The sequence below is a fragment of the Oncorhynchus keta genome, chromosome 17 (assembly GCF_023373465.1).
Source record: "Oncorhynchus keta strain PuntledgeMale-10-30-2019 chromosome 17, Oket_V2, whole genome shotgun sequence".
NCBI classification, from domain to species: domain Eukaryota; kingdom Metazoa; phylum Chordata; class Actinopteri; order Salmoniformes; family Salmonidae; genus Oncorhynchus; species Oncorhynchus keta.
Window position 1 is genome coordinate 56297342 of NC_068437.1, and position 135100 is coordinate 56432441.

The 135100-nt window shown below is 50.1% G+C and overlaps 3 protein-coding genes, 3 long non-coding RNA genes, 1 other non-coding gene and 1 pseudogene across 18 annotated transcripts in view; 5 read left to right on the forward strand and 3 right to left on the reverse strand.

The window, feature by feature from the left end:
* Positions 1 to 6182, reverse strand: part of LOC118375419 (ubiquitin-conjugating enzyme E2 Q2-like) — a 24990-nt gene extending 18808 nt beyond the window's left edge. The window contains exons 1-4 of one of the 4 annotated variants that reach the window (XM_052466680.1): positions 5915 to 6182; positions 5024 to 5128; positions 3831 to 3953; positions 3302 to 3358 (exon numbers count right to left, since the gene is read on the reverse strand). In XM_052466680.1, the coding sequence (XP_052322640.1) occupies positions 3302 to 3358; positions 3831 to 3953; positions 5024 to 5128; positions 5915 to 6073 (444 nt within the window). In that variant the 5' untranslated portion in view covers positions 6074 to 6182. The remainder of the gene's footprint in view (positions 1 to 3301; positions 3359 to 3830; positions 3954 to 5023; positions 5129 to 5914) is intronic. The other 3 variants (XM_052466678.1, XM_052466682.1, XM_052466679.1) reach the window with 3 other exon arrangements.
* Positions 6183 to 16871: 10689 nt separating this feature from the next.
* Positions 16872 to 54493, reverse strand: LOC118375417 (secretory carrier-associated membrane protein 5). 5 transcript variants are annotated; one of them, XM_052466694.1, is made up of 7 exons: positions 53351 to 54493; positions 25067 to 25142; positions 24617 to 24736; positions 21375 to 21531; positions 20893 to 20994; positions 19244 to 19361; positions 16872 to 17094 (listed from the first exon to the last, which is right to left on the reverse strand). In XM_052466694.1, exons 2-7 carry the CDS (start codon positions 25071 to 25073, stop codon positions 16897 to 16899), a joined length of 702 nt encoding a protein of 233 aa, XP_052322654.1. In that variant the 5' UTR covers positions 25074 to 25142; positions 53351 to 54493; the 3' UTR covers positions 16872 to 16896. The 5 variants fall into 5 exon arrangements, with proteins under 5 accessions (XP_052322654.1, XP_035617864.1, XP_035617863.1 ...); XM_035761971.2 differs by lacking the exon at positions 53351 to 54493 and adding an exon at positions 36481 to 36503; XM_035761970.2 differs by lacking the exon at positions 53351 to 54493 and adding an exon at positions 28967 to 29274.
* On the forward strand, positions 34747 to 43012 carry LOC118375416 (protein mono-ADP-ribosyltransferase PARP16-like). 3 transcript variants are annotated; one of them, XM_052466685.1, is made up of 7 exons: positions 34747 to 35287; positions 35978 to 36177; positions 36525 to 36662; positions 36758 to 36964; positions 37224 to 37395; positions 40072 to 40216; positions 41141 to 43012. In XM_052466685.1, exons 2-7 carry the CDS (start codon positions 35986 to 35988, stop codon positions 41274 to 41276), a joined length of 990 nt encoding a protein of 329 aa, XP_052322645.1. In that variant the 5' UTR covers positions 34747 to 35287; positions 35978 to 35985; the 3' UTR covers positions 41277 to 43012. The 3 variants fall into 3 exon arrangements, with proteins under 3 accessions (XP_052322645.1, XP_052322646.1, XP_052322644.1); XM_052466686.1 differs by lacking the exon at positions 34747 to 35287 and adding an exon at positions 35835 to 35868 and having other exon boundaries at positions 37224 to 37382; positions 41141 to 41290; XM_052466684.1 differs by lacking the exon at positions 34747 to 35287 and adding an exon at positions 35841 to 35868.
* Positions 54494 to 64773: 10280 nt separating the features above from the next.
* On the forward strand, positions 64774 to 64960 carry LOC127908535 (U2 spliceosomal RNA). The gene has a single exon (XR_008067585.1). It is a non-coding gene; the product is annotated as a U2 spliceosomal RNA (small nuclear RNA).
* A 1253-nt stretch (positions 64961 to 66213) lies between these two features.
* On the reverse strand, positions 66214 to 66378 carry LOC127908540 (uncharacterized; annotated as a pseudogene).
* Positions 66379 to 74355: 7977 nt separating this feature from the next.
* On the forward strand, positions 74356 to 87460 carry LOC127908389 (uncharacterized). Of its 3 annotated transcripts, none has more exons than XR_008067077.1 (3): positions 74356 to 74432; positions 76076 to 76165; positions 87171 to 87460. It is a non-coding gene; the product is annotated as an uncharacterized LOC127908389 (long non-coding RNA). The 3 variants fall into 3 exon arrangements; XR_008067079.1 differs by having other exon boundaries at positions 74356 to 74402; XR_008067078.1 differs by lacking the exon at positions 74356 to 74432 and adding an exon at positions 74976 to 75087.
* Positions 87461 to 91081: 3621 nt separating this feature from the next.
* Positions 91082 to 91756, forward strand: LOC127908397 (uncharacterized). Its single transcript, XR_008067091.1, has 3 exons — positions 91082 to 91165; positions 91253 to 91507; positions 91687 to 91756. It is a non-coding gene; the product is annotated as an uncharacterized LOC127908397 (long non-coding RNA).
* Positions 91757 to 95298: 3542 nt separating this feature from the next.
* Positions 95299 to 105754, forward strand: LOC127908401 (uncharacterized). Its single transcript, XR_008067098.1, has 3 exons — positions 95299 to 95588; positions 103986 to 104025; positions 105484 to 105754. It is a non-coding gene; the product is annotated as an uncharacterized LOC127908401 (long non-coding RNA).
* Positions 105755 to 135100: the final 29346 nt, after the last annotated feature.

The following is a 135100-nucleotide window of genomic DNA, read 5'->3' on the forward strand; positions in this document are numbered from 1 at the left end:
CACTCAAGGCACGGTTTGTTCAGATCTTATGGTCACAAGAGCGGAAAGTGCCTGTTTACACAACGCACACGATCTGAGCAGAGGATGTCAGTATTTTGTAACTATTTAACCATAAACATAATTGTTTAAGGAGGTTTTAAAGTCATTTTATGGGGCATGTCTTACCGTGTTTTAAAGTCATTTTATGGGGCACGTCTTACCGTGTTTTAAGGTCATTTTATGGGGCATGTCTTACCGTGTTTTAAAGTCATTTTATGGGGCATGTCTTACCGTGTTTTAAAGTCATTTTATGGGGCATGTCTTACCGTGTTTTAAAGTCATTTTATGGGGCATGTCTTACCGTGTTTTAAGGTCATTTTATGGGGCATGTCTTACCGTGTTTTAAAGTCATTTTATGGGGCATGTCTTACCGTGTTTTACGGTCATTTTATGGGGCATGTCTTACTGTGTTTTAAAGTCATTTTATGGGGCATGTCTTACCGTGTTTTAAAGTCATTTTATGGGGCATGTCTTACCGTGTTTTAAGGTCATTTTATGGGGCATGTCTTACCGTGTTTTAAGGTCATTTTATGGGGCATGTCTTACCGTGTTTTAAAGTCATTTTATGGGGCATGTCTTACCGTGTTGTAAAGTCATTTTATGGGGCATGTCTTACCGTGTTTTAAAGTCATTTTATGGGGCATTTTATGGGGCATGTCTTACCGTGTTTTATTTTATGGGTCATTTTATGGGGCATGTCTTACCGTGTTTTAAGGTCATTTTATGGGGTGTCTTACAGTGTTTTAAAGTAATTTTATGGGGCATGTCTTACCATGTTTTAAGGTCATTTTATGGGGCATGTCTTACCGTGTTTTAAGGTCATTTTATGGGGCATGTCTTACCGTGTTTTAAGGTCATTTTATGGGGCATGTCTTACCGTGTTTTAAAGTAATTTTATGGGGCATGTCTTACCGTGTTTTAAGGTCATTTTATGGGGCATGTCTTACCGTGTTTTAAAGTCATTTTATGGGGCATGTCTTACCGTGTTTTAAGGTAGCCTAACCAAAATAGGACCAGAGAAACGTCAAGGGAATTATTTTATAAACATTGAAAACAGCTTTTCTCTCGTGTTCTATTAACTAGCATCCCATGCTAGTTGACGATAATCCTAGTCATTTTAGCAATCCATGCTAGTTGACGATAATCCTAGTCATATTAGCATCCCATGCTAGTTGACGATAATCCTTGTCATATTAGCAATCCATGCCAGTTGACGATAATCCTAGTCATTTTAGCAATCCATGCCAGTTGACGATAATCCTAGTCATATTAGCAATCCATGCCAGTTGACAATAATCCTAGTCATATTAGCAATCCATGCCAGTTGACAATAATCCTAGTCATATTAGCAATCCATGCCAGTTGACGATAATCCTAGTCATATTAGCATCCCATGCTAGTTGACGATAATCCTAGTTATATTAGCAATCCATGCTAGTTGACGATAATCCTAGTCATATTAGCATCCCATGCTAGTTGACGATAATCCTAGTTATATTAGCAATCCATGCCAGTTGACGATAATCCTAGTTATATTAGCAATCCATGCCAGTTGACGATAATCCTAGTCATATTAGCATCCCATGCCAGTTGACGATAATCCTAGTCATATTAGCATCCCATGCTAGTTGACGATAATCCTAGTCATTTTAGCAATCCATGCCAGTTGACGATAATCGTAGTTATATTAGCAATCCATGCCAGTTGACGATAATCCTAGTTATATTAGCAATCCATGCTAGTTGACGATAATCCTAGTCATATTAGCATCCCATGCCAGTTGACGATAATCCTAGTTATATTAGCATCCCATGCTAGTTGACGATAATCCTAGTCATTTTAGCAATCCATGCCAGTTGACGATAATCCTTGTCATATTAGCATCCCATGCTAGTTGACGATAATCCTAGTCATATTAGCATCCCATGCCAGTTGATGATAATCTTAGTCATATTAGCATCCCATGCTAGTTGACGATAATCCTAGTCATATTAGCATCCCATGCCAGTTGACGATAATCCTAGTCATATTAGCATCCCATGCTAGTTGACGATAATCCTAGTCATTTTAGCAATCCATGCCAGTTGACGATAATCCTAGTTATATTAGCAATCCATGCTAGTTGACGATAATCCTAGTCATATTAGCATCCCATGCCAGTTGACGATAATCCTAGTCATTTTAGCAATCCATGCCAGTTGACGATAATCCTAGTCATATTAGCAATCCATGCCAGTTGACGATAATCCTAGTCATTTTAGCAATCCATGCCAGTTGACGATAATCCTAGTCATATTAGAAATCCATGCCAGTTGACGATAATCCTAGTCATATTAGCAGTCCATGCCAGTTGATGATAATCCTAGTCATATTAGCAATACATGCTAGTTGACGATAATCCTAGTCATATTAGCAATCCATGCCAGTTGACGATAATCCTAGTCATATTAGAAATCCATGCCAGTTGACGATAATCCTAGTCATATTAGCAGTCCATGCCAGTTGATGATAATCCTAGTCATATTAGCAATACATGCTAGTTGACGATAATCCTAGTCATATTAGCAATACATGCTAGTTGACGATAATCCTAGTCATATTAGCAATACATGCTAGTTGACGATAATCCTAGTCATATTAGCAATCCATGCTAGTTGACGATAATCCTAGTTATATTAGCAATCCATGCCAGTCGTTGAATCTTTAGATCTCCCCTCATTTTAAAATGTCAAACTTTCATTTCAGTCACATGAAACCGCTTGAATGTGCAGTGGATATTTTAGAACGGTACATCTGCACGTAGCCTACTGCCGTGTGAATATAATGTTTACCAACATTTTCAACGAAACGTTCAGATCAATTGCATCCGCCTCATTACTGGTTAACATTGTAATTATGTTCAGCGGTTGTATGAATTTAGGATCTATCGTCCCAGAACTGTCCCCGAGTCTGTTTTGAACCGTCCCAGACATATTTTTCCATCATCCCATGGGATGACAGGACGCCCTTAAATTCAAGGCCTGCACACAAGAGAGGTTTTATACAGCACAGCACGTTTAAGATGAATGTGGATAGTATCTCTATATGTAATGTTCGTTGTACACAGGTAAACATGCACACACACACACAAAAACCGGTACACACACACACACACACACACACACACACACACACACACACACACACACACACACACACACACACACACACACACACACACACACACACACACACACACACACACACACACACACACACACACCTCGCCCATCTCTTCCTCCTCCTCCTCCTCGGATGTCACTTCATCTGCTGGTCCATGCTATAAAGAGAGCGGGAAAGGAAAGACAAAAAAATGGATTGTGAGTTTAAAGACGAGGCAATGCCTTCTGACTATCAATTTTGGTATGGAATGTTACTCAGGCCCAGAATACGATTATTGCCTTGCGATAGGGCTGTCCCCATCCTTGAGTCACAATATTTAGATTAGTCTGAAACATCATTTGAGGCTAAAATTATTTCTACTTACAATGTGATTCAAACCAACTGAATATTTGTTGACTTCAAACTGTGTCAGCCTACAAAACGTGATTCAAATCAGAGTCCACCAGTTCTAGGTTCTATCTGTCGTTCTGCCCCTGAACAGGCAGTTAACCCACTGTTCCCAGGCAGTCAATGAAAATAAGAATGTGTTCTTAACTGACTTGCCTGGTTAAATAAAGGTAAAATTTAAAAAAATATGGAGTTGTCAGGACTACCAAATAAATAGAATTTCATCCTAGAATGAGCCCTACCTTGCGCTCTGGGTTGATGGGCCCAGCAGGGAGGGGCTGATCTAGCATCTCAACATCTGGGTGCTGGGGCAGGTTGTACAGTCGACACAGGTCACAGATGAGACGCTTCAGCTGCTGCAGGAGCTGGGGAAACAAAACAAAAAAACAGGTCATTCAACAGTATCTCTTTGGAGCCGGGGTCATTTACAGACGACTCCGCGCGACTAAAAACACAAGGAATTCAGTCAAAAAAAAATGAGTTTCATGTAGGAAATCTGTTGACCAAGTATTCCCAGGAATAACAAAGAAAAGAGAAAAGCATTGGGACAGTACACGTTTTAGTTGTTTTATCTCGGTACTCCAGCATTTTGGATATGACATGATACAATGACTCTGGAGGTTAAAGTGCAATCTGTTTGCTTTAATTTGAGGGGATTTTCATCCATATCAGGTGAACAGTGTATTGTGCAATTTTTGGAGTTACTTTTATTGTAAATAAGAATATAATGTTTCTAAAAAAAAACATCTACATTAATGTAGACGCTACAATGATTACGGATAATCCCGATTGAATTGTGAATAATTGTGAGTGAGAAAGTTACAGAGGCATAAATATCTAACAGAGGCCCAAAACACTAACCTCCAATACTATCGTGATGGCGAGAGGTCAGCATGTCTTGACGGTATGATATTTGTGTGGCGCAGCAATCTAAGGCACTGCATCTCAGTGCTAGAGGCGTCACTACAGACCTTTGTTCGATTCCAGGCTGTATCACAGCCCCAACGTGATTGGGAGTCCCATAGGGCGGCGAACAATTGGCCCAGCGTCGTCCGGGTTTGGCCAGGGTATTAAATAATTTGTTCTTAACTGAATTGTCTAGATAAATAAAGGTTAACATTTTTTGTTTTAAATGCCACTAACAACTGCAAGGGTAGTGGGTTCAATTCCCGCTGGGGTCACCCATTTGTAAAAATGTACGCACGTATTGACTAAATCAGTTCGGGTAAAAGGCATATATAGTGTGACGGACCCTTTTAAATTATTTTTATTTATTTTTTTACAATCAAACAATTTTGTAGGTGATATTAGGGCCTATGCCTTCTGTGAGAGCCGGTAGCGACATCCTACAACACATAGTATTGAAGATGAAGGAAGAAAACTCCACAATCTGTACACACACACACACACACACACACACAGGTAAGAGACTTACCAAAGATGTTCCTTTTCTGACATCTTCCAAGCGCTCCAACACCTCTGTCAGACTTGGATCGTCAGAGTCAACAAACCAGATTGGAGGTGTAGAGGGGTATGCCTCCTGGGAGGGGAGGGGATGATCAATTGATCACATCATTACTTGGTAAAGCTCTAATGGAACAGCATTGAACTGTAGCTAGTAGGTGGAGCTACTTCAGTATAAAGGAATGATATTTTACATATAGAAAGAAGCATCGATAAATATGCAACCTACCTACCTATAGTAGCGCTGACTTATAACGTTATGTTCTTGTTTTTAGTTAGCTAGCTAATGAGAACAACTCTTATTAATTATTTTACCCAGGACTATTCATTATCTCCATTAGTCAGCAATTGTGTTCGCAGGTCACGTTACCTTTTGACAAGTTATTGTATAAATAAAATTTTATAAAGAATAAAAAAAAAGGTACAAATATCAAGATATATTTTTATAGATTGGCCTTGTGGCAAAAAAGGCATTGTGAGTTTAAAAAATAAATAATTTAAAGACGCATTAGCCTACTAGCTAACATTAGCTTAATAACAACCCCCCCCCCCAAAAAAAGGGGTAACGTTTACAAATAGGATCTTATTTCTTGTTTTCTAACGAGTTAGCAAGCATAGCTAACTATACCTGGACATATGACCCCATTTTTAAAAAAAACATTTTTTTTTTATTAAGAGTATAAACTAACTGAAAAGTCTTAGCACATTTATATATTATGTGGTTAGCTAATGATCTCCAACAACAACACAGGGAAAAACAAAACAAAGCATAGCTATCCAAATTCGTCATGTTTATCGCCCTGTGTGTGTGTGTGTGTCTGTCTGTACTAGCTACGTTAGCTACGCTTAGTTTCTTCCTTACCGTGATGTTGCAATGTATAATCAGGAGTTTTTCACCGGTTACATTAAACTGACAACTAAGCTCGTCGGGCTTCCAATCGATAATTCTGAAACGTTCGTGGTTTGGGTCAAAAATTGACTCCAAAAACTTCAATTCGGCCTTCAGACCCGAAACCGACATCTTCCACTCACATCTCAAACCAGGCAGTCCGCGGGGGAGGGGAGGGGAAGTTGGGGTGTAATTGAGACCGCGTAGTCGGTGCTTGGTAGGAATATCATATAGTCCAATGTTTCTGAATACATAACAGGTGAAGTAGATATATATATGCATGATTAATATGGATTGAGATCAAATTCTGTAAAAAAAAAATATATATAAAACAAACTAATGTAAAATGTATTATTATTTATTTGCACAATGCTGAGCCAGTGCAGGGCACCATCCTGAAAGGACATGAGGCTCACAGTCCTGTCAGATAAACCAAATTCCTCTGCTAGGTATTGTCATCATACTGGCCGCTAATTGTGATTATTCAGCAAGGTAGAACCTAGATGGAATCTGAAATATAGGCTACCTATGTACACTGAACAAAAATATAAATTCAACATGTAATGCGTTGGTTTCACATCCCAGAGATGTGTTCTCAAATGTGTTTACGTCCCTGTTAGTGAGCATTTCTCCTTTGCAAAAATAATCAAATCACCTGACAGGTGTGGCATATCAAGAAGCTGATTAAACAGCATGATCCGTCCACAGATGCACCTTGCGCTGGGGACAATAAAAGGCCACTTTAAAATGTGCAGTTTTGTCACGAAATACTATGCCACAGATGTCTCAAGTTTTGCGGGAGCGTGCAATTCGCATGCTGAATGCAGGAATGTCCACCAGACCTGTTGCCAGATAAGTGAATGTTCATTTCTCTACCATAAGCCGCCTCCAGCGTTGTTTTAGAGAATTTGGCAATACCTCCAACCGGACTCACAACCACAGACCACGTGTAACCACGCCACCCCAGAACCGCCACAACAGGCGGGATAGTCTGAGGCCAACCACCCAGACAGCTGATGAAACTGGGTTTGCACAACCTTTCAGAAACTGTCTCAGGGAAGTTCAACTGCGGGCTCATCGTTACGATTGCAGTTTGGAGTCGTAACCTACTTCAGTGGGCAAATGCACACCTTTGATGGCCACTGGCACGCAAGAGAAGTGTGCTCCTCAAGGATGAATCCCGGGTTCTACTGTACCTGGCAGATGGCAGACAGCGTGTAGGGAGTCATGTGGGGGAGCGGTTTGCTGATGTCAACGTTGTGAACAGAGTGTCCCATGGTGGCGGTGGGGTTGTAGTATGGGAAGGCATAAGCTACAGACAACGAACACAATTGCATTTTATCGATGGCAATTTGAATGCACAGAGATACCTTGAAGAGATCTTGAGTCCCATTGTCGTACCGTTCATCCTCTGCCATCACCTCATGTTTCAGCATGATAATGCACGGCCCCGTATCACAAAAATCTGTAAACAATTCCTGGAAGCTGAAAAGGTCCAACTTGTTCCATGACCTGCATACACAGATTCCACAGGCCACCATCAACAGCCTGATCAACTCTATGCGAAGGAAATGTGCCGCGCTGCATGAGGCAAATGGTGGTCACACCAGATATTGACTGGGTTTCTGATCCACACCCATACGTTTTTTTAAAGGTATCGTATTCCCAGTCATGTGAAATCAATAGATTAGGGCCTAATTTATTTATTTAAATTGACTGATTTCCTTATATTAACTGTAACTCAGTAAAATCTTTGAAATTGTTGCATATGTTGTATTTATATTTTTGTTCAGTGTAGAATTATTATTATAGGCCTACAGTAATTCTCATGATGGAGGATTGTTGTCATTATTTTATTGAACAATAAAAAAAATGTTAATTTCTATATTTCTCTTTATTTAACCTTTGTCTTCCAAACACCGGAAAAACATAGCAATAGAACAAATTATAATTAATTCTATGCTATGAACAAGCATGCAAGCATGCAATTATAATAAATGAACAAGCATGCAATTATAATAAATGAACAAGCATGCAATTATAATAAATTAACAAGCATGCAATTATAATAAATTAACAAGCATGCAATTATAATAAATTAACAAGCATGCAATTATAATAAATTAACAAGCATGCAATTATAATAAATTAACAAGCATGCAATTATAATAAATTAACAAGCATGCAATTATAATAAATTAACAAGCATGCAATTATAATAAATTAACAAGCATGCAATTATAATAAATTAACAAGCATGCAAGTGAACACTTTGCATCCATTCTAAACGGGTCAGTGTAGACCTACTGAACACTGAGTGTACAAAACATTAACAAGCATTTACAAGCATTTTGCTACACCTGCAATAACATCTGCTGAACATGTGTATACGACCAATAACATTTGATTTGGGCACACACTCCTTACATTCAATTAAACCATTTCCTTCCAACCAAGTCTCTCAACATGTTCTCTCACTAGTGTGGTGGGTTTGACAATCATAGCAACCGACCTTAATGAACAAATGAATAGGTAATAAGTCAGGTCTTTTCACACCCCCTCAACTACAGTGAGAATTTGGGTTGAGTGATTAACTGACTTGCCGGTTATTTTTTTGTTTTTAAAACAACTCATTGACCAAGGTCCGTTCATTTATTTGAATTGCATTTTGTTCGATCAAGCCCAAACTGTGCGATGTAGTAGGGATTTGTAGTTTCTAATAGGCCAATATTTGACAAAGTTCAGCATTAGAAAACATTGTAATTAACTACAATGACCATAATCCATTGCGTGCCTACTTGTCCAGTCTGAGACAGAGAGAAGAGACTGAAGAACATACAATCAAGAGGGTCTCTACCTGAAAATACATGACCTAAGATAAAAGTGTGCCTCATTTACCTTGAAGAACTACTAAAATATAGATTTTGTCATGTGATGATGACTTGGGAATTAAATCATATTTATCGAATAAGCCTAAAACAAATGTAATATATACAACTTAAATATTTTATTAAAATTAAGTGAATAAGTGATAAGCAGGAATGGTCAGTCACTACCATCATGAGACTTGTATCGATTGTTTTATTCTGTGTTGTTACAGCCTTCAACCCACATAATGCACAGTGCATTTAATGACTAAAAAACATTATCGAAATCGAAAACCAGGATAATAAAAATCCTAATAAATAACCTTAGAGCTGAAATATCATTTAGGTGTCAGTCATTTTATCTGATAATCCACTCTATAATGAACAGCCCTATATCAAAAGAAAGCTGTCGTCAATCAATGCAGTTTTTCAGTCTTGTCAAGAGATGTTAGTAAACCCATTTATTCTTCCTATACACTGAACAAAAATATAAACGCAACATGCAACAACTTCAATTTTTTTTACTGAGTTACAGTTCATATAAGGAAATCAGTCAATTGAAATAAATAAATTAGGCCCTAATCTATGGATTTTACATGACTGGGCAGGGGAGCAGCCATGGGTGGGCCTGGAAGGGCATAGACCCACCCACTGGGAGCCAGACCCACCCACTGGGGAGCCAGACCCACCCACTGGGGAGCCAGACCCACCCACTGGGGAGCCAGACCCACCCACTGGGGAGCCAGGCCCACCCACTGGGGAGCCAGGTCCAGCCACTGGGGAGCCAGGCCCACACACTGGGGAGCCAGGTCCAGCCACTGGGGAGCCAGGCCCACACACTGGGGAGCCAGGTCCAGCCACTAAGGAGCCAGACCCACCCACTGGGGAGCCAGGTCCAGCCACTAAGGAGCCAGACACACCCACTGGGGAGCCAGGTCCAGCCACTAAGGAGCCAGACACACCCACTGGGGAGCCAGGTCCAGCCACTAAGGAGCCAGACACACCCACTGGGGAGCCAGGCCCAGCCAATCAGAATTAGTTTCCCCCCACAAACGGGCTTCATTACATACAGAAATACTCCTCAGTTTCATCAGCTGTCCGGATGGTTGGTCTCAGACGATCCCGCAGGTGAAGAAGCTGGATGTGGAGGTCCTGGGCTGACGTGGTAACACGTGGTCTGCGGTTGTGAGGCCGGTTGGACGTACTGCCAAATTCTCTAAATTGATGTTGGAGGCGGCTTATGGTAAAGAAATGTTCTGGTAACACCTCCGGTGGACATTCCTGCATTCAGCATGCAGATTGCACGTTCCCTCAAAACTTGAGACGTCTGTGATATTGCGTTGTGTGACAAAACTGCATATTTTAGAGTGTCCTTTCATTATCTCAGCATCAGGTGACCCTGTGTAATGATCACGCTGTTTAATCACTCCATCCACCTGACAGGTGTGGCATATCTTGGCAAAGGAGACATGTTCACTAACAGGTATGTAAACAAATGTGTGCACAACATTTTAGAGAAATAAGCTTTTTGTGTTTATAGACTAATTCTGGGATCTTTTATTTCAGCTCATGAAACACTTGACATGCTGCATTCATATTTCTGTTCAGTATAATAAGCCAAGATGTAATCATTGGAGACTGCGTGCCCCTCTCTCTCTCTGTCTCTCTCTCTGTGTCTTTCTCTCTCTCTCTCTCTCTCTCTCTCTCTCTCTCTCTCGTCTCTCTCTCGTCTCTCTCTCTCTCTCTCTCTCTCTCTCTCTGTCTCTCTCTCTCTGTCTCTCTCTCTCTCTCTGTCTCTCTCTCTGTCTCTCTCTCTGTCTCTCTCTCTCTCTCTCTCTCTCTCTCTCTCTCTCTCTCTCTCTCTCTCTCTCTCTCTCTCTCTCTCTCTCTCTCTCTCTCTGTCTCTCTCTCTCTCTCTGTCTCTCTCTCTCTCTCTGTTATCCAATCATTGACATAACTGCCCACGCCCTCAGGAGAAAAAGGTTTGAGAAGTTCAAGGTAGGACAGCCAATGCGATTGCAATCTCACTCTCTCTCGCCTTTGAGCAAGGCACTGAACCCCAATTGCTCCTGTAAGTCACAATGGGTAACAAACAGTGTTTGCTAAATGACTCAAATGTAATAAACAGTTGGACGTTCTTCAAATAACAGCTAATGGACAATTTAAGAGATTCCTCTGCTACACCACTACCTTTAACTTAATTTGACAAGTATTCCTGTCAGAGCTTTAAGGTTCAACTCAAAATCAGACATCCTTGAGACCAACTAGGAGTCAGAGTCACATGTAGTTTAAATACGGGTCTGTGACTGTTCCCGGAATCTCCCACGCACTCCTTGATACTCTGAATTTCTGTCTGCGACGGAACTATCTCGGACTTGTCTCATGAAGTCTACATCAACGGTTGGTAGCTCTAATAGGTATAATATAAACCGGGGCGGCAGCGTAGCCTAGTGGTTAGAGCGTTGGACTAGTAACCGGAAGGTTGCGAGTTCAAACCCCCGAGCTGACAAGGTACAAATCTGTCGTTCTGCCACTGAACAGGCAGTTAACCCACTGTTCCCAGGCCGTCATTGAAAATAAGAATATGTTCTTAACTGACTTGCCTGGTTAAATAAAGGTAAAATAAAAATAAATAAAGTCTTGACTGAAATGCAAATACGGTTAGCACACAAGAATGACCGATACACTCAATATCCACCAGTCAGAAAAGTAAAAAAAATGCTGAATATTCAGAACATGGGGAATATATATTTTTTAAAAACACTCAGACACAAGATGCAACAAAAACTGTTTATCCATCAGTGAAAGATCAAATAATAATATATAAAACACACAAAAAAAAAATTCCCTAAAACTCATTACTTATCACGGAGACACAGTTTCCTGAACGATCATATAACATTACTATCCATCTGCTCATAGCATGTACATATAGACTGTATACAGTGCCTCTGGAAAGTATTCAGACCCCTTGACTTTTTCCACATTTTGTTAAGTTACAGCCTTATTCTAAAATGGATTAAATAATTACAAATCCTCAATCTAAACACAATTTCCAATAATGACAAAGTGAAAACAGTTTTTATTTATTTAAATGTTTGCAAATGTGTATATGTAAAAGCAAGCTGAAATACATTCACGTAAGAATTCAGACACTTTGCTATGAGACTCGAAACTGAGCTCAGGTGCATCCTGTTTCCATTGAATCATCATTGAGATGTTTCTACAACTTGGAGTCCACCTGTGGTAAATTCAATTGATTGGACATGATTTGGAAAAGCACACACCTGTCTATACAAGGTCCCACAGTTGACAGTGCATCAGAGCAAAACAAAAAACCACGAGGTCAAAGGAATTGGCCGTAGAGCTCTAAGATAGAATTATGTCAAGGCCCAGATCTGGGGAAGGATACCAAAACATTTCTGCAGCATTGAAGGTCCCCAAGAACACAATGGCCTCCATCATTCATAGATGGAAGAAGTTTGGAACCACCAAGACTCTTGCTAGAGCTGGCCGCCTGGCCAAACTCAGCAATCGGGGGAGAAGGGCCTTGGTCAGGGAAGTGACCAAGAACCCGATGGTCAGTCTGACAGAGCTCCAGAGTTCTTCTGTGGAGATGGGGAAACCTTCCAGAAGGACAACCAGCTCTGCAGCACTCCACCAATCAGGCCTTTATGGTAGAGGGGCCAGACGGAAGCCACTCCTCAGTAAAAGGCACATGCCAGCCCTCTTGGAGTTTGCCAAAAGAACCCTCAGACCATGAGAAACAAGATTCTCTGGTCTTATGAAACCAAGATTGAACTCTTTGGCCTGAATGCCAAGCATCACATCTGTAGGAAACCTGGCACCATCCCTACGGCGAAGCATGGTGGTGGCAGCGTCAAGCTGTGGGGATGTTTTTCAGCAGCAGGGACTGGGAGACAACGACCCTAAGCACACAGACAAGGCAAATCAGGAGTGGCTTCGGGACAAGTCTCTGAATGTCGAGTGGCCCAGCCAGAGCCCTGGCTTGAACCCGATCTTACATCTCAGGAGAGACCTAAAAATAGCTGTGCTGCGACGCTCCCCATCCAACTTGACAGAGCTTGAGAGGATCTGCAGAGAGCAATGGGAGAAACTCCACAAATACCGGTGTGCCAAGCTTGTAGCGTCAAACCCAAGAAGTCTCGAGGCTGTAATCTCTGACAACAAAAGTACAGAGTAATGGGTGTGAATAATTATGGAAATGTGATATTTCAGTTCATTTTAATAAATATGCAAACATTCCTAATAACCTGTTTGTTTTTTTGCTTTGTCATTACAGGCTATTGTGAGTATATGAGATTTTATTATTTTTTGTAATCCACACAAATGCACTGTATATACATGTGTTTTATTTATCCATGGCAATGTTATTCATATTTACCTCCATTTCAAGTCATTGATATCTATACTTATGTTATTATAGTACAGGGTACATATTAAAACACTTACACAAGGGACCATGGTCAATGAGAAATGGCTTTCAGAAGCTGTGGAACAACACACACGACCCAACGACAATATGGAAGATTGAATATAGACGACTGTCAAAAGGACTGCAGTTCTGGTCACAGGATGCCTCCCCGAAATGGAACCCTATCGTCTATATAGTGCCTTACTTCAGACCAGGTCTGCATTTGAAATGGCACCCAATATCGTGCACTGAGAAGTAGTCCACTATCGGGAATGGGCTTTGGTTATAAGTAAGTGCACTAGATAGGGAATAGGTGCCATTTGAGAGATAAATCTACAGAACATTGTAAAAGGTAAGCTTGGACACATTTGTATTTAACATCAATTACCACACATACCGTTATGTGACTTTGTACACAACATGACACACAGGTCTGATCTTGACTCACGAATTCACCAAAACCACACCTATTGACTTACTACACACAGAAACGTTGTTTTGTTCTGTTGCACGTACTAGAATACACAGTAAAGAACCAAGGCTTCTGTCAACCATGTTACTACAGATGGACATGGTTAAGGATTATAGCCTGGTTAAACCAGACACTCACCACTAACACTGGTGAAACGTAATGACATTCCATTCAGATGCCAGGCTAAAGAGATTATAGTCTACTTTGATAGGTTATACTATGTGATTTTTCTGGTGCAATATTAATTCATTACAACACAATCTATAATCTGGGTGGCACCTAAATATCAATTTACAAACATACATGGGCTCCACTGATGTTCATCATGTTATGTTCATCATTTTATGTTCATCATTTACAAGTTGATCTGTAAATTCACGTTTACGTTTGCTCCAGTGCATGTGAATACAGCAACCATTGAGGTTGAAATTCCAGGTTCAGTGTGCCTCAAATAAAACACAGAAGCCTTTACAAACACATAATACCAACAACCAGAAGGACAAAGAACTGAGCTGCATTCACACACACACACATCATAGAAAATATACAGGGGAAAAGGCATGTCTGTACAAACCCCGCCCCCAACCCCTCCCCCAAAGAAATTTGAGAATTAAATAAAAAAAAGAAAATCAGATTGAATATCACCACACAATCAGACAAGACAATTCACAGGATTTTGAAATAACTGTCGTTAATGTACACATTCACATTTGTTTCAAGTCTAATACCGTATACACATTTTTGTAATATCTATTCATTAAAGAATTCTTCATTTAAGAGTTATTTTGAAGACTAAAGACAAAGGCTAGATAGTTATTTTCTTCCGAGTTTCAATTCATTAAAATTAGATATTTGTGTTAACAATATTATATTTTCATATACCATTTTTCACATCTACACTCATAGGTTCTGACTAGAGGAAGTACACCTAACGACCCGGAAGTTACTTTTTCGTAGCAGGTTAGGTTCATTTACACAGCAGGTTAGGAGAAGGGTTAGGGGTTTTAGCTAAAATGCTCTCGTAACCTGCAACGAAAAGTCACTCCCGGGTCGAAGTTGTACCCCCTCTAGTCATAACCACACTCATGTACTAACGTTGCACTCGTCAAGGTTAAAAATCCACCATTACCCAGAGCAATACCGATTGGTATGACGTCACCAATGACACCATTTACAACCAGCTTTGCCCCCTGGGTAATATGGTAATTTTTTGTTGTTGTTGTTGCATTCGCTTCACAGGGTTCACTTTCAGGATTAGTGAGAGGATTGACCAATGGGAATAAACATCTACTAACAGCAAATACAATATCTTCAAAAATGGGGAATGAAGACTACATTTTACAACTAAAATTCTTAACTGGGTTACAGTTGCCATACCTGGAATGTTCCATCCTATGCGAACACTACGTGTGTGTTTCAAATGACTTGTTATTAGTCAACACCAATTCTTAGTTTCACTGATAATCAATAGCATAATGACTGTTCAAAAAAAAAAACACTCCCTGTAACCTGAAACGTAAAATGGTAAGGAACTAAATGGTAAGGAAAATGGTAAGGAAAATGGTAAGGAACTAAATGGTAAGGAACTAAATGGTAAGGAAAATGGTAAGGAACTAAATGGTAAGGAACTAAATGGTAAGGAACTAAATGGTAAGGAAAATGGTAAGGAAAATGGTAAGGAAAATGGTAAGGAACTAAATGGTAAGGAACTAAATGGTAAGGAAAATGGTAAGGAACTAGTAGACACTTCGAACATGACTTTGTTATGCCTTTGTGACTGGAGGTGAACATCAGTCTGGTATTTCCACTCTAGGCAATGCTAGCCAAACACTGACATGTAGCCATTAGCTATCCAGCAACTAGGTAAGATCTAAACACAGACTAGAAATAGATTTCTATTGTATTTCTATCCATTTCTATGTCTAAAACAAGGTAGATGGATATCACACCTTTCCTGAGAATCTAGATAAAAATTCAACATGGACAAAATTGCTCTAATCCTTTTTTAAATACGATTCAAATAAGATTCTCCTGCATTTTTGTTTGTCGTCATGTCCACATTTATCCTTTTTATAATGATACAGCACTGCAACAAAACAAAAAAACAACAAGTATAAACTGTTTCTCAAAGACAAGACATCACAATCCTACTAGTTCCTGCTAAGCTCCTTCCAAAAGCAATAACCCATAATATTTTCGGAAACATGGCATTGGCTCTAGTAAGACTGTATTGTATATTCTTCTATTCAAAGCGAATCAGAATTACGGGGCAGTGCAAGTGTCTGTCTGGCACATGGAAGCCGAGAATTTCAGCTTGAAAAATGTGTAATGGTAACAACAACTATGTGCATGGTTGGAGTGTTGGTCCACGCTAAGGGATAGATGTGTGAGTTCAGTAAAACGTATTATTCCTATGCTTAAGGGAAACCTTTTGGAGCAAAATCAAAACATTACATCATCCTATTCTGAATTGAACCCTAAATTGTGAATTTTGTTCTCATTTGATGATCATCCCTTTTCATCTCGGTCTGTCCCTCAACTACCCTGTGTGGCTCCGTTTTTATCTCTCATGCCAACTGACGATTCCATAAGGAGTTGACGAGAAACAGACTGCCACCCTGGCAAAATCTCACCCTCCCCTCCACCCTGGCAAAATCTCACCCTCTCCTCCACCCTGGCTATATCTCCTCACCCTCCCCTCCACCCTGACTATATCTCCTCACCCTCCCCTCCACCCTGACTATATCTCCTCACCCTCCCCTCCACCCTGACTATATCTCACCCTCCCCTCCACCCTGGCAAAATCTCACCCTCCCCTCCACCCTGGCAAAATCTCACCCTCTCCTCCACCCTGACTATATCTCACCCTCCCCTCCACCCTGGCTATATCTCACCCCCCCTCTCACACTCCCCCCATCTCCCACCCTGACACTCCCCTCCACCCTGGCTATATCTCAACCCCCCTCTCACACTCCCCTCCACCCTGACTATATCTCACCCCCCTCTCACACTCCCCTCCACCCTGACTATATCTCACCCCCCCTCTCACACTCCCCCATCTCCCACCCTGACACTCCCCTCCACCCTGGCTATATCTCACCCCCCCTCCACCCTGGCTATATCTCACCCCCCCTCTCACACTCCCCCCATCTCCCACCCTGACACTCTCCTCCACCCTGCCCTACATGCCCGGGTCGTCGTAGTTATAGGTGGGTGCCTGTGAGTACTGGGGTTGTTGCTGCTGCATGGCTCCCTGCGCCACCCCTACAGCGGCCTGCTGCGCTGCCTGCTGGACGTGAGGGTTCTTCCAGGCCCCGGTGGTCCACTCCTCCTGGGCTTTACTCATACTGCCCCCAGTGCCACGGTACATGTTGTGCACCTGGAGAGAGTCAGAGAGATGGTATTAGAGTGAGTTATATTACTGTAGCTAGTGTGTGAGAGAGACGTACAGAATACTGGCCCGGTGCCACGGTACATGTTGTCAGGGAGACATGGTGTGTGAGTTATATTACTGCAAGTAATACAGAGGTCTTGAGAATGAATATGGTCTTTTTTCTCCGAGAGAAAAACATTTTTTTTTGTTGATGTTTTGTGTCTTCTCACTTTTGTTTATTTCACTTGTTTTGGCAATGTAAACCCGTTTCCCATGCCAATAAAGCCCTTTCAATTGAACTGAATAGAGAGAGAGAGAGAGAGAGAGAGAGAGAGAGAGAGCAAGTCAAACGGAGGACAGAGAGAAAGAGTACTGTCCTTCAGTGCAGCGGTACATGTTTTGCGTGTGGAGAGAGAAAGAACGAAATAGTGTGAGAGACATACAGACATACAGTCAGGTCCAAAATTATTGGCACCCTTGATAAAGATGCGCAAAAACACTATAAAATAAATAATTAAAATACTGAGCTACATTGTGTATGCAAAAATAAAAAATGGGAAACTCATATTTTATACAATTGCTCAGAAAAATAGATTTTAACAAGGGCAAAACAATTATTGCCACCCCTGTACCCCAGAACCCTCCCCTTAGTAGGATAACGACACAGAGCCTTTTTTTCTAAAATCTTTAATGAGTTGGGGAACACATTGGGAAGAATCTTAGACCATTCCTCCATACAGAATCTTTCCAGATCCTTGATATCCTATGTATACACTTATGGACTGCTTTCTTTAATTCAAACCACCGGTTTTCAATGGGGTTTCGATCATGGCTGGAAACTGAGATGGTTATTGCAAAATTTCGAATTCTTTTTTTGGTGAATTAACCATTTCTTTGTGGATTTCGACGTGTCCTTGGGGGGTTATTGTCTTACTGGGAGATACACTTGACCACAAGTTTCAACCTTATAGCAGAGGCAACCAGGATTTATAAATGTCCTGGTACCGTGTAAAGTTCATGATGCCGTTGACCTTAAGAGCCCCAGGACGGAAGCAAAATAGCCCCATAACATCAAATATTTATTACCATATTTTACAGTAGATAGAGGGTATTTTCTTCCCTATTTTCATATCATTTGACCATATAAATGCCAATACTTTTGGACCAGACTGTATATAATACTGGCCCCGGTGTCACGGTACATGTTGTGGACCTGGAGAGAGTCAGGGAGAGATTGAAATGATGTTAGAGATTCATATTACTGCTTGTCAAACAACAAAAAGGTAAAAAGTCAGACCAGGCCAAAACAAAAAATTGTCCAACGGCACCATCAACTCTGGTGTGGACCTGCACGAGTCAGAGATATATATATATATTTTAAAACTGTGGCATTAACTAACATTTCAGTGTTCAAACATCAATGAGGGGTTAAATGTGCCTCGAGTTAGCAAAAGGGATTCTTTTTTAAAACTGTGGCATTAACTAACATTTCAGTGTTCAAACATCAATGAGGGGTTAAATGTGCCTCGAGTTAGCAAAAGGGATTCTTTTTTTAACCGCCAGTCCTTGAGATTTTGTGAGTCTTATTACAGCCAAGTCAAACTAAAGTCGCAATAAATAAATACTGTCTTTGCTCTAAATAAGATCTGATCTCCTGTTACTATAGCAACCCATCAGGTAGTTGTCCTCCGCAGGTCACAGACTTAGATTTTTCTTTCTTTCTAGAACACATGGTCAGAGGGCCCGGAACATAATTGCAAATAATTAGTAGACTGCAAATTGACCACAAGAAGCCCAAACAGATATAATATTTGACTAAAACATAATCATTACTTAGATATGTATACAATCAAATACTGTATATCTCTATTATTTGTGGGAATAATTTGTTACAGATTTCCTACATTTTAAATCACTTGGAACAGATTTGCTGGTGTTTTTAGTCTTATGTCCAACGACAAAAAAAAAATTATTAACTTGGGGGACCAATAAAATCACCCGCAGGCAAAGTTCGTCCCGCAAGGTCGCCAGTTGGGGACCCCTGGCATACAGTAACACGAACCACACATTTCACATAGTTACTAGAGTTGCATTATACTGCAGTCAGAGTGAGAAAAGTGATCGCTAGTGCTGAAGTGTAAAGTGTATATTGTACCTTGGTGAGCCCGGTGAAGGAGAGGACAGCCATGGCAGTGAACATGATGGTGGGGATCAGCATGACAACAGCAGAGCCTATATTGGTGCTGAAGAAGGTGATGGTAGCCAGCCAGCCACTAGAGGAAGGAAGGAGAAGAAGAAACAAGTGGAGGACTGTTCTAAGGCAGGGTTCCCTAATGGTAACAATACAATTAAACAGTAGGCCAATGGCCGACAATCAGGTCAATCAATAAAATAGTTTAGCCCTTTTTACATCGACTGTTGTCACAAAATGATTAAACCGGCCAAGACCCCATTAAAGAGCACCGACATTGGCAAGGAAAAGCTCCCTAGAAGGAAGAAACCTTAAGAGGGACCAGACTCAGAGGCCATTCCTTTTCCAGCCAATATTCACGACTTTCGCCAACAATTTAAAACGTTTTAGTTTTTTTTTAACGGACGTTTTGGCCATCAGTGTAGGGCTAGGCGGTATACTGTATTTTACTACATCGGTATTGATGCATGGACCGGTTTGGGTTTTACTTTAACTTCTATGGCGGTATTTGAATGTTTGGTTTGTTAAATGTGATACGCAGTGTGTAACGTCCATTGTTAAAGTTTACTCCGCTACTTCCGAGTCATCCCTCTCTATTCTCTCTCCACGCCGCTTCAACAGTACTAGTCCCGCCCCCTGTCACTCAAGGAGCGCATTTGTTGTTGCTTGACCACGAGACACTTTTGTTCAGTCTACATGGTCAATGCAGCACACACTATATCAATGTTGTTACCAATTTGATCTGAATATAAATCCACAACCGTTCTATAATTACAATATTAGTTTGTGTTTCTTACATCTGCAAATAGCTAGTTTTTAATTTTCTTAGCAAGGTAAGCTAAATCGTGTTAGCCACTCATGCTAATCGCTAGTTAGCTGGCTATAAAAGTAGAGTCAGAGCAAACGTAGCTAGCTAATACAGCCTGATACCAGTGCTGGTGCAGGCCTAAATCAGCATTTTGTTTGTGCAACAGTATCTTCTAAATCAATGAGAAATAGGCAAAGCATGAATATGTTGGCTATATGAATAAAGATGTAATGTAGCCAAAGATTATAGGGTCCCCTAGGAAACACTGAACATCACTTTGGTTCCTAACCTATCACAATAACACGTCCATGGCATTTTCCTTCGTTGTCATGTCAACCACTGTATTCAAAGTACCCACTATTATTTATATTCTAACTATAGAATTATAATAAACATTCCAAAAGTTCACCCAAGTGTTTTGATCTAAATCGCAATTTCAACATTTGGTTAAATATAAGGCCTAGTTATTTTGTCCATATCATGGCAGTGTGGAAATTATCTCAAATGAGTGCAGGAAAGGCTAAATTTGATGGAAATGCAGGAAATTGTATTAGGTTGAAGTTGAATTGAACTGTATAAACCAATCAGAATGGAGAAAGACCCATTTAAATCATTTAGAATATGTGTTGCCACCATAGGGTCACTCACTAATAAAGCAAATTTAGAATTTTTATTAATCAAAAACATAAAATATCATAAATTTAAAAAAATAATACTAAAAACCATATATGATATGATATTTAGGCAATATCGCCCAGCCCTATGTCAATGGCCTTCATCAGACTGAACCAGGCTCTATCCTTACCAGACGCCCCAGCCTGGGATGCCTATACACTGAATGATGCTGATCACCACCTGGGCCATGAACACGAAGAAGAACGCCATGAAGTTGAACGAACTGTCAGTCCTAAAAAGGGGGGAGAAGAGAAGTACATCTAGTCAGAAATCCAGGATTTAACCTACTGTGGAAATGGTCTACTGTAACGTGACGTCCTCTCTGCCTCATGAGAACTTAACACCCGGTGTCAGAAGTGGACTCCAGATGTATGAGCTACGTTGTTGCCCCCATCACCTTCTCATTAAACATGTACTGTACGTTTAACTTTAAATCACTTCTCTCCGCCTCATCCATGACAGTGTAACGTAACATAAGGGTGTGTGCGTTGAGAAAGACAGAACGGTGTTCAACATTTATTTCAATGGAATCGGTACTGAACAACCAAACTTTGGCAAAATGTTGAACCGAAATGAACGCACCCCAGGTGTCAGAAAGAAGGATGTACTTACTTGAAGGCCTTGTAGATGGGTCTGAACCAGCACACGTAGGAACAGGGGGTGAACAGGATGAGCCACAGAATGGCCATGCCAAAGTTAGTGGCTCCACCCCCGCCGCACATCCATGCCAGGCAGCCAATCAGATTGACCGCCAAGGTGGCACTGTTAACTGTAACAATAACCGGTGGGGGGGTTAAATAACTATATTAATGGTCGACTTTACATTATTTGAACTGCTGCAGCATTGGTCATGTTCATTAGGGCATGCAATGGAAATAAGGAACAACACGGTCTGTTATTGGATGATTAATCTAGCAAAGTAAAGTTTAATTGGTTACTTCAGATTTGTATAGGAGTCTGCAGAGACAGTAAAGGTAGCTTTATGTATGGGAGTCTACAGAGACAGTAGCTTTATGTATGGGAGTCTACAGAGCCAGTAACGGTAGCATTATGTATGGGAGTCTACAGGGACAGTAACGGTAGCATTATGTATGGGAGTCTACAGGGACAGTAACGGTAGCATTATGTATGGGAGTCTACAGGGACAGTAACGGTAGCATTATGTATGGGAGTCTACAGGGACAGTAACGGTAGCATTATGTATGGGAGTCTACAGAGCCTGTAACGGTAGCTTTATGTATGGTAGTCTACAGAGACAGTAGCATTATGTATGGTAGTCTACAGAGACAGTAGCTTTATGTATGGTAGTCTACAGAGACAGTAGCTTTATGTATGGTAGTCTACAGAGACAGTAGCTTTATGTATGGTAGTCTACAGAGACAGTAGCTTTATGTATGGTAGTCTACAGAGACAGTAGCTTTATGTATGGTAGTCTACAGAGACAGTAGCTTTATGTATGGTAGTCTACAGAGACAGTAGCTTTATGTATGGTAGTCTACAGAGACAGTAGCTTTATGTATGGTAGTCTACAGAGACAGTAGCTTTATGTATGGTAGTCTACAGAGACAGTAGCTTTATGTATGGTAGTCTACAGAGACAGTAGCTTTATGTATGGGAGTCTACAGAGACAGTAGCTTTATGTATGGGAGTCTACAGAGACAGTAGCTTTATGTATGGGAGTCTACAGAGACAGTAGCTTTATGTATGGTAGTCTACAGAGACAGTAGCTTTATGTATGGTAGTCTACAGAGACAGTAGCTTTATGTATGGTAGTCTACAGAGACAGTAGCTTTATGTATGGTAGTCTACAGAGACAGTAGCTTTATGTATGGTAGTCTACAGAGACAGTAGCTTTATGTATGGGAGTCTACAGGGACAGTAACAGTAGCTTTATGTATGGTAGTCTACAGAGACAGTAGCTTTATGTATGGTAGTCTACAGAGACAGTAGCTTTATGTATGGGAGTCTACAGAGACAGTAGCTTTATGTATGGTAGTCTACAGAGACAGTAATGGTAGCTTTATGTATGGTAGTCTACAGAGACAGTAGCTTTATGTATGGGAGTCTACAGAGACAGTAGCTTTATGTATGGTAGTCTACAGAGACAGTAGCTTTATGTATGGGAGTCTACAGAGACAGTAACTTTATGTATGGGAGTCTACAGAGACAGTAGCTTTATGTATGGTAGTCTACAGAGACAGTAGCTTTATGTATGGTAGTCTACAGAGCCAGTAACAGTAGCTTTATGGTTTAGAATCTGAGATATAAAGGAAAGATCTCTATGACCAAAGTTATGGTCTGCTTCTTTTTTTGTACATCTTTTTTTTAACGAGGCAAGTCAATGAATAAAAAATAAACACTATAGAGGGCATCATTTGGGACTTTCTAAAACTAAAGCAATCAGCTATCCATTCAACACACAATACACTGACTAGTAGGCTAAGAGGCACAAACTAATCATGACCTATTTCTGTATTTAAACTTACTTTTATATTCCCCCCGGCCTGAGTGATAATGAAATGAAAATTACAAATGAAAAAGAAATACAAATCATCCATATATAAAACCTTACGATTTAACTATTAGCTTCATGTTCAGTTATTGTTGTCAGGTTAATGGTATAGAGATGGGAGGCTTTATAACTATTAGCTTCATGTTCAGTTATTGTTGTCAGGTTAATGGTATAGAGATGGGAGGCTTTATAACTATTAGCTTCATGTTCAGTTATTGTTGTCAGGTTAATGGTATAGAGATGGGAGGCTTTATAACTATTAGCTTCATGTTCAGTTATTGTTGTCAGGTTAATGGTATAGAGATGGGAGGCTTTAAAACTAGTGGAAGATGATTGTGATGAAAAAAAAAGACAAAACATTATTATTGGATGGATTCCTATATGTCACAAATCAGCTATACCAGCCTTCCTGCTACTGTATACCTGTGTTCCCTCATATTATTTTGGGTTAAAAAACACACACAGGTGATGTTAAAAGGAAGGCCAACCAGTAGCAGATGAGGCACTTAACAGTTTACCGGGTATGTCGTCCACTTTAGTGATCTAAACATTAAATACAGTATGTAAACGGATTTGTTAAGAGTGAGCCAGTGGTGCCCGGTTACGTAGTATATACCTCTAATATTCTACCGGCATCTCTTTGAAGAATATTAGCTGTGATGCATGATGGTATCTGAAATATAAAGACTACCTTTGGAACATTTGAAGCTGGGTTTACCCACACACCCAAATTTTTGCTAAGTTCAGGACCGGACCTAAAAGCATTCTCAATGGAAAATGCCATATAAGAACTGGCTTTGCTATATCTATGTCTGGGAAACCAGTCCAGATGCCTCAGTCTCTAATCACAGGGTACCTTCCAAATGTCACCCTGTTCCCTGTACATGTACACTACTTAGCTTGGACCAGAAACCCTTCGCCGCGTGGACCAGAAACCCTTCGCCGCGTGGACCAGAAACCCTTCGCCGCGTGGACCAGAAACCCCCTCGCCGCGTGGACCAGAAACCCCCTCGCCGCGTGGACCAGAAACCCCCTCGCCGCGTGGACCAGAAACCCCCTCGCCGCGTGGACCAGAAACCCCCTCGCCGCGTGGACCAGAAACCCTCGCCGCGTGGACCAGAAACCCCCTCGCCGCGTGGACCAGAAACCCTTAGCGTGGACCAGAAACCCTTAGCGTGGACCAGAAACCCTTAGCTTGGACCAGAAACCCTTAGCTTGGACCAGAAACCCTTAGCTTGGACCAGAAACCCATAGTTTGGACCAGAAACCCTATGTGCCCTGGTTAAAAGTAGTGCACGACAAAAACAATAAAAAGGTGCCATTTGAGATCAGCCACACTCACAGATCCATAGGTAGTACAACTTCTTGCACATGGAACGGTGTACATCTGGGATCTCGTTAAAATCCTGATAGAAACATGGCCTCAGAGGGATGAAGCGAGGCAGGGGAGGGAAATTGTTTTCTGCAGAAAAAGAAGAAAAAAAGGACAAAGCTATCACGTTGATGTTGCTGGTAATTCCCTTTTAATAGTCAGATCTTGAATGAAAACAATATATTATTTTGGGTTGAAGTACAGGTCATTGAACCTGATCAGGACAACATTTGTACTTGATTAATAAAATATTTCTGTTAAGCAATGTGCAGTCATACTACAATTATATGATAATAACATGCTTATAACTATACCTTTAAAAAAAAAGTAATAATTCAATACAGAAGTCACACTAACAAAATCTCTACTATGATGATATCCTTGTATGAATGAGATCATTAAAAATCAGTTATAACCTACCTGCCATTACAACTGGATCTGTCCCTCCAGTTGAAAATAAATTAGATCCAACACCCAATTGCCTTGGAAATTAAAACTGAAAAGAATATGAAGTTGTATTAATCAAAGTATAATATCATATGTTTTTGGCTTTATCCATCATAAAAGCTATAAAGTACCTTCATATTCAATCCAGAAACAAATTGGCTATACAATATTTTACCCAGGTCATATGAAATGTCGATATGACTATGAAAAACATTGAGTGGCCAATGCATGAGGTACCTAGTGAAATGACACCTAGCCCACCAGCTCCACTGCTACAATATGAGATTACAATGTAATGTGCAGCACTGCATGAAAAGCAACGTTTCCTGGTGAAATCGGATCTGCTATATTCCCGTGAAATTTAAGGTGCCCGGTCGTGGGTGGGAATTTCCCAATTTGATTGTGGACTCCTGTAGACTTCCGCGCATCCGCGATATGGTAATTGTGTTATAGTCAATTCCCAATTATGCATTAATACGTTTCTGGAAATATCCGGGCCGTGCACGTAAAGTAAAGTAAATTCTCAAATGCCACAGGCACGTACCTCTCAAACTCGTGTGTTGGAAGAGAAGCACCCCTGTGAAGAAGCCAACTCTCCATGTGTCCATTGTTTATCTAACCTGTGATGAGTTTAGTATTTTTTAATGTATAATAAGGGTTTTGACCGAGTGAAAAACAAGTGAGATTCTCATTCATAAGAGTGTAGCTAAACTAAACTGGCTAACTTTGTAAATTAATGTAAATTAAATGAGAACAAGATGGCGTTTCAGATTATTTTAAATTTATGTTATAAATGTATTTATATACAAACAACACTGATGATATCTTCTAAGTTGACTTTTTATGAAATTTGTATATAACTGTTGCATGCTAATTGCTAAGTGCTAACATTATCTAGCTCAGCGCTAGGCTTTTAGCTTATATTGTAGTTGGCTAGCTGTTCTTAGGATTTTGTTACATTTAACGTAATGCATGGGTGTATATATAGTGGTTTTGCACATTTATTGATAAATTAGCTAACACTAGCTAGCCCGGTTCAAACCCTGATGCATCATACATATGTAACAGTATAACTTTAGACCGTCCCCTCGCCCATACCCGGGCTCGAACCAGGGACCCTCTGCACACATCAACAACAGTCACCCTTGAAGCATCGTCACCGGTCGCTCCACAAAAGCCGCGGCCCTTGCAGAGCAAGGGGAACCACTACTTCAAGGTCTCGAAGCGAGTGACGTCACCGATTGAAACGCTACCAGCGCGCACCACCGCTAACTAGCTAGCCATTTCACATCCGTTACACTCACCCCCCTTTTGATGACCTCCTTTTCCGTAGCAACCAGTGATACGGGTCACGGCACCAATGTAACAGTATGACTTTAGTCCGTCCCCCTGAAAGGCAAGCTACCAACAACTAGCATAAGCTTTCAGTGTGTGTGTTTGTGGTGGGCTTAAGCAAGCGCACGGCCATTTACTGACATTTATGGAAGAGACGTGGGCAGAGATGTATTGCAACTGATGTCAAAGGCGTGCACTGGAATTTCAAGATGTGTCCTGGTAAGTGGGTGGATGTGTCTGGACCCGATACACTGAACCGTTGATGGTGTTATCGGAGATTTACGGGACCAAACAATGTTGGACACGTGCCTGCTAATTTTCAGAAACGGTACGTTTTTAACGGACTTGTGCACTGGATGGTTCGACCCGTAAAATGTGCATTTTCATGCAGTGACATGTTACTTCAATGATGCATCAGACAAAAGCCTTTTTAAAAATATGACCCATACTTTAATGGAGAGATACAGTGCATTCGGAAAGTATTCAGATCCCTGGACTTTTTTTTCACCGTTACAGCCTTATTGTAAAATGGATGAAATTGTTTTCCCCCCTCATCAATCTATACACAATACCACGTAATGAAAAAAACAAAAACAATATCACATTTACATTAGTATTCAGACCCTTTACTCTGTACTTTGTTGAAGCATCGTTGCTCAGAGATTACAGCCTCGAGACTTCTTGGGTATGACGCTACAAGCTTGGCACACCTGTATCTGGGGAGTTTCTCCCATTCTGCTCTGCAGATCCTCTCAAGCTCTGTCAGGTTGGATGGGGAGCGTCGCTGCACAGCTATTTTTAGGTCTCTCCAGAGATGTTCGATCGGGTTCAAGTCCGGGCCCTGGCTGGGCCACTCAAGGACATTCAGAGACGTGTGTCTCCTGCGTTGTCTTGGCTGTGTGCTTATGCTGTCCTCTTGGAAGATGAACCTTAAACCAGAGTCTGAGGTCCTGAGCGCTCTGGAGCAGGTTTTCATCAAGGATCTCTTTACTTTGCTCCGTTCATCTTTCACTCGATCCTGACTATTCTCCCAGTCCTTGACTCTGAAAAACATCCCCACAGCTTGACGCTGCCACCACCATGCTTCACCGTAGGGATGGTACCAGGTTTCCTACAGACGTGACGCTTGGCATTCAGGCCAAAGAGTTCAATCTTGGTTTCATCAGACCAGAGAATCTTGTGTCTCATGGTCTGAGAGTCTTTAGGTGTATTTTTGCAAACTCCAAGCGGGCTGTCATGTGCTTTTTAACGGAGGAGTGGCTTCCATCTGGCCATTCTACCATAAAGGCCTGATTGGTGGAGTGCTACAGAGATGTATGTATTTTTGGAAGGTTCTCCCATCTCCACAAAGGAACGCTCGAGCTCTGTGACCATCGGGTTCTTGGTCACCTCCCTGACCAAGGCCCTTCTCCCCCGATTACTCAGTTTGGCTGGGCGGCCAGGTCTCGGAAGAGTCTTGGTGGTTCCAAACTTTTTCCATGTAAGGATGATGGAGGCCACTGTGTTCTTGGGGATCTTCAATGCTGCTGAAATGTTTTGATGCCAATCCCCAGATCTGTGCCTCGACACAATCCTGTCTCGGAGCTCTACGGACAATTCCTTCGAACCTAATGGCTTTGGTTTTTGCTCTGACATGTGAGACCTTCTATAGACCGGTGTGTGCCTTTCCAAATCATGTCCAATCAAATGAATTTACCACAGGTGGACTCCAAGTTGTAGAAACATCTCAATGATGATTCAATGGAAACAGGATGCACCTGAGCTCAAGTCTCATAGCAAAAGGTCTGAATACTTATGTAAATAAGGTATTAACAAAAACCTGTTTTCGCTTTGTCATTATTTGGGTAGTGTGTAGATTGATGAGGAAAATAATTTATTTAAATCCTAAATCAGAAACATAACAAAATGTGGAAAGAGTAAAGGGGTCTGAATAATTTCAGAATGCACTGTACATTGTAGCCTACATAAGATTATTTAAAACCATTTTAATAAAGCTTGACAGTGTGATGAAGAATATTTGCAGCTATCTCAATCATATTTTGACGACTGAAATAATCACATTTTGGCCCATTCAAAATGTGTAATGTCCATCAGAGGTTGAGTCTGTGTGGATGAAGGGCATTTTCCCAGCATATATTCTTGCACCAAATAATATCATCATACTGATAATAAACGATGTTTTGAGACCACGAATCTATGCAATATGATGTTTTTTTTCCAATTCAGATTTGTTTTTCAGTTTAAAGGATGGGCAGGATGCAAGATGCCGCTGTTTGTATGATACAATTGCATCGTGATGAGCACTACTGTCAATGGAGAAGCAGCGCCCTTCAGAGGAGTAGAGCCTAGCCTACGACATGATAAGGTATTTTTCAGCTGGACTCAATAAAACAAGTCTGACGTTTGTACCTTTCTTGCCGCATTTACATTTATCATTCTGTAAATCTGTAATTTGCTCAATCGTGTTACTTAAACAGAATGAATGAATGGAATGGAAATAACGCGGTATGGATTCGTTAGAATGGTTTTATTTCTTACCTTCTTTTGTTTCCCCCACAAACCAGCAGTGCTGATACTATGCAACGTCTGTCAATTGCATTCTATGACGATATTCTTCACGAAACACAATAATACGCGCTTGTGAAATTAATCGAGAGACAGAAATTCAAAATTCGACAAAAAATCAGAAATGTCTTCACCCACCGACAGCTTGGGAGTAGAACGCAATCACGTGACGTCACGTTTCTCCCCTCTCGCTCTCTCTCTTTTTACGCACGTACCGGTTGCACGAGGAACGGTTTGAGGAAACGGATTTGTTGCTGGCCAGAACCGAACAAACCACTTACTAGCAAGTACAGAATTTATTTCTAAACCACTCAAATAAAAGTGTAAGTACCCAGTAAAATACTACTTGAGTGAAAGTCTAAAAGTATATTAAATGGAGTTAAGTAGCAAGTGTGGGAAAAGTCCATTCGCAGGAACGCGAAACATCAGCAGTTTTACCCTTGAGCAAGGCAATTAACCCCCAATACCAACTGCCCTTTCCCCTACATTGTAAGATAATTAATGTGCAATATTTTAGCTTAAAATTGTTGTGTAATCTGTAGATGTGTTTGATAGCAGATGTAACAGTCTCTCTTTATGATCTTGGCGGAGGTGTTGCTAACATTTACAATAGCAAATTTCAATTTTAAAAAAGCCCCCCACCATTTTCATCTACTGAACTTCTTTTTTTAATCTTAATTTAACTAGGCAAGTCAGTTAAGAACAAATTCTTATTTTCAATGACGGCCTAGGAACAGTGGATTAACTGCCTTGTTCAGGGGCAGAAGGACAGGTTTGTACTTTGTCAGTGCAGGGATTTGATCTTGCAACCTTCTGGTTACGGGCTACCCTGCTACCCCATTATTGACTGTTTTACTCCATGTGTAACTCTGTGTTGTTGATTGTGTCGAACTGCTTTGCTTTATCTTGGCCAGGTTGCAATTGTAAATGAGAACTTGTTCTCAACTTGCCTACCTGGTTAAATAAAGGTGAAATAAAATTGAAGACTCATCTCTTCAGAAGGTCCTATGATTGTAGGAGTGTGAAGATGAACGGAAAGGCACTGGAGCAACGAACTGCCCTTGCTGTCCGGTTCCCCTCTCTCCACTGGGATTCTCTGTCTCTAACCCTATTACTGGGGCTGAGTCACTGGTGTAACAATATAACTTTAGACCGTCCCCTCGCCCATACCCGGGCGCGAACCAGGGACCCTCTGCACACATCAACAACAGTCACCCTCAAAGCATCGTTTACCCATCGCTCCACAAAAGCCACGGCCCTTGCAGAGCAAGGGGAACTACTACTTCAAGGTCTCAGAGCAAGTGACGGCACAGATTGAAACGCTATTTAGCGCGCACCGCTAACTAAGCTAGCCGTTTCACATCCGTTACACTCACCCCCCTTTTGACCTTCCTCCTTTTCTGCAGCAACCAGTGATCCGGGTCACGGCACCAATGTAACAGTATAACTTTAGACCGTCCCCTCGCCCATACCCTATACTCGGCCTTGTCTCAGGATGGTAAGTTGGAGGTTGAAGATGTCCCTCTAGTGGTGTGGGGGCTGTGCTTTGGCAAAGTGGGTTATATCTAGCCTGTTTGGCCCTGTCCGGGGGGTATCATCGGATGGGGCCCTCCGTTCTCCTGACCCCTCCGGTCTCAGCCTCCAGTATTTATGCTGCAGTAGTTTGTGTCGGGGGGCTAGGGTCAGTCTGTTATATCTGGAGTATTTCTCCTGTCTTATCCGGTGTCCTGTGTGAATTTAAGTATGCGCTCTCTAATTCTTTCTCTCTTTCTCTCGGAGGACCTGAGCCCTAGGACCATGCCTCAGGACTACCTAGCATGATGACTCCTTGTTGTCCCCAGTCCACCTGGCCGTGCTGCTGCTCCAGTTTCAACTGTTCTGCCTGCGGCTATGGAACCCTGACCTATTCACTGTGATTACTATTATTTGACCATGCTGGTCATTTATGAACATTTGAACATCTTGGCCATGTTCTGTTATAATAACCAATTATTATGGTCCTTCTGTAGCTCAGTTGGTAGAGCATGGCGCTTGTAACGCCAGGGTAGTGGGTTCGATTCCCGGGACCACCCATACGTAGAATGTATGCACACATGACTGTAAGTCGCTTTGGATAAAAGCGTCTGCTAAATGGCATATAAAATAATCTCCACCCGGCACAGCCAGAAGAGGACTGGCCACCCCTCATAGCCTGGTTCCACTCTAGGTTTCTTCCTAGGTTTTGGCCTTTTCTAGGGAGTTTTTCCTAGCCACTGTGCTTCTACACCTGCATTGCTTGCTGTTTGGGGTTTTAGGCTGGGTTTCTGTACAACACTTTGATACATCAGCTGATGTAAGAAGGGCTTTTATAAATACATTTGATTTGATTTATCAAAGCTGTGAGGAAGTTTTTACTTCCACTTGTATGTTGACTCCATATTGAAGTTGAGGTTTTACGTTTCGGCTGACTTTTCTTAGCGGATATACAATAATCTCGACTTGAATTACGGGACTTTTCAGGCCCCGAAGTAAACATAATTGTACACTCGCAAACACCCATTAAAAACGAGGGCTGAGGTGCTTATGTTGCAAACTTCCCTTGGCTAATCATTAGGATCGAAGACAAATATGGCAACCAGGATCCCCCAAGGGCAAGGGCATAAGGTGAGGGTAAGTGGACGAGGGTGTGTCTTGGATGAGTTTGAAACGCAGCCACTGCCGACTGGTGAGGGTAAGTGGACGAGGGTGTGTCTTGGATGAGTTTGAAACGCAGCCACTGCCGACTGGTGAGGGTAAGTGGACGAGGGTGTGTCTTGGATGAGTTTGAAACGCAGCCACTGCCGACTGGTGAGGGTAAGTGGAAGAGGGTGTGTCTTGGATGAGTTTGAAACGCAGCCACTGCCGACTGGTGAGGGTAAGTGGAAGAGGGTGTGTCTTGGATGAGTTTGAAACGCAGCCACTGCCGACTGGTGAGGGTAAGTGGACGAGGGTGTGTCTTGGATGAGTTTGAAACGCAGCCACTGCCGACTGGTGAGGGTAAGTGGATGAGGGATTGCATTGGCGATAATGCACCATCACCAGTGTTGCCAACACATTTGCAGGGTAAGTTGCTAGAGGCAGGCTGATTTGTTGCTAAAAGTTGTTGTGATGTCCTTTGCGTGATAACGTAAAAGTGCGTCATTACGTAGAATATATAATATCGTTACTCAAATTGACTGGCCATCTCGGCAAAATATATGATTTGACATTTGTTCAGGTACAGAATTCCACTCTTTTCTTTCCAATTTGATTGAGACATGTTGAATTATGTTGTAAGTTCTGCTCAAGCTCAAACATTCGTGACCAACTATATTCATTGGGTTTGTGGCTTGTCCAACCCGTACTACTGCTGCTGCAGTCAGCCAACAATGATTTGCAATTTGCTGAAATTGCTGCTGCCTGTGCACGAGCTAAGCACCTGCTGCTGCCGTCACTCACAATGCACGTTTGCAGCCAGGCACTGTGTGTTGTGACTGAGTGTGACAGAAAATAGTTGTCTGTATCATTTTGCGGGAAAATGCGTGCATTTTAGCGTTTGAGTCACATTTCAAAAGTTGCTAAAAGTTCCAAATACATTTTTGAAAGTAGCTCAATTTGTTGCTAGGTGCTGTTTGGAAAAAAAGTTGCTAAATCTAGCAACAAAATTGCTACGTTCGCATCACTGACCATAACACGTTGGATGCCAACTGCCGACATGAAGCAACACAGGTAGCTAGCTAGCCAGGACACCAATAGGCAGTGGCTGCGTAAAAAAAGTAACCAATATGAATATAATGAGGGGTTCCTGCAGATTTTTTTTTTTAAACTTAATTTAACCAGGCAAGTCAGTTAAGAACATATTCTTATTTTCAATGACGGCCTAGAAACAGTGGGCCTGTTCAGGGGCAGAACGACAGATTTGTACTTTGTCAGCTCTTCCTTCTGGTTACTAGTCCAACGCTCTAACCACTAGGCTACGCTGCCGCCCTGGCAGTGAATGGTCCTCAATTCCACCATAAAGATCTGGACCTCTGAGCAGATCACACAATAAACTGACATCCACTCTCTTAATTTTTTAAATTTCACCTTTATTTAACCAGGTAGGCTAGTTGAGAACACGTTCTCATTTTCAACTGCGACCTCTCTCTCAATTATATTTCAATTACTTGATTGTCATGACGTAACAATGTACATATTGCCAAATAATACTTTGGAAATGGAATGATTTCAATATGGATATGGATAATATCAACAATCATATATATCAACAATCTCTATCTCAAGAAACAGCCCATGCAAAAACAGACACATTTCCTGTAAAATACACGTGGGACTGTTCCACCAATACCACCTCTGCGTGATTAACCACTCAACTCGAGCCTACCTACCCATTTGCAGTTCAGTCATTCCTTGTCATTAACCCCTACAGATCTGATAGATGCCACTCTGCATTACCACTGAGCTAGTCTACAGCTAGGGACTGTGCCTCAGACTCAACAGTAAAGTGGGCTATCCTCAGAGCCTAGTGCCTGTGCTGCCTTGCACTTTGTTGTAGGGTACTTTTCCATTGGGATTTACACTCCAACAACCCAAAATAAAAATGTTTTTTTTTTGTGTGCTTTTTTTTGCCATGGTGCAGAGAGAGAAAAATGTAGTTTAATAGCTAATTTCATGCTATTTTACACATTTGCCATGAGACTGAAATAACATGTTGCTGTTTCAATGCTCAGTGATTCTTGTAAGATGAGGCAATCAACTGTTCCCCAAAACATATTCGTCTTAACAAAAGTGTAATATATTGATAGTATCAGCCATCACACCATGTAAAGGAACAAACTCCTCATTTTCTTCATAAAATACTAATCAAATGTTGGGTCCTTTGGCACTCCTATCTGGCACGTTTTTCTCCCGTACACAACCGGCAGGAAGCGGGGGAGACACGGTCTAACAAGCGATGTCGCTAGCTAGGTAGTTATCACATGGTGTCGCCCCAGCCTCCCGTCTGGTGTGCTTGCGGGGGGGCGACCGGTAGACAGTGTCCTTATCCCCCCTTTTCGTGCACTGTTTTCCCGCAGGTATGTTAACGACTGTGAGGGCAGGCGGGAGTGAAAACTCAGATAATACTTTTATTTCCCTTTTGACACACATTCAAAAGAGTGCAGAAACGCCCCGAATTATGGGCTGCAGTTACACACTATTGGAATCGGTTTAGCTACTGCCACTGGTTCTGACTAGAGGAAGTACGGCCAGAGATAATAGAAAAGCAGGAGATACGAATTCCAGCGGAAATGGGATGCAAAAATATACAGTAATAACGCTCCGCCCAGCAGGCTGTCGATCAATCGCGTTCACGTTGTCATGTTGCGTCACGCAATCCATTCTAAAAGTCAAAGAGTAATTCTATGATTTTGAAATTTGTGGCTATTGATGATATCTGCGTTTTCTGTGAAAAAGAAGAATCTGTCTCCCTTATTCTTTGAATGTAAATTTGTGTCAGAATTTTGGGAAAACCTTGCAAAGTACTTATGAACACTGCCTATAATTTTAACATAAAATATATAATATGTTACTATTGCAATGATAACAAAACCACGGAAATTATTGTTAATTTTTTAATTATTGTTGCCAAATACTTTATACACAAACAAAAAATCCAAAATTCTATACCAAAATTACCAATTTTTCTGATTGAGTTTAATTATCTTATTTGAACACAACCCCTAGTGAATAACAACAATAATAACATCTTCATTAATCATTATAATAAGATATTTTCAGAGTGAATATAATTGCACTTAAATTGTTTATTTTTTGTATTTGATTTGTATTTATATTTTTTTGTATGTTTGAGCATTGTTAATACCTGTGTTTTGTTTGCTAGACATGTTTGATGTAGCAATGTAAGTTGATTTTTGTATTACGAATAAAATAAATAAAAAAATGTAAGAGTATGAGTCGAGAAACTTGCCTATTTTATTCGGAAGTACGTTATGTGACGATTTCAAAGTCAAAAAGACATTACAGAGGACAAGTTACGTATCTTAAATGTTGGATTTTGTTGTTGCAATGTGTTGCTTCTTGTTCACGCAATTCGTGCAAGTAATGGGTTTTGGTGCTTGGCGCCCAATTGACTCCCATTGAAGCAGAGAATTTCTTACCCACAATCCACCGCGTGGCACATTGACTACGTACAGTGGGCGTTAATACGAGTCCAATGGAGTTTCCCATCTCCTTTAAAAGTATATATGTGACGGCTAGTCACAGCATAGCTAGCTTGGCTACTTGTGTCTCAGTCAGGTATGTTTTTCTAGTACTCAGTGTTTTTAATTTTCCTGGAAAGTAATAGTTATTACTTGTTAGTTGACAAGTGTATATACATATGGTTTGGAATTGTTTGTTGAGACAGATTTTTGTTGTTGTTGCTGTCCGTCGGAAATGCTAATTAACTTGTGCTAAGCTAACGGTAGCTATTCATCTAGCTACCTAGTTTCATCTAGTTAGCTAACGTTAGCTAGCTAACTCTTTCGTCTTCACTCTTTGTTATTGAGTTTTTGCCTGACCCAAGGTTTTTAAGGGAAAGCCTAAGATACGTTTGTAAAGTAAAATGTTGTCTTTTCAAACGAAGCGTTTTGATTGTTTTAACATTGTCGTAATGAACTAACAGCTTTTGTTGACATATGTGGGCACAACTATGTAAACATCACTAGCTAACTAACTATAGTCTGTGGCTGGCGTGAAAGTTTTCATGCTATTTGCACTCAACCTTTACCACCAAATACTTTTATTATATTAAGTTAACAAGACAACTAGGTCAATAATCATTTTCTGAATCATTTCCGATTAGAAGGATACAGGCACATTTTGAATGGTTTCATACAGTAAGTAGCACTGTTCTCTCAATCAATAACCTGTATATTATCTGTCTATGATGTTGTGTCCCAAGCCTAAGACCTGAAACACAATGTCTCGTATCTCCTGTGTCTACAGTGTTGGGAATGCAGCCACCACTCCCACCGGATACAGTCAGAGAGCTGGTGTGTTCCTGTCTTCACAGGGACCCAGTAGCCGCTGATCTGAGATGCAGCCTGTTTGTGGCAGCTGCTCAGAACTACAAGCGGGACTCAGTTCTCAGACCCTATCCCCCCAGATACATCCGAGACGGAGACACCAAGGAGTTTGATGAGCTGGTGAGGAATTGGACAGGACAGAAAACACTGATATTTTCCATATCAAAGATGAGGCTTGACTTATAATTCAAACCTTCAGGTACAGGCTCTCTGCCTAAAAGTCAAGCATATTATTCACCATCACTGTGCACCTGTCCTACACCTGTTCTGTGTTATAGCTGAGTCTACTGGTTATTGTCTGGGTCGTGTTCATTAGAGCATACAACAGAAAATGTTTTAGAATCTTTTGCAGTGAAAAATTAAATGTAGCATTTCTTATTTCTTAAGTCTAGTTAGTGCCTCTGTTTCAGTCAGTTTTCTTACATTTGGTGCCTAATGAACTTGACACTGCTCATGTTCCTTCCCAGCTGTCAGATGTCAGCAGTTTGCCTGGTGTGAGGGAGCTGGTGAGACTGAGACCTGGTGAAGCTGACCATCATCTGGCCCTCACACACTGGGTTCTCTCCTCCAAGAGCTTCGCTGTGAAAACACTACAGAAAGACGAGGTAAAGGCAATAATATCTCAAAAGAAAAGTGTGCAGGATACACACTGCACTCGACAGATGTCCTTTCCACTGCCTTCTTCTCTGCCCTCCAATAGTATGCCAAGCTGTGTAACCTGACGGAGAGTGAGGGGATCTCCACGCCTGTTCCAGACTTCCTGTTTGAGCTGGAGTACTGCGACCAGATGAACGCCAAGTTTGAGAAGACACGGGCGGGACGCGACCTCTTCTATGCATTCCACGGCAGCCGACTGGAGAACTTCCATTCTATCATCCACAACGGACTACACTGCCACCTCAACAAGGTCAGTTAATGTGACAGTAAGATGGCAGCTTCCAGTCCTGTGATGACTGTAATGGTCCTTATATTTCTTTGGGGTTCCCAGTAGCCCTGCTTGAGTATATATTTTCAGATTGATGATTTTTTTTTTTTTTGGTTGGTTGATGAATAATTCCACAGATAATTGCTATGTTTAGACAAAAGCCAGTATTAGCTACACAAAAGGAATGGACTTGCATTTCTGACAGACTTGTTTTTTTTGGGGGGGGGTGATTTCTTGACAGACGTCGTTGTTCGGAGAGGGCACCTACCTCACCAGTGACCTCAGCATGGCGGTCCTCTACAGTCCCCATGGCAACGGTTGGCGTGACAGTCTCCTGGGACCGTTGCTAAGCTGTGTCGCCGTGTGTGAGGTCATCGACCACCCAGACGTTAAGTGCCAGGTGAAGAGGAAAGGTCAGAGCTTTGTCCAGAACGTTTACACAACACTCTTTATTTACTTAGGCACCCGGAGTCTCCTCTAGTCCCCTCTATCCATAACAGTTCTCTTGGTGTTTGCCTCTTTTTTTATTATTTTTATTTCACCTTTATTTAACCAGGTAGGCTAGTTGAGAACAAGTTCTCATTTGCAACTGCGACCTGGCCAAGATAAAGCATAGCAGTGTGAACAGACAACACCGAGTTACACATGGAGTAAACAATAAACAAGTCAATAACACAGTAGAAAAAAAGGGGAGTCTATATAAAATGTTTTCAAAAGGCATGAGGAGGTAGGCGAATAATTACAATATTGCAGATTAACACTGGAGTGATAAATGATCAGATGCTACAGATGGGTGTTGCCATCGTGACCAGTGAACTGAGATAAGGCGGAGCTTTACCTAGCATGGCCTTGTAGATGACCTGGAGCCAGTGGGTCTGGCGACGAATATGTAGCGAGGGCCAGCCGACTAGAGTATACAAGTCGCAGTGGTGGGTAGTATAAGGTGCTTTAGTGACAAAACGGATGGCACTGTGATAAACTGCATCCAGTTTGCTGAGTGTTGGAAGCGATTTTGTAGATGACATCGCCGAAGTCGAGGATCGGTAGGATAGTCAGTTTTACTAGGGTAAGCTTGGCAGCGTGAGTGAAGGAGGCTTTGTTGCGGAATAGAAAGCTGACTCTTGATTTGATTTTCGATTGGAGATGTTTGATATGGGTCTGGAAGGAGAGTTTGCAGTCTAGCCAGACACCTAGGCTGTCCACATATTCAAGGTCGGAACCATCCAGTGTGGTGATGCTAGTCGGGCATGCGGGTGCAGGCAGCGATCGGTTGAAAAGCATGCATTTGGTTTTACTAGCGTTTAAGAGCAGTTGGAGGCCACGGAAGGAGTGTTGTATGGCATTGAAGCTCGTTTGGTTAAATAGCACAGTGTCCAATGACGGGCCGAAAGTATATAGAATGGTGTCGTCTGCGTAGAGGTGGATCAGGGAATCGCCCGCAGCAAGACCAACATCATTGATATATACAGAGAAAAGAGTCAGCCCGAGAATTGAACCCTGTGGCACCCCCATAGAGACTGCCAGAGGACCGGACAGCATGCCCTCCGGTTTGACACACTGAACTCTGTCTGCAAAGTAATTGGTGAACCAGGCAAGGCAGTCATCCGAAAAACCGAGGCTACTGAGTCTGCCGATAAGAATCTGGTGATTGACAGAGTCGAAAGCCTTGGCAAGGTCGATGAAGACTGCTGCACAGTACTGTCTTTTATCGATGGCGGTTATGATGTCGTTTAGTACCTTGAGTGTGGCTGAGGTGCACCCGTGACCGGCTCGGAAACCAGAGCGGAGAAGGTACGGTGGGATTCGAGATGGTCAGTGACCTGTTTGTTGACTTGGCTTTCGAAGACCTTAGATAGGCAGGGCAGGATGGATATAGGTCTGTAACAGTTTGGGTCCAGGGTGTCTCCCCCTTTGAAGAGGGATGACTGCAGCAGCTTTCCAATCCTTGGGGATCTCAGACGATATGAAAGAGGTTGAACAGGCTGGTAATAGGGGTTGCGACAATGGCGGCGGATAGTTTCAGAAATAGAGGGTCCAGATTGTCAAGCCCAGCTGATTTATACGGGTCCAGGTTTTGCAGCTCTTTCAGAACATCTGTTATCTGGATTTGGGTAAAGGAGAACCTGGAGAGGCTTGGGCGAGGAGCTGCGGGGGGGCCGGAGCTGTTGGCAGAGGTTGGAGTAGCCAGGCGGAAGGCATGGCCAGCCGTTGAGAAATGCTTGTTGAAGTTTTCGATAATCATGGATTTGTCGGTGGTGACAGTGTTCCCTAGCCTCAGTGCAGTGGGCAGCTGGGAGGAGGTGCTCTTGTTCTCAATGGACTTCACAGTTTCCCCAGAACTTTTTGGAGTTGGAGGATGCAGGATGCAGACTTCTGCCTGAAGAAGCTGGCCTTAGCTTTCCTGACTGACTGGCTGTATTGCTTCCTGACTTCCCTGAACAGTTGCATATCGCGGGGACTGTTCGATGCTATTGCAGTCCGCCACAGGATGTTTTTGTGCTGGTCGAGGGCAGTCAGGTCTGGAGTGAACCAAGGGCTGTATCTGTTCTTAGTTCTGCATTTTTTGAACGGAGCATGCTTATCTAAAATGGTGAGGAAGTTACTTTTAAAGAATGACCAGGCATCCTCAACTGACGGGATGAGGTCAATGTCCTTCCAGGATACCCGGGCCAGGTCGATTAGAAAGGCCTGCTCACAGGAGTGTTTTAGGGAGCGTTTGACAGTGATGAGGGGTGGTCGTTTGACTGCGGCACCGTAGCGGATACAGGCAATGAGGCAGTGGTCGCTGAGATCCTGGTTGAAGACAGCGGAGGTGTATTTGGAGGGCCAGTTGGTCAGGATGACGTCTATGAGGGTGCCCTTGCTTACAGCGTTAGGGTTGTACCTGGTGGGTTCCTTGATGATTTGTGTGAGATTGAGGGCATCTAGCTTAGATTGTAGGACTGCCGGGGTGTTAAGCATATCCCAGTTTAGGTGCACAACATCGACCTCATAACAAATGCGTGGACCGTGCAACAATGTCATGTCAACGATGGCTGCCTCTCAAAGTCCAGTAAATGTCAGTAATAATTTCCCTAAACCGGTTTCAGACTCGGAGACCATTGACCGTCAGCGCTCCAGAGCCAGGAACAGTGAAGGAGGAGAGGTCCCTCAGAAGTACTTTGTGGTCACCAACAATCAGCTGCTCCGAGTCAAATACCTGCTAGTGTACTCTCAGAGAAGACACCTGTCCAGGTTAGTACCTGCTAGTGTACTCTCAGAGAAGACACCTGTCCAGGTTAGTACCTGCTAGTGGACTCTCAGAGAAGACACCTGTCCAGGTTAGTACCTGCTAGTGGACTCTCAGAGAAGATTGCTGCAGCTTCCCTAACTCTGATCGGACCGGGTATGGATCCAACTAGGTCCTCTGGTCCATTTGGAACGGGTTTCTATGTTTAAAAAAAATCAAGCTGATATCTCAAAGTGCTGTACAGAAACCCAGCCTAAAACCCAAAACGGCAAGCAATGCAGGTGTAGAAGCACGGTGGCTAGGAAAAATTCCCCAGAAAGGCCAGAACTTAGGAAGAAACCTGGAGAGGAACCAGGCTATGTGGGGTGGCCAGTCCTCTTCTGGCTGTGCCGGGTAGAGATTATAACAGAACATAATATAATAATAATATATGCCATTTAGCAGACGCTTTTATCCAAAGCGACTTACAGTCATGTGTGCATACATTCTACGTATGGGTGGTCCCGGGAATCGAACCCACTACCCTGGCGTTACAAGCGCCATGCTCTACCAACTGAGCTACAGAAGGACCACATGGCCAAGATGTTAATAGATGACCAGCAGGGTCCAATAATACATCTAATTCATATGGGATCCGGATGGGAAAACCCCCAGTCCATTTGGGAACGGACCTGTGAAGGCATCGGCTGTAGACAGTATGGTGATAGTTGTATTCTCTTTGCTGCCCTCTTGGTGTTGTGGTGAGTTGCCAGTACATTAGCAGAACTGATAAACATTTCAACAGGATGACAGTTCTGTCACTGCTTTAGATTTTCTCTCGGATAGGACCATTTGACTTCTGTTGTGATTTTTTTTTTTTTTTTTAGACCTTTTTTTAGAGATAACTTGTGTGACGTGATTGTAATGTGATTTTTCTGATTTGTTTCCAGACATTCCCGGGGCAGGTCATGGCTGGTTAGACATCACTTTGCCATTATGATGAGTCTCTATCTGCTGCTACTCATCTTCATCGGTGCCTTCAACTCCACCACATTCCTCTCCTTCTGGAACAGGCTTTTCCGGTGACGTCACAATCGCAGGATCACACTCTTCTGGTGACGTCACAATGAAATCACCGGACCTCACTAATCACAGGACATGGTCTTCTGTTGCAATCACACGAGTCTCTGGTGCTTTCCTACTGCAGCCCCGGTTGGTCCAGCCTGAGGCTCTCTATAGGCTTATACCCCCAGTGTTTCCTGGGGAAATTGTTTCTCTTTTCCATCCTTAGGGCTGACATTAAGGACTTGTTGAACTTGACACTGCTCTTCCCATCTCTGAATATTCAAACCGTTTCTTATGAGAAGGAATAGTTCATATATACATGGACCATTCTTGTCATTCATAGTGCCTTCCATAACAGAGAGACACCGACAGAGAGACAATCAGACAGATGGGCAAATAGGACATCAATATTATACACTATTTCCCTTTAATCTCTTTCCTGTCTTCCACCTCTTTGTATGTACAGTATAGGTGGTTATTACCACGAGGTCGACCGATTTAAATCGGAATGGCCGATTTAATTAGGGACGATTTCAAGTTTCCATAACAATCGTAAATCTGTATTTTTGGACACCAATTTTGTTTGAATTATTATTATTTTTTACACCTTTATTTAACAAGGCAAGTCAGTTAATGTCATAAGGTGTATGCACCAATTTGTAAGTCGCTCTGGATAAGAGCGTCTGCTAAATGACTTAAATGTAAATGTAAGTTAAGAACACAATCTTATTTTCAATGACGGCCTAGGAACGGTGGGTTAACTGCCTCGTTCAGGGCAGAACGACAGATTTTCACCTTGTCAGCTCGGGGGATCCATTCTTGCAACCTTACAGTTAACTAGTCCAACGCAATAACGACCTGCCTCTTGTTGCACTCCGAGCAGCCTGCCTTTTACAAGAATGCAGTAAGCCAAGGTAAGTTGCTAGCTACCATTAAACTTATCTTATAAAAAACAATCATTCATAATCACTAGTTTACTACACATGGTTGATGATATTACTAGATATTATCTAGCGTGTCCTGCGTTGTGTATAATCTTGACAGCATACAAGTATCTGACTGAGTGGTGGTAGGCAGAAGCAGGTGCGTAAACATTAATTCAAACAGCACTTCTGTGCGTTTTGCCAGCAGCTCTTCGTTGTGAGTCAAGCATTGTGCTGTTTATGACTTCAAACCTATCAACTCCCGAGACGAGGCTGGTGTAACCGAAGTGAAATGGCTAGCTAGTTAGCGCATGCTAATAGCTTTTCAAACGTCACTCGCTCTGAGACTTGCTCTGCATGGGTAACGCTGCCTCGAGGGTGGCTGTTGTCGTTGTGTTCCTGGGTCGAGCCCAGGTAGGGGCGAAGAGGGGGACGGAAGCTATACTGTTACACTGGCAATACTAAAGTGCCTATTAGAACATCCAATAGTCAAAGGTAAATGAAATACAAATGGTATAGAGGGAAATCGTCCTATAATTCCTATAACTACAACCTAAAACTTCTTACCTTGGAATATTGAAGACTCATGTTAAAAGGAACCACCAGCTTTCATATGTTCTCATGTTCTGAGCAAGGAACTGAAACGTTAGCTATTGCACTTTTACTTCTCCAACACTTTGTTTTTGCATTATTTAAACCAAATTGAACATGTTTCATTATTTATTTTGAGACTAAATTGATTTTATTGATGTATTATATTAAGTTAAAATAATTGTTCATTCAGTATTGCTGTAATTGTCATTATTACAAGTAAATAAAAATTGTCCGATTTAATCTGTATCGGGTTTTTTGGTCCTCCCAATAATCAGTATCTGCGTTAAAGATCATAATCGGTCGACCTCTAATTACCACCACTGGTTATAACACGCCAAGGCTGTTTCCACATGGTTATAACACCCCAAGGCTGCTTCCACATGGTTATTACCACCACTATGGTTATAACACCCTAAGGCTGCTTCCACATGGTTATTACCACCACTATGGTTATAACACGCCAAGGCTGTTTCCACATGGTTATAACACGCCAAGGCTGTTTCCACATGGTTATAACACGCCAAGGCTGTTTCCACATGGTTATAACATGCCAAGGCTGTTTCCACATGGTTATAACACGCCAAGGCTGTTTCCACATGGTTATAACACCCCAAGGCTGCTTCCACATGGTTATTACCACCACTATGGTTATAACACCCCAAGGCTGCTTCCACATGGTTATTACCACCACTATGGTTATAACACCCTAAGGCTGCTTCCACATGGTTATTACCACCACTATGGTTATAACACGCCAAGGCTGTTTCCACATGGTTATAACACCCCAAGGCTGTTTCCACATGGTTATAACACGCCAAGGCTGTTTCCACATGGTTATAACACGCCAAGGCTGTTTCCACATGGTTATAACACGCCAAGGCTGTTTCCACATGGTTATAACATGCCAAGGCTGTTTCCACATGGTTATAACACGCCAAGGCTGTTTCCACATGGTTATAACACGCCAAGGCTGTTTCCACATGGTTATAACACCCCAAGGCTGCTTCCACATGGTTATTACCACCACTATGGTTATAACACCCCAAGGCTGCTTCCACATGGTTATTACCACCACTATGGTTATAACACCCTAAGGCTGCTTCCACATGGTTATTACCACCACTATGGTTATAACACGCCAAGGCTGTTTCCACATGGTTATAACACCCCAAGGCTGTTTCCACATGGTTATAACACCCCAAGGCTGTTTCCACATGTTTATAACACCCCAAGGCTGTTTCCACATGGTTATAACATGCCAAGGCTGTTTCCACATGGTTATAACACCCCAAGGCTGTTTCCACATGGTTATAACACCCCAAGGCTGTTTCCACATGTTTATAACACCCCAAGGCTGTTTCCACATGGTTATAACACCCCAAGGCTGTTTCCACATGGTTATAACACCCCAAGGCTGTTTCCACATGGTTATAACACCCCAAGGCTGTTTTCACGGTCCTTCTGTAGCTCAGTTGGTAGAGCATGGCGCTTGTAACGCCAGGGTAGTGGGTTCGATTCCCGGGACCACCCATACGTAGACTGTATGCACACATGACTGTAAGTCGCTTTGGATAAAAGCGTCTGCTAAATGGCATATTATTATTATATTATATATATTAGTTATTACCACCACTATGGTTATAACACCCTAAGGCTGTTTCCACATGGTTATTACCACCACTATGGTTATAACACCCTAAGGCTGCTTCCACATGGTTATTACCACCACTATGGTTATAACACCCTAAGGCTGCTTCCACATGGTTATTACCACCACTATGGTTATAACACCCTAAGGCTGCTTCCACATGGTTATTACCACCACTATGGTTATAACACCCTAAGGCTGCTTCCACATGGTTATTACCACCACTATGGTTATAACTATGGGTTATTACCACCACTATGGTTATAACACCCTAAGGCTGCTTCCACATGGTTATTACCACCACTATGGTTATAACACCCTAAGGCTGCTTCCACATGGTTATTACCACCACTATGGTTATAACACCCTAAGGCTGGTTATAACACCCTTCCACATGGTTATTACCACCACTATGGTTATAACACCCTAAGGCTGCTTCCACATGGTTATTACCACCACTATGGTTATAACACCCTAAGGCTGCTTCCACATGGTTATTACCACCACTATGGTTATAACACCCTAAGGCTGCTTCCACATGGTTATTACCACCACTATGGTTATAACACCCTAAGGCTGTTTCCACATGGTTATTACCACCACTATGGTTATAACACCCTAAGGCTGTTTCCACATGGTTATTACCACCACTATGGTTATAACACCCTAAGGCTGTTTCCACATGGTTATTACCACCACTATGGTTATAACACCCTAAGGCTGTTTCCACATGGTTATTACCACCACTATGGTTATAACACCCTAAGGCTGTTTCCACATGGTTATTACCACCACTATGGTTATAACACCCTAAGGCTGTTTCCACATGGTTATTACCACCACTATGGTTATAACACCCTAAGGCTGTTTCCACATGGTTATTACCACCACTATGGTTATAACACCCTAAGGCTGTTTCCACATGGTTATTACCACCACTATGGTTATAACACCCTAAGGCTGTTTCCACATGGTTATTACCACCACTATGGTTATAACACCCTAAGGCTGTTTCCACATGGTTATTACCACCACTATGGTTATAACACCCTAAGGCTGTTTCCACATGGTTATTACCACCACTATGGTTATAACACCCTAAGGCTGTTTCCACATGGTTATAACACCCTAAGGCTGCTTCCACATGGTTATTACCACCACTATGGTTATAACACCCTAAGGCTGTTTCCACATGGTTATTACCACCACTATGGTTATAACACCCTAAGGCTGCTTCCACATGGTTATTACCACCACTATGGTTATAACACGCAACTTAGGATCAATAGGACAGTTACCCAGAGGACCAGTGGGACGGCCTTTAAGACTGTGTTCCGCTGATCTTTTGGTTTTAGTTTTCTCATTAATTTGACTATTTGGACACATAGCATGCCAACTGGGCCTGCTTCAATGATCCGGGCCACATAGTGTATTCCAATTATGGTAGCACACACAGGTTCCATTTTACCGTCTGTTCCGTTCTTCTCTATTGCACCTAGTTTACTTACTACAGTCATAGATGCAGCTAAGGCTTCTAAGCATAGACAGACCAAATAACATTTTGCTAATATTGTGTACATTCTCTGGATTAGTATTATCGGTACAACGGACAGCATTATTTTTTGTCCCATTGTTAACCCTAGTTAATGGCCACTAATGAATTGATAAATAGAGCAACCCAAGTTACTAAGCCATTATTATGCCTATTTTCCCAAAAACTACGAGAACTAATATTTGACAACAGCTGTTTTCCCATACCTGGTCAGTGAAGGGACTGCATGCCTCAGCCGAGGTGTCATGGTCAGTTTCGTTGGAAGTCATGGTAGAGGATATCTTTAAGTTTCACTGCCTAAAGATTCTGGTGGTTTATTTACGTTGTGTTGAGAGCAGGATGATTCTTTATCTCTGATCAGGAAGGTGTCGTGACCTGAGTTGTTCAGGGTTCACTTATGTAGTCACTTTTTGCCCCTTAAACTTGGGTCACATCCGTTCCTCTCGGGGTCATGAGCAGTACATCCTGTTCAACAGGAACTGCTGGTCCCTGTCTTCTAGGAGGATGCACTCTCTCATATACCAAGCTCCAGATGATCAGTCCTTTTAACAACCATCTGATCCCCTTGAAGATTGACCAGGTAATTGTTAGGGCCAGTTTACTTATTTTGACCAGTAGTTTAAACAGCCCTTTCCAAATTCTCTTGAACACTTTGGCTATCGGCATGCCTCATTTTTTTGCATACCCTAACGCTGCCATTATTGTGACATTTTCACCTAGGCTGTTGTTCCACTTAGTGTAATTAGTTCTGCTTTTTAGCTTTACATTGGGGAAACCTGGACACTCAGTTTCATTGGCTGTGTCACATTGTACCTGGATGCCCCATTTCTTTGTGTTTGTTCTAAATGTGATTAAGTCACTTTCACATTTTTTGTTGCTCTAGGTATTTTACTCTTCCTGTTTCTTTAGGTATTTTACTCTTCCTGTTTCTTTAGGTATTTTACTCTTCCTGTTTCTTTAGGTATATTACTTTTCCCATTTCTACATTTTCTTGATCGTATTTTAGGCCCAAATACAATCCTGATATGGTGGCGCTGGGGACGCCAACTATAATTAAAACATACTGACCCACCAGCATCATCCTGTCTTACATTCCCTATGCTTTGTTCTGTACTCCCCCAACTTCATATTTCCAGTGAAATATAAGAGGGAGAGCATCTTTTAGTTTATTTTTTAACTATTGGGTTTCTGGGTTTGGATAGGCCCTCTCCAGGGTCTGATCAAAATGCCAGTTTCACCCTAGCAAGGAATGATTTCTTAGGTGGGCTATATTCTCTTTTGAGTGCTGCCTTTTGTTTACCTTTTCCCTCTCCAGCAGCACTATCTCTACATATGTACTTGTGACAAGAGTAGACTCCTTCAGTTTTATACACGGGGTCCTGGGCTAAGTACAGCTGCCATCCTAGGCCTAACCTGTACCTTCTCCTGCCATCTCCATCATGGGGAGGGACATCATTTCCTCCAGTCATGGGGGTGATGAAGGTGAACATTTGTTCCTTTTCCATTGCTCTGCCCCAGTGTAGCTCTCTAACTGGCCTGCACTGACCTTCCCACCAACACCTTCTCATCCATCCAGGATGTTTGTTGGTTGTTGTCTAGGGGATATTTGTCCACCTGGTCCCAACCTGTGGACTCCAGAAGCACTCCATCCCAGGCTACACTAGGGTCTACTAGGATCCATTCACCTTGTCCCGTTTCCATCCAGGCCTGTCTGTTGACTCTGTCTATCCCATATCCATCACTAGGTCCCTCTCCAAGGTCCCTGTCTCTCAGATACTCATAGCTGGAGTTAAATTGGAACCTTTGACCTGTTAGAGCTGGGTCTGGACCTGCAGTTCCAGTGGGAATTGGCCAGAGTGGTGCTTCTATTCTAACTGGGGTTAAGAGGGCACTTCTGGTTAGTTTGACCTCTGTGACCCTCTGTCTGCGACATTCCAGGTAATCTTTGTCTGATATGTTTCCATATCTATCCCAGGCACACTGACACCCTCTGAGGTCCCAGGAACCATTAATGGTCCTTATGTCCAGTGCACAGTTGGACATGGTGTTGCAGTTGCACCTGCCACACGTCTGAACTCTTCCATACCTGCACCTATACTCTCCATCAGAGCACATCTCTAGTTGCCTGATGCTCAGCTCAGCGGGCCCTTCGTATTGCATATCGCCAGTGGGCTCATTGCATACGTCACAAGGGACACACTTCAGTCTGCTTGAGCCAGGTAGACCTGTCGGAACGCTTCTTTCCCGGACTACTCTTCCTGTGCTCCCTCCTTTGAGGCCCTAAAATGGTGTTTGGACTCCTCCTGACTTGGAGGCCTGCTCTGCACTCTAGGAGGTATTTCCAGTCTGGTACTATTGCAGAGGAAATACTTTCCTAAGTTGTGCTATGTCAACTGTTCTTCCACAAGAAGTATTAGCGATTATTATTTCCTCAATAATATGTTTTTTACCGTATTTCTTTGGTATTACCAGGTCACTGTTGTCTGCCGCTGGATTTTTTCTAATCCTGATCCAGTCTCCTACCTTTAAAACACAAGGTAGAGGGGTAGACTGGGGATTAGGAATATCCACCGTACTATTTTGTCCTGGTAATCCCATTAACTCTCTTGGACTAGGCCCTGAACTGGTTGGGGTGCTACTTAACTCTATGTATGCTTGCACTAGCTTTGGTCCCCAATCTTTGTCCGCTCTCCACAACCCCAAAGTTGTTTTGAGTTTGCCAATGGTCCTCTCTGCACACCCATTTGCTTGAGGTGTGTAGGGAGGTGAGAAAGTGTGCTTTACTCTCCTCTGGGTGCACCATTCCTCTACCTTTTTGTTTTTATACTGACGTCCTTCGTCAGTCCTGATCGATTGAAACCGTCCTAGGGTCAAAGTCAAAAGGTTAAGCATTGTCAACACAGGCAGAGCATTGCATGTTTTCGCTGTGTGTACCATTGTGTAGCCCGTTGCCATGCACACCGCTACTATAGCATACCTATGTCCCAGTACCGTAGCACTTTTCATGGGACCCATAGTCTCTAATGCTATTTGACTCCAGGGCGTGCATGTTTTGATGTGTTGATCAGACACTCTTCCTAGATTACTAGGCTTTTGCTCTTGACAGGTAATGCACTGCTGGCACACCAGTTTGGCCTCTACTGGGTCAAATTCAATCTGGTCCTGTCTAAGACACTTCATAAAGATTTTGGGACCTAGATGTCCCCAATCTATGTGTAACGCCTTGAGTTAGTCTGCTAAAGTTTTGTAGAGAATTATTCTGCCCATCTGGACTAGTTCATCTACTTCCCTGTTGCCTTGTTGATTGAAGTCAGCTTCCTTTCCTCCCCCATCTACTGTGTGGGCTTTTTGGTGACTGACAACAATATCCATTCAATCCATTAACTCATGGATCTTTCTCCCCTCTCCTTTGTGCTGAAGTGTTTCGTTATTAGCACTTCTGTAACCATTGTTCTGCCATATCTTTTTGTCAGAAGTCATGGCCTGGGCACTGTAGTAACTGTCTGTAACCAGTTCTATTCTCTTTAGATTGGATGTGGAACAGTGTAGCAGTGCTTCCATTATGGCCATGACTTCTGCTTTCTGGGCAGTGCCTGCTATTTCTTGTTTCCTTTTTTTATGAGTTTCGCCAGTGGCTTTGTTTTTTACAATAAAACCCCACTTGGTTATTCCTGTTTTCTCACTTCCATCCGTGAACACTACTATGTCCCTAGGTTTACCCTCCTTTGATTTCACCTTGACTGTTGTAGGTCCTGGTCCTGGTTCATCAGTGTCCCATCCTTGGTCACTGATGAACATAACTCCTTTGGTGGCATGTACGTTCCTCCACTTATCCCAAGTGGTGGTTGTAATACCTACCATTTTTTTAGTATGGTTAGTGGCCCATAGCTCATTTAGTTCTGTGTCTTTTATGATTATGGCCTGTCCTTGGGCAAGGGACACTATTTTGTTCCAGTATAACTCTAGCAGGGCCATTTTAGCCCCTGCACTGGAGTACTTCATGATGGGCCCCTTCAACTGTTTGCTGTAACATTTGATTGTTTTGGGAGAGAGTTCGTTTGATATCCAAATGTAACCGTCTCTTTCCACCTCTAGCCCTTCTAGTTTAAGGCATAGCCAGAGCGGTAGTGTCGGATCTCTGGGCTCATTCTCCTGAGCCTCCAAGGCCATCACTTTCAAGTTCTCCCATGATTCTTCCATCTTTTTGTCCCAATTAATGGGTTGTCTACCATATTCTTTGTGTGACATGTCTCTTTGGTGATCTTCTCTAGTTATGCCTCTATAGCAATGCTTAGCTACTCTGCTATAGCCCGGTATGTGGTCTCTAATATACACTAGTTTACCTAGGCATTTCTGCATCTCATTCACTGTTTGTGGCTTGCTGAGCTCTGCTACTTTTTCAAATACATTTTGGCTTGCGGTGATTCCAGTGCCTATAGTGAAACCGAGAAAGTTCACTTCCTCTCGACCTATTTGGCTCTTTGTCAAGTTCAGTTTCATGCCTGCCCTGTTGAGTCTGTCTAGGGCTGCTATTACTGCCTCTGTGTGTTCTGACTCTCTCTATTTGGTCTGGAACCAAAAAATGGTTCATATTTATGACTCCCCTTACTTAGTTATTTAGCGTCCAATAAACTGAGGAGATTTTCTTCACCTTGTAGCATATTTATCCGCAAGTGGTTTATTATTTTCATTTATTTTTTAAAGTCCATCCTGAAATTTTAGGTGTCCACTCTTTGCATTATTTATTAAAGTCCCATTCCCCTACTCCTGTGTCAGTGTCTAACTGACCTAATACATTTGCACATGGGCCACTATCTGTCTCAGCTCTTTCAATGTAGTTATGTCTATGTTTAACTTCCTCTTAACTGCTGCTTTTAATGGCTGTGGTTTAAAACCGGCCTTTTTCGCTCCGCATCTGCTTCCTGTTGCCACAGCTAATACTGACAGTACCAGATATGGTCTAAATATTGACTGACTGTCTCACTGTTTACACTAATGCATTTTATAGAACTTAACATTTTTATGTAGATAATTATATAGTTCAACTTAATTAACCCGATACTCTCAATGACCCTGGGTCACAACAGATGCCATATATTCTTGTAATCTTTTTACTATTTGAAGACAAACCTTCAAATGATTAGATAAGGCCAAAACGCTGCTAAACATAGCATATGTTTTCTGTACTAATGAAATCTCTCTTTCGGGAGTCCACTGTATTTTATCTAACAGTAACCTGGGTTAATCTTAACTCAGTCTCATCAATAATTGTATATATGTTGCGTAGTATGTGATCCATTACCTACAGTACTTTATTATCCCTAAGAACTGCAACATATTTATTTTCATAATTAAATTTAATGCTTATAAAATCACTCTTTTTCTAACTTCATCTTCTTTCTGCCCTGTTGGTTTAAAATATACCCTAAATATTTAACATAAATCTTCCTGCATGGCTCTCAACATTACACTAGTGTCTCCTAGATTCGTTGGAGTCCCGTCTTGTAGCAGGGCCAATGCCATGGGGTACCAGGGCTGTGCATAGAAGGCCACTTTGCCACAATACACACTTACATCCTCTGGCCCTCTTCTTTTTCTGGAATGACCTTTAATTAGAACCCAATTTCGTATTACTACGAGGTCTGCCTGCCTTAACGGCGCTGAAAATAATTCACTCTTGTTTACATATCTTCACCTTGGGGTTTATATAAATTTCATATTTAGTTATAAACTCTGTAATATTTTATAGTTTCCTCAGGGATTTTTTACTCAAAGAGTAGATAAGAGCGTCTGCTAAATGACTTAAATGTAGACTCTAACCCGCCATTGCTCTTTTACCTTGAGATTGTATTTAGATGTCCTATTTAGTTATAAACTCTATAGTACTTTCTTATTTCTCAAGGATTTTCCCTCAAAGAACGCCCATAGTGACACTTACGCACTATGTTAGCTTTACTTTCCCAAGGAAATAATACAATTATTTGTTATACACTTTGAATAGAGACTGGTGTCATTTTATAATTAATTTCCACCTGTTTCAACAATTTCTAGTGAAGTTGATCAGTCTTCACGGGGAATTCTTAGGATTCAGGGCTATTTGCCTAATCCTGTTATTGGAGGGGCCGTCTGTTCCCTCTTGGTCAGCGGCCCCAGGGTATTCCTGGTACACACATTGCGAGCCTAGTGCTGGGTTGACCTGCCGTTTGCCTGCGTATCATTTCCTGTTCTGTACCATTATTTTCTACTCTACTTTGCTCCTCATGAGCTGCCGTAGTATCTATGGTAGTTGCCATTTAGTGTTCTTTTCTGGAATTTTTTATCATCTCAGAAAGTTTGCCTTCCTTCTATTCCCAGAAGATGTTTTATGGCTGTCTGGTCTACCGCTCTAAGTTTAACCCATGGTAGATCCGGTAAGACGAAACGTACTGCCGTAGCCATATCTCTAACTCTTTAAAGATACCTACTTTAGTAAGTTGTTTGGAAATAGAGCACTGGTAGGGGCCGTTAACTCAGGTAGTAGTAGAGTCTTATATAGAGGTGTGGGGCCCCACGTTGGGCGCCATGTGTCGCGATACGAAACCTTCAGCCCCGCCCCTTGGCCGGCAGTGGGGCTGCTAGAGGTGGTTAGCGTCCCGTTCCCTGGATTGGACAGGGCACTATAGGTTATCTCGGTATAACCAGGACCGCTCGCGTAGCCCTGCCTCTCTTAATATATCGAAGCGTTGTCCGCGTAGAGAGGTATTTTGCCTTGTCACTCTCAACGGTCTAGCTCTAGCTGGGATGTGTGAACCCCACCTTTATCCTCTAGACTCTTTGTTTCACCACTAATTGGTCCTTGAGTTATTATTAAGCACTAGTCCTACCAGTCTCTATATGATTTCCCTGTGGTTGAGTGTTTCCCCTCTGTGATGTATCTAGTTTAAAGTGTGAAGACCTTTAGTCAACTTAGTCTCACTACTCTGCCCGTCGGCTATGTATCGCTTGGAAAATAAAACTTAGATAGATCGATAAGACAATTAAATGAATCACTACTGGACACACCTTCCTCTTTGTCTTTTAATAGTAACTCATTCTGTCAGAGTACTGATCCCCGTTTCCAGTGTCCCGGTAGCGGGGAGTGTCAGAGTTGTTATCTCCCGTGCCGTTAACTGTCTTTGAGAGAACCGTTTACTCGGGACAAAATAAGACTACCGTTTATTTTTGAAAACACTCTGTTTTTTGTCTTTTACAATCAAACACACTTCAAAATACACAATTGTTACTCGGTCACACACAGCGTTAATCAAAAACATGCAATTGCCTTAATGCTCTATAAAATGCCTGGTACAATGATAACACTTATCTCTATATTAAATACTTGTTATAGTTATTTAATTACCTTTGAGAGATGATGAGGAGACCCACGAGATCAGGAGCAGAGTTTCAATCGGTCTTTTTGAGTTCTTTTTGAATTTAGTTGGTAGCGACTCCCCTCTACTGGCTGAGAGGTTGACTTGAAGTCGGTGGTTTACTAAATTTAGAGATTCAAGTTAGACTGGAGAGATCAGAGGTTCTCTGCTGAGCTACCGCAGTGTCTGTGGCGAGAAATACCTAGCCGGGATGAGGAGCTCAATCAATTAAGATATTTTGCATCCTGATTCTGCCAGGCGAAAGGCACTCTGACGACAAAACTACTGTCCAATAGCTAAACGGCAAGAGCCCAAGTTCCAGCAAATTAGAATCTACAAGTGATTTGAGTCAGGTGGCAAATTACCCGAAGTCAAATGGTTGTCTAAATGAATTTAAGAAGTCAGCGCCAAAGTAATGGCAAATGTCTCTTTATATACCTTTTGATTCTCTGCACCCGATCTGCTGCTCCTCCCATTCCCTCAGAGCAGAGAGGGTGATGACATATCTTACAACAGGAAATACTTTTCTTACAGTGCATATATGGGCCTCTGGTTATGACAGAGCCCATTACTCTAGCAACAATGAGGAAACACTTTTCTTACAGTGCGCATATGGGCCTCTGTTTATGACAGTGCCCTCACTCTATCAGCAATGAGTCTATCAGCTGTTCCCATTCAGAGGTGTCACTTGAGGCAGAGGGTGATTCTTCCTGACACCAGTCGGGTTCAGTAGTTGGTTGGCTTGAGTCGTCTTCTGGTGGCTTTGCCCAATCCGGTATTTCAGTAGGCGAGGTCATCTCTGTCTCTACCCTTGGTGAGTAAGACAGGGGAAGAGGACCAGGAGGTAGATCCATTTGGCGTTTTACTACAGACTAGGTGCAGTGCTACTGCAAGAAGGAAAGCCCATCGGCTACGTTTCCAAATCTCTCACAGACGGAAATCAACTACGCTCAAATCGAAAAGGAGCTCTACGCCATTCTGTTCTGATGTAGACGTTTCCATCAGTACATATATGGATGACAACTCATTGTGGAATCCGACCACAAGCCCCTTGAGTCAATCATGAGGAAACCACATGCGGCTTCCCTGCCAAGGCTACAGAGAATGATCCTTCAACTACAAAAATACGACTTCACAATCACTCACCGTCCCTGTTGCTGACACACTCTCCAGGAAGTTTCTTACCTACAGTGGGGAGAACAAGTATTTGATACACTGCCGATTCTGCAGGTTTTCCTACTTACAAAGCATGTAGAGGTCTGTAATTTTTTATCATAGGTACACTTCAACTGTGAGAGACGGAATCTAAAACAAAAATCCATAAAATCACATTGTATGATTTTTAAGTAATTCATTTGCATTTTATTGCATGACATAAGTATTTGATCACCTACCAACCAGTAAGAATTCCGGCTCTTACAGACCTGTTAGTTTTTCTTAAAGGCCCCCTCCTGTTCTCCACTCATTACCTGTATTAACTGCACCTGTTTGAACTCGTTACCTATATAAAAGACACCTGTCCACACACACAATCAAACAGACTCCAACCTCTCCACAATGGCCAAGACCAGGGAGCTGTGTAAGGACATCAGGAATAAAATTGTAGACCTGCACAAGGCTGGGATGGGCTACAGGACAATCGGCAAGCAGCTTAGTGAGAAGGCAACAACTGTTGGCGCAATTATTAGAAAATGGAAGAAGTTCAAGATGACGGTCAATCACCCTCGGTCTGGGGCCCCATGCAAGATCTCACCTTGTGAGGCCTCAATGATCATGAGGAAGGTGAGGGAACAGCCCAGAACTACACGGCAGGACCTGGTCAATGACCTGAAGAGAGCTGGGACCACAGTCTCAAAGAAACCCATTAGTAACACACTACGCCGTCTGCTGTTTCCTGAAGTCCACAATCATCTCCTTAGTTTTGTTGACGTTGAGTGTGAGGTTATTTTCCTGACACCACACTCCGAGGGCCCTCACCTCCTCCCTGTAGGCCGTCTCGTCGTTGTTGGTAATCAAGCCTACCGCTGTTGTGTCATCCGCAAACTTGATGATTGAGTTGGAGGCGTGCGTGGCCACACAGTCGTGGGTGAACAGGGAGTACAGGAGAGTGCTCAGAACGCACCCTTGTGGGGCCCCAGTGTTGAGGATCAGCGGGGAGGAGATGTTGGTACCTACCCTCCCCACCTGGGGGCGGCCCGTCAGGAAGTCCAGTACCCAGTTGCACAGGGCGGGGTCGAGACCCAGGGTCTCGAGCTTGATGACGAGCTTGGAGGGTACTATGGTGTTGAATGCCGAGCTGTAGTCGATGAACAGCATTCTCACATAGGTATTCCTCTTGTCCAGATGGGTTAGGGCAGTGTGCAGTGTGGTTGAGATTGCATCGTCTGTGGACCTATTTGGGCGGTAAGCAAATTGGAGTGGGTCTAGGGTGTCAGGTAGGGTGGAGGTGATATGGTCCTTGACTAGTCTCTCAAAGCACTTCATGATGACGGAAGTGAGTGCTACGGGGCTGTAGTCGTTTAGCTCAGTTACCTTAGCTTTCTTGGGAACAGGAACAATGGTGGCCCTCTTGAAGCATGTGGGAACAGCAGACTGGTATAGGGATTGATTGAATATGTCCGTAAACACACTGGCCAGCTGGTCTGCGCATGCTCTGAGGGCGCGGCTGGGGATGCCGTCTGGGCCTGCAGCCTTGCGAGGGTTAACAGGTTTAAATGTCTTACTCAACTCGGCTGCAGTGAAGGAGAGACCACATGTTTTTGTTGCAGGCCGTGTCAGTGGCACTATATTGACCTCAAAGCGGGCAAAAAAGTTATTTAGTCTGCCTGGGAGCAAGACATCCTGGATCCCTTCACTGGGCTGGATTTCTTCTTGTAGTCCGTGATTGACTGTAGACCCTGCCACATGCCTCTTGTGTCTGAGCCGTTGAATTGAGATTCTACTTTGTCTCTGTACTGACGCTTAGCTTGTTTGATAGCCTTGCGAAGGGAATAGCTGCACTGTTTGTATTCGGTCATGTTATCAGACACCTTGCCCTGATTAAAAGCAGTGGTTCACGCGAATGCTGCCATCAATCCACGGTTTCTGGTTAGGGAATGTTTGAATCGTTGCTATGGGAACGACATCTTCACCGCACGTTCTAATGAACTCGCACACCGAATCAGCGTATTCGTCAATATTGTTATCTGACGCAATACGAAACATATCCCAGTCCACGTGATGGAAGCAGTCTTGGAGTGTGGAGTCAGCTTGGTCGGACCAGTGTTGGACAGACCTCAGCGTGGGAGCCTCTTGTTTAAGTTTCTGTCTGTAGGCAGGGATCAACAAAATGGAGTCGTGGTCAGCTTTTCCGAAAGGGGGGCGGGGCAGGGCCTTATATGCGTCGCGGAAGTTAGAGTAACAATGATCCAAGGTTTTTCCACCCCTGGTTGCGCAATCGATATGCTGATAAAATTTAGGGAGTCTTGTTTTCAGATTAGCCTTGTTAAAATCCCCAGCTACAATGAATGCAGCCTCCGGATAAATGGTTTCCAGTTTGCAAAGAGTTAAATAAAGTTCGTTCAGAGCCATCGATGTGTCTGCTTGGGGGGGGGGATATATACGGCTGTGATTATAATCGAAGAGAATTCTCTTGGTAGATAATGCGGTCTACATTTGGTTGTGAGGAATTCTAAATCAGGTGAACAGAAGGATTTGAGTTCCTGTATGTTTCTTTCATCACACCATGTCTCGTTAGCCATAAGGCATACGCCCCCGCCCCTCTTCTTACCAGAAAGATGTTTGTTTCTGTCGGCGCGATGCGTGGAGAAACCCGTTGGCTGCACCGCCTCGGATAGCGTCTCTCCAGTGAGCCATGTTTCCATGAAGCAAAGAACGTTACAGTCTCTGATGTCCCTCTGGAATGCTACCCTTGCTCGGATTTCATCAACCTTGTTGTCAAGAGACTGGACATTGGCAAGAAGAATGCTAGGGAGTGGTGCACGGTGTGCCCGTCTCTAGAGTCTGACCAGAAGACCGCCTCGTTTCCCTCTTTTTCGGAGTCGTTTTTTTGGGTCGCTGCATGGGATCCATTCCGTTGTCCTGTTTTGAAAGGCAGAACACAGGATTCACGTCGCGAAAAACATATTCTTGGTCGTACTGATGGTGAGTTGACGCTGATCTTATATTCAGTAGTTCTTCTCGACTGTATGTAATGAAACCTAAGATTACCTGGGGTACTAATGTAAGAAATAACACGTAAAAAAACTAACTGCATAGTTTCCTAGGAACACGAAGCGAGGCGGCCATCTGTCAGCACCGGAAGTAAACTTATGTCATGCAATAAAATGCAAATGAATTACTTAAATCATACAATGTGATTTTCTGGATTTTTGTTTTAGATTCCGTCTTTCACAGTTGAAGTGTACTTATGATTTCAGAAAATACAGGCCTCTACATGCTTTGTAAGTTGGAAAACCTGCAAAATCGTCAGTGTATCAAATACTTGTTCTCCCCACTGTACATCAGATAACATGGACTGCCACTCATACAGGTAAAGACACCAGTACATAACTTACACACATTTCAGAGTTCATACTGTATATTGTTATTGTGTATATATTTCCAAACAACCATTTTATTTTTTTAACAACTTTATTACTTAGCTATTTGTGGATATTTTTGTTTAGGAGAGCCTGCAAGTAATCATTTCACTGTACCGTTTACACCCTGTATCCTGCGCACGTGACAAATAAACTTTGATTTGATGATCAACTCACCCTTCATATCAGCTGTCATAGTCAATAGAATAGGTGACTGACTTGACCAACACTATCTATTCATCATTGACATTGACTATTTTCATTTTTGGAAAAATAACGTTCCCGTAGTAAACGGGATATTTCGTCAGGACAAGATGCTAGAATATGCATATAATTGACAGCTTGGGATAGAAAATAGAAAGAAAAAAGTTTCCAAAACTGTAAAAATATTGTCTGTGAGTAAAACAGAACTGATGTTGCAGGCGAAAGCCTGAGAAAAAATCCAATCTGGAAGTGCCTCATGTTTTGAAAGCGCTGCGTTCCAATGCGTCCCTATTGAGCAGTGAAATGGGCGATCGACCAGATGACTTTTTCTCCTATTCCCCAAGGAGTCTACGGCATTGTGACGTGGTTTTACGCATTTAGCGGCTACATTGCGCAAAGGGTCACCTGATGCTGCCGGAGTGACTCTCGGGTAAAATACAGAGGTGGCCGTTACTCCAATCTGTCCAACTGAAAAACCAATTGTCCCGGTGGATATGTTATCGAATAGATATTTGAAAAACACCTTGAGGGTTGATTATAAACAACGTTTGCCATGTTTATATCGATATTAATGGAGTTCATTTGTAATATTTTTCTATTTTGTAATATTTTTCGGCGTTTTCAGTGACCACAATTGCCCGGTGATTTCTCAGCCAAACATGAAGAAAAAACGGAGCTATTTCGCATACAAAAATAATATTTTTTGGAAAAAAGGAACATTTGCTATCTAACTGGGAGTCTCCTTAGTGAAAACATCCGAAGCTTATCAAAGGTAAACGATTTAATTTGATTGCTTTTCTGATTTCCGTGACCAAGTTACCTGCTGCTAGCTGGACAAAATGCTATGCTAGGCTAGGCTATCAAACTTACACAAATGCTTGTCTATCTTTGGCTGTAAAGCATATTTTGAAAATCTGAGATGACCGGGTGATGAACAAAAGGCAAAGCTGTGTCTCAATATATTTCACTTGTGATTTTCATGAATATGAATATTTTCTAGGGATATTCATGTCCGTTGCGTTATGCTAATTAGTGTCAGTTGATAATTACTCTCCCTCATGAGGGATGGGGAGTCACTAGTTAACGACCTCAAATGTAATATCCATCATGATTCTAATAAAAGAAACCACCCGGTTAACTTGGTCTACTTTTCCTTTACAACGGCAGTGGTGCACCGTTCCTGGAGGTACTGCAATACCAGGTCGATGCGTGAATTTAATATATGGTCTACATTTTGAAAATCCATTTACTGTTTTGCAACAGCTCTGTGTCTTATGGACTCTGTTCTAAAAAGTATTTAGTCAGCCACCAATTGTGCAAGTTCTCCCACTTAAAAAATATGAGAGGCCTGTAATTTATCACAGGTACACTTCAACTATGACAAAATTAGAGAAAATAATCCAGAAAATCACGTTGTAGGATTTTTAATGAATTTAATTGCAAATTATGATGGAAAATAAGTGGGTGAACTTTCACAATTGGTGGCTGACTAAATACTTTTTTGCCTCACTGTATATGGACTATGATAGCTGATATGAATGGTGAGTTGATCATCACATCAACGTTTATTCGTCACGTGCACAGGATACAGTTTTCGGGTTTGGTTTGTTTCAAGTGTATTAGTCTATAAATAAATCTCTTTGCCAAAATTCATCATCTCTCCCATGTCTTATTCAACTGGTAGTAGTTCTGAAATGTTTACTGTTTGCCAACATTTTACTCCCTCGTCTATGTTTAATGTAACACACATACATTAATTATTCCTTTCGGGTTGCCTATCCTGACGTGAAGTTTGTTCTATAGAAACTATTTGACTCTGTGTGCCGCAGAAACTATTTGACTCCAGCCACAAAATGAAGTAAATTAGAAGTGGGGGGAGAATTTCTGCCAACATCAATGGAAACTCTCATTTTGCAAATGTTGGACTAATGATTACACTCTAGATCAACTAGATTAAGGCAAGATTGAACAAGGCTGTATTGAATGTGTGAATAATGTCTGTCACCTTGATTACTCAAAAGTCTCTCAACCTGTGTTCACCTACGTTGTAAACTTTCCTTCATAGGAAATATATGTATATAGCCTCGCTATTGTTATTTTACTGCTGCTGTTTAATTAGGCTAGGTTGTAGGAACCTCATGATGGGTCCAGGGACAGTATCATGTAGTAGCCTAAACCTAACTTTCAGGATGAATTAAACCAGTGTAGTTTTTATTCATCAATATAAAGTATTTTCTGCGTAATGGCAATTTATGTGCATGATATGAAGTTTATTGGAGTGACTGACTAAGCTTAATTGTAAAAGTATGCCTCAACAGAGCCATGTTTGCAAAAGTCTATTATGCTGAGCACACATTTAGTTCGGCAGCCAGGACCATAGGCTGGGACCACTCCGTAGGACGCACTGTCGGTCTCGCTCTCACTGCAGTCCAGTGCCATGGACATCTTTGAAGTTTGGCCTCTAGTAATTCAGGAGGGTAACTTTATAAAGGCCTCCTCACAATGACCTTAGACAAGGCAGTTAATCCACTGTTCCTAGGCCATCATTGAAAATAAGAATTTGTTCTGAATTGACATATATTTTTTAAAGTGGTTCAACATTCAAATGCGTTTTGATTGACCACATAGGAGAGGCGACGGTCGGTGGAAGTCTGGCGCCACCAAGTGGACAATTATTTTAGTTCCCTTGTGGCATCAACGCTTCCTGAGATATTATATAAAAGATAACATGTTATGTCAATATTCATTATTTCTCCAACCCCTTTTTGCTAGATTATTATTCCAATGTAGCTGTAAATCTGGTTTTAACTCAATAAGGATTTGTCTCGTTTCCGATTGGAGGGCGGATGTCCACGTCACTTTGGAACCTACCACTGTGTTACTTTGTAACAGTGAAAAGTGTCTTTTCCCGACGTTGATCAACTCCCAGTCTATGTCACCATTTCTATTAAATAGCATCATCTTTGATATTTGTTGTAAAGTGTACAGAGCTCATTTAGGTGTAACCGTTACCGGATTTGACGTGTCTGAGAACGGCACCTTCCTCCCGAAAGCATTGCGGTATCGCTTCTCGGCCTTTTGGCTAAGATCAAGTGGAGATCGAAATGCATTTTATCCACAAGTTGGTGCGATGCCCTTTCTTTTAGCCACTGTTTTTACTCAGCCCTGGACTGAAGAACAATCACCACAATTGGACAGGAAAGGAAAATTTGATGGAGAGAGTTTAACGAAAGGTTTAACTCAGTTTGGAAAGGAGGTTCTGTTTGGACCCTTCTTACGCCTGACAGCAGGGAGGATGTGCACTGCCTGCAACAGAACACACCTGAGACAAGAACTATGATGTGTCTTTTACACCATCACACGGCTGGTGGAAGTAAGGGGGCTCTTCCGTGCTAACCAGCACCCGCCCTTGTGGACTTTATGGTTGAGTCCATGTTAAGGCACAATATGAGGGTGCTAACGGTGCACATGTTTAACCCATGGGTCACTGCTAGAAACGTTAGTGTGCTACCTCAGCCGTGTTTTGTGACCATCTTGCCTGGAGTGAGGAGAGGATTTTAGGACAGCCAAGTGTTTTAGGCATCTGGACAGGGAAAACTGAGGCTGTTTTAAAACCCTGCATAAGAGAGGACGAGACCTGGACCATGATGGTTACCGATCCTCCCGCTTCTTATTGTTTATCGGCGGGACAGGGGCTACCTCATGTATGCTGGACAGCCTCGTTTCTGCAGGAAGTGTAGCACGTACGGGCACCTCGCGGATGCCTGCTCGCAGACAAGGTGCAGAAACTGTGGGACTGTTGGTCATACAATGAGGATAGATTGCCACCAGTGCCCAAGCGCTACAGGACTTTTTGAACTCGAGGACCACCTGTTCCGTCACTGCCCGAAGGCAAGTCCCCTTCTTTAGCCAGAGCGGTGGAAAGGGAAAAAAGCAAGGCAAAAGATAGCGGGTGGGACCAGATGAGGGAAAGGCATGGAACTACGCCAACAGAGGTTTGATTTTAACTAGTGATGGAGAAAGAAATGGCATTTTAGAGTCCGAGGAGCAAGCGGGTTATTTTAGACGCCATCATCATCTCACGAGGAGGGGAGAAGTGCACTAGGCAGCAGTTTTAAGAAAATAAGCAAGTGGAGGAGGAGACAGGAGCCCACTCGCCCAAGGCTACCGAGGCTGGACAACAGTGAGAGAGGGAGAAAGTGCTCGGTGAAAAGGAAGCAGATGAGCCCTGTTTCCCCACTCATCCGCATGGAGGCGACGGAGAACAATGGGGGAATCGCTTCAGCTGTTTTGAAAGACCTTACCCAACACGGGAAGTCTGAGGAGAAAAGCGAGGGAAACCTGGGCAGTGCAGAGGGACTCTGCTGTCCCTGGAGGCGCGGCCTCCATCGAGAGTTTTATCTGGCACCTTTTGGGATGTTCCTGCACCCACGCAGATGGAGGAGCATGAGGAGGAGGACAGACTTTTCCCGACCCCTGTTTTAGGTGGACAGTCCTCCGACTGGTGACCAAGTTTCCCAGACAGACCTGAAAATGAGTTAATGTACTTAAAGTTTGAGTTTGGAAAACTAATGTCAAAGTTTTAGACTAGTTGTCTTTTTTCTTCACCTCATGTCGTCTATTAACCTAGCTAGCATCAATGTTAGAGGGCTTAGGAACCAGTTAAAAGGGCGACTGTTTTATGCCATTTAGTCCTCCATTTAGATTTCTGTGTGTTTTTTCAAGAAGTACATTTAAAAGATCAAAATGACGTTTCCCGGAGAGGTTTACGCGGGAATGGGTTCAGGGAGATCGAGGTGGAGTGTCGGAGGGGGCATTTGTCAAAAGCAGGGGTTGGTGTTTTATGTGGGAATAGGGATTTAAAAATAGTTCGAAGTTTTTGAACCACACGGGAGGGTTTTAATAGTAGATATCGATTGTGGGGGTAAATGTTTTAGATTTATTAATGTATATGCACCATCGGCACCAAGGAAAGGGATTTATGCACTGACATTGTAAATGTGTGATAACCTGATATAACTGTATTACATAGGTACATTTGGAATGTAAACTAAGCCTTTGTAGATATTTTATATACACTGAGGTTTATCCAGAGTGCATTTTGACATATGTATATATTTGTATTTATAGAATTGTTTGTATTGTTTTTGGAGATTGTTAGAGGCATGTTAATCTCGAATATAGGGACAATAATACTGGTCAGGTTCTGCTGAACAGCACTTTTTTTTAAGGAGTTTTTATTCTGATATTGTTATGGTACTTTTTTATAATCAGTTTGTAAGTTTATCCATGTTATCTTACAACGTTATGCACTAAATTTGTAATTGTATTTGAATATGAAACGAAAATAAAAATTATTTTCAAAAAAAAAAAAAAAAAAAGGCTCTGTTCTTATCAGTTACATCTGACTCTGGCCACCTCCCGGTCAATAACAAGACACAGGCCCTCGCACGGTTCTGGCTGGGATCTTACCTCAGGACTCTGAGGCTGATCCCAGTCGACCTGCGAGCCCCAGTCTCTTTCCTGCTCCCCACCCACTACGTCCAGCTCCAGAAATTTTTAAGACATTTTAAACTGGAAAAGGAAGCAGTCACGGTTTTAACTAAACACCGCTCTCTTCTCTCTCTTGTGCAGGAACGGGAACCAGTGTGTCCAGTGCGCGGGCTCGCTATAGGCGAGCCCACAACGGTCTGGCGCAACGTGGCCCATCCTGCACTCCTGAATCGGCATCGGGACCTGTCCTGGATGGTCGCCCACGAGATCCTCCCGGTCAGGGCCGTTATGCACTCACGGGGCATGGCGAGGACATCCGCGTGCCCCCGACCGGGCTGCGGCCAAGAGGAGTCGGTGAGGCACATGCTCTGGGAGTGCAGAGCCGCCAGGGACCTGTGGAAGGAAGCAGGCCCCCTGACCACCTCGTGTCTGCCAGCAGGGGAGGACCTAACACCTCAGCTCGTGCTGTACGGGGTGGGCCGAAGGCCCATCCCACCGAAGGCCTTCACCAAGTTCTGGCCCACCCTCACGTGTCTGAAGGAAGCACTGTGGTCCTCCCGTAACCTGCTGGTAGCAAAAAACGTAGTGACCACCCCCCAGGCAGTGGCCATGGTAGCCACGGAAGCCCTGGGGTGGTACGAACGGAAGGGGGCCTCGACCCCAGGCGAAGGGTCCCCCACAACACCCTAGGTCCCTGCGGCCACGGCCTGACAGCGCTGCGGCGCCTAGGGCGATGCGCCTAGGGGAGGGATCTCCTCTGGGCCCCGAAGGACGGGACGATGGTCTATTCGGGAGAGCAGGATGAGGCGAGCTTGATAAGGACTCACCCCGCTCCTGTACAAGCGATTGAAGACAGCCTTTTAACAAAGTGACTTTTTAACATGTTTCTAACGTCTTAAAAATGTTTTATCTTTGTTGAATCATTTTGTACACATTTTAAATGGCTTTTACAGATTTGATGTTTTTACAAAGAAAGTACTTTTTATTTATAGTTGTTGTCATTGGTTTTAACAACATGTACTTTTAACAAATTTAAATGTAAATTCAAATGCTGTGTTTTATGCCTTGTAGCCGTTTTTATGTGTATAAATGATTAAATGAATGTACGAGCTGTTTTTAAAAGCAATTGTGAAAATAAAACTTTTCCAAAAAAAAAAAAAAAAAAAAAAATCTGTTCTTATCAGTTTAATATCTGATACGTCCCCTATCTGGGGACCATATATTAAATTGATTTTTGGAATAGGGAGATGGAATAGGGGCTTGCTCCGTCCACTCCACGCATCGACCTGGTATTGCAGTACCTCCAGGAACGGTGCACCCCCTTCCGTTGTAAATATAAATGAGACGAAGTTAACCGGATGTTACTTTTATTAGAATCATTACGTTTGAGCAAGTCTGTCAATGATGCCTAGAAAGTGGTGAAGCCACTCGGCCTTGACGCTTTTATGCCGTTTGTATGTGTATAAAATGATGTACAAAAATACAGATGAGCTGTTTTCAAAGGAAATGCAACAAAACTTCCAGAAGAAAACACTTGTTCTCACTTGCACCACATCATTGACAGACTTGCTCTAACGTAATGATTCTAATAAAACCAGATTTACAGCTAATCTGGAATAATAATCTATCAAATAGGGGTGTGGGAAACAATTTGCAGATAACAATATTGACACACAACATTTGATCTTTTTACAAAATGGCCCAGGTAAAATAATTGTCCACTTGGTGGCGCCAGACTTCCACCGACCGTCGCCTTGTTCAAGCTGAACTGTGTGTTCAATCAAAATGCATTTTAATGTTGAACCACTCGACTTCATTACATAGTACATCATCAACACAAATAATGTAGGAAATAAAAATAGCCTATATCTTTTTTTGAATATGTCTGTAGAGCCTTGCATGATAAGGCCCTCCTGAATTACTAGAGGCCAAACTTCAAAGATGTCCATGGCACTGGACTGCAGTGAGAGCGAGACCGACAGTGCGTCCCATGGTCCTGGCTGCCTAACTAAATGTGTGCTCAGCATAATAGACTTTAGCAAACATGGCTCTGAGGCATACTTTTACAATTAAGCTTTGTCAGTCACTACAATAAACTTTATATCATGCACATAAAATACCAATAGGCCTATTGGGTTGGAGAGCATCTATCTACTCACGAAATACTGTATATCGATGAATAAAACATGCACTGTTTTGTTTCATACTGAAAGTTGTCATAATTCAAGTTCCATCCATGAAATATTGGAATGTGGAGAAAAAGTGTCCAATAGTGGTTGAACTATAATCCTACAAATCTACTTTCATTCTCACTAATCGTGGAACTGTATGACAACAGTCCAGTCGCCGTGAACCGTGCGCCAGGCTCCAGGTTTAACCTGCTACATAGTTCCATAATGATTACAATAGGCTACATGTCCAAAATGATCGCTAAAATAAATGTATGTGTGTATTACTGACAGATGGCTCCAGATCGTTGCTGATACTAATTGTAAAATAAAAGCCTGGGCGTATAATCGAACCCTTCTAAATTGCATGTTTTCAGCTCGGCAGGTTTAGCCCTACAGAAGCCTGTAGCTTGAGGCTCCAAATTTCATACAAGCGAATCATGACGGCACACAATCAGAATTCTGAATAATGGAAAAATCCATTTAATATATTGTCCCCAGATAAGGGGACATATCAGATATTAAACTGATAAGAATAGATGTATTTTATTTAGCAAAAATGGTTATTGCAATAGCTCATACTTTTAACATAATCATTTGTACACTTTAAAATGACATAATATGCATAAAAAAAAAAAAACTGCATTGAAACATTTATATGTTAAAAGTACATGTTAATAAAACACCCTAAGAAATAAGTACTTTTAAACATATCCAATCTGTAAAAGCCATTTCAAATGTGCACATTTTTATTCAAACAAGACTATACCTTTTAAAGACATTATGATTCAAACAAGACTATACCTTTTAAAGACATTATGATTCAAACAAGACTATACCTTTTAAAGACATGTAAACGGTCTAAAAGTCCCTTTATTAAAAAAGAGGTCTTCTCTCCTTTGTGCAGGAACGAGGTGAGTCCTTATCACATTTGCCTCCTCCTGCTCTTCCGAATCAACTCCGCCCCCATCCTTCAGGGCCCAGAAGAGATCCCTCCCCTCGCTGCTGCAGCATTGTCAGGCCGGGACCTGAGATGGTGTTGGTGATGCTTTGTCTGGGGTCGAGGCTCTATTTTGTCCGTACCCTCAGGGGTTCCGTAGCTATCAAGGTCACTGTCTGATGGGTGGTCTCCATGTGTTTCCCTACCAACATGTTGTCAGAGGACCACAGTGCGTCCTTCAGACACGTGAGGGTGTCCAGAGCTGAGGGCCTTTGGTCCCCGTGAGCTGAGGTGTTGTGTCCTGAGCTGAGGTGTTGTGTCCTGAGCTGAGGTGTTGTGTCCTGAGCTGAGGTGTTGTGTCCTGAGCTGTGTTGTGTCCTGAGCTGAGGTGTTGTGTCCTGAGCTGAGGTGTTGTGTCCTGAGCTGAGGTGTTGTGTCCTGAGCTGAGGTGTTGTGTCCTGAGCTGAGGTGTTGTGTCCTGAGCTGAGGTGTTGTGTCCTGAGCTGAGGTGTTGTGTCCTGAGCTGAGGTGTTGTGTCCTGAGCTGAGCTGTGTTGTGTCCTGACCTGAGCTGAGGTGTCGTGTCCTGACCTGAGCTGAGGTGTCGTGTCCTGTCCTGAGCTGAGGTGTTGTGTCGTGTCCTGTCCTGAGCTGAGCTGAGGTGTTGTGTGTGTCCTGTCCTGAGCTGAGGTGTTGTGTCGTGTCCTGTCCTGAGCTGAGGTGTTGTGTCGTGTCCTGTCCTGAGCTGAGGTGTTTGTCGTGTCGTGTCCTGTCCTGAGCTGAGGTGTTGTGTCCTGAGGTGTTGTGTCCTGTCCTGAGGTGTTGTGTCCTGTCCTGAGCTGAGGTGTTGTGTCCTGTCCTGAGGTGTTGTGTCCTGTCCTGAGCTGAGCTGAGCTGTTGTGTCCTGAGCTGAGTGAGGTGTCGTGTCCTGTCCTGAGCTGAGGTGTCGTGTCGTGTCCTGAGCTGAGGTGTCGTGTCGTGTCCTGAGCTGAGGTGTCGTGTCGTGTCCTGAGCTGAGCTGAGGTGTCGTGTCCTGTCCTGAGCTGAGCTGAGGTGTTGTGTCCTGTCCTGAGCTGAGCTGAGGTGTTGTGTCCTGTCCTGAGCTGAGCTGAGGTGTTGTGTCCTGTCCTGAGCTGAGCTGAGGTGTTGTGTCCTGTCCTGAGCTGAGCTGAGGTGTTGTGTCCTGTCCTGAGCTGAGCTGAGGTGTTGTGTCCTGTCCTGAGCTGAGCTGTCGTTGTGTCCTGAGCTGAGAGGAGTGTCGTGTCCTGTCCTGAGCTGAGGTGTCGTGTCCTGTCCTGAGCTGAGGTGTCGTGTCGTGTCCTGTCCTGAGCTGAAGTGTCGTGTCGTGTCCTGAGCTGAAGTGTCGTGTCGTGTCCTGAGCTGAAGTGTCGTGTCGTGTCCTGAGCTGAAGTGTCGTGTCGTGTCCTGAGCTGAAGTGTCGTGTCGTGTCCTGAGCTGAAGTGTCGTGTCGTGTCCTGAGCTGAGGTGTCGTGTCTTGAGCTGAGCTGAGGTGTCGTGTCTTGAGCTGAGCTGAGCTGTTGTGTCCTGTCCTGAGCTGAGCTGTTGTGTCCTGAGCTGAGCTGTTGTGTCCTGTCCTGAGCTGAGGTGTTGTGTCGTGTCCTGAGCTGAGGTGTTGTGTCGTGTCCTGAGCTGAGGTGTTGTGTGTCGTGTCCTGAGCTGAGGTGTTGTGTCGTGTCCTGAGCTGAGGTGTTGTGTCGTGTCCTGAGCTGAGTTGTGTCGTGTCCTGTCGGTGTTGTGTCGTGTCCTGAGCTGAGGTGTCGTGTCGTGTCGTGTCCTGAGCTGAGGTGTTGTGTCGTGTCGTGTCCTGAGCTGAGGTGTCGTGTCCTGAGCTGAGGTGTGGTGTCGTGTCCTGAGCTGAGGTGTTGTGTCGTGTCCTGAGCTGAGGTGTTGTGTCGTGTCCTGAGCTGAGGTGTTGTGTCGTGTCCTGAGCTGAGGTGTTGTGTCGTGTCCTGAGCTGAGGTGTTGTGTCGTGTCCTGAGCTGAGGTGTTGTGTCGTGTCCTGAGCTGAGGTGTTGTGTCGTGTCCTGAGCTGAGGTGTTGTGTCGTGTCCTGAGCTGAGGTGTTGTGTCGTGTCCTGAGCTGAGGTGTTGTGTCGTGTCCTGAGCTGAGGTGTTGTGTGAGTGTCCTGAGCTGAGGTGTTGTGTCGTGTCCTGAGCTGAGGTGTTGTGTCGTGTCCTGAGCTGAGGTGTTGTGTCGTGTCCTGAGCTGAGGTGTTGTGTCGTGTCCTGAGCTGAGGTGTTGTGTCGTGTCCTGAGCTGAGGTGTCCCTGAGCTGAGGTGTTGTGTCCTGAGCTGAGGTGTGGTGTCGTGTCCTGAGCTGAGGTGTCGTGTCGTGTCCTGAGCTGAGGTGTCGTGTCGTGTCCTGAGCTGAGGTGTCGTGTCGTGTCCTGAGCTGAGGTGTCGTGTCGTGTCCTGAGCTGAGGTGTCGTGTCGTGAGGTGTCGTCCTGAGCTGAGTGTGTCGTGTCCTGAGCTGTGTCGTGTCCTGAGCTGAGGTGTTGTGTCGTGTCGTGACGTGTCCTGAGCTGAAGTGTCGTGTCGTGTCGTGTCCTGAGCTGAGCTGTCGTGTCCTGAGCTGAGGTGTTGTGTCCTGAGCTGAGGTGTTGTGTCCTGAGCTGAGGTGTTGTGTCCTGACCTGAGCTGAGGTGTTGTGTCCTGAGCTGAGCTGAGGTGTTGTGTCCTGTCCTGAGCTGAGCTGAGGTGTTGTGTCCTGTCCTGTCCTGAGCTGAGGTGTTGTGTCCTGTCCTGAGGTGTTGTGTCCTGTCCTGTCCTGAGGTGTTGTGTCCTGTCCTGTCCTGAGCTGAGCTGAGCTGTTGTGTCCTGTCCTGTCCTGAGCTGAGCTGAGCTGTTGTGTCCTGTCCTGAGCTGAGCTGAGGTGTCCTGTCCTGAGCTGAGGTGTCCTGTCCTGAGCTGAAGTGTCCTGTCCTGAGCTGAAGTGTCGTGTCGTGTCGTGTCCTGAGCTGAAGTGTCGTGTCGTGTCGTGTCCTGAGCTGAAGTGTCGTGTCGTGTCGTGTCCTGAGCTGAAGTGTCGTGTCGTGTCCTGAGCTGAGGTCGTCGTGTCGTGTCCTGAGCTGAAGTCGTGTCGTCGTGTCGTGTCCTGAGCTGAAGTGTCGTGTCGTGTCGTGTCCTGAGCTGAAGTGTCGTGGTCGTGTCGTGTCCTGAGCTGAAGTGTCGTGGTCGCGTGTCGTGTCCTGAGCTGAAGTGTCGTGTCGTGTCGTGTCCTGAGCTGAAGTGTCGTGTGTCGTGTCGTGTCCTGAGCTGAAGTCGTGTCGTCGTGTCGTGTCCTGAGCTGAAGTGTCGTGTCGTGTCGTGTCCTGAGCTGAAGTGTCGTGTCGTCGTGAGCTGAGGTGTCGTGTCGTGAGCTGAAGTGTCGTGGTCGTGTCGTGTCCTGAGCTGAAGTGTCGTGTCGTGTCGTGTCCTGAGCTGAAGTGTCGTGTCGTGAGTCGTGTGTCGTGAGCTGAAGTGTCGTGGTCGCTGAAGTCGTGTCCTGAGCTGAAGTGTCGTGGTCGTGAGCTGAAGTGTCGTGTCGTGAGCTGAAGTGTCGTGTCGTGAGCTGAGGTGTCGTGTGAGCTGAAGTGTCGTGTGTCGTCGTGTCGTGTCCTGAGCTGAAGTGTCGTGTCGTGTCCTGAGCTGAAGTGTCGTGTCGTCGTGTCCTGAGCTGAAGTGTCGTGTCGTGTCGTGTGAGCTGAAGTGTCGTGTCGTGTCGTGAGCTGAAGTGTCGTGGTCGTCGGTCGTGTCCTGAGCTGAAGTGTCGTGTCGTGTCGTGTCCTGAGCTGAAGTGTCGTGTCGTGTCGTGTCGTGTCCTGAGCTGAAGTGTCGTGTCGTGTCGTGTCCTGAGCTGAAGTGTCGTGTCGTGGTCGTGTCCTGAGCTGAAGTGTCGTGTCGTGTCGTGTCGTGTCCTGAGCTGAAGTGTCGTGTCGTGTCGTGTCGTGTCCTGAGCTGAAGTGTCGTGTCGTGTCGTGTCGTGTCCTGAGCTGAAGTGTCGTGTCGTGTCGTGTCCTGAGCTGAAGTGTCGTGTCGTGTCGTGTCCTGAGCTGAAGTGTCGTGTCGTGTCGTGTCCTGAGCTGAAGTGTCGTGTCGTGTCGTGTTCGTGTCCTGAGCTGAAGTGTCGTGTCGTGTCGTGTCCTGAGCTGAAGTGTCGTGTCGTGAGCTGAAGTGTCGTGTCGTGTCCTGAGCTGAAGTGTCGTGGTCGTGTCCTGAGCTGAAGTGTCGTGTCCTGAGCTGAAGTGTCGTGTCGTGTCGTGAGCTGAGCTGTGTGTCGTGTCGTGTCGTGTCCTGAGCTGAAGTGTCGTGTCGTGTCCTGAGCTGAGTGTCGTGTCGTGTCGTGTCCTGAGCTGAAGTGTCGTGTCGTGTCGTGTCCTGAGCTGAAGTGTCGTGTCGTGGTCGTGTCCTGAGCTGAGTGTCGTGTCGTGTCGCTGTGTCGTGAGCTGAGCTGAAGTGTCGTGTCGTGTCGAGCTGAAGTGTCGTGTCCTGAGCTGAAGTGTGTCGTCGTCGTGTCGTGTCCTCCTGAGCTGAAGTGTCGTGTCGTCCTGAGCTGAAGTGTCGTGAGCTGAAGTGTCGTGTCGTGTCGTGTCCTGAGCTGAAGTGTCGTGTCGTGTCGTGTCGTGTCCTGAGCTGAAGTGTCGTGTCGTGTCGTGTCCTGAGCTGAAGTGTCGTGTCGTGTCGTGTCCTGAGCTGAAGTGTCGTGTCGTGTCGGAGCTGAAGTGTCGTGTCGTGTCCTGAGCTGAAGTGTCGTGTCGTGTCCTGAGCTGAAGTGTCGTGTCCTGAGCTGAAGTGTCGTGTCCTGAGCTGACGTGTCGTGTCGTGTCGTGTCCTGAGCTGAAGTGTCGTGTCGTGTCGTGTCGTGTCGTGTCCTGAGCTGAAGTGTCGTGTCGTGTCGTGTCGTGTCCTGAGCTGAAGTGTCGTGTCGTGTCGTGTCGTGAGCTGAAGTGTCGTGTCCTGAGCTGAAGTGTCGTGTCGTGTCCTGAGCTGAAGTGTCGTGTCGTGTCGTGTCCTGAGCTGAAGTGTCGTGTCGAGCTGAAGTGTGTGTCGTGTCCTGAGCTGAAGTGTCGTGTCGTGTCGTGTCCTGAGCTGAAGTGTCGTGTCGTGTCCTGAGCTGAAGTGTCGTGTCGTGTCCTGAGCTGAAGTGTCGTGTCGTGTCGTGTCCTGAGCTGAAGTGTCGTGTCGTGTCGTGTCCTGAGCTGAAGTGTCGTGTCGTGTCGTGAGCTGAAGTGTCGTGTCGTGTCCTGAGCTGAAGTGTCGTGTCGTGTCCTGAGCTGAAGTGTCGTGTCGTGTCGTGAGCTGAAGTGTCGTGTCGTGTCGTGAGCTGAAGTGTCGTGTCGTGTCCTGAGCTGAGGTGTCGTGTCGTGTCGTGAGCTGAAGTGTCGTGTCGTGTCGTGAGCTGAAGTGTCGTGTCGTGTCGTGAGCTGAAGTGTCGTGTCGTGTCGTGAGCTGAAGTGTCGTGTCGTGTCGTGTCGTGAGCTGAAGTGTCGTGTCGTGTCCTGAGCTGACGTGTCGTGTCGTGTCGTGAGCTGAAGTGTCGTGTCGTGTCGTGAGCTGAAGTGTCGTGTCGTGTCCTGAGCTGAGTGTGTGTCGTGTGTGTGTCCTGAGCTGAAGTGTCGTCGTGGTCGTCCTGAGCTGAAGTGTCGTGTGTCCTGAGCTGAGTGTCGTGTCGTGTCGTGTCCTGAGCTGAAGTGTCGTGTGTCGTGTCCTGAGCTGAGTGTCGTGTCGTGTCGTGAGCTGAAGTGTCGTGTCGTGTCGTGAGCTGAGGTGTCGTGAGCTGAGGTGTCGTGAGCTGAGGTGTCGTGTCCTGAGGTGTCGTGAGCTGAGGTGTCGTGTCGTGTCGTGTCTGAGCTGTCGTGTCGTGAGCTGAGGTGTCGTGAGCTGAGGTGTCGTGAGCTGAGGTGTCGTGTCGTGTCCTGAGCTGAGGTGTCGTGTCGTGAGCTGAGGTGTCGTGTCGTGTCGTGTCGTGAGCTGAGGTGTCGTGTCGTGAGCTGAGGTGTCGTGTCGTGTCGTGAGCGTGAGCTGAGGTGTCGTGTGAGGTGTCGTGTCGTGTCCTGAGCTGAGGTGTGTCGTGTCGAGGTGTCGTGTCGTGAGCTGAGGTGTCGTGTCGTGTCGAGGTGTCGTGTCGTGAGCTGAGGTGTCGTGTCGTGAGCTGAGGTGTCGTGTCGTGAGCTGAGGTGTCGTGTCGTGAGCTGAGGTGTCGTGTCGTGAGCTGAGGTGTCGTGTCGTGAGCTGAGGTGTCGTGTCGTGAGCTGAGGTGTCGTGTCGTGAGCTGAGGTGTCGTGTCGTGTCGTGAGCTGAGGTGTCGTGTCGTGAGCTGAGGTGTCGTGTCGTGAGCTGAGGTGTCGTGTCGTGTCCTGAGCTGAGGTGTCGTGTCGTGTCCTGAGCTGAGGTGTCGTGTCGTGTCCTGAGCTGAGGTGTCGTGTCGTGTCGTGTCCTGAGCTGAGGTGTCGTGTCGTGTCCTGAGCTGAGGTGTCGTGTCGTGTCCTGAGCTGAGGTGTCGTGTCGTGTCCTGAGCTGAGGTGTCGTGTCGTGTCCTGAGGTGTCGTGTCGTGTCCTGAGCTGAGGTGTCGTGTCTTGAGCTGAGCTGAGGTGTCGTGTCTTGAGCTGAGCTGAGGTGTCGTGTCTTGAGCTGAGGTGTCGTGTCGTGTCCTGAGCTGAGGTGTCGTGTGTCGTGAGCTGAGGTGTCGTGTCGTGAGCTGAGGTGTCGTGTCGTGAGCTGAGGTGTCGTGTCGTGAGCTGAGGTGTCGTGTCGTGAGCTGAGGTGTCGTGTCCTGAGCTGAGGTGTGAGGTGTCGTGTCGTGAGCTGAGGTGTGTCGTGTGAGGTCGTGTCCTGAGCTGAGGTGTCGTGTCGTGTCCTGAGCTGTGTCGTGTCGTGTCCTGAGGTGTCGTGTCGTGTCCTGAGGTGTCGTGTCCTGAGCTGAGGTGTCGTGTCGTGTCCTGAGCTGTCGTGTCGTGTCCTGTCCTGAGGTGTCGTGTCGTGTCCTGTCCTGAGGTGTCGTGTCGTGTCCTGAGGTGTCGTGTCGTGTCCTGAGGTGTCCTGTCGTGTCGTGTCCTGAGCTGAGGTGTCGTGTCGTGTCCTGAGCTGTGTCGTGTCCCTGAGCTGAGTGTCGTGTCCTGAGGTGTCGTGTCCTGAGCTGTCGTGTCCTGAGGTGTCGTGTCCTGAGCTGTGTCGTGTCCCTGAGCTGAGGTGTCGTGTCGTGTCCTGAGGTGTCGTGTCCTGTCCTGGTGTCGTGTCCTGAGGTGTCGTGTCGTGTCCTGAGGTGTCGTGTCGTGTCCTGAGGTGTCGTGTCGTGTCGTGTCCTGAGCTGAGGTGTCGTGTCGTGTCGTGAGCTGAGGTGTCGTGTCGTGTCCTGTGTCGTGTCGTGTCCTGAGCTGAGGTGTCGTGTCGTGTCGTGTCTGAGCTGAGGTGTCGTGTCGTGTCGTGTCGTGTCCTGAGCTGAGGTGTCGTGTCGTGTCGTGTCGTGTCCTGAGCTGAGGTGTCGTGTCGTGTCGTGTCGTGTCCTGAGCTGAGGTGTCGTGTCGTGTCGTGTCCTGAGCTGAGGTGTCGTGTCGTGTCGTGTCCTGAGCTGAGGTGTCGTCGTGTCCTGAGCTGAGGTGTCGTGTGTCGTGTCGTGTCCTGAGCTGAGGTGTCGTGTCGTGTCGTGTCCTGAGCTGAGGTGTCGTGTCGTGTCGTGTCCTGAGCTGAGGTGTCGTGTCGTGTCGTGTCCTGAGCTGAGGTGTCGTGTGTCGTGTCCTGTCCTGAGCTGAGGTGTCGTGTCGTGTCCTGAGCTGAGGTGTCGTGTCGTGTCCTGAGCTGAGGTGTCGTGTCGTGTCCTGAGCTGAGGTGTCGTGTCGTGTCCTGAGCTGAGGTGTCGTGTCGTGTCCTGAGCTGAGGTGTCGTGTCGTGTCCTGAGCTGAGGTGTCGTGTCGTGTCCTGAGCTGAGGTGTCGTGTCGTGTCCTGAGCTGAGGTGTCGTGTGTCCTGAGCTGAGTGTCGTGTCCTGAGCTGAGGTGTCGTGTCGTGTCGTGTCGTGAGCTGAGGTGTCGTGTCGTGTCGTGTCCTGAGCTGAGGTGTCGTGTCGTGTCGTGTCCTGAGCTGAGGTGTCGTGTCGTGTCGTCCTGAGCTGAGGTGTCGTGTCGTGTCGTGTCCTGAGCTGAGGTGTCGTGTCGTGTGTTTCCTGAGCTGAGGTGTCGTGTCGTGAGCTGAGTGTCGTGTGTCTGAGCTGAGGTGTCGTGTCGTGTCGTGTCCTGAGCTGAGGTGTCGTGTCGTGTCGTGAGCTGAGGTGTCGTGTCGTGTCCTGAGCTGAGGTGTCGTGTCGTGTCCTGAGCTGAGGTGTCGTGTCGTGTCGTGTCCTGAGCTGAGGTGTCGTGTCGTGTCGTGTCCTGAGCTGAGGTGTCGTGTGTCGTGTCCTGAGCTGAGGTGTCGTGTCGTGTCCTGAGCTGAGGTGTCGTGTCGTGTCCTGAGCTGAGGTGTCGTGTCGTGTCGTGTCCTGAGCTGAGGTGTCGTGTCGTGTCCCTGAGCTGAGCTGAGGTGTCGTGTCGTGTCGTGTCCTGAGCTGAGGTGTCGTGTCGTGTCGTGTCCTGAGCTGAGGTGTCGTGTCCTGAGCTGAGTGTCGTGTCCTGAGCTGAGGTGTCGTGTGTCGTGTCGTGTCCTGAGCTGAGGTGTCGTGTCGTGTCCTGAGCTGAGGTGTCGTGTCGTGTCCTGAGCTGAGGTGTCGTGTCCCTGAGCTGAGGTGTCGTGTCGTGTCCTGAGCTGTCGTGTCGTGTCCTGAGCTGTCGTGTCCTGAGCTGAGGTGTCGTGTCCTGAGCTGTCGTGTCGTGTCCTGAGGTGTCGTGTCTGAGGTGTCGTGAGCCTGAGCTGTCGTGTCCTGAGCTGTCGTGTCGTGTCGTGTCCTGAGGTGTCGTGTCGTGTCCTGAGCTGAGGTGTCGTGTCCCTGAGGTGTCGTGTCGTGTCCTGAGGTGTCGTGTCGTGTCCTGAGGTGTCGTGTCGTGTCCTGAGGTGTCGTGTCGTGTCCTGAGGTGTCGTGTCGTGTCCTGAGCTGAGGTGTCGTGTCGTGTCGTGTCCTGAGGTGTCGTGTCGTGTCCTGAGGTGTCGTGTCGTGTCCTGAGCTGAGTGTCGTCGTGTCCTGAGCTGAGGTGTCGTGTCGTGTCCTGAGCTGAGGTGTCGTGTCGTGTCCTGAGCTGAGGTGTCGTGTCGTGTCCTGAGCTGAGGTGTCGTGTCGTGTCCTGAGCTGAGGTGTCGTGTCGTGTCCTGAGCTGAGGTGTCGTGTGAGGTGTCGTGTCGTGTCCTGAGCTGAGGTGTCGTGTCGTGTCCTGAGCTGAGGTGTCGTGGTGTCGTGTCCTGAGCTGAGGTGTCGTGTCGTGTCGTGTCCTGAGCTGAGGTGTCGTGTCGTGTCGTGTCCTGAGCTGAGGTGTCGTGTCGTGTCGTGTCCTGAGCTGAGGTGTCGTGTCGTGTCGTGTCCTGAGCTGAGGTGTCCTGAGCTGAGGTGTCGTGTCGTGTCGTGTCCTGAGCTGAGGTGTCGTCGTCGTGTCGTGTCCTGAGCTGAGGTGTCGTCGTGTCGTGTCCTGAGCTGAGGTGTCGTGTCGTGTCGTGTCCTGAGGTGTCGTCGTGTCGTGTCGTGTCCTGAGCTGAGGTGTCGTCGTGTCGTGTCGTGTCCTGAGCTGAGGTGTCGTCGTGTCGTGTCGTGTCCTGAGCTGAGGTGTCGTCGTGTCATTTTACATTTTACATTTAAGTCATTTAGCAGACGCTCTTATCCAGAGCGACTTACAAATTGGTGCATACACCTTATGACATCCAGTGGAACAGCCACTTGCATCTAAATCTTTTTTTTGGGGGGGTGAGAAGGATTACTGACCCTGACTTACCCTATCCTAGGTATTCCTTGAAGAGGTGGGGTTTCAGGTGTCTCCGGAAGGTGGTGATTGACTCCGCTGTCCTGGCGTCGTGAGGGAGTTTGTTCCACCATTGGGGGCCAGAGCAGCGAACAGTTTTGACTGGGCTGAGCTGAACTGTACTTCCTCAGTGGTAGGGAGGCGAGCAGGCCAGAGGTGGATGAACGCAGTGCCCTTGTTTGGGTGTAGGGCCTGATCAGAGCCTGGAGGTACTGAGGTGCCGTTCCCCTCACAGCTCCGTAGGCGTGCACCATGGTCTTGTAGCGGATGCTGAGCTTCAACTGGAAGCCAGTGGAGAGAGCGGAGGAGCTGGGGGTGACGTGAGAGAACTTGGGAAGGTTGAACACCAGACGGGCTGCGGCGTTCTGGATGAGTTGTAGGGGTTTAATGGCACAGGCTGGGAGCCCAGCCAACAGCGAGTTGCAGTAATCAAGACTGGGAGATGACAAGTGCCTGGATTAGGACCTGCGCCGCTTCCTGTGCTGAGGCAGGGTCGTACTCTGCGGATGTTGTAGAGCATGAACCTACAGGAACTGGGACACCGCCTTGATGTTAGTTGAGAACGTCAGGGTGTTGTCCAGGATCACGCCTGAAGGTTCTTAGCGCTCTGGGAGGAGGACACAATGGAGTTGTCAACCGTGATGGCGAGATCATGGAACGGGCAGTCCTTCCCCGGGAGGAAGAGGAGCTCCGTCTTGCTGAGGTTCAGCTTGAGGTGGTGATCCGTCATCCACACTGATATGTCTGCCAGACATGCAGAGATGCGATGTCGCCACCTGGTCATCAGAAGGGGAAAGGAGAAGATTAATTGTGTGTCGTCTGCATAGCAATGATAGGAGAGACCATGTGAGGTTATGACAGAGCCAAGTGACTTGGTGTATAGCGAGAATAAGAGAGGGCCTAGAACAGAGCCCTGGGGGACACCAGTGGTGAGAGCTGGTGAGGAGACAGATTCTCGCCACGCCACCTGGTAGGAGCGACCTGTCAGGTAGGACGCAATCTGAAGCGTGGGCCGCGCCGGAGATGCCCAACTCGGAGAGGGTGGAGAGGAGGATCTGATGGTTCACAGTATCGAAGGCAGCCGATAGGTCTAGAAGGATGAGAGCAGAGGAGAGAGAGTTAGCTTTAGCAGTGCGGAGCGCCTCCGTGATACAGAGAAGAGCAGTCTCAGTTGAATGACTAGTCTTGAAACCTGACTGATTTGGATCAAGAAGGTCATTCTGAGAGAGATAGCGGTAGAGCTGGCCAAGGACGGCACGCTGAAGAGTTTTGGAGAGAAAAGAGAGAAGGGATACTGGTCTGTAGTTGTTGACATCGGAGGGATCGAGTGTAGGTTTTTTCAGAAGGGGTGCAACTCTCGCTCTCTTGAAGCTGGAGGGTGTCGTGCCAGCGGTCAGGGATGAGTTGATGAGCGAGGTGAGGTAAGGGAGAAGGTCTCCGGAAATGGTCTGGAGAAGAGAGGAGGGGATAGGGTCAAGCGGGCAGGTTGTTGGGCGGCTGGCCGTCACAAGACAAATCGTGATTTCATCTGGAGAGAGGGGAGAAAGAGGTCAGAGCTGAAGTGGGGCAGTGTGAGCAGAACCAGCGGTGTCGTTTGACTTAGCAACTGAGGATCGGATGTCGTCGAGCTTCTTTTCAAAATGGTTGAGCTGAAGTCATCTGCAGAGAGGGAGGAGGGGGTCGGATTCAGGAGGGAGGAGAAGGTGGCAAAGAGCTTCCTAGGGTTAGAGGCAGATGCTTGGAATTTAGAATGGTAGAAAGTGGCTTTAGCAGCAGAGACAGAGGAGGAAAATGTAGAGAGGAGGGAGTGAAAGGATGCCAGGTCCTGAGGAGGCGTCGTTTTCCTCCATTTCCGCTCGGCTGCCTGAGCTGTTCTGTGAGCTCGCAAGGAGTCGTCGAGCCACGGAGCGGGAGGGAGGACCGAGCTGAGGTGTCGCCTGGAGGATAGGGGACATAGGGAGTCAAAGGATGCAGTAAGGGAGGAGAGGAGGGTTGAGGAGGCAGAATCAGGAGATAGGTTGGAGAAAGTTTGAGCAGAGGGAAGAGATGATAGGATGGAAGAGCTGAGAGTGCGGGGGAGAGAGAGCGAAGGTTGGGACGGCGCTGATACCATCCGAGTAGGGGCAGTGTGGGAAGTGTTGGATGAGAGCTGAGGGAAAAGGATACAAGGTAGTGGTCGGAGACTTGGAGGGGAGTTGCAATGAGGTTAGTGGAAGAACAGCATCTAGTAAAGATGAGGTCAAGCGTATTGCCTGCCTTGTGAGTAGGGGGTCCTGGTGAGAGGGTGAGGTCAAAAGGAGAGGTGTGGAAAGAAGGAGGCAGAGAGGAATGAGTCAAAGGTAGACGTGGGGAGGTTAAAGTCGCCCAGAACTGAGAGTGTCCGTCCTCAGGAAAGGAGCTTATCAAGGCATCAAGCTCATTGATGAACTCTCCGAGGGAACCTGGAGGGCGATAAATGATAAGGATGTTAAGCTGAAAGGGCTGGTAACTGTGACAGCATGGAGCTGAAAGGAGGCGATAGACAGATGGGTAAGGGAGAAAGAGAGAAAGACCACTTGGGAGAGCTGAGGATCCCGGTGCCACCACCCCGCTGACCAGAAGCTCTCTGGGTGTGCGAGAACACGTGGGCGGACGAGTGAGAGCAGTAGGAGTAGCAGTGTTATCTGTGGTGATCCATGTTTCCGTCAGCTGAAGTGTCAAGGGACTGGAGGGAGGCATAGGCTGAGATGAACTCTGCCTTGTTGGCCTGAGCTGATCGGCAGTTCCAGAGCTGACCGGAGACCTGGAACTCCCGTGGGTGTCGTCGCGCTGGGACCAGCTGATTAGGTGTGGTCGTGTCGCGGTGTGGAGCGTTTGTATGGTCTGTGCAGAGAGGAGAGAACAGGGATAGACAGACACATAGTTGACAGGCTACAGAAAAGGCTACGCTAATGCAAGGAGATTGGAATGACAAGTGGACTACACGTCTCGAATGTTCAGAAAGTTAAGCTTGTCGTGTCGTGCAAGAGTCTTATTGACTAAAATGATTAAAATGATACAGTACTGCTAAAGTGGCTGAGCTGGCAGTGTGCGTTGTTGACACTACACTAATCAAGTCGTTCCGTGAGCTGTAATAGTTTCTACAGTGCTGCTAATCGGGGGCTAGCTGGCTAGCTGCAGTGTTGTTTACGTTACGTTGCGTTAAAGAACGACAATAGCTGGCTAGCTAACCTAGGAAATCGCTCTAGACTACACAATTATCTTTGAAACAAAGACGAGCTGATGTAGCTAGCTACGATCAAACAAATCAAACCGTTGTACTGTAATGAAATGAAATGAAAATGTGATACTAACTGTGGAGCGAAGGAATCGACCTGAGGTTGTTGTTGGCTGAGCTGAAGTGTCTGTTAGCTGTTGGCTAGCTAGCAGAGTCTCCTACGTTAAGGACGACAAATAGCTGGCTAGCGAACCTCAGTGAATTAAGATAATCACTCCTGAGGCTACACACACTAAACTGACAATTATCTTGGAAACAAAGACAGCTATGTAGCTAGCTAACACTAGACTAATCAAGTCGTACAGTTGAGTGAATAGCACTACAGTGATGCTAATCTGTGTGCGTGAGCTGAGCGTCTTGCTAGCTCCTGGGCGAATAGCAGTGAAGGCTACGTTAGGGTCGTGACGAAATCGATAATTATGCAATTATCTCTGATACAAGGACGGCTATGTAGCTAGCTGAAGAATTGCTAAGATTAGACAAATCAACCGTTGTACTATAATGAAATGTAATGAAAAAGCAACCTGCAGAGCGTGCGAATGTCGAGCCGTCGTGGAACCGTGACTGCGTGTGTCGTGTCGTGTCCTGAGCTGAGGTGTCGTGTCGTGTCCTGAGCTGAGGTGTCGTGTCGTGTCCTGAGCTGAGGTGTCGTGTCGTGTCCTGAGCTGAGGTGTCGTGTCGTGTCCTGAGCTGAGGTGTCGTGTCGTGTCCTGAGCTGAGGTGTCGTGTCGTGTCCTGAGCTGAGGTGTCGTGTCGTGTCGTGTCCTGAGCTGAGGTGTCGTGTCGTGTCGTGTCCTGAGCTGAGTGTCGTGTCGTGTCGTGTCCTGAGCTGAGGTGTGTCGTGTCGTGTCCTGAGCTGAGTGTGTCGTGTCGTGTCCTGAGCTGAGGTGTGTGTCGTGAGGTGTGTCCTGAGCTGAGGTGTCGTGTCGTGTCCTGAGCTGAGTGTGTCGTGTCGTGTCCTGAGCTGAGGTGTCGTGTCGTGTCCTGAGCTGAGGTGTCGTGTCGTGTCCTGAGCTGAGGTGTCGTGTCCTGAGCTGAGGTGTCGTGTCCTGAGCTGAGGTGTCGTGTCGTGTCCTGAGCTGAGGTGTCGTGTCGTGTCCTGAGCTGAGGTGTCGTGTCGTGTCCTGAGCTGAGGTGTCGTGTCGTGTCCTGAGCTGAGGTGTCGTGTCGTGTCCTGAGCTGAGGTGTCCCTGAGCTGAGGTGTCGTCGTGTCGTGTCCTGAGCTGAGTGTGTGTCGTGTCGTGTCCTGAGCTGAGGTGTCGTGTCGTGAGGTGTCGTGTCCTGAGCTGAGGTGTCGTGTCGTGTCGTGTCCTGAGCTGAGGTGTCGTGTCGTGTCGTGTCCTGAGCTGAGGTGTCGTCGTGTCGTGTCCTGAGCTGAGGTGTCGTGTCGTGTCGTGTCCTGAGCTGAGGTGTCGTGTCGTGTCGTGTCCTGAGCTGAGGTGTCGTGTCCTGAGCTGAAGTGTCGTCGTGTCGTGTCCTGAGCTGAAGTGTCGTGTCGTGTCGTGTCCTGAGCTGAAGTGTCGTGTCGTGTCCTGAGCTGAAGTGTCGTGTCCTGAGCTGAAGTGTCGTGTCGTGTCCTGAGCTGAAGTGTCGTGTCGTGTCCTGAGCTGAAGTGTCGTGTCCTGAGCTGAAGTGTCGTGTCGTGTCCTGAGCTGAAGTGTCGTGTCGTGTCCTGAGCTGAAGTGTCGTGTCGTGTCGTGTCCTGAGCTGAAGTGTCGTGTCGTGTCGTGTCCTGAGCTGAAGTGTCGTGTCGTGTCGTGTCCTGAGCTGAAGTGTCGTGTCGTGTCGTGTCCTGAGCTGAAGTGTCGTGTCGTGTCGTGTCCTGAGCTGAAGTGTCGTGTCGTGTCGTGTCCTGAGCTGAAGTGTCGTGTCGTGTCCTGAGCTGAAGTGTCGTGTCGTGTCCTGAGCTGAGAGTGAGTGTCGTGTCGAGCTGAGGTGTCGTGTCGTGTCCTGAGCTGAGGTGTCGTGTCGTGTCCTGAGCTGAAGTGTCGTGTCGTGTCGTGTCCTGAGCTGAAGTGTCGTGTCGTGTCGTGTCCTGAGCTGAGGTGTCGTGTCGTGTCCTGAGCTGAAGTGTCGTGTCGTGTCGGGTCCTGAGCTGAAGTGTCGTGTCGTGTCGTGTCCTGAGCTGAAGTGTCGTGTCGTGTCCTGAGCTGAGGTGTCGTGTCGTGTCCTGAGCTGAGGTGTCGTGTCGTGTCCTGAGCTGAGCTGTCGTGTCGTGTCCTGAGCTGTCGTGTCGTGTCGTGTCCTGAGCTGACGTGTCGTGTCGTGTCCTGAGCTGTCGTGTCGTGTCGTGTCCTGAGCTGAGTGTGTCGTGTCGTGTCCTGAGCTGAGGTGTCGTGTCGTGTCCTGAGCTGAGGTGTCGTGTCGTGTCCTGAGCTGAGGTGTCGTGTCGTGTCGTGTCCTGAGCTGAAGTGTCGTGTCGTGTCGTGTCCTGAGCTGAGGTGTCGTGTCGTGTCCTGAGCTGAGGTGTCGTGTCGTGTCCTGAGCTGAGGTGTCGTGTCCTGAGCTGTGTCGTGTCCTGAGCTGAGGTGTCGTGTCCTGTGTCGTGTCCTGAGCTGAGGTGTCGTGTGTCCTGAGCTGAGGTGTCGTGTCGTGTCCTGAGCTGAGGTGTCGTGTCGTGTCCTGAGCTGAGGTGTCGTGTGTCGTGTCCTGAGCTGAGTGTCCTGTCGTGTCGTGTCGTGTCCTGAGCTGAGGTGTCGTGTCCTGAGCTGTGTCGTGTCCTGAGCTGAGGTGTCGTGTCGTGTCCTGAGCTGAGGTGTCGTGTGTGTCCTGAGCTGAGGTGTGTGTCGTGTCGTGTCCTGAGCTGAAGTGTCGTGTCGTGTCCTGAGCTGAAGTGTCGTGTGGTGTCGTGTCCTGAGCTGAAGTGTCGTGTCGTGTCGTGTCCTGAGCTGAGCTGTCGTGTCGTGTCCTGAGCTGAGCTGAGGTGTCGTGTCCTGAGCTGAGCTGTGGTGTCGTGTCCTGAGCTGCGGTGTCGTGTCGTGTCCTGAGCTGAGTTGACGTGTCGTGTCCTGAGCTGAGGTGTCGTGTCGTGTCCTGAGCTGAGCTGTCGTGTCGTGTCCTGAGCTGAGGTGACGTGTCGTGTCCTGAGCTGAGGTGTCGTGTCGTGTCCTGAGCTGAGGTGTCGTGTCCTGAGCTGAGGTGTCGTGTCCTGAGCTGAGGTGTCGTGTCCTGAGCGTGTCGTGTCCTGAGCTGAGCTGAGTGTGTGTCGTGTCCTGAGCTGAGGTGTCGTGTCCTGAGCTGAGGTGTCGTGTCGTGTCCTGAGCTGAGGTGTCGTGTCCTGAGCTGAGGTGTCGTGTCCTGAGCTGAGGTGTCGTGTCCTGAGCTGAGGTGTCGTGTCCTGAGCTGAGGTGTCGTGTCCTGAGCTGAGGTGTGTCGTGTCCTGAGCTGAGGTGTCGTGTCCTGAGCTGAGGTGTCGTGTCGTGTCCTGAGCTGAGGTGTCGTGTCGTGTCCTGAGCTGAGGTGTCGTGTCGTGTCCTGAGCTGAGGTGTGTCGTGTCGTGTCCTGAGCTGAGGTGTCGTGTCGTGTCCTGAGCTGAGCTGTCGTGTCGTGTCCTGAGCTGTGTCGTGTCGTGTCCTGAGCTGAGGTGTCGTGTCGTGTCCTGAGCTGAGGTGTCGTGTCCTGAGCTGAGGTGTCGTGTCCTGAGCTGAGGTGTCGTGTCCTGAGCTGAGGTGTCGTGTCCTGAGCTGAGGTGTCGTGTCGTGTCCTGAGCTGAGGTGTCGTGTCCTGAGCTGAGCTGAGCTGTCGTGTCGTGTCGTGTCCTGAGCTGAGGTGTCGTGTCGTGTCCTGAGCTGAGGTGTCGTGTCCTGAGCTGAGGTGTCGTGTCGTGTCCTGAGCTGAGGTGTCGTGTCGTGTCCTGAGCTGAGGTGTCGTGTCGTGTCCTGAGCTGAGGTGTCGTGTCGTGTCCTGAGCTGAGGTGTCGTGTCGTGTCGTGTCCTGAGCTGAGGTGTCGTGTCGTGTCGTGTCCTGAGCTGAGGTGTCGTGTCGTGTGTCCTGAGGTGTCGTGTCGTGTCGTGTCCTGAGCTGAGTGTCGTGTCGTGTCCTGAGCTGAGTGTCGTGTCGTGTCCTGAGCTGAGGTGTCGTGTCGTGTCCTGAGCTGAGGTGTCGTGTCGTGTCCTGAGCTGAGGTGTCGTGTCGTGTCCTGAGCTGAGGTGTCGTGTCGTGTCCTGAGCTGAGGTGTCGTGTCCTGAGCTGAGGTGTCGTGTCGTGTCGTGAGCTGAGGTGTCGTGTCGTGTCGTGTCCTGAGCTGAGGTGTCGTGTCGTGTCCTGAGCTGAGGTGTCGTGTCGTGTCCTGAGCTGAGGTGTCGTGTCGTGTCGTGTCCTGAGCTGAGGTGTCGTGTCGTGTCCTGAGGTGTCGTGTCCTGAGCTGAGGTGTCGTGTCGTGTCCTGAGCTGAGGTGTCGTGTCGTGTCGTGTGCTGAGGTGTCGTGTCGTGTCGTGTGCTGAGTGTGTGTCGTGTCGTGTCGTGAGCTGAGGTGTCGTGTCGTGTCGTGTGCTGAGGTGTCGTGTCGTGTCCTGAGCTGAGGTGTCGTGTCGTGTCGTGTCGTGAGCTGAGTCGTGTCGTGTCGTGTCGTGTCGTGTCCTGAGCTGAGGTGTCGTGTCGTGTCGTGTCCTGAGCTGAAGTGTCGTGTCGTGTCCTGAGCTGAAGTGTCGTGTCGTGTCGTGTCCTGAGCTGAAGTGTCGTGTCGTGTCGTGTCCTGAGCTGAAGTGTCGTGTCGTGTCGTGTCCTGAGCTGAAGTGTCGTGTCGTGTCCTGAGCTGACGTGTCGTGTCGTGTCGTGTCCTGAGCTGAGGTGTCGTGTCGTGTCCTGAGCTGAGTGTGTCGTGTCGTGTCCTGAGCTGAGTGTGTGTCGTGTCGTGTCCTGAGCTGAGGTGTCGTGTCGTGTCCTGAGCTGAGGTGTCGTGTCGTGTCCTGAGCTGAGCTGTCGTGTCGTGTCCTGAGCTGAGGTGTCGTGTCGTGTCCTGAGCTGAGGTGTCGTGTCGTGTCCTGAGCTGAGGTGTCGTGTCGTGTCCTGAGCTGAGGTGTCGTGTCGTGTCCTGAGCTGAGGTGTCGTGTCCTGAGCTGAGGTGTCGTGTCGTGTCCTGAGCTGAAGTGTCGTGTCGTGTCCTGAGCTGAAGTGTCGTGTCGTGTCCTGAGCTGACGTGTCGTGTCCTGAGCTGAGGTGTCGTCGTGTCGTGTCCTGAGCTGAGGTGTCGTGTCGTGTCGTGTCCTGAGCTGAGGTGTCGTCGTGTCGTGTCCTGAGCTGAGGTGTCGTCGTGTCGTGTCCTGAGCTGAGGTGTCGTGTCGTGTCGTGTCCTGAGCTGAGGTGTCGTGTCGTGTCCTGAGCTGAGGTGTCGTGTGTCGTGTCCTGAGCTGAGGTGTCGTCGTGTCGTGTCCTGAGCTGAAGTGTCGTCGTGTCGTGTCCTGAGCTGAAGTGTCGTGTCGTGTCGTGTCCTGAGCTGAAGTGTCGTGTCGTCGTGTCGTGTCCTGAGCTGAAGTGTCGTGTCGTGTCCTGAGCTGAAGTGTCGTGTCGTGTCGTGTCCTGAGCTGAAGTGTCGTGTCGTGTCGTGTCCTGAGCTGAAGTGTGTGTCGTGTCGTGTCCTGAGCTGAAGTGTCGTGTCGTGTCCTGAGCTGAAGTGTCGTGTCGTGTCCTGAGCTGAAGTGTCGTGTCGTGTCCTGAGCTGAAGTGTCGTCGTGTCGTGTCGTGTCCTGAGCTGAAGTGTCGTGTCGTGTCGTGTCCTGAGCTGAGTGTCGTGTCGTGTCGTGTCCTGAGCTGAAGTGTCGTGTCGTGAAGTGTCGTGTCGTGTGTCCTGAGCTGAAGTGTCGTGTCGTGTCCTGAGCTGAAGTGTCGTGTCGTGTCGTGTCCTGAGCTGAAGTGTCGTGTCGTGTGTCGTGTCCTGAGCTGAAGTGTCGTGTCGTGTCGTGTCCTGAGCTGAAGTGTCGTGTCGTGTCGTGTCCTGAGCTGAAGTGTCGTGTCGTGTCCTGAGCTGAAGTGTCGTGTCGTGTCCTGAGCTGAGGTGTCGTGTCGTGTCCTGAGCTGAGGTGTCGTGTCGTGTCCTGAGCTGAGGTGTCGTGTCGTGTCCTGAGCTGAGGTGTCGTGTCGTGTCCTGAGCTGAGGTGTCGTGTCGTGTCCTGAGCTGAGGTGTCGTGTCGTGTGTCCTGAGCTGAGGTGTCGTGTCGTGTCGTGTCCTGAGCTGAAGTGTCGTGTCGTGTCGTGTCCTGAGCTGAGGTGTCGTGTCGTGTCCTGAGCTGAGGTGTCGTGTCGTGTCCTGAGCTGAGGTGTCGTGTCCTGAGCTGAGCTGTCGTGTCGTGTCGTGTCCTGAGCTGAGGTGTCGTGTCGTGTCGTGTCCTGAGCTGAGGTGTCGTGTCGTGTCCTGAGCTGAGGTGTCGTGTCGTGTCGTGTCCTGAGCTGAGTGTCGTGTCGTGTCGTGTCCTGAGCTGAGGTGTCGTGTCGTGTCGTGTCCTGAGCTGAGGTGTCGTGTCGTGTCGTGTCCTGAGCTGTGTCGTGTCCTGAGCTGAGTGTCGTGTCGTGTCGTGTCCTGAGCTGAGGTGTCGTGTCGTGTCCTGAGCTGAGGTGTCGTGTCGTGTCCTGAGCTGAGGTGTCGTGTCGTGAGCTGAGGTGTCGTGTCCTGAGCTGAGGTGTCGTGTCCTGAGCTGAGGTGTCGTGTCCTGAGCTGAGGTGTCGTGTCCTGAGCTGAGGTGTCGTGTCCTGAGCTGAGGTGTCGTGTCCTGAGCTGAGGTGTCGTGTCCTGAGCTGAGGTGTCGTGTCCTGAGCTGAGGTGTCGTGTCCTGAGCTGAGGTGTCGTGTCCTGAGCTGAGGTGTCGTGTCGTGTCCTGAGCTGAGGTGTCGTGTCGTGTCCTGAGCTGAGGTGTCGTGTCGTGTCCTGAGCTGAGGTGTCGTGTCCTGAGCTGAGGTGTCGTGTCGTGTCCTGAGCTGAGGTGTCGTGTCGTGTCCTGAGCTGAGGTGTCGTGTCGTGTCCTGAGCTGAGGTGTCGTGTCGTGTGAGCTGAGGTGTCGTGTCCTGAGCTGAGGTGTCGTGTCGTGTCCTGAGCTGAGGTGTCGTGTCGTGTCCTGAGCTGAGGTGTCGTGTCGTGTCCTGAGCTGAGGTGTCGTGTCGTGTCCTGAGCTGAGGTGTCGTGTCGTGTCCTGAGCTGAGGTGTCGTGTCGTGTCCTGAGCTGAGGTGTCGTGTCGTGTCGTGTCCTGAGCTGAGGTGTCGTGTCCTGAGCTGAGGTGTCGTGTCCTGAGCTGAGGTGTCGTGTCGTGTCCTGAGGTGTCGTGTCGTGTCCTGAGCTGAGGTGTGTCGTGTCGTGTCCTGAGCTGAGGTGTCGTGTCGTGTCGTGTCCTGAGCTGAGGTGTCGTGTCGTGTCGTGTCCTGAGCTGAGGTGTCGTGTCGTGTCGTGTCCTGAGCTGAGGTGTCGTGTCGTGTCCTGAGCTGAGGTGTCGTGTCGTGTCCTGAGCTGAGGTGTCGTGTCGTGTCCTGAGCTGAGGTGTCGTGTCGTGTCGTGTCCTGAGCTGAGGTGTCGTGTCGTGTCCTGAGCTGAGGTGTCGTGTCGTGTCGTGTCCTGAGCTGAGGTGTCGTGTCGTGTCGTGTCCTGAGCTGAGGTGTCGTGTCGTGTCGTGTCTGAGCTGAGGTGTCGTGTCGTGTCCTGAGCTGAGGTGTCGTGTCGTGTCCTGAGCTGAGGTGTCGTGTCGTGTCCTGAGCTGAAGTGTCGTGTCGTGTCCTGAGCTGTCGTGTCGTGTCCTGAGGTGTCGTGTCCTGAGCTGAGGTGTCGTGTCGTGTCGTGTCCTGAGCTGAGGTGTCGTGTCCTGAGCTGAGGTGTCGTGTCGTGTCCTGAGCTGAGGTGTCGTGTCGTGAGGTGTCGTGTCGTGAGCTGAGGTGTCGTGTCGTGTCCTGAGCTGAGGTGTCGTGTCGTGTCCTGAGCTGAAGTGTCGTGTCGTGTCCTGAGCTGAAGTGTCGTGTCGTGTCGTGTCCTGAGCTGAAGTGTCGTGTCGTGTCGTGTCCTGAGCTGAAGTGTCGTGTCGTGTCGTGTCCTGAGCTGAGGTGTCGTGTCGTGTCGTGTCCTGAGCTGAAGTGTCGTGTCGTGTCGTGTCCTGAGCTGAAGTGTCGTGTCGTGTCGTGTCCTGAGCTGAAGTGTCGTGTCCTGAGCTGAAGTGTCGTGTCCTGAGCTGAGGTGTCGTGTCGAGCTGAGGTGTCGTGTCCTGAGCTGAGGTGTGTCGTGTCGTGTCCTGAGCTGAGGTGTCGTGTCGTGTCCTGAGCTGAGGTGTTGTCGTGTCCCTGAGCTGAGGTGTTGTGTTGTGTCCTGAGCTGAGGTGTCGTGTTGTGTCCTGAGCTGAGGTGTTGTGTTGTGTCCTGAGCTGAGGTGTCGTGTGTCCTGAGCTGAGGTGTTGTGTCCTGTGTCCTGAGCTGAGTGTCGTGTCCTGAGCTGAGCTGTGTCGTGTCCTGAGCTGAGGTGTGTGTGTCCTGAGCTGAGGTGTCGTGTCGTGTGTCCCTGAGCTGAGGTGTCGTGTCGTGTCCTGAGCTGAGGTGTCGTGTCCTGAGCTGAGGTGTCGTGTCCTGTGAGGTGTCGTGTCCTGAGCTGAGGTGTCGTGTCCTGTGAGGTGTCGTGTCCTGAGCTGAGGTGTCGTGTCGTGTCCTGAGCTGAGGTGTCGTGTCGTGTCCTGAGCTGAGGTGTCGTGTCGTGTCCTGAGCTGAGGTGTCGTGTCGTGTCGTGTCCTGAGCTGAGGTGTGTCGTGTCGTGTGTCCTGAGCTGAGGTGTGTCGTGTCCTGAGCTGAGGTGTCGTGTCGTGTCCGTGAGCTGAGGTGTCGTGTCGTGTCCTGAGCTGAGGTGTCGTGTCGTGTCCTGAGCTGAGGTGTCGTGTCGTGTCGTGTCCTGAGCTGAGGTGTCGTGTCGTGTCCTGAGCTGAGGTGTCGTGTCGTGTCCTGAGCTGAGGTGTCGTGTCGTGTCCTGAGCTGAGGTGTCGTGTCGTGTCCTGAGCTGAGTGTGTGTCGTGTCGTGTCCTGAGCTGAGGTGTCGTGTCGTGTCCTGAGCTGAGGTGTCGTGTCGTGTCCTGAGCTGAAGTGTCGTGTCGTGTCCTGAGCTGAGGTGTCGTGTCGTGTCCTGAGCTGAGTGTGTGTCGTGTCGTGTCCTGAGCTGAAGTGTCGTGTCGTGTCGTGTCCTGAGCTGAGTGTGTGTCGTGTCGTGTCCTGAGCTGAGGTGTCGTGTCGTGTGTCGTGTCGTGAGCTGAGGTGTCGTGTCGTGTCCTGAGCTGAAGTGTGTGTCGTGTCCTGAGCTGAAGTGTCGTGTCGTGTCGTGTCCTGAGCTGAAGTGTCGTGTCGTGTCGTGTCCTGAGCTGAAGTGTCGTGTCGTGTCGTGTCCTGAGCTGAAGTGTCGTGTCGTGTCGTGTCCTGAGCTGAAGTGTCGTGTCGTGTGTCGTGTCCTGAGCTGAAGTGTCGTGTCGTGTCGTGTCCTGAGCTGAAGTGTCGTGTCGTGTCCTGAGCTGAAGTGTCGTGTCCTGAGCTGAAGTGTCGTGTCGTGTCGTGCTGAGGTGTCGTGTCGTGTCCTGTGCTGAGGTGTCGTGTCCTGAGCTGAGTGTCGTGTCGTGTGTCGTGTCGTGTCCTGAGCTGAGGTGTGTCGTGTCGTGTCCTGAGCTGAGGTGTTGTCGTGTCCTGAGCTGAGGTGTTGTCGTGTCCTGAGCTGAGGTGTCGTGTCGTGTCCTGAGCTGAGGTGTCGTGTCGTGTCCTGAGCTGAGGTGTGTCGTGTCGTGTCCTGAGCTGAGGTGTCGTGTCGTGTCCTGAGCTGAGGTGTTGTGTCGTGTCCTGAGCTGAGGTGTCGTGTCGTGTTTGTCCTGAGCTGAGGTGTCGTGTCGTGTCCTGAGCTGAGGTGTTGTGTCGTGTCTGAGCTGAGGTGTCGTGTCGTGTCCTGAGCTGAGGTGTTGTGTCGTGTCCTGAGCTGAGGTGTGTGTCGTGTCGTGAGGTGTCGTGTCCTGAGCTGAGGTGTCGTGTCGTGTCCTGAGCTGAGGTGTCGTGTCGTGTCCTGAGCTGAGGTGTCGTGTCGTGTCCTGAGCTGAGGTGTCGTGTCGTGTCCTGAGCTGAGGTGTCGTGTCGTGTCCTGAGCTGAGGTGTCGTGTCGTGTCCTGAGCTGAGGTGTCGTGTCGTGTCCTGAGCTGAGGTGTCGTGTCGTGTCCTGAGCTGAGGTGTCGTGTCGTGTCCTGAGCTGAGGTGTCGTGTCGTGTCCTGAGCTGAGGTGTCGTGTCGTGTCCTGAGCTGAGGTGTCGTGTCGTGTCCTGAGCTGAGGTGTCGTGTCGTGTCCTGAGCTGAGGTGTCGTGTCGTGTCCTGAGCTGAGGTGTCGTGTCCTGTGTGTCGTGTCCTGAGCTGAGGTGTCGTGTCGTGTCGTGTCCTGAGCTGAGGTGTCGTGTCGTGTCCTGAGCTGAGGTGTCGTGTCGTGTCGTGTCCTGAGCTGAGCTGAGGTGTCGTGTCGTGTCCTGAGCTGAGGTGTCGTGTCGTGTCGTGTCCTGAGCTGAGGTGTCGTGTCGTGTCCTGAGCTGAGGTGTCGTGTCGTGTCCCTGAGCTGAGGTGTCGTGTCGTGTCCTGAGCTGAGGTGTCGTGTCGTGTCCTGAGCTGAGGTGTCGTGTCGTGTCGTGTCCTGAGCTGAGGTGTCGTGTCGTGTCCTGAGCTGAGGTGTCGTGTCGTGTCCTGAGCTGAGGTGTCGTGTCGTGTCCTGAGCTGAGGTGTCGTGTCGTGTCCTGAGCTGAGGTGTCGTGTCGTGTCGTGTCCTGAGGTGTCGTGTCGTGTCCTGAGCTGAGGTGTCGTGTGTGTCCTGAGCTGAGGTGTCGTGTCGTGTCCTGAGCTGAGGTGTCGTGTCGTGTCCTGAGCTGAGGTGTCGTGTCGTGTCCTGAGCTGAGTGTCGTGTCGTGTCCTGAGCTGAGGTGTCGTGTCGTGTCCTGAGCTGAGGTGTGTGTCGTGTCCTGAGCTGAGGTGTCGTGTCGTGTCCTGAGCTGAGGTGTCGTGTCGTGTCCTGAGCTGAGGTGTCGTGTCGTGTCCTGAGCTGAGGTGTCGTGTCGTGTCCTGAGCTGAGGTGTCGTGTCGTGTCCTGAGCTGAGGTGTCGTGTCGTGTCCTGAGCTGAGGTGTCGTGTCGTGTCCTGAGCTGAGGTGTCGTGTCGTGTGTCGTGTCCTGAGCTGAGGTGTCGTGTCGTGTCCTGAGCTGAGGTGTCGTGTCGTGTCCTGAGCTGAGGTGTCGTGTCGTGTCCTGAGCTGAGGTGTCGTGTCGTTTCCTGAGCTGAGGTGTTGTGTCGTTTCCTGAGCTGAGGTGTTGTGTCGTTTCCTGAGCTGAGGTGTTGTGTTGTTTCCTGAGCTGAGGTGTTGTGTTGTTTCCTGAGCTGAGGTGTTGTGTTGTTTCCTGAGCTGAGGTGTGTCCTGAGCTGAGGTGTTGTTTCCTGAGCTGAGGTGTTGTTTCCTGAGCTGAGGTGTTGTGTCCTGAGCTGAGGTGTTGTGTCCTGAGCTGAGGTGTTGTGTCCTGAGCTGTTGTGTTGTGTCCTGAGCTGAGGTGTTGTGTCCTGAGCTGAGGTGTTGTGTCCTGAGCTGAGGTGTTGTGTCCTGAGCTGAGGTGTTGTGTCCTGAGCTGAGGTGTTGTGTTGTGTCCTGAGCTGAGGTGTTGTGTTGTGTCCTGAGCTGAGGTGTTGTGTTGTGTCCTGAGCTGAGGTGTCCTGAGCTGAGGTGTTGTGTTGTGTCCTGAGCTGAGGTGTGTGTTGTGTCCTGAGCTGAGGTGTTGTGTCCTGAGCTGAGGTGTTGTGTTGTGTCCTGAGCTGAGGTGTTGTGTCCTGTCCTGAGCTGTTGTGTTGTGTTGTGTCCTGAGCTGAGGTGTTGTGTCCTGAGCTGAGGTGTTGTGTTGTGTCCTGAGCTGAGGTGTTGTGTTGTGTCCTGAGCTGAGGTGTTGTGTCCTGTCCTGAGCTGTTGTGTGTGTTGTGTTGTGTCGTGTCCTGAGGTGTTGTGTTGTGTCCTGAGGTGTCGTGTCGTGTCCTGAGCTGAGGTGTCGTGTCGTGTCCTGAGCTGAGTGTCGTGTCGTGTCCCTGAGCTGAAGTGTCGTGTCGTGTCCTGAGCTGAGGTGTCGTGTCGTGTCTGAGCTGAAGTGTCGTGTCGTGTCCTGAGCTGAGTGTCGTGTCGTGTCGTGTCCTGAGCTGAAGTGTCGTGTCGTGTCGTGTCCTGAGCTGAAGTGTCGTGTCGTGTCGTGTCCTGAGCTGAAGTGTCGTGTCGTGTCCTGAGCTGAAGTGTCGTGTCGTGTCCCTGAGCTGAGTGTGTGTCGTGTCGTGTCCTGAGCTGAAGTGTCGTGTCGTGTCCTGAGCTGAGGTGTCGTGTCCTGTGTCGTGTCCTGAGCTGAAGTGTCGTGTCGTGTCCCTGAGCTGAAGTGTCGTGTCGTGTCCCTGAGCTGAAGTGTCGTGTCGTGTCCTGAGCTGAAGTGTCGTGTCGTGTCCTGAGCTGAAGTGTCGTGTCGTGTCCTGAGCTGAGGTGTCGTGTCGTGTCCTGAGTGTCGTGTCGTGTCGTGTCCTGAGCTGAAGTGTCGTGTCGTGTCGTGTCCTGAGCTGAGTGTCGTGTCGTGTCCTGAGCTGAAGTGTCTGTCGTGTCCTGAGCTGAGGTGTCGTGTCGTGTCCTGAGCTGAAGTGTCGTGTCGTGTCGTGTCCTGAGCTGAGGTGTCGTGTCGTGTCCTGAGCTGACGTGTCGTGTCGTGTCCTGAGCTGAGGTGTCGTGTCGTGTCCTGAGCTGAGGTGTCGTGTCGTGTCCTGAGCTGAGGTGTCGTGTCGTGTCCTGAGCTGAGGTGTCGTGTCGTGTCCTGAGCTGAGTGTCGTGTCGTGTCCTGAGCTGAGGTGTCGTGTCGTGTCCTGAGCTGAGGTGTCGTGTCGTGTCCTGAGCTGAGGTGTCGTGTCGTGTCCTGAGCTGAGGTGTCGTGTCGTGTCCTGAGCTGAGGTGTCGTGTCGTGTCCTGAGCTGAGGTGTCGTGTCGTGTCCTGAGCTGAGGTGTCGTGTCGTGTCCTGAGCTGAGGTGTCGTGTCGTGTCCTGAGCTGAGGTGTCGTGTCCTGAGCTGAGGTGTCGTGTCCTGAGCTGAGGTGTCGTGTCGTGTCCTGAGCTGAGGTGTCGTGTCCTGAGCTGAGGTGTCGTGTCCTGAGCTGAGGTGTCGTGTCGTGTCCTGAGCTGAGGTGTCGTGTCGTGTCCTGAGCTGAGGTGTCGTGTCGTGTCGTGAGCTGAGGTGTCGTGTCGTGTCCTGAGCTGAGGTGTCGTGTGTCGTGTCCTGAGCTGAGTGTGTCGTGTCCTGAGCTGAGTGTGTGTCGTGTCCTGAGCTGAGGTGTCGTGTCGTGTCGTGTCCTGAGCTGAGGTGTCGTGTCGTGTCCTGAGCTGAGGTGTCGTGTCGTGTCCTGAGCTGAGGTGTCGTGTCGTGTCCTGAGCTGAGGTGTCGTGTCGTGTCCTGAGCTGAGGTGTCGTGTCGTGTCCTGAGCTGAGGTGTCGTGTCGTGTCCTGAGCTGAGCTGAGGTGTCGTGTCGTGTCGTGAGCTGAGGTGTCGTGTCTGTGTCCTGAGCTGAGGTGTCGTGTCGTGTCCTGAGCTGAGGTGTCGTGTCGTGTCCTGAGCTGAGGTGTCGTGTCGTGTCCTGAGCTGAGGTGTCGTGTCGTGTCCTGAGCTGAGGTGTCGTGTCGTGTCCTGAGCTGAGGTGTCGTGTCGTGTCCTGAGCTGAGGTGTCGTGTGTGTCCTGAGCTGAGGTGTCGTGTCGTGTCCTGAGCTGAGTGTCGTGTCGTGTCCCTGAGCTGAGGTGTCGTGTCGTGTCCTGAGCTGAGGTGTCGTGTCGTGTGTCCTGAGCTGAGGTGTCGTGTCGTGTCCTGAGCTGAGGTGTCGTGTCGTGTCCTGAGCTGAGGTGTCGTGTCGTGTCCTGAGCTGAGGTGTCGTGTCGTGTCGTGTCCTGAGCTGAGGTGTCGTGTCGTGTCCTGAGCTGAGGTGTCGTGTGTGTGTCCTGAGCTGAGGTGTCGTGTCGTGTCCTGAGCTGAGGTGTCGTGTCGTGTCGTGAGCTGAGGTGTCGTGTCGTGTCTGAGCTGAGGTGTCGTGTCGTGTCCTGAGCTGAGGTGTCGTGTCGTGTCCTGAGCTGAGGTGTCGTGTCGTGTCCTGAGCTGAGGTGTCGTGTCGTGTCCTGAGCTGAGGTGTCGTGTCGTGTCCTGAGCTGAGGTGTCGTGTCGTGTCCTGAGCTGAGCTGAGTGTCGTGTCCTGAGCTGAGTGTCGTGTCGTGTCGTGTCCTGAGCTGAGGTGTCGTGTCGTGTCCTGAGCTGAGGTGTCGTGTCGTGTCCTGAGCTGAGGTGTCGTGTCGTGTCCTGAGCTGAGGTGTCGTGTCGTGTCGTGTCCTGAGCTGACGTGTCGTGTCGTGTCCTGAGCTGAGGTGTCGTGTCGTGTCCTGAGCTGAGGTGTCGTGTCGTGTCCTGAGCTGAGGTGTCGTGTCGTGTCCTGAGCTGAGGTGTGTGTCGTGTCCTGAGCTGAGGTGTCGTGTCGTGTCCTGAGCTGAGGTGTCGTGTCGTGTCCTGAGCTGAGGTGTCGTGTCGTGTCCTGAGCTGAAGTGTCGTGTCGTGTCGTGTCCTGAGCTGAAGTGTCGTGTCGTGTCGTGTCGTGAGCTGAAGTGTCGTGTCGTGTCGTGTCCTGAGCTGAAGTGTCGTGTCGTGTCCTGAGCTGAGTGTCGTGTCGTGTCCTGAGCTGAGGTGTCGTGTCGTGTCCCTGAGCTGAGGTGTCGTGTCGTGTCCTGAGCTGAGGTGTCGTGTCGTGTCCTGAGCTGAGGTGTCGTGTCGTGTCCTGAGCTGAGGTGTCGTGTCGTGTCCCTGAGCTGAGGTGTCGTGTCGTGTCCTGAGCTGAGGTGTCGTGTCGTGTCTGAGCTGAGGTGTCGTGTCGTGTCGTGTCCTGAGCTGAGTGTCGTGTCCTGTGTCGTGTCCCTGAGCTGAGGTGTCGTGTCGTGTCCTGAGCTGAGGTGTCGTGTCGTGTCCTGAGCTGAGGTGTCGTGTCGTGTCCTGAGCTGAGGTGTCGTGTCGTGTCCTGAGCTGAGGTGTCGTGTCCTGTGCTGAGCTGAGGTGTCGTGTCGTGTCCTGAGCTGAGGTGTCGTGTCGTGTCCTGAGCTGAGGTGTCGTGTCGTGTCCTGAGCTGAGGTGTCGTGTCGTGTCCTGAGCTGAGGTGTCGTGTCGTGTCCTGAGCTGAGGTGTCGTGTCGTGTCCTGAGCTGAGGTGTCGTGTCGTGTCCTGAGCTGAGGTGTCGTGTCGTGTCCTGAGCTGAGGTGTCGTGTCGTGTCCTGAGCTGAGGTGTCGTGTCGTGTCCTGAGCTGAGGTGTCGTGTCCTGAGCTGAGGTGTCGTGTCGTGTCCTGAGCTGAGGTGTCGTGTCGTGTCTGAGGTGTCCTGAGCTGAGTGTGTGTCGTGTCGTGTCCTGAGCTGAGGTGTCGTGTGTCCTGAGCTGAGGTGTCGTGTCGTGTCCTGAGCTGAGGTGTCGTGTCGTGTGCTGAGGTGTCGTGTCGTGTCGTGTCCTGAGCTGAGGTGTCGTGTCGTGTCCTGAGCTGAGGTGTCGTGTCGTTTCCTGAGCTGAGGTGTCGTGTCGTGTCCTGAGCTGAGGTGTTGTGTCGTTTCCTGAGCTGAGGTGTTGTGTTGTTTCCTGAGCTGAGGTGTTGTGTCGTTTCCTGAGCTGAGGTGTTGTGTTGTTTCCTGAGCTGAGGTGTTGTGTCCTGAGCTGAGGTGTTGTGTTGTGTCCTGAGCTGAGGTGTTGTGTCGTGTCCTGAGCTGAGGTGTTGTGTTTCCTGAGCTGAGGTGTTGTGTCGTGTCCCTGAGCTGAGTGTTGTGTCCTGAGCTGAGGTGTTGTGTTGTGTCCTGAGCTGAGGTGTTGTGTCCTGAGCTGAGGTGTTGTGTCCTGAGCTGAGGTGTTGTGTCCTGAGCTGAGTGTTGTGTCCTGAGCTGAGGTGTTGTGTCCTGAGCTGAGGTGTTGTGTCCTGAGCTGAGGTGTTGTGTCCTGAGCTGAGGTGTTGTGTCCTGAGCTGAGGTGTTGTGTGTCCTGAGCTGAGGTGTTGTGTCGTGTCCTGAGCTGTGGTGTCGTGTCCTGAGCTGAGGTGTTGTGTCGTGTCTGAGGTGTCTGTGTGTCCTGAGCTGTGGTGTGTTGTGTCCTGAGCTGAGTGTCGTGTCGTGTCCTGAGCTGAGTGTCGTGTCGTGTCCTGAGCTGAGGTGTCGTGTCGTGTCCTGAGCTGTCGTGTCGTGTCGTGTCCTGAGCTGAGTGTCGTGTCGTGTCCTGAGCTGAAGTGTCGTGTCGTGTCGTGTCCTGAGCTGAAGTGTCGTGTCGTGTCGTGTCCTGAGCTGAAGTGTCGTGTCGTGTCCTGAGCTGAAGTGTCGTGTCGTGTCGTGTCCTGAGCTGAGGTGTCGTGTCGTGTCCTGAGCTGAGGTGTCGTGTCGTGTCCTGAGCTGAAGTGTCGTGTCGTGTCCTGAGCTGAGTGTCGTGTCCTGAGCTGAGTGTCGTGTCGTGTCCTGAGCTGAGGTGTCGTGTGTGTCCCTGAGCTGAAGTGTCGTGTCGTGTCCTGAGCTGAGGTGTCGTGTCGTGTCCTGAGCTGAGGTGTCGTGTCGTGTCGTGTCCTGAGCTGAGGTGTCGTGTCGTGTCCTGAGCTGAGGTGTCGTGTCGTGTCCTGAGCTGAGGTGTCGTGTCGTGTCCTGAGCTGAGGTGTCGTGTCGTGTCGTGAGCTGAGGTGTCGTGTCGTGTCCTGAGCTGAGGTGTCGTGTCGTGTCCTGAGCTGAGTGTCGTGTCGTGTCCTGAGCTGAGGTGTCGTGTCGTGTCCTGAGCTGAGGTGTCGTGTCGTGTCCTGAGCTGAGGTGTCGTGTCGTGTCCTGAGCTGAGGTGTCGTGTCGTGTCCTGAGCTGAGGTGTCGTGTCGTGTCCTGAGCTGAGGTGTCGTGTCGTGTCCTGAGCTGAGGTGTCGTGTCGTGTCCTGAGCTGAGGTGTTGTGTCGTGTCCTGAGCTGAGGTGTCGTGTCGTGTCCTGAGCTGAGGTGTCGTGTCGTGTCCTGAGCTGAGGTGTCGTGTCGTGTCCTGAGCTGAGGTGTCGTGTCGTGTCCTGAGCTGAGGTGTCGTGTCGTGTCCTGAGCTGAGGTGTCGTGTCGTGTCCTGAGCTGAGTCGTGTCGTGTCGTGTCCTGAGCTGAGGTGTCGTGTCGTGTCCTGAGCTGAGGTGTCGTGTCGTGTCCTGAGCTGAGGTGTCGTGTCGTGTCCTGAGCTGAGGTGTCGTGTCGTGTCCTGAGCTGAGTGTCGTGTCGTGTCCTGAGCTGAGGTGTCGTGTCGTGTCCTGAGCTGAGGTGTCGTGTCGTGTCCTGAGCTGAGGTGTCGTGTCGTGTCGTGTCCTGAGCTGAGGTGTCGTGTCGTGTCCTGAGCTGAGGTGTCGTGTCGTGTCCTGAGCTGAGGTGTCGTGTCGTGTCCTGAGCTGAGGTGTCGTGTCGTGTCCTGAGCTGAGGTGTCGTGTCCTGAGCTGAGGTGTCGTGTCGTGTCCTGAGCTGAGGTGTCGTGTCGTGTCCTGAGCTGAGGTGTCGTGTCGTGTCCTGAGCTGAGGTGTCGTGTCGTGTCCTGAGCTGAGGTGTCGTGTCGTGTCCTGAGCTGAGGTGTCGTGTCGTGTCCTGAGCTGAGGTGTCGTGTCGTGTCGTGTCCTGAGGTGTCGTGTCGTGTCCTGAGCTGAGGTGTCGTGTCGTGTCCTGAGCTGAGGTGTCGTGTCGTGTCCTGAGCTGAGGTGTCGTGTCGTGTCCTGAGCTGAGGTGTCGTGTCCCTGAGCTGAGGTGTCGTGTCCTGTCCTGAGCTGAGGTGTGTCGTGTCCTGAGCTGAGGTGTCGTGTCCTGAGCTGAGGTGTCGTGTCCTGAGCTGAGGTGTCGTGTCCCGAGGTGAGCTGAGGTGTCGTGTCGTGTCGTGTCCTGAGCTGAGGTGTCGTGTCGTGTCCTGAGCTGAGGTGTCGTGTCGTGTCCTGAGCTGAGGTGTCGTGTCGTGTCCTGAGCTGAGTGTCGTGTCGTGTCCTGAGCTGAGGTGTCGTGTCCTGAGCTGAGGTGTCGTGTCGTGTGTCGTGAGCTGAGGTGTCGTGTCGTGTCCTGAGCTGAGGTGTCGTGTCGTGTCCTGAGCTGAGGTGTCGTGTCCTGAGCTGAGGTGTCGTGTCGTGTCCTGAGCTGAGGTGTCGTGTCGTGTCCTGAGCTGAGGTGTCGTGTCGTGTCCTGAGCTGAGGTGTCGTGTCGTGTCCTGAGCTGAGGTGTCGTGTCGTGTCCTGAGCTGAGGTGTCGTGTCGTGTCCTGAGCTGAGGTGTCGTGTCCTGAGCTGAGTGTGTCGTGTCCTGAGCTGAGGTGTGTCGTGTCCTGAGCTGAGGTGTCGTGTCGTGTCCTGAGCTGAGGTGTCGTGTCCTGAGCTGAGGTGTCGTGTCCTGAGCTGAGCTGTCGTGTCCTGAGCTGAGGTGTCGTGTCGTGTCCTGAGCTGAGGTGTCGTGTCGTGTCTGAGCTGAGTGTCGTGTCGTGTCCTGAGCTGAGCTGTCGTGTCGTGTCCTGAGCTGAGGTGTCGTGTCCTGTCCTGAGCTGAGGTCGTGTGTCCTGAGCTGAGTGTCGTGTCCTGAGCTGAGTGTCGTGTCGTGTCCTGAGCTGAGGTGTCGTGTGTCCTGAGCTGTCGTGTCGTGTCCTGAGCTGAGGTGTCGTGTCGTGTCCTGAGCTGAGGTGTCGTGTCGTGTCCTGAGCTGAGGTGTCGTGTCGTGTCCTGAGCTGAGTGTGTGTCGTGTCCCTGAGCTGAGTGTCGTGTCGTGTCCTGAGCTGAGGTGTCGTGTCGTGTCCTGAGCTGAGTGTGTGTCGTGTCGTGTCCTGAGCTGAGGTGTCGTGTCGTGTCCTGAGCTGAGGTGTCGTGTCGTGTCCTGAGCTGAGGTGTCGTGTCCTGAGCTGAGGTGTCGTGTCCTGAGCTGAGGTGTCGTGTCGTGTCCTGAGCTGAGGTGTCGTGTCGTGTCCTGAGCTGAGGTGTCGTGTCGTGTCCTGAGCTGAGGTGTCGTGTCGTGTCCTGAGCTGAGGTGTCGTGTCGTGTCCTGAGCTGAGTGTCGTGTCGTGTCCTGAGCTGAGGTGTCGTGTCGTGTCCTGAGCTGAGGTGTCGTGTCGTGTCCTGAGCTGAGGTGTCGTGTCGTGTCCTGAGCTGAGGTGTCGTGTCGTGTCCTGAGCTGAGGTGTCGTGTCGTGTCCTGAGCTGAGGTGTCGTGTCGTGTCCTGAGCTGAGGTGTCGTGTCGTGTCCTGAGCTGAGGTGTCGTGTCCTGAGCTGAGGTGTCGTGTCCTGAGCTGAGGTGTCGTGTCCTGAGCTGAGGTGTCGTGTCGTGTCCTGAGCTGAGGTGTCGTGTCGTGTCCTGAGCTGAGGTGTCGTGTCGTGTCCTGAGCTGAGTGTCGTGTCGTGTCCTGAGCTGAGGTGTCGTGTCGTGTCCTGAGCTGAGGTGTCGTGTCGTGTCCTGAGCTGAGGTGTCGTGTCGTGTCCTGAGCTGAGGTGTCGTGTCCTGAGCTGAGGTGTCGTGTCGTGTCCTGAGCTGAGGTGTCGTGTCGTGTCCCTGAGCTGAGGTGTCGTGTCGTGTCCTGAGCTGAGGTGTCGTGTCGTGTCCTGAGCTGAGGTGTCGTGTCGTGTCCTGAGCTGAGGTGTGTCGTGTCGTGTCCTGAGCTGAGGTGTCGTGTGTCCTGAGCTGAGGTGTCGTGTCCTGAGCTGAGGTGTCGTGTCCCTGAGCTGAGGTGTCGTGTGTGTCCTGAGCTGAGGTGTCGTGTCGTGTCCTGAGCTGAGGTGTCGTGTCGTGTCCTGAGCTGAGGTGTCGTGTCGTGTCCTGAGCTGAGGTGTCGTGTCCTGAGCTGAGGTGTCGTGTCCTGAGCTGAGGTGTCGTGTCGTGTCGTGTCCTGAGCTGAGGTGTCGTGTCGTGTCCTGAGCTGAGGTGTCGTGTCGTGTCGTGTCCTGAGCTGAGGTGTCGTGTCGTGTCCTGAGCTGTCGTGTCGTGTCCTGAGCTGAGGTGTCGTGTCGTGTCCTGAGCTGAGGTGTCGTGTCGTGTCCTGAGCTGAGGTGTCGTGTCGTGTCTGAGCTGAGGTGTCGTGTCGTGTCCTGAGCTGAGGTGTCGTGTCCCTGAGCTGAGGTGTCGTGTCGTGTCCTGAGGTGTCGTGTCGTGTCCTGAGCTGAGGTGTCGTGTCGTGTCCTGAGCTGAGGTGTCGTGTCGTGTCCTGAGCTGAGGTGTCGTGTCGTGTCCTGAGCTGAGGTGTCGTGTCGTGTCCTGAGCTGAGGTGTCGTGTCGTGTCCTGAGCTGAGGTGTCGTGTCGTGTCCTGAGCTGAGGTGTCGTGTCGTGTCCTGAGCTGAGGTGTCGTGTCGTGTCCTGAGCTGAGGTGTCGTGTCGTGTCCTGAGCTGAGGTGTCGTGTCGTGTCCTGAGCTGAGGTGTCGTGTCGTGTCCTGAGCTGAGGTGTCGTGTCGTGTCCTGAGCTGAGGTGTCGTGTCGTGTCCTGAGCTGAGGTGTCGTGTCGTGTCCTGAGCTGAGGTGTCGTGTCGTGTCCTGAGCTGAGGTGTGTGTCGTGTCCTGAGCTGAGGTGTCGTGTCGTGTCCTGAGCTGAGGTGTCGTGTCGTGTCCTGAGCTGAGGTGTTGTGTCGTGTCCTGAGCTGAGGTGTTGTGTCCTGAGCTGAGGTGTCGTGTGTTGTGTCCTGAGCTGAGGTGTCGTGTCCTGAGGTGTCGTGTCGTGTCGTGTCCTGAGCTGAGGTGTCGTGTCGTGTCCTGAGCTGAGGTGTCGTGTCGTGTCCTGAGCTGAGGTGTCGTGTCGTGTCCTGAGCTGAGGTGTCGTGTCGTGTCCTGAGCTGAGGTGTCGTGTCGTGTCCTGAGCTGAGGTGTCGTGTCGTGTCCTGAGCTGAGGTGTCGTGTCGTGTCCTGAGCTGAGGTGTTGTGTCCTGAGCTGAGGTGTTGTGTCCTGAGCTGAGGTGTTGTGTCGTTTCCTGAGCTGAGGTGTTGTGTTGTTTCCTGAGCTGAGGTGTTGTGTCCTGAGCTGAGGTGTTGTGTCCTGAGCTGAGGTGTTGTGTCCTGAGCTGAGGTGTTGTGTTGTGTCCTGAGCTGAGGTGTTGTGTTGTGTCCTGAGCTGAGGTGTTGTGTCCTGAGCTGAGTGTTGTGTTGTGTCCTGAGCTGAGGTGTTGTGTCCTGAGCTGAGGTGTTGTGTCCTGAGTGTCCTGTGCTGAGGTGTCGTGTTGTGTCCTGAGCTGAGGTGTTGTGTCCTGAGCTGAGGTGTTGTGTCCTGAGCTGAGGTGTTGTGTCCTGAGCTGAGGTGTTGTGTCCTGAGCTGAGGTGTTGTGTCCTGAGCTGAGGTGTTGTGTCCTGAGCTGAGGTGTTGTGTCCTGAGCTGAGGTGTTGTGTCCTGAGCTGAGGTGTGTTGTGTCCTGAGCTGAGGTGTTGTGTTGTGTCCTGAGGTGTCGTGTCGTGTCCTGAGGTGTCGTGTCGTGTCCTGAGCTGAAGTGTCGTGTCGTGTCCTGAGCTGAAGTGTCGTGTCGTGTCCTGAGCTGAGGTGTGTCGTGTCCTGAGGTGTCGTGTCGTGAGCTGAGGTGTCGTGTCCTGAGCTGAGGTGTCGTGTCGTGTCCTGAGCTGAAGTGTCGTGTCGTGTCCTGAGCTGAGTGTCGTGTCGTGTCCTGAGCTGAGGTGTCGTGTCGTGTCCTGAGCTGAGGTGTCGTGTCGTGTCCTGAGCTGAGGTGTCGTGTCCTGAGCTGAGGTGTCGTGTCGTGTCCTGAGCTGAGGTGTCGTGTCGTGTCCTGAGCTGAGTGTCGTGTCGTGTCGTGTCCTGAGCTGAGGTGTCGTGTCGTGTCCTGAGCTGAGGTGTCGTGTCGTGTCCTGAGCTGAGGTGTCGTGTCGTGTCTGAGCTGAGGTGTCGTGTCGTGTCCTGAGCTGAGGTGTCGTGTCGTGTCCTGAGCTGAGGTGTCGTGTCGTGTCCTGAGCTGAAGTGTCGTGTCGTGTCGTGTCCTGAGCTGAGGTGTCGTGTCGTGTCGTGAGCTGAGGTGTCGTGTCGTGTCCTGAGCTGAGGTGTCGTGTCGTGTCCTGAGCTGAGGTGTCGTGTCCTGAGCTGAGGTGTCGTGTCGTGTCCTGAGCTGAGGTGTCGTGTCGTGTCCTGAGCTGAGGTGTCGTGTCGTGTCCTGAGCTGAGGTGTCGTGTCGTGTCCTGAGCTGAGGTGTCGTGTCGTGTCCTGAGCTGAGGTGTCGTGTCGTGTCCTGAGCTGAGGTGTCGTGTCGTGTCCTGAGCTGAGGTGTCGTGTCGTGTCCTGAGCTGAGGTGTGTGTCGTGTCCTGAGCTGAGGTGTCGTGTCGTGTCCTGAGCTGAGGTGTCGTGTCGTGTCCTGAGCTGAGGTGTCGTGTCGTGTCCTGAGCTGAGGTGTCGTGTCGTGTCCTGAGCTGAGGTGTCGTGTCGTGTCCTGAGCTGAGGTGTCGTGTCGTGTCCTGAGCTGAGGTGTCGTGTCGTGTCCTGAGCTGAGGTGTCGTGTCGTGTCCTGAGCTGAGGTGTCGTGTCGTGTCCTGAGCTGAGGTGTCGTGTCGTGTCCTGAGCTGAGGTGTCGTGTCGTGTCCTGAGCTGAGGTGTCGTGTCGTGTCCTGAGCTGAGGTGTCGTGTCGTGTCCTGAGCTGAAGTGTCGTGTCGTGTCCTGAGCTGAGGTGTCGTGTCGTGTCCTGAGCTGAGGTGTCGTGTCGTGTCCTGAGCTGAGGTGTCGTGTCGTGTCCTGAGCTGAGGTGTCGTGTCGTGTCCTGAGCTGAAGTGTCGTGTCGTGTCCTGAGCTGAAGTGTCGTGTCGTGTCCTGAGCTGAGGTGTGTCGTGTGTCGTGTCCTGAGCTGAGTGTGTCGTGTCGTGTCCTGAGCTGAGTGTCGTGTCGTGTCCTGAGCTGAGTGTCGTGTCGTGTCCTGAGCTGAGGTGTCGTGTCCTGAGCTGAGGTGTCGTGTCCTGAGCTGAGGTGTCGTGTCCTGAGCTGAGGTGTGTCGTGTCCTGAGCTGAGCTGTCGTGTCCTGAGCTGAGTGTCGTGTCCTGAGCTGAGTGTCGTGTCGTGTCCTGAGCTGAGGTGTCGTGTCCTGAGCTGAGGTGTCGTGTCGTGTCCTGAGCTGAGGTGTCGTGTCGTGTCCTGAGCTGAGGTGTCGTGTCGTGTCCTGAGCTGAGTGTCGTGTCGTGTCCTGAGCTGAGGTGTCGTGTCGTGTCCTGAGCTGAGGTGTCGTGTCGTGTCCTGAGCTGAGGTGTCGTGTCGTGTCCTGAGCTGAGGTGTCGTGTCGTGTCCTGAGCTGAGGTGTCGTGTCGTGTCCTGAGCTGAGGTGTCGTGTCGTGTCCTGAGCTGAGGTGTCGTGTCGTGTCCTGAGCTGAGGTGTCGTGTCGTGTCCTGAGCTGAGGTGTCGTGTCGTGTCCTGAGCTGAGGTGTCGTGTCGTGTCCTGAGCTGAGGTGTCGTGTCGTGTCCTGAGCTGAGGTGTCGTGTCGTGTCCTGAGCTGAGGTGTCGTGTCGTGTCCTGAGCTGAGGTGTCGTGTCGTGTCCTGAGGTGTCGTGTCGTGTCGTGTCTGAGCTGACGTGTCGTGTCGTGTCGTGAGCTGAGGTGTCGTGTCGTGTCGTGTCCTGAGCTGAAGTGTCGTGTCGTGTCCTGAGCTGAAGTGTCGTGTCGTGTCGTGTCCTGAGCTGAAGTGTCGTGTCGTGTCGTGTCCTGAGCTGAAGTGTCGTGTCGTGTCCTGAGCTGTCGTGTCCTGAGCTGAGGTGTCGTGTCGTGTCCTGAGCTGAGGTGTCGTGTATACGTGTCCTGAGCTGAGTCGTGTCGTGTCGTGTCCTGAGCTGAGGTGTCGTGTCGTGTCCTGTGCTGAGGTGTCGTGTCGTGTCCTGAGCTGAGGTGTCGTGTCGTGTCCTGAGCTGAGGTGTCGTGTCGTGTCCTGAGCTGAGGTGTCGTGTCGTGTCCTGAGCTGAGGTGTCGTGTCGTGTCCTGAGCTGAGGTGTCGTGTCGTGTCCTGAGCTGAGGTGTCGTGTCCTGAGCTGAGGTGTCGTGTCCTGAGCTGAGGTGTGTCGTGTCCTGAGCTGAGTGTGTGTCGTGAGCTGAGCTGTCGTGTCGTGTCCTGAGCTGAGGTGTCGTGTCCTGAGCTGAGTGTCGTGTCGTGTCCTGAGCTGAGGTGTCGTGTGTCCTGAGCTGAGGTGTCGTGTCCTGAGCTGAGGTGTCGTGTCCTGAGCTGAGGTGTCGTGTCCTGAGCTGAGGTGTCGTGTCGTGTCCTGAGCTGAGTGTCGTGTCGTGTCCTGAGCTGAGTGTCGTGTCGTGTCCTGAGCTGAGGTGTCGTGTCGTGTCCTGAGCTGAGGTGTCGTGTCGTGTCCTGAGCTGAGGTGTCGTGTCGTGTCCTGAGCTGAAGTGTGTCGTGTCGTGTCCTGAGCTGAGGTGTCGTGTCGTGTCCTGAGCTGAGGTGTCGTGTCGTGTCCTGAGCTGAAGTGTGTCGTGTCGTGTCCTGAGCTGAAGTGTCGTGTCGTGTCCTGAGCTGAAGTGTCGTGTCGTGTCCTGAGCTGAGGTGTCGTGTCGTGTCCTGAGCTGAGGTGTCGTGTCGTGTCCTGAGCTGAAGTGTCGTGTCGTGTCCTGAGCTGAAGTGTCGTGTCGTGTGCCTGAGCTGAGGTGTCGTGTCCCTGAGCTGAGGTGTCGTGTCGTGTCCTGAGCTGAGGTGAGGTGTCGTGTCATGAGCTGAGGTGTCGTGTCGTGTCCTGAGCTGAGGTGTCGTGTCGTGTCCTGAGCTGAGGTGTCGTGTCGTGTCCTGAGCTGAGGTGTCGTGTCGTGTCCTGAGCTGAGGTGTCGTGTCGTGTCCTGAGCTGAGGTGTCGTGTCGTGTCCTGAGCTGAGGTGTCGTGTCGTGTCCTGAGCTGAGGTGTCGTGTCGTGTCCTGAGCTGAGGTGTCGTGTCGTGTCCTGAGCTGAGGTGTCGTGTCGTGTCCTGAGCTGAGGTGTCGTGTCGTGTCCTGAGCTGAGGTGTCGTGTCGTGTCGTGTCCTGAGCTGAGGTGTCGTGTCCTGAGCTGAGGTGTCGTGTCCTGAGCTGAGGTGTCGTGTGTGTCCTGAGCTGAGGTGTCGTGTCCCCTGAGCTGAGTGTCGTGTCCTGAGCTGAGGTGTCGTGTCGTGTCCTGAGCTGAGGTGTCGTGTCGTGTCCTGAGCTGAGGTGTCGTGTCGTGTCCTGAGCTGAGGTGTCGTGTCGTGTCGTGTCCTGAGCTGAGGTGTCGTGTCGTGTCCTGAGCTGAGGTGTCGTGTCGTGTCCTGAGCTGAGGTGTCGTGTCGTGTCCTGAGCTGAGGTGTCGTGTCGTGTCCTGAGCTGAGGTGTCGTGTCGTGTCCTGAGCTGAGGTGTCGTGTCGTGTCCTGAGCTGAGGTGTCGTGTCGTGTCCTGAGCTGAGGTGTCGTGTCGTGTCCTGAGCTGAGTGTCGTGTCGTGTCCTGAGCTGAGGTGTCGTGTCGTGTCCTGAGCTGAGGTGTCGTGTCGTGTCCTGAGCTGAGGTGTCGTGTCGTGTCCTGAGCTGAGGTGTCGTGTCGTGTCCTGAGCTGAGGTGTCGTGTCGTGTCCTGAGCTGAGGTGTCGTGTCGTGTCCTGAGCTGAGGTGTCGTGTCGTGTCCTGAGCTGAGGTGTCGTGTCGTGTCCTGAGCTGAGGTGTCGTGTCGTGTCCTGAGCTGAGGTGTCGTGTCCTGAGCTGAGGTGTCGTGTCGTGTCCTGAGCTGAGGTGTCGTGTCGTGTCCTGAGCTGAGGTGTCGTGTCGTGTCCTGAGCTGAGGTGTCGTGTCGTGTCCTGAGCTGAGGTGTCGTGTCGTGTCCTGAGCTGAGGTGTCGTGTCGTGTCCTGAGCTGAGGTGTCGTGTCGTGTCCTGAGCTGAGGTGTCGTGTTGTGTCCTGAGCTGAGGTGTCGTGTCGTGTCCTGAGCTGAGGTGTCGTGTCGTGTCCTGAGCTGAGGTGTTGTGTCGTGTCGCTGAGGTGTCGTGTGTCCTGAGCTGAGGTGTCGTGTCGTGTCCTGAGCTGAGCTGTGTCGTGTCGTGTCCTGAGCTGAGGTGTCGTGTCGTGTCCTGAGCTGAGGTGTCGTGTCGTGTCCTGAGCTGAAGTGTCGTGTCGTGTCCTGAGCTGAAGTGTCGTGTCGTGTCCTGAGCTGAGTGTGTGTCCTGAGCTGAAGTGTCGTGTCGTGTCCTGAGCTGAAGTGTCGTGTCGTGTCCTGAGCTGAGGTGTCGTGTCGTGTCCTGAGCTGAGGTGTCGAGCTGTGTCGTGTCCTGAGCTGAAGTGTCGTGTCGTGTCCTGAGCTGAGGTGTCGTGTCGTGTCCTGAGCTGAGGTGTCGTGTCGTGTCCTGAGCTGAAGTGTCGTGTCGTGTCCTGAGCTGAGGTGTCGTGTCGTGTCCTGAGCTGAGGTGTCGTGTCGTGTCCTGAGCTGAGGTGTCGTGTCGTGTCCTGAGCTGAGGTGTCGTGTCGTGTCCTGAGCTGAGCTGTCGTGTCGTGTCCTGAGCTGAGGTGTCGTGTCGTGTCCTGAGCTGAGGTGTCGTGTCGTGTCCTGAGCTGAGGTGTCGTGTCGTGTCCTGAGCTGAAGTGTCGTGTCGTGTCCTGAGCTGAAGTGTCGTGTCCTGAGCTGAAGTGTCGTGTCGTGTCCTGAGCTGAGGTGTCGTGTCGTGTCCTGAGCTGAGGTGTCGTGTCGTGTCCTGAGCTGAGGTGTCGTGTCGTGTCCTGAGCTGAGGTGTCGTGTCGTGTCCTGAGCTGAGTGTGTGTCGTGTCCTGAGCTGAAGTGTCGTGTCGTGTCCTGAGCTGAAGTGTCGTGTCGTGTCCTGAGCTGAAGTGTCGTGTCGTGTCCTGAGCTGAGGTGTCGTGTCGTGTCCTGAGCTGAAGTGTCGTGTCCTGAGCTGAAGTGTCGTGTCGTGTCCTGAGCTGAGGTGTCGTGTCGTGTCCTGAGCTGAGGTGTCGTGTCGTGTCTGAGCTGAGTGTCGTGTCGTGTCCTGAGCTGAGGTGTCGTGTCGTGTCCTGAGCTGAGGTGTCGTGTCGTGTCCTGAGCTGAGGTGTCGTGTCGTGTCCTGAGCTGAGGTGTCGTGTCGTGTCCTGAGCTGAGGTGTCGTGTCGTGTCGTGTCCTGAGCTGAGGTGTCGTGTCGTGTCGTGAGCTGAGGTGTCGTGTCGTGTCCTGAGCTGAGTGTCGTGTCGTGTCCTGAGCTGAGGTGTCGTGTCGTGTCCTGAGCTGAGGTGTCGTGTCGTGTCCTGAGCTGAGGTGTCGTGTCGTGTCCTGAGCTGAGGTGTCGTGTCGTGTCCTGAGCTGAGGTGTCGTGTCGTGTCCTGAGCTGAGGTGTCGTGTCGTGTCCTGAGCTGAGGTGTCGTGTCGTGTCCTGAGCTGAGGTGTCGTGTCGTGTCCTGAGCTGAGGTGTCGTGTCGTGTCCTGAGCTGAGGTGTCGTGTCGTGTCGTGTCCTGAGCTGAGGTGTCGTGTCGTGTCCTGAGCTGAGGTGTCGTGTGTCCTGAGCTGAGGTGTCGTGTCCTGTCCTGAGGTGTCGTGTCCCTGAGCTGAGGTGTCGTGTCCTGAGCTGAGTGTCGTGTCCTGAGCTGAGGTGTCGTGTCGTGTCTGAGCTGAGGTGTCGTGTCGTGTCCTGAGCTGAGGTGTCGTGTCCTGAGCTGAGGTGTCGTGTCCTGAGCTGTGGTGGCGTGTCCTGAGCTGAGGTGTCGTGTCCTGAGCTGAGTGTCGTGTCCTGAGCTGAGGTGTCGTGTGTCGTGTCCTGAGCTGAGGTGTCGTGTCGTGTCCTGAGCTGAGGTGTCGTGTCGTGTCCTGAGCTGAGGTGTCGTGTCGTGTCCTGAGCTGAGTGTCGTGTCGTGTCCTGAGCTGAGGTGTCGTGTCGTGTCCTGAGCTGAGGTGTCGTGTCGTGTCCTGAGCTGAGGTGTCGTGTCGTGTCCTGAGCTGAGGTGTCGTGTCGTGTCCTGAGCTGAGGTGTCGTGTCGTGTCCTGAGCTGAGGTGTCGTGTCGTGTCCTGAGCTGAGGTGTCGTGTCGTGTCCTGAGCTGAGGTGTCGTGTCGTGTCCTGAGCTGAGGTGTCGTGTCGTGTCCTGAGCTGAAGTGTCGTGTCGTGTCTGAGCTGAGGTGTCGTGTCGTGTCCTGAGCTGAGGTGTCGTGTCGTGTCCTGAGCTGAGGTGTCGTGTCGTGTCCTGAGCTGAGTGTCGTGTCGTGTCCTGAGCTGAGGTGTCGTGTCGTGTCCTGAGCTGAGGTGTCGTGTCGTGTCCTGAGCTGAGGTGTCGTGTCGTGTCCTGAGCTGAAGTGTCGTGTCGTGTCCTGAGCTGAGGTGTCGTGTCCCTGAGCTGAAGTGTCGTGTCGTGTCCTGAGCTGAAGTGTCGTGTCGTGTCCTGAGCTGAGGTGTCGTGTCGTGTCCTGAGCTGAGGTGTCGTGTCTTGAGCTGAGCTGAGGTGTCGTGTCGTGACCTGAGCTGAGGTGTCGTGTCGTGTCCTGAGCTGAGGTGTCGTGTCGTGTCCTGAGCTGAGGTGTCGTGTCGTGTCCTGAGCTGAGGTGTCGTGTCGTGTCCTGAGCTGAGTGTCGTGTCGTGTCGTGACGTGTCGTGTCCTGAGCTGAGCTGAAGTGTGTGTCGTGTCGTGTCCTGAGCTGAAGTGTCGTGTCGTGTCCTGAGCTGAAGTGTCGTGTCGTGTCCTGAGCTGAAGTGTCGTGTCGTGTCCTGAGCTGAAGTGTCGTGTCGTGTCCTGAGCTGAAGTGTCGTGTCGTGTCCTGAGCTGAAGTGTCGTGTCGTGTCCTGAGCTGAAGTGTCGTGTCGTGTCCTGAGCTGAAGTGTCGTGTCGTGTCCTGAGCTGTAGTGTCGTGTCGTGTCCTGAGCTGAAGTGTCGTGTCGTGTCCTGAGCTGAAGTGTCGTGTCGTGTCCTGAGCTGAAGTGTCGTGTCGTGTCCTGAGGTGAAGTGTCGTGTCGTGTCCTGAGGTGAAGTGTCGTGTCGTGTCCTGAGGTGAAGTGTCGTGTCGTGTCCTGAGCTGAAGTGTCGTGTGTCGTGTCCTGAGCTGACGTGTCGTGTCGTGTCCTGAGCTGAGCGTGTCGTGTCCTGAGCTGAGTGTCGTGTCGTGTCCTGAGGTGAAGTGTCGTGTCGTGTCCTGAGTTGAAGTGTCGTGTCGTGTCCTGAGGTGAAGTGTCGTGTCGTGTCCTGAGGTGAAGTGTCGTGTCGTGTCCTGAGGTGAAGTGTCGTGTCGTGTCCTGAGCTGAAGTGTCGTGTCGTGTCCTGAGGTGAAGTGTCGTGTCGTGTCCTGAGGTGAAGTGTCGTGTCGTGTCCTGAGGTGAAGTGTCGTGTCGTGTCCTGAGCTGAAGTGTCGTGTCGTGTGTCTGAGCTGAAGTGTCGTGTCGTGTCCTGAGCTGAAGTGTCGTGTCGTGTCCTGAGCTGAAGTGTCGTGTCGTGTCCTGAGCTGAAGTGTCGTGTCGTGTCCTGAGCTGAAGTGTCGTGTCGTGTCCTGAGCTGAAGTGTCGTGTCGTGTCCTGAGCTGAAGTGTCGTGTCGTGTCCTGAGCTGAAGTGTCGTGTGTGTCGTGTCCTGAGCTGAAGTGTCGTGTGTGTCCTGAGCTGAAGTGTCGTGTCGTGTCCTGAGCTGAAGTGTCGTGTCGTGTCTGAGCTGAAGTGTCGTGTCGTGTCCTGAGCTGAAGTGTCGTGTCGTGTCCTGAGCTGAAGTGTCGTGTCGTGTCCTGAGCTGAAGTGTCGTGTCGTGTCCCTGAGCTGAAGTGTCGTGTCGTGTCCTGAGCTGAAGTGTCGTGTCGTGTCCTGAGCTGAAGTGTCGTGTCGTGTCCTGAGCTGAAGTGTCGTGTCGTGTGTCCTGAGCTGAAGTGTCGTGTCGTGTCCTGAGCTGAAGTGTCGTGTCGTGTCCTGAGCTGAAGTGTGTGTCGTGTCCCTGAGCTGAAGTGTCGTGTCGTGTCCTGAGCTGAAGTGTCGTGTCGTGTCCTGAGCTGAAGTGTCGTGTCGTGTCCTGAGCTGAAGTGTCGTGTCGTGTCCTGAGCTGAAGTGTCGTGTCGTGTCCTGAGCTGAAGTGTCGTGTCGTGTCCTGAGCTGAAGTGTCGTGTCGTGTCCTGAGCTGAAGTGTCGTGTCGTGTCCTGAGCTGAAGTGTCGTGTCGTGTCCTGAGCTGAAGTGTCGTGTCGTGTCCTGAGCTGAAGTGTCGTGTCGTGTCCTGAGCTGAAGTGTCGTGTCGTGTCCTGAGCTGAAGTGTCGTGTCGTGTCCTGAGCTGAAGTGTCGTGTCGTGTCCTGAGCTGAAGTGTCGTGTCGTGTCCTGAGCTGAAGTGTCGTGTCGTGTCCTGAGCTGAAGTGTCGTGTCGTGTCCTGAGCTGAAGTGTCGTGTCGTGTCCTGAGCTGAGTGTGTGTCGTGTCGTGTCCTGAGCTGAAGTGTCGTGTCGTGTCCTGAGCTGAAGTGTCGTGTGTCGTGTCCTGAGCTGAAGTGTCGTGTCGTGTCCTGAGCTGAAGTGTCGTGTCGTGTCCTGAGCTGAAGTGTCGTGTCGTGTCCTGAGCTGAAGTGTCGTGTCGTGTCCTGAGCTGAAGTGTCGTGTCGTGTCCTGAGCTGAAGTGTCGTGTCGTGTCCTGAGCTGAAGTGTCGTGTCGTGTCCTGAGCTGAAGTGTCGTGTCGTGTCTGAGCTGAAGTGTCGTGTCGTGTCCTGAGCTGAAGTGTCGTGTCGTGTCCTGAGCTGAAGTGTCGTGTCGTGTCCTGAGCTGAAGTGTCGTGTCGTGTCCTGAGCTGAAGTGTCGTGTCGTGTCCTGAGCTGAAGTGTCGTGTCGTGTCCTGAGCTGAAGTGTCGTGTCGTGTCCTGAGCTGAAGTGTCGTGTCGTGTCCTGAGCTGAAGTGTCGTGTCGTGTCCTGAGCTGAAGTGTCGTGTCGTGTCCTGAGCTGAAGTGTCGTGTCGTGTCCTGAGCTGAAGTGTCGTGTCGTGTCCTGAGCTGAAGTGTCGTGTCGTGTCCTGAGCTGAAGTGTCGTGTCGTGTCCTGAGCTGAAGTGTCGTGTCGTGTCCTGAGCTGAAGTGTCGTGTCGTGTCCTGAGCTGAAGTGTCGTGTCGTGTCCTGAGCTGAAGTGTCGTGTCGTGTCCTGAGCTGAAGTGTCGTGTCGTGTCCTGAGCTGAAGTGTCGTGTCGTGTCCTGAGCTGAAGTGTCGTGTCGTGTCCTGAGCTGAAGTGTCGTGTCGTGTCCTGAGCTGAAGTGTCGTGTCGTGTCCTGAGCTGAAGTGTGTCGTGTCGTGTCCTGAGCTGAAGTGTCGTGTCGTGTCCTGAGCTGAAGTGTCGTGTCGTGTCCTGAGCTGAAGTGTCGTGTCGTGTCCTGAGCTGAAGTGTCGTGTCGTGTCCTGAGCTGAAGTGTCGTGTCGTGTCCTGAGCTGAAGTGTCGTGTCGTGTCCTGAGCTGAAGTGTCGTGTCGTGTCCTGAGCTGAAGTGTCGTGTCGTGTCCTGAGCTGAAGTGTCGTGTCGTGTCCTGAGCTGAAGTGTCGTGTCGTGTCCTGAGCTGAAGTGTCGTGTCGTGTCCTGAGCTGAAGTGTCGTGTCGTGTCCTGAGCTGAAGTGTCGTGTCGTGTCCTGAGCTGAAGTGTCGTGTCGTGTCCCTGAGCTGAAGTGTCGTGTCGTGTCCTGAGCTGAAGTGTCGTGTCGTGTCCTGAGCTGAAGTGTCGTGTCGTGTCCTGAGCTGAAGTGTCGTGTCGTGTCCTGAGCTGAAGTGTCGTGTCGTGTCCTGAGCTGAAGTGTCGTGTCGTGTCCTGAGCTGAAGTGTCGTGTCGTGTCCTGAGCTGAAGTGTCGTGTCGTGTCCTGAGCTGAAGTGTCGTGTCGTGTCCTGAGCTGAAGTGTCGTGTCGTGTCCTGAGCTGAAGTGTCGTGTCGTGTCCTGAGCTGAAGTGTCGTGTGTCGTGTCCTGAGCTGAAGTGTGTGTCGTGTCCTGAGCTGAAGTGTCGTGTCCCTGAGCTGAAGTGTCGTGTCGTGTCCTGAGCTGAAGTGTCGTGTCGTGTCCTGAGCTGAAGTGTCGTGTCGTGTCCTGAGCTGAAGTGTCGTGTCGTGTCCTGAGCTGAAGTGTCGTGTCGTGTCCTGAGCTGAAGTGTCGTGTCGTGTCCTGAGCTGAAGTGTCGTGTCGTGTCCTGAGCTGAAGTGTCGTGTCGTGTCCTGAGCTGAAGTGTCGTGTCCCTGAGCTGAAGTGTCGTGTCGTGTCCTGAGCTGAAGTGTCGTGTCGTGTCCTGAGCTGAAGTGTGTGTCGTGTCCCTGAGCTGAAGTGTCGTGTCGTGTCCTGAGCTGAAGTGTCGTGTCGTGTCCTGAGCTGAAGTGTCGTGTCGTGTCCTGAGCTGAAGTGTCGTGTCGTGTCCTGAGCTGAAGTGTCGTGTCGTGTCCCTGAGCTGAAGTGTCGTGTCGTGTCCTGAGCTGAAGTGTCGTGTCGTGTCCTGAGCTGAAGTGTCGTGTCGTGTCCTGAGCTGAAGTGTCGTGTCGTGTCGTGAGCTGAAGTGTCGTGTCGTGTCGTGTCTGAAGTGTCGTGTCGTGTCCTGAGCTGAAGTGTCGTGTCGTGTGAGGTGTCGTGTCCTGAGCTGAAGTGTCGTGTCGTGTCGTGTCCCTGAGCTGAAGTGTGTCGTGTCGTGTCCTGAGCTGAAGTGTCGTGTCGTGTCCTGAGCTGAAGTGTCGTGTCGTGTCCTGAGCTGAAGTGTCGTGTCGTGTCCCTGAGCTGAAGTGTGTCGTGTCGTGTCCTGAGCTGAAGTGTCGTGTCGTGTCCTGAGCTGAAGTGTCGTGTCGTGTCCTGAGCTGAAGTGTCCTGAGCTGAAGTGTCGTGTCCTGAGCTGAAGTGTCGTGTCGTGTCCTGAGCTGAAGTGTCGTGTCGTGTCGTGAGCTGAAGTGTCGTGTCCTGAGCTGAAGTGTCGTGTCCTGAGCTGAAGTGTCGTGTCCTGAGCTGAAGTGTCGTGTCCTGAGCTGAGCTGAAGTGTCGTGTCCTGAGCTGAAGTGTCGTGTCGTGTCCTGAGCTGAAGTGTCGTGTCCTGTCCTGAAGTGTCGTGTCCTGAGCTGAAGTGTCGTGTCCTGAGCTGAAGTGTCGTGTCGTGTCCTGAGCTGAAGTGTCGTGTCGTGTCCTGAGCTGAAGTGTCGTGTCGTGTCGTGTCCTGAGCTGAAGTGTCGTGTCGTGTCGTGTCCTGAGCTGAAGTGTCGTGTCGTGTCGTGTCCTGAGCTGAAGTGTCGTGTGTGTCGTGTCCTGAGCTGAAGTGTCGTGTCGTGTCCTGAGCTGAAGTGTGTCGTGTCGTGTCCTGAGCTGAAGTGTCGTGTCGTGTCGTGTCCTGAGCTGAAGTGTCGTGTCGTGTCGTGTCCTGAGCTGAAGTGTCGTGTCGTGTCGTGTCCTGAGCTGAAGTGTCGTGTCGTGTCGTGTCCTGAGCTGAAGTGTCGTGTCGTGTCGTGTCCTGAGCTGAAGTGTCGTCGTGTCGTGTCCTGAGCTGAAGTGTCGTGTCGTGTGTCCTGAGCTGAAGTGTGTGTGTCGTGTCGTGTCCTGAGCTGAAGTGTCGTGTCGTGTCGTGTCCCTGAGCTGAAGTGTCGTGTCGTGTCGTGTCCTGAGCTGAAGTGTCGTGTCGTGTCCTGAGCTGAAGTGTCGTGTCGTGTCGTGTCTGAGCTGAAGTGTGTCGTGTCGTGTCCTGAGCTGAAGTGTCGTGTCGTGTCGTGTCCTGAGCTGAAGTGTCGTGTCGTGTCCTGAGCTGAAGTGTCGTGTCGTGTCGTGTCCTGAGCTGAGCTGTCGTGTCGTGTCCTGAGCTGAAGTGTCGTGTCGTGTCCTGAGCTGAAGTGTCGTGTCGTGTCGTGTCCTGAGCTGAAGTGTCGTGTCGTGTCCCTGAGCTGAAGTGTCGTGTCGTGTCGTGTCTGAGCTGAAGTGTGTCGTGTCGTGTCCTGAGCTGAAGTGTCGTGTCGTGTCCTGAGCTGAGGTGTCGTGTCGTGTCCTGAGCTGAAGTGTCGTGTCGTGTCCTGTCGTGTCCTGAAGTGTCGTGTCGTGTCGTGTCCTGAGCTGAAGTGTCGTGTCGTGTCGTGTCCTGAGCTGAAGTGTCGTGTCGTGTCGTGTCCTGAGCTGAAGTGTCGTGTCGTGTCGTGTCCTGAGCTGAAGTGTCGTGTCGTGTCGTGTCGTGTCCTGAGCTGAAGTGTCGTGTCGTGTCCTGAGCTGAGGTGTCGTGTCCTGAGCTGAGGTGTCGTGTCCTGAGCTGAAGTGTCGTGTCGTGTCGTGTCCTGAGCTGAAGTGTCGTGTCGTGTCCTGAGCTGAAGTGTGTGTCGTGTCGTGTCCTGAGCTGAAGTGTGTGTCGTGTCGTGTCCTGAGCTGAGCTGTCGTGTCGTGTCGTGTCCTGAGCTGAAGTGTCGTGTGAAGTGTCGTGTCCTGAGCTGAAGTGTCGTGTCGTGTCCTGAGCTGAAGTGTCGTGTCGTGTCGTGTCCTGAGCTGAAGTGTCGTGTCGTGTCGTGTCCTGAGCTGAAGTGTCGTGTCGTGTCCTGAGCTGAAGTGTCGTGTCGTGTCCTGAGCTGAAGTGTCGTGTCGTGTCCTGAGCTGAAGTGTCGTGTCGTGTCCTGAGCTGAAGTGTCGTGTCGTGTCTGAGCTGAAGTGTCGTGTCGTGTCCTGAGCTGAAGTGTCGTGTCGTGTCCTGAGCTGAAGTGTCGTGTCGTGTCCTGAGCTGAAGTGTCGTGTCGTGTCCTGAGCTGAAGTGTGTCGTGTCGTGTCGTGTCCTGAGCTGAAGTGTCGTGTCGTGTCGTGTCCTGAGCTGAAGTGTCGTGTCGTGTCGTGTCCTGAGCTGAAGTGTCGTGTCGTGTCGTGTCCTGAGCTGACGTGTAGTGTCGTGTCGTGTCCTGAGCTGAAGTGTCGTGTCGTGTCCTGAGCTGAAGTGTCGTGTCGTGTCGTGTCCTGAGCTGAAGTGTCGTGTCCTGAGCTGAGGTGTCGTGTCCTGAGCTGAAGTGTCGTGTCGTGTCGTGTCCTGAGCTGAGTGTCGTGTCGTGTCGTGTCCTGAGCTGAAGTGTCGTGTCGTGTCCTGAGCTGAAGTGTCGTGTCGTGTGTCGTGTCCTGAGCTGAAGTGTCGTGTCGTGTCGTGTCCTGAGCTGAAGTGTCGTGTCGTGTCGTGTCCTGAGCTGAGTGTCGTGTCGTGTGTCTGAGCTGAAGTGTCGTGTCGTGTCCTGAGCTGAAGTCGTGTGTCGTGTCTGAGCTGAAGTGTCGTGTCGTGTCGTGTCTGAGCTGAAGTGTCGTGTCGTGTCGTGTCCTGAGCTGAGTGTCGTGTCGTGTCCTGAGCTGAGGTGTCGTGTCGTGTCCTGAGCTGAAGTGTCGTGTCGTGTCCTGAGCTGAAGTGTGTGTCGTGTCGTGTCCTGAGCTGAAGTGTCGTGTCGTGTCCTGAGCTGAAGTGTCGTGTCGTGTCCTGAGCTGAAGTGTCGTGTCGTGTCCTGAGCTGAAGTGTCGTGTCGTGTCCTGAGCTGAAGTGTCGTGTCGTGTCCTGAGCTGAAGTGTCGTGTCGTGTCCTGAGCTGAGGTGTCGTGTCCTGAGCTGAGGTGTCGTGTCCTGAGCTGAGGTGTCGTGTCCTGAGCTGAGGTGTCGTGTCCTGAGCTGAGGTGTCGTGTCCTGAGCTGAGGTGTCGTGTCCTGAGCTGAGGTGTCGTGTCGTGTCCTGAGCTGAGGTGTCGTGTCCTGAGCTGAGGTGTCGTGTCCTGAGCTGAGGTGTGTCGTGTCGTGTCCTGAGCTGAGGTGTCGTGTCGTGTCCTGAGCTGAGGTGTCGTGTCGTGTCCTGAGCTGAGGTGTCGTGTCGTGTCCTGAGCTGAGGTGTCGTGTCCTGAGCTGAGTGTCGTGTCCTGAGCTGAGGTGTCGTGTCGTGTCCTGAGCTGAGGTGTCGTGTCGTGTCCTGAGCTGAAGTGTCGTGTCGTGTCCTGAGCTGAAGTGTCGTGTCGTGTCGTGTCCTGAGCTGAAGTGTCGTGTCGTGTCCTGAGCTGAAGTGTCGTGTCGTGTCCTGAGCTGAAGTGTCGTGTCGTGTCCTGAGCTGAAGTGTCGTGTCGTGTCCTGAGCTGAAGTGTCGTGTCGTGTCGTGTCCTGAGCTGAAGTGTCGTGTCGTGTCGTGTCCTGAGCTGAAGTGTCGTGTCGTGTCCTGAGCTGAAGTGTCGTGTCGTGTCCTGAGCTGAAGTGTCGTGTCGTGTCCTGAGCTGAAGTGTCGTGTCGTGTCCTGAGCTGAGGTGTCGTGTCGTGTCCTGAGCTGAGTGTCGTGTCCTGAGCTGAGGTGTCGTGTCTGAGGTGTCGTGTCGTGTCCTGAGCTGAGTGTCGTGTCGTGTCCTGAGCTGAGGTGTCGTGTCGTGTCCTGAGCTGAGGTGTCGTGTCGTGTCCTGAGCTGAGGTGTCGTGTCGTGTCCTGAGCTGAGGTGTCGTGTCGTGTCCTGAGCTGAGGTGTCGTGTCGTGTCCTGAGCTGAGGTGTCGTGTCGTGAGCTGAGGTGTCGTGTCGTGTCCTGAGCTGAGGTGTCGTGTCGTGTCGTGTCCTGAGCTGAGGTGTCGTGTCGTGTCCTGAGCTGAGGTGTCGTGTCGTGTCCTGAGCTGAGGTGTCGTGTCGTGTCCTGAGCTGAGGTGTCGTGTCGTGTCCTGAGCTGAAGTGTCGTGTCGTGTCCTGAGCTGAGGTGTGTGTCGTGTCGTGTCCTGAGCTGAAGTGTCGTGTCGTGTCCTGAGCTGAAGTGTCGTGTCGTGTCCTGAGCTGAAGTGTCGTGTCGTGTCCTGAGCTGAAGTGTCGTGTCGTGTCCTGAGCTGAAGTGTCGTGTCGTGTCCTGAGCTGAAGTGTCGTGTCGTGTCCTGAGCTGAAGTGTCGTGTCGTGTCCTGAGCTGAAGTGTCGTGTCGTGTCCTGAGCTGAAGTGTCGTGTCGTGTCCTGAGCTGAAGTGTCGTGTCGTGTCGTGTCTGAGCTGAAGTGTCGTGTCGTGTCGTGTCCTGAGCTGAAGTGTCGTGTCGTGTCGTGTCCTGAGCTGAAGTGTCGTGTCGTGTCCTGAGCTGAAGTGTCGTGTCGTGTCGTGTCCTGAGCTGAAGTGTCGTGTCGTGTCGTGTCCTGAGCTGAAGTGTCGTGTCGTGTCGTGTCCTGAGCTGAAGTGTCGTGTCGTGTCGTGTCCTGAGCTGAAGTGTCGTGTCGTGTCGTGTCCTGAGCTGAAGTGTCGTGTCGTGTCCTGAGCTGAAGTGTCGTGTCGTGTCCTGAGCTGAAGTGTGTCGTGTCCTGAGCTGAAGTGTCGTGTCGTGTCCTGAGCTGAAGTGTCGTGTCGTGTCCTGAGCTGAAGTGTCGTGTCGTGTCCTGAGCTGAAGTGTCGTGTCGTGTCGTGTCCTGAGCTGAAGTGTCGTGTCGTGTCGTGTCCTGAGCTGAAGTGTCGTGTCGTGTCGTGTCCTGAGCTGAAGTGTCGTGTCGTGTCCTGAGCTGAAGTGTCGTGTCGTGTCCTGAGCTGAAGTGTCGTGTCGTGTCCTGAGCTGAAGTGTCGTGTCGTGTCCTGAGCTGAAGTGTCGTGTCGTGTCCTGAGCTGAAGTGTCGTGTCGTGTCCCTGAGCTGAAGTGTCGTGTCGTGTCCCTGAGCTGAAGTGTCGTGTCGTGCCCTGAGCTGAAGTGTCGTGTCGTGTCCTGAGCTGAAGTGTCGTGTCGTGTCCTGAGCTGAAGTGTCGTGTCGTGTCCTGAGCTGAAGTGTCGTGTCGTGCCTGAGCTGAAGTGTCGTGTCGTGCCCTGAGCTGAAGTGTCGTGTCGTGTCCTGAGCTGAAGTGTCGTGTCGTGTCCTGAGCTGAAGTGTCGTGTCGTGTCCTGAGCTGAAGTGTCGTGTCGTGTCCTGAGCTGAAGTGTCGTGTCGTGTCCTGAGCTGAAGTGTCGTGTCGTGCCCTGAGCTGAAGTGTCGTGTCGTGTCCTGAGCTGAAGTGTCGTGTCGTGTCCTGAGCTGAAGTGTCGTGTCGTGCCCTGAGCTGAAGTGTCGTGTCGTGCCTGAGCTGAAGTGTCGTGTCGTGCCCTGAGCTGAAGTGTCGTGTCGTGTCCTGAGCTGAAGTGTCGTGTCGTGCCCTGAGCTGAAGTGTCGTGTCGTGCCCTGAGCTGAAGTGTCGTGTCGTGCCCTGAGCTGAAGTGTCGTGTCGTGCCCTGAGCTGAAGTGTCGTGTCGTGCCCTGAGCTGAAGTGTCGTGTCGTGCCCTGAGCTGAAGTGTCGTGTCGTGCCCTGAGCTGAAGTGTCGTGTCGTGCCCTGAGCTGAAGTGTCGTGTCGTGCCCTGAGCTGAAGTGTCGTGTCGTGTCCCTGAGCTGAAGTGTCGTGTCGTGTGCTGAGCTGAAGTGTCGTGTCGTGCCCTGAGCTGAAGTGTCGTGTCGTGCCCTGAGCTGAAGTGTCGTGTCGTGCCCTGAGCTGAAGTGTCGTGTCGTGCCCTGAGCTGAAGTGTCGTGTCGTGCCCTGAGCTGAAGTGTCGTGTCGTGCCCTGAGCTGAAGTGTCGTGTCGTGCCCTGAGCTGAAGTGTCGTGTCGTGCCCTGAGCTGAAGTGTCGTGTCGTGCCCTGAGCTGAAGTGTCGTGTCGTGCCCTGAGCTGAAGTGTCGTGTCGTGCCCTGAGCTGAAGTGTCGTGTCGTGCCCTGAGCTGAAGTGTCGTGTCGTGCCCTGAGCTGAAGTGTCGTGTCGTGCCCTGAGCTGAAGTGTCGTGTCGTGCCCTGAGCTGAAGTGTCGTGTCGTGCCCTGAGCTGAAGTGTCGTGTCGTGCCCTGAGCTGAAGTGTCGTGTCGTGCCCTGAGCTGAAGTGTCGTGTCGTGCCCTGAGCTGAAGTGTCGTGTCGTGCCCTGAGCTGAAGTGTCGTGTCGTGCCCTGAGCTGAAGTGTCGTGTCGTGTCGTGTCCTGAGCTGAAGTGTCGTGTCGTGCCCTGAGCTGAAGTGTCGTGTCGTGCCCTGAGCTGAAGTGTCGTGTCGTGCCCTGAGCTGAAGTGTCGTGTCGTGCCCTGAGCTGAAGTGTCGTGTCGTGTCCCTGAGCTGAAGTGTCGTGTCGTGTCCCTGAGCTGAAGTGTCGTGTCGTGTCCTGAGCTGAAGTGTCGTGTCGTGTCCTGAGCTGAAGTGTCGTGTCGTGTCCTGAGCTGAAGTGTCGTGTCGTGTCCCTGAGCTGAAGTGTCGTGTCGTGTGTCCTGAGCTGAAGTGTCGTGTCGTGTCCTGAGCTGAAGTGTCGTGTCGTGTCGTGTGTCGTGTCGCTGAAGTGAAGTGTCGTGTCCTGAGCTGAAGTGTCGTGTCGTGTCGTGAGCTGAAGTGTCGTGTCGTGTCGTGAGCTGAAGTGTCGTGTCGTGAGCTGAAGTGTCGTGTCGTGTCGTGTCCTGAGCTGAAGTGTCGTGTCGTGTCGTGTCCTGAGCTGAAGTGTCGTGTCGTGTCCTGAGCTGAAGTGTCGTGTCGTGTCCTGAGCTGAAGTGTGTGTGTGTGAGCTGAGCTGTGTCGTGTCGTGAGCTGTGTCGTGTCGTGAGCTGACGTGTCGTGTCGTGTCGTGAGCTGAAGTGTCGTGTCGTGAGCTGAAGTGTCGTGTCGTGAGCTGAAGTGTCGTGTCGTGTCGTGAGCTGAAGTGTCGTGTCGTGTCCTGAGCTGAAGTGTGTCGTGTCGTGAGCTGAAGTGTCGTGTCGTGAGCTGAAGTGTCGTGTCGTGAGCTGAAGTGTCGTGTCGTGTCGTGAGCTGAAGTGTCGTGTCGTGTCCTGAGCTGAAGTGTCGTGTCGTGTCCTGAGCTGAAGTGTCGTGTCGTGTCGTGAGCTGAAGTGTCGTGTCGTGTCGTGAGCTGAAGTGTCGTGTCGTGTCCTGAGCTGAAGTGTCGTGTCGTGTCGTGACCTGAGCTGAAGTGTCGTGTCGTGTGAGCTGAGGTGTCGTGTCGTGAGCTGAGCTGAGTGTCGTGTCGTGTCGTGTCGTGTGAAGTGTCGTGTCCTGAGCTGAAGTGTCGTGTCCTGAGGTGAAGTGTCGTGTCGTGTCGTGTCCTGAGCTGAAGTGTCGTGTCGTGTCGTGTCCTGAGCTGAAGTGTCGTGTCGTGTCGTGTCCTGAGCTGAAGTGTCGTGTCGTGTCGTGTCCTGAGCTGAAGTGTCGTGTCGTGTCGTGTCCTGTGTCGTGTCGTGAGCTGAAGTGTCCTGAGCTGAAGTGTCGTGTCCTGAGCTGAGGTGTCGTGTGTCCTGAGCTGAGTGTCGTGTCGTGTCCTGAGCTGAGGTGTCGTGTCCTGAGCTGAGTGTGTCGTGTGTCCTGAGCTGTCGTGTGTCGTGTCCTGAGCTGAAGTGTCGTGTCGTGTCGTGTCCTGAGCTGAAGTGTCGTGTCGTGTCCTGAGCTGAAGTGTCGTGTCGTGTCGTGTCCTGAGCTGAAGTGTCGTGTCGTGTCGTGTCCTGAGCTGAAGTGTGTGTCGTGTCGTGTCCTGAGCTGAAGTGTCGTGTCGTGTCCTGAGCTGAAGTGTCGTGTCGTGTCGTGTCCTGAGCTGAAGTGTCGTGTCGTGTCGTGTCCTGAGCTGAAGTGTCGTGTCGTGTCCTGAGCTGAAGTGTCGTGTCGTGTCGTGTCCTGAGCTGAAGTGTCGTGTCCTGAGCTGAAGTGTCGTGTCCTGAGCTGAAGTGTCGTGTCGTGTCCTGAGCTGAAGTGTCGTGTGTCGTGTCCTGAGCTGAAGTGTCGTGTCGTGTCCTGAGCTGAGCTGAGTGTGTCGTGTCGTGTCCTGAGCTGAAGTGTCGTGTCGTGAGCTGAGGTGTCGTGTCGTGTCTGAGCTGTCGTGTCGTGTCCTGAGCTGAGGTGTCGTGTCCTGAGCTGAGGTGTCGTGTCCTGAGCTGAGTGTCGTGTCGTGTCCTGAGCTGAGAGTGTGTGTGTCGTGTCCTGAGCTGAGGTGTCGTGTCCTGAGCTGAGTGTGTGTCGTGTCCTGAGCTGAGGTGTCGTGTCGTGTCCTGAGCTGAGGTGTCGTGTCGTGTCCTGAGCTGAGGTGTCGTGTCGTGTCCTGAGCTGAGGTGTCGTGTCGTGTCCTGAGCTGAGGTGTCGTGTCGTGTCCTGAGCTGAGGTGTCGTGTCCTGAGCTGAGGTGTCGTGTCGTGTCCTGAGCTGAGGTGTCGTGTCGTGTCCTGAGCTGAAGTGTCGTGTCGTGTCCTGAGCTGAAGTGTCGTGTCGTGTCCTGAGCTGAAGTGTCGTGTCGTGTCCTGAGCTGAAGTGTCGTGTGTCGTGTCCTGAGCTGAAGTGTCGTGTCGTGTCGTGTCCTGAGCTGAAGTGTCGTGTCGTGTCGTGTCCTGAGCTGAAGTGTCGTGTCGTGTCCTGAGCTGAAGTGTCGTGTCGTGTCCTGAGCTGAAGTGTCGTGTCGTGTCCTGAGCTGAAGTGTCGTGTCGTGTCCTGAGCTGAAGTGTCGTGTCGTGTCCTGAGCTGAAGTGTCGTGTCGTGTCCTGAGCTGAAGTGTCGTGTCGTGTCCTGAGCTGAAGTGTCGTGTCGTGTCCTGAGCTGAGGTGTCGTGTCCTGAGCTGAGGTGTCGTGTCCTGAGCTGAGGTGTCGTGTCCTGAGCTGAGGTGTCGTGTCCTGAGCTGAAGTCGTGTCGTGTCCTGAGCTGAGTGTCGTGTCGTGTCCTGAGCTGAGGTGTCGTGTCGTGTCCTGCTGAGTGTCGTGTCGTGTCCTGAGCTGAGGTGTCGTGTCGTGTCCTGAGCTGAGTGTGTGTCGTGTCCTGAGCTGACGTGTCGTGTCCTGAGCTGTCGTGTCGTGTCCTGAGCTGTCGTGTCGTGTCCTGAGCTGAGGTGTCGTGTCGTGTCCTGAGCTGAGGTGTCGTGTCGTGTCCTGAGCTGAGTGTCGTGTCGTGTCCTGAGCTGAGTGTGTGTCGTGTCCTGAGCTGAGGTGTCGTGTCCTGAGCTGAGGTGTCGTGTCCTGAGCTGAGGTGTCGTGTCGTGTCCTGAGCTGAGTGTCGTGTCGTGTCCTGAGCTGAGTGTCGTGTCGTGTCCTGAGCTGAGTGTCGTGTCGTGTCCTGAGCTGAGGTGTGTCGTGTCCTGAGCTGAGGTGTCGTGTCGTGTCCTGAGCTGAAGTGTCGTGTCGTGTCCTGAGCTGAAGTGTCGTGTCGTGTCCTGAGCTGAAGTGTCGTGTCGTGTCCCTGAGCTGAGTGTCGTGTCGTGTCTGAGTGTCGTGTCCTGAGCTGAAGTGTCGTGTCGTGTCCCTGAGCTGAAGTGTCGTGTCGTGTCCTGAGCTGAAGTGTCGTGTCGTGTCCTGAGCTGAAGTGTCGTGTCGTGTCCTGAGCTGAAGTGTCGTGTCGTGTCCTGAGCTGAAGTGTCGTGTCGTGTCCTGTCGTGTCCTGAGCTGAAGTGTCGTGTCGTGTCGTGTCCTGAGCTGAAGTGTCGTGTCGTGTCCTGAGCTGAGTGTCGTGTGTCGTGTCCTGAGCTGAAGTGTCGTGTCGTGTCCTGAGCTGAAGTGTCGTGTCGTGTCCTGAGCTGAAGTGTCGTGTCGTGTCCTGAGCTGAAGTGTCGTGTCGTGTCCTGAGCTGAAGTGTCGTGTCGTGTCCTGAGCTGAAGTGTCGTGTCGTGTCCTGAGCTGAAGTGTCGTGTCGTGTCCTGAGCTGAAGTGTCGTGTCGTGTCCTGAGCTGAAGTGTCGTGTCGTGTCCTGAGCTGAAGTGTCGTGTCGTGTCCTGAGCTGAAGTGTCGTGTCGTGTCCTGAGCTGAAGTGTCGTGTCGTGTCCTGAGCTGAAGTCGTGTCGTCGTGTCGTGTCCTGAGCTGAAGTGTCGTGTCGTCGTGTCCTGAGCTGAAGTGTCGTGTCGTGTCCTGAGCTGAAGTGTCGTGTGCCCTGAGCTGAAGTGTCGTGTCGTGTGTCCTGAGCTGAAGTGTCGTGTCGTGTCCCTGAGCTGAAGTGTCGTGTCGTGCCCTGAGCTGAAGTGTCGTGTCGTGTCCTGAGCTGAAGTGTCGTGTCGTGTCCCTGAGCTGAAGTGTCGTGTCGTGTCCTGAGCTGAAGTGTCGTGTCGTGTCCCTGAGCTGAAGTGTCGTGTCGTGTCCTGAGCTGAAGTGTCGTGTCGTGTCCTGAGCTGAAGTGTCGTGTCGTGTCCTGAGCTGAAGTGTCGTGTCGTGTCCCTGAGCTGAAGTGTCGTGTCGTGTCCTGAGCTGAAGTGTCGTGTCGTGTCGTGTCCTGAGCTGAAGTGTCGTGTCGTGTCGTGAGCTGAGTGTCGTGTCGTGTCGTGTCCTGAGCTGAAGTGTCGTGTCGTGTCCCCTGAGCTGAAGTGTCGTGTCGTGTCGTGTCTGAGCTGAGGTGTCGTGTCTGAGGTGTCGTGTCCTGAGCTGAAGTGTCGTGTCGTGTCCTGAGCTGAAGTGTCGTGTCGTGTCGTGTCCTGAGCTGAGCTGTCGTGTCGTGTCCTGAGCTGAGTGTCGTGTCGTGTCTGAGCTGAAGTGTCGTGTCGAGGTGTCGTGTCGTGTCGTGAGCTGAAGTGTCGTGTCGTGTCGTGAGCTGAAGTGTCGTGTCGTGTCGTGTCCTGAGCTGAAGTGTCGTGTCGTGTCGTGTCGTGAGCTGAAGTGTCGTGTCGTGTCGTGTCCTGAGCTGAAGTGTCGTGTCGTGTCGTGAGCTGAAGTGTCGTGTCGTGTCGTGTCGTGAGCTGAAGTGTCGTGTCGTGTCGTGTCGTGTCCTGAGCTGAAGTGTCGTGTCGTGTCGTGTCCTGAGCTGAAGTGTCGTGTCGTGTCCTGAGCTGAGGTGTCGTGTCGTGTCGTGTCGTGTCCTGAGCTGAGGTGTCGTGTCGTGTCCTGAGCTGAGTGTGTCGTGTCGTGTCCTGAGCTGAGTGTGTGTCGTGTCGTGTCCTGAGCTGAGTGTCGTGTCGTGTCCTGAGCTGAGTGTCGTGTCGTGTCCTGAGCTGAGCTGTCGTGTCGTGTCCTGAGCTGAGGTGTCGTGTCGTGTCCTGAGCTGAGTCGTGTCGCTGTCGTGTCGTGTCCTGAGCTGAAGTGTCGTGTCGTGTCCTGAGCTGAAGTGTCGTGTCGTGTCCTGAGCTGAGGTGTCGTGTCGTGTCGTGTCCTGAGCTGAGTGTCGTGTCGTGTCGTGTCCTGAGCTGAGTGTCGTGTCGTGTCCTGAGCTGAGGTGTCGTGTCGTGTCCTGAGCTGAGGTGTCGTGTCGTGTCCTGAGCTGAGGTGTCGTGTCGTGTCCTGAGCTGAGGTGTCGTGTCGTGTCCTGAGCTGAGGTGTCGTGTCGTGTCCTGAGCTGAGGTGTCGTGTCGTGTCCTGAGCTGAGGTGTCGTGTCGTGTCCTGAGCTGAGGTGTCGTGTCGTGTCCTGAGCTGAGGTGTCGTGTCGTGTCCTGAGCTGAGGTGTCGTGTCGTGTCCTGAGCTGAGGTGTCGTGTCGTGTCCTGAGCTGAGGTGTCGTGTCGTGTCCTGAGCTGAGGTGTCGTGTCGTGTCCTGAGCTGAGTGTCGTGTCGTGTCCTGAGCTGAGGTGTCGTGTCGTGTCCTGAGCTGAGGTGTCGTGTCGTGAGCCTGAGCTGAGTGTCGTGTCCTGAGCTGAGTGTCGTGTCGTGTCCTGAGCTGAGGTGTCGTGTCGTGTCCTGAGCTGAGGTGTCGTGTCGTGTCCTGAGCTGAGGTGTCGTGTCGTGTCCTGAGCTGAGGTGTCGTGTCGTGTGCTGAGCTGAGTGTGTCCTGAGCTGAGGTGTCGTGTCCTGAGCTGAGGTGTCGTGTCGTGTCCTGAGCTGTGGTGTCGTGTCGTGTCCTGAGCTGAGGTGTCGTGTCGTGTCCTGAGCTGAGGTGTCGTGTCGTGTCCTGAGCTGAGGTGTCGTGTCGTGTCCTGAGCTGAGGTGTCGTGTCGTGTCGTGTCCTGAGCTGAAGTGTCGTGTCGTGTCCTGAGCTGAGTGTCGTGTCGTGTCCTGAGCTGAGTGTCGTGTCGTGTCCTGAGCTGAGTGTCGTGTCCTGAGCTGAGTGTGTCGTGTCGTGTCCTGAGCTGAAGTGTCTGAGCTGAGTGTCGTGTCCTGAGCTGAGGTGTCGTGGTGTCGTGTCCTGAGCTGAGGTGTCGTGTCGTGTCCTGAGCTGAGGTGTCGTGTCGTGTCGTGTCCTGAGCTGAGGTGTCGTGTCGTGTCCCTGAGCTGAAGTGTCGTGTGTCCTGTGTCGTGTCCTGAGCTGAAGTGTGTGTCGTGTCCTGAGCTGAGCTGAAGTGTCGTGTGAGTGTCGTGTCCTGAGCTGAGCTGTCGTGTCGTGTGTCGTGTCCTGAGCTGAGGTGTCGTGTCGTGTCCTGAGCTGAGGTGTCGTGTCGTGTCCTGAGCTGAGTGTCGTGTCGTGTCCTGAGCTGAGGTGTCGTGTCGTGTGTCGTGTCCTGAGCTGAAGTGTCGTGTCGTGTCCTGAGCTGAAGTGTCGTGTCGTGTCCTGAGCTGAGGTGTCGTGTCGTGTCGTGTCCTGAGCTGAGGTGTCGTGTCGTGTCCTGAGCTGAGGTGTCGTGTCGTGTCCTGAGCTGAGGTGTCGTGTCGTGTCCTGAGCTGAGGTGTCGTGTCGTGTCCTGAGCTGAGGTGTCGTGTCGTGTCCTGAGCTGAGGTGTGTCGTGTCCTGAGCTGAGGTGTCGTGTCGTGTCCTGAGCTGAGGTGTCGTGTCGTGTCCTGAGCTGAGGTGTCGTGTCGTGTCCTGAGCTGAGGTGTCGTGTCGTGTCGTGTCCTGAGCTGAAGTGTCGTGTCGTGTCCTGAGCTGAAGTGTCGTGTCGTGTCCTGAGGTGTCGTGTCCTGAGCTGAGTGTCGTGTCCTGAGCTGAGGTGTCGTGTCCTGAGCTGAGGTGTCGTGTCCTGAGCTGAGGTGTCGTGTCCTGAGCTGAGGTGTCGTGTCCTGAGCTGAGTGTCGTGTCGTGTCCTGAGCTGAGGTGTCGTGTCGTGTCCTGAGCTGAGGTGTCGTGTCGTGTCCTGAGCTGAGGTGTCGTGTCGTGTCCTGAGCTGAGGTGTCGTGTCGTGTCCTGAGCTGAGGTGTCGTGTCGTGTCCTGAGCTGAGTGTCGTGTCGTGTCCTGAGCTGAGTGTCGTGTCGTGTCCTGAGCTGAGGTGTGTCGTGTCGTGTCCTGAGCTGAGGTGTGTCGTGTCGTGTCGTGTCCTGAGCTGAGGTGTCGTGTCGTGTCCTGAGCTGAGGTGTCGTGTCGTGTCCTGAGCTGAGTGTCGTGTCGTGTCGTGTCCTGAGCTGAGGTGTCGTGTCGTGTCCTGAGCTGAAGTGTCGTGTCGTGTCCTGAGCTGAAGTGTCGTGTCGTGTCCTGAGCTGAAGTGTCGTGTCGTGTCCTGAGCTGAAGTGTCGTGTCGTGTCCTGAGCTGAAGTGTCGTGTCGTGTCCTGAGCTGAAGTGTCGTGTCGTGTCGTGTCCTGAGCTGAAGTGTCGTGTCGTGTCGTGTCCTGAGCTGAAGTGTCGTGTCGTGTCGTGTCCTGAGCTGAAGTGTCGTGTCGTGTCGTGTCCTGAGCTGAAGTGTCGTGTCGTGTCGTGTCCTGAGCTGAAGTGTCGTGTCGTGTCGTGTCCTGAGCTGAAGTGTCGTGTCGTGTCCTGAGCTGAAGTGTCGTGTCGTGTCCTGAGCTGAAGTGTCGTGTCGTGTCCTGAGCTGAAGTGTCGTGTCGTGTCCTGAGCTGAAGTGTCGTGTCGTGTCCTGAGCTGAAGTGTCGTGTCGTGTCCTGAGCTGAAGTGTCGTGTCGTGTCCTGAGCTGACGTGTCGTGTCGTGTCCTGAGCTGAAGTGTCGTGTCGTGTCCTGAGCTGAAGTGTCGTGTCGTGTCCTGAGCTGAAGTGTCGTGTCGTGTCCTGAGCTGAAGTGTCGTGTCGTGCCCTGAGCTGAAGTGTCGTGTCGTGTCCTGAGCTGAAGTGTCGTGTCGTGTCCCTGAGCTGAAGTGTCGTGTCGTGTCCCTGAGCTGAAGTGTCGTGTCGTGTCCTGAGCTGAAGTGTCGTGTCGTGTCCCTGAGCTGAAGTGTCGTGTCGTGCCCTGAGCTGAAGTGTCGTGTCGTGTCCCTGAGCTGAAGTGTCGTGTCGTGTCCTGAGCTGAAGTGTCGTGTCGTGTCCTGAGCTGAAGTGTCGTGTGAAGTGTCGTGTCGTGTCCTGAGCTGAAGTGTCGTGTCGTGTCCTGAGCTGAAGTGTCGTGTCGTGCCCTGAGCTGAAGTGTCGTGTCGTGTCCTGAGCTGAAGTGTCGTGTCGTGTCCTGAGCTGAAGTGTCGTGTCGTGTCCCTGAGCTGAAGTGTCGTGTCGTGCCCTGAGCTGAAGTGTCGTGTCGTGTCCTGAGCTGAAGTGTCGTGTCGTGTCCTGAGCTGAAGTGTCGTGTCGTGCCCTGAGCTGAAGTGTCGTGTCGTGTCCCTGAGCTGAAGTGTCGTGTCGTGTCCTGAGCTGAAGTGTCGTGTCGTGTCCTGAGCTGAAGTGTCGTGTCGTGTCCTGAGCTGAAGTGTCGTGTCGTGTCCTGAGCTGAAGTGTCGTGTCGTGTCCTGAGCTGAAGTGTCGTGTCGTGTCGTGAGCTGAAGTGTCGTGTCGTGTCCCTGAGCTGAAGTGTCGTGTCGTGTCCTGAGCTGAAGTGTCGTGTCGTGTCCCTGAGCTGAAGTGTCGTGTCGTGTCCCTGAGCTGAAGTGTCGTGTCGTGTCCTGAGCTGAAGTGTCGTGTCGTGAGCTGAGTGTCGTGTCGTGTCGTGTCCTGAGCTGAAGTGTCGTGTCGTGTCCTGAGCTGAAGTGTCGTGTCGTGTCCTGAGCTGAAGTGTCGTGTCGTGTCGTGTCTGAGCTGAAGTGTCGTGTCGTGTCGTGAGCTGAGCTGAAGTGTCGTGTGAGCTGAAGTGTCGTGTGTCCTGAGCTGAAGTGTCGTGTCGTGTGAGCTGTGTCCTGAGCTGAAGTGTCGTGTCGTGTCGTGTCCTGAGCTGAAGTGTCGTGTCGTGTCCTGAGCTGTGTCGTGTCGTGTCCTGAGCTGAGGTGTCGTGTCGTGTCCTGAGCTGAGGTGTCGTGTCGTGAGCCTGAGCTGAAGTGTCGTGTCGTGTCCTGAGCTGAAGTGTCGTGTCGTGTCCTGAGCTGAGGTGTCGTGTCGTGTGTCCTGAGCTGAGGTGTCGTGTCGTGTCCTGAGCTGAGGTGTCGTGTCGTGTCCTGAGCTGAGTGTGTGTGTCCTGAGCTGAAGTGTCGTGTGTCCCTGAGCTGAGGTGTCGTGTCGTGTCCTGAGCTGAGTGTCGTGTCGTGTCCTGAGCTGAGTGTGTCGTGTCGTGTCCTGAGCTGAAGTGTCGTGTCGTGTCGTGTCCTGAGCTGAAGTGTCGTGTCGTGTCCTGAGCTGAAGTGTCGTGTCGTGAGCTGAAGTGTCGTGTCCTGAGCTGAAGTGTCGTGTCGTGTCCTGAGCTGAAGTGTCGTGTCGTGTCCTGAGCTGAAGTGTCGTGTCGTGTCCCTGAGCTGAAGTGTGTCGTGTCGTGTCCTGAGCTGAAGTGTCGTGTGAGGTGTCGTGTCCTGAGCTGAAGTGTCGTGTCGTGTCGTGTCCTGAGAAGTGTGAAGTGTCGTGTGAGCTGTGTCGTGTCGTGTCCTGAGCTGAAGTGTCGTGTCGTGTCGTGTCCTGAGCTGAAGTGTCGTGTCGTGTGAGCTGAAGTGTCGTGTCGTGTCCTGAGCTGAAGTGTCGTGTCGTGTCGCTGAGCTGAGCGTGTCGTGTCGTGTCCTGAGCTGAAGTGTCGTGTCGTGTCCCTGAGCTGAAGTGTCGTGTCGTGTCGTGTCCTGAGCTGAAGTGTCGTGTCGTGTGTCCCTGAGCTGAAGTGTCGTGTCGTGTCCTGAGCTGAAGTGTCGTGTCGTGTCCTGAGCTGAAGTGTCGTGTCGTGTCCTGAGCTGAAGTGTCGTGTCGTGTCCCTGAGCTGAAGTGTCGTGTCGTGTCCTGAGCTGAAGTGTCGTGTCGTGTCCTGAGCTGAAGTGTCGTGTCGTGTGTCCTGAGCTGAAGTGTCGTGTCGTGTCCTGAGCTGAAGTGTCGTGTCGTGTCGTGTCCTGAGCTGAAGTGTGTCGTGTGAAGTGTCGTGTCCCTGAGCTGAAGTGTCGTGTCGTGTCCTGAGCTGAAGTGTCGTGTCGTGCCCTGAGCTGAAGTGTCGTGTCGTGCCCTGAGCTGAAGTGTCGTGTCGTGTCCTGAGCTGAAGTGTCGTGTCGTGTCCCTGAGCTGAAGTGTCGTGTCGTGCCCTGAGCTGAAGTGTCGTGTCGTGTCCTGAGCTGAAGTGTCGTGTCGTGTCCCTGAGCTGAAGTGTCGTGTCGTGTCCTGAGCTGAAGTGTCGTGTCGTGTCCTGAGCTGAAGTGTCGTGTCGTGTCCTGAGCTGAAGTGTCGTGTCGTGTCCCTGAGCTGAAGTGTCGTGTCGTGTCCCTGAGCTGAAGTGTCGTGTCGTGCCCTGAGCTGAAGTGTCGTGTCGTGTCCCTGAGCTGAAGTGTCGTGTCGTGTCCTGAGCTGAAGTGTCGTGTCGTGTGTCCTGAGCTGAAGTGTCGTGTCGTGCCCTGAGCTGAAGTGTCGTGTCGTGTCCCTGAGCTGAAGTGTCGTGTCGTGCCCTGAGCTGAAGTGTCGTGTCGTGCCCTGAGCTGAAGTGTCGTGTCGTGTGCCCTGAGCTGAAGTGTCGTGTCGTGTCCCTGAGCTGAAGTGTCGTGTCGTGTCCCTGAGCTGAAGTGTCGTGTCGTGTCCCTGAGCTGAAGTGTCGTGTCGTGTGTCCTGAGCTGAAGTGTCGTGTCGTGCCCTGAGCTGAAGTGTCGTGTGCCTGAGCTGAAGTGTCGTGTCGTGTCCCTGAGCTGAAGTGTCGTGTCGTGTCCTGAGCTGAAGTGTCGTGTGTCCTGAGTGAAGTGTCGTGTCGTGAGCTGAAGTGTCGTGTCGTGTCCTGAGCTGAAGTGTCGTGTCGTGTCCTGAGCTGAAGTGTGTGTCGTGTCCTGAGCTGAAGTGTCGTGTCGTGTCGTGTCGTGTCTGAAGTGTCGTGTCGTGTCGTGTCCTGAGCTGAAGTGTCGTGTCGTGTCGTGTCCTGAGCTGAAGTGTCGTGTCGTGAGTGTCTGAAGTGTCGTGTCGTGAGCTGAAGTGTCGTGTCGTGTCGTGTCCTGAGCTGAAGTGTCGTGTCGTGTCGTGTCCTGAGCTGAAGTGTCGTGTCGTGTGTCCTGAGCTGAAGTGTCGTGTCGTGTCGTGAGCTGAAGTGTCGTGTCGTGTCGTGTCCTGAGCTGAAGTGTGTCGTGTCGTGTCCTGAGCTGAAGTGTGTCGTGTCGTGTCCTGAGCTGAGTGTGTGTCGTGTCGTGAGCTGAGCTGTCGTGTCGTGAGCTGTGTCTGAGCTGAGGTGTGTCCTGAGCTGAGTGTGTCGTGTCCTGAGCTGAGGTGTCGTGTCGTGTCCTGAGCTGAGGTGTCGTGTCGTGTCCTGAGCTGAGGTGTCGTGTCGTGTCCTGAGCTGAAGTGTCGTGTCGTGTCGTGTCCTGAGCTGAGGTGTCGTGTCGTGTCGTGAGCTGAGGTGTCGTGTCGTGTCCTGAGCTGAAGTGTCGTGTCGTGTGTCCTGAGCTGAAGTGTCGTGTCGTGTGTCCTGAGCTGAAGTGTCGTGTCGTGTCCTGAGCTGAAGTGTCGTGTCGTGAGCTGAGCTGAGTGTCGTGTCGTGTCCTGAGCTGAAGTGTCGTGTCCTGAGCTGAAGTGTCGTGTCGTGTCGTGTCTGAGCTGAGTGTCGTGTCGTGTCGTGTCCTGAGCTGAAGTGTCGTGTCGTGTCGTGTCCTGAGCTGAAGTGTCGTGTCGTGAGCTGAGCTGAAGTGTCGTGTCTGTGTGTCGTGAGCTGAGCTGAAGTGTGTCGTGTCGTGTCCTGAGCTGAAGTGTCGTGTCGTGTCGTGTCCTGAGCTGAAGTGTCGTGTCGTGTCGTGTCCTGAGCTGAAGTGTCGTGTCGTGTCGTGTCCTGAGCTGAAGTGTGTGTCGTGTCGTGTCCTGAGCTGAAGTGTCGTGTCGTGTGTGTCCTGAGCTGAAGTGTCGTGTCGTGTCCTGAGCTGAAGTGTCGTGTCGTGTCCTGAGCTGAAGTGTCGTGTCGTGTGTCCTGAGCTGAAGTGTCGTGTCGTGTCCTGAGCTGAAGTGTCGTGTCGTGTCCTGAGCTGAAGTGTCGTGTCGTGTCGTGTCCTGAGCTGAAGTGTCGTGTCGTGTCCTGAGCTGAAGTGTCGTGTCGTGTCGTGTCCTGAGCTGAAGTGTGTGTCGTGTGTCCTGAGCTGAAGTGTCGTGTCGTGTCGTGTCCTGAGCTGAAGTGTCGTGTCGTGTCGTGTCCTGAGCTGAAGTGTCGTGTCGTGTCGTGTCCTGAGCTGAGGTGTCGTGTCGTGTCCTGAGCTGAGGTGTCGTGTCGTGTCCTGAGCTGAGGTGTCGTGTCGTGTCCTGAGCTGAGTGTCGTGTCGTGTCGTGTCCTGAGCTGAGGTGTCGTGTCGTGTCCTGAGCTGAGGTGTCGTGTCGTGTCCTGAGCTGAAGTGTCGTGTCGTGTCGTGTCCTGAGCTGAAGTGTCGTGTCGTGTCGTGTCCTGAGCTGAAGTGTCGTGTCGTGTCCTGAGCTGAAGTGTGTGTGTCCTGAGCTGAAGTGTCGTGTCGTGTGTGTCCTGAGCTGAAGTGTCGTGTCGTGTCGTGTCCTGAGCTGAAGTGTCGTGTCGTGTCGTGTCCTGAGCTGAAGTGTCGTGTCGTGTCCTGAGCTGAGGTGTCGTGTCGTGTCCTGAGCTGAGGTGTCGTGTCGTGTCCTGAGCTGAGGTGTCGTGTCGTGTCTGAGGTGAGTGTCCTGAGCTGAGGTGTCGTGTCGTGTCTGAGCTGAGGTGTCGTGTCGTGTCGTGTCCTGAGCTGAGTGTGTCGTGTCCTGAGCTGAGTGTGTGTCGTGTCCTGAGCTGAGGTGTCGTGTCGTGTCCTGAGCTGAGGTGTCGTCGTGTCGTGTCCTGAGCTGAGTGTCGTGTCGTGTCCTGAGCTGAGGTGTCGTGTCCTGAGCTGAGTGTCGTGTCCTGAGCTGAGGTGTCGTGTCCTGAGCTGAGGTGTCGTGTCCTGAGCTGAGGTGTCGTGTCCTGAGCTGAAGTGTCGTGTCCTGAGCTGAGGTGTCGTGTCCTGAGCTGAGGTGTCGTGTCCTGAGCTGAGGTGTCGTGTCCTGAGCTGAGGTGTCGTGTCCTGAGCTGAGGTGTCGTGTCCTGAGCTGAGTGTCGTGTCCTGAGCTGAGGTGTCGTGTCCTGAGCTGAGGTGTCGTGTCCTGAGCTGAGGTGTCGTGTCCTGAGCTGAGGTGTCGTGTCCTGAGCTGAGGTGTCGTGTCCTGAGCTGAGGTGTCGTGTCCTGAGCTGAGGTGTCGTGTCCTGAGCTGAGTGTCGTGTGTCGTGTCCCTGAGCTGAGTGTCGTGTCGTGTCCTGAGCTGAGGTGTCGTGTCGTGTCCTGAGCTGAGTGTCGTGTCGTGTCCTGAGCTGAGTGTCGTGTCGTGTCCTGAGCTGAGGTGTCGTGTCGTGTGTCCTGAGCTGAGGTGTCGTGTCGTGTGTCGTGTCCTGAGCTGAGGTGTCGTGTCGTGTCCTGAGCTGAGGTGTCGTGTCCTGAGCTGAGTGTGTCGTGTCCTGAGCTGAGGTGTCGTGTCGTGTCCTGAGCTGAGGTGTCGTGTCGTGTCCTGAGCTGAGTGTCGTGTCGTGTGTCCTGAGCTGAGTGTCGTGTCGTGTCCTGAGCTGAGTGTGTCGTGTGTCCTGAGCTGAGGTGTCGTGTCCTGAGCTGAGGTGTCGTGTCCTGAGCTGAGTGTGTGTCGTGTCCTGAGCTGAGGTGTCGTGTCGTGTCGTGAGCTGAAGTGTGTGTCGTGTCGTGTCCTGAGCTGAAGTGTCGTGTCGTGTCGTGTCCTGAGCTGAAGTGTCGTGTCGTGTCGTGTCCTGAGCTGAAGTGTCGTGTCCTGAGCTGAAGTGTCGTGTCCTGAGCTGAAGTGTCGTGTCCTGAGCTGAAGTGTCGTGTCGTGTCCTGAGCTGAAGTGTCGTGTCGTGTCCTGAGCTGAAGTGTCGTGTCGTGTCCTGAGCTGAAGTGTCGTGTCGTGTCCTGAGCTGAAGTGTCGTGTCGTGTCCTGAGCTGAAGTGTCGTGTCGTGTCCTGAGCTGAAGTGTCGTGTCGTGTCCTGAGCTGAAGTGTCGTGTGTCGTGTCCTGAGCTGAAGTGTCGTGTCGTGTCCTGAGCTGAAGTGTCGTGTCGTGTCGTGTCTGAGCTGAAGTGTCGTGTCGTGCCCTGAGCTGAAGTGTCGTGTCGTGTCCTGAGCTGAAGTGTCGTGTCGTGTCCTGAGCTGAAGTGTCGTGTCGTGTCCTGAGCTGAAGTGTCGTGTCGTGTCCTGAGCTGAAGTGTCGTGTCGTGCCCTGAGCTGAAGTGTCGTGTCGTGAGCTGAAGTGTCGTGTGCCCTGAGCTGAAGTGTCGTGTCGTGTCGTGAGCTGAAGTGTCGTGTCGTGCCCTGAGCTGAAGTGTCGTGTCGTGTCCTGAGCTGAAGTGTCGTGTCGTGTCCTGAGCTGAAGTGTCGTGTCGTGTCCTGAGCTGAAGTGTCGTGTCGTGTCCTGAGCTGAAGTGTCGTGTCGTGTCCTGAGCTGAAGTGTCGTGTCGTGTCCTGAGCTGAAGTGTCGTGTCCTGAGCTGAAGTGTCGTGTCCTGAGCTGAAGTGTCGTGTCGTGTCCTGAGCTGAAGTGTCGTGTCGTGTCCTGAGCTGAAGTGTCGTGTCGTGTCCTGAGCTGAAGTGTCGTGTCGTGTCCTGAGCTGAAGTGTCGTGTCGTGTCCTGAGCTGAAGTGTCGTGTCGTGTCCTGAGCTGAAGTGTCGTGTCGTGTCCTGAGCTGAAGTGTCGTGTCGTGTCCTGAGCTGAAGTGTCGTGTCGTGTCCTGAGCTGAAGTGTCGTGTCGTGTCCTGAGCTGAAGTGTCGTGTGAGCTGTGTCGTGAGCTGAGCTGTGTCGTGTCGTGTCCTGAGCTGAAGTGTCGTGTCGTGTCCTGAGCTGAAGTGTCGTGTCGTGTCCTGAGCTGAAGTGTCGTGTCGTGTCCTGAGCTGAAGTGTCGTGTCGTGTCCTGAGCTGAAGTGTCGTGTCGTGTCCTGAGCTGAAGTGTCGTGTCGTGTGTGAGCTGAAGTGTCGTGTCGTGTGCCCTGAGCTGAAGTGTCGTGTCGTGTGTCCCTGAGCTGAAGTGTCGTGTCGTGAAGTGTCGTGTCGTGCCCTGAGCTGAAGTGTCGTGTCGTGTCGTGTCCTGAGCTGAAGTGTCGTGTCGTGTCGTGTCCGTGAGCTGAAGTGTCGTGTCGTGTGCCTGAGCTGAAGTGTCGTGTCGTGTCCGTGAGCTGAAGTGTCGTGTCGTGTGTCCTGAGCTGAAGTGTCGTGTCGTGTCGTGTCCGTGAGCTGAAGTGTCGTGTCGTGTCGTGAGCTGAAGTGTCGTGTCGTGTCGTGAAGTGAGTGAGCTGAGCTGAGTGTCGTGTCGTGTGTGTCCGTGAGCTGAAGTGTCGTGTCGTGTCGTGTCCGTGAGCTGAAGTGTCGTGTCGTGTCGTGTCCTGAGCTGAAGTGTCGTGTCGTGTCGTGAGCTGAAGTGTCGTGTCGTGTCTGAGCTGAAGTGTCGTGTCGTGTGTCCTGAGCTGAAGTGTCGTGTCGTGTCGTGCCGTGAGCTGAAGTGTCGTGTCGTGTGTCGTGTCGTGAGCTGAAGTGTCGTGTCGTGTGTCCTGAGCTGAAGTGTCGTGTCGTGTGTCCTGAGCTGAAGTGTCGTGTCGTGTCCCTGCCGTGAGCTGAAGTGTCGTGTGTCGTGAGTGTCGTGTCGTGTCGTGAGCTGAAGTGTCGTGTGTCGTGTCGTGAGCTGAAGTGTCGTGTCGTGTCGTGTCCTGAGCTGAAGTGTCGTGTCGTGTCCTGAGCTGAAGTGTCGTGTCGTGAGCTGAAGTGTCGTGTCGTGTCGTGAGCTGAAGTGTCGTGTCGTGAGCTGAAGTGTCGTGTCGTGAGCTGAAGTGTCGTGTCGTGTCCTGAGCTGAAGTGTCGTGTCGTGTGTCGTGTCCTGAGCTGAAGTGTCGTGTCGTGTCGTGAGTGTCTGTGTCCTGAGCTGAGTGTCGTGTCGTGTCGTGAGCTGAAGTGTCGTGTGTGTCGTGAGCTGAAGTGTCGTGTCGTGTCGTGAGCTGAAGTGTCGTGTCGTGTCCTGAGCTGAAGTGTCGTGTCGTGTCGTGAGCTGAAGTGTCGTGTCGTGTCGTGAGCTGAAGTGTCGTGTGTGTCCTGAGCTGAAGTGTCGTGTCGTGTCGTGAGCTGAAGTGTCGTGTCGTGTGTCCTGAGCTGAAGTGTCGTGTCGTGTCGTGAGCTGAAGTGTCGTGTCGTGTCGTGAGCTGAAGTGTCGTGTGTGTCCTGAGCTGAAGTGTCGTGTCGTGTCGTGAGCTGAAGTGTCGTGTCGTGTCGTGAGCTGAAGTGTCGTGTCGTGTCGTGAGCTGAAGTGTCGTGTCGTGTCGTGAGCTGAGGTGTCGTGTCGTGTCCTGAGCTGAGGTGTCGTGTCGTGTCCTGAGCTGAGCTGTCGTGTCGTGTCGTGTCGTGTCCTGAGCTGAAGTGTCGTGTGTCGTGTCGTGTCGTGAGCTGAAGTGTCGTGTCGTGTCGT

Bases quoted from the DNA above. Each gene is read 5' to 3' on its own strand.
- LOC118375417 (XM_052466694.1), bottom strand. The intron at 20,995-21,374 runs GTAAGTACATCC...CCCCCTTTTTAG, and splicing joins CCCATCTACAAGGCCTTCAA to GACTGACAGTTCGTTCAACT. The intron at 19,362-20,892 runs GTAAGGATAGAG...TCCTTCCTCTAG, and splicing joins ATCCCAGGCTGGGGCGTCTG to TGGCTGGCTGGCTACCATCA.
- LOC118375416 (XM_052466684.1), top strand. The intron at 36,663-36,757 runs GTAAAGGCAATA...GCCCTCCAATAG, and splicing joins AAACACTACAGAAAGACGAG to TATGCCAAGCTGTGTAACCT. The intron at 40,217-41,140 runs GTTAGTACCTGC...ATTTGTTTCCAG, and splicing joins CAGAGAAGACACCTGTCCAG to ACATTCCCGGGGCAGGTCAT.